At 48.3% G+C, this 131,436-nt stretch overlaps 1 protein-coding gene and 1 pseudogene across 4 annotated transcripts; both read right to left on the minus strand.

Annotated features, from left to right (window-relative positions):
- Positions 1–8,872: 8,872 nt before the first annotated feature.
- nexn (nexilin (F actin binding protein)) lies at positions 8,873–99,955 on the minus strand. Of its 4 annotated transcripts, XM_072510405.1 has the most exons (12): positions 99,707–99,955; positions 67,532–67,616; positions 49,647–49,731; positions 49,394–49,542; positions 42,292–42,471; positions 40,710–40,907; positions 31,299–31,367; positions 28,793–28,996; positions 23,922–24,143; positions 12,950–13,138; positions 9,797–10,154; positions 8,873–9,645 (listed from the first exon to the last, which is right to left on the minus strand). In XM_072510405.1, exons 4-12 carry the CDS (start codon positions 49,514–49,516, stop codon positions 9,632–9,634), a joined length of 1,557 nt encoding a protein of 518 aa, XP_072366506.1. In that variant the 5' UTR covers positions 49,517–49,542; positions 49,647–49,731; positions 67,532–67,616; positions 99,707–99,955; the 3' UTR covers positions 8,873–9,631. The 4 variants fall into 4 exon arrangements, with proteins under 4 accessions (XP_072366506.1, XP_072366503.1, XP_072366504.1 ...); XM_072510402.1 differs by lacking the exons at positions 67,532–67,616; positions 99,707–99,955 and adding an exon at positions 54,762–54,949 and having other exon boundaries at positions 49,647–49,728; XM_072510403.1 differs by lacking the exons at positions 31,299–31,367; positions 67,532–67,616; positions 99,707–99,955 and adding an exon at positions 54,762–54,949 and having other exon boundaries at positions 49,647–49,728.
- LOC140427259 (small ribosomal subunit protein uS12-like) lies at positions 79,786–80,299 on the minus strand (annotated as a pseudogene).
- Positions 99,956–131,436: the final 31,481 nt, after the last annotated feature.

Genomic DNA, 131,436 nt, shown 5'->3' on the forward strand with positions numbered 1-131,436 from the left:
TATTGATTTACTTTGTTTGTTTCTCTGTGTGTTCTGCATAACAGAACAATACTTCCATAAATGTACCTGTATTCCTGCAGGTTTTGTTTTAAGACTTTGTTCTCAAGCAGGCTTAAGATAAAACTGCATGTTTAGTCACATTCTAATGTCTGAAAATGGTATCATGGTGCAGTACAGGAGTTTGGATTTAGTAATGCATAAACAATTGCTATCACAAACTTAACACAGCCGAACAACTGGGAATTTGTGAGTGCTTGATGTGGCCTATTATGTGGGTTCCAAGAGACACCCAAAATAAACGGATAGATTAAACTGAGTCCTTTATTAAGCCATTGTAAAGCAAAGTCCCCTGTAATGACAGTGAGTTAAATATTGGTCTGTGTAAATCACTCAGAATACTTGTGCAAATGGTATGATGCAGCATTTACTAGTTCTGTGCAGAAGGTTTATTTCATCATAAACTGTAGCTTTTCCAGAGCTGTTTAATGCCAAGTTAACACATTTGGTTTTCAGTCCAGGACAACTTGTATAGACATGGAACATGTAGTTGAGTGAATGATCTTTACATTGAGCTCCAGGCCAAGATGCAGTGATGTGACTATTCTGCAACTATATTTTTGGAAACTTTGAATTTTAATTGTACCTACTTGGATATCAAAAAAAATATTTCAATTACCAGGACATCCACCCTTCATTTGTTAGGAATGGGTGTGCTAGTGTTGTTAGGAATGGGTGTGCTAGTTTTAATGAGTGCTACATGGATAGAAAATATGGGATTGTTTACAAATCAATTCACCATCTGTGCAAGTTTATTTTTATTATACCACATGTTCATTTTTCCTCTCTCAAAATCACTGACTTGTGGGATTCTTTAGGTACCAGTTACCTCCTCTAAGTAGCTACTCTTCACGTCAGCATTGATGGTAAGGCAAGTTATTAGAACTGTGGAACACATTGTAGCTGGGCTCAGGCCTAGTGTAGCACTTTACAAACACCTGGACAACACATGTGATGATGGCTGTTTTCTTGATCTGTTCCTCTTTTTACATAACTGGTTGTGATACTAATTGCAGCGCAATCTACTACTTATCCCCATTTGAGATCAGCTAATTTGAATTGGGCCGACTGGCAATTTACTTATCTGTGCGGCTAAGAGCCAAGTGTTGTGGATTTGCCAACTCAAAGCTGAAGTTCCATTGTACCGTAACCACTTAAATTAACTTGCCTATTGTAAATATCCTCAATTCAAATACTGAAAGTATATGTTGAATTTCTCTTCCCCCCCCCCCCCCCCCCCCCAACATTAATGTTCCAAATTGTCACTGTTCCTGATGAAGGATTTGATCCTTCAATCAAATCTCATCTTCTGGTTTTGCTACTTGTGAAATAAGATCACTTTTGTATTTCAGTTATTTTAGCCTTTTGGGGTGAATTGCCAAATACCAGGTTTCTCTTGCCTTTATTACACATTTGCCAAATCTCAACATATTTCTTTTTAACAAATTTTTTATTCGTTGAATTAAATGTGCAATTGGGCAGAGATATAAGTAATGCCCAACTCCTGGGCTATAACTACTTTCTTTTGTATGGATGCTTCAGAGCGAAACAGGTATTGGAAAAGTTTGGAAATTAATCTTCTAAAGTTGGGGAGTAATAATAGGATTAGGAGTTAAAAATGGCTGGCAATTGCATTTGATCATTCTAATTAGATGATGATCTGAACCTAGAACTGAGCACACAACCATACAGACTTGTTTCACTTTGCTTTGACTATAACAGTTAATAAAATGCACAGATGCATTGGACTCTGGTATAATATGGGAAATGTTCTATTGTGATATTGCTTCACAGTAGTTCTATATTTTCTCTCCCTCTTTCCACCACCACCCCACCGACTCCCTCAAAACATCCCTTTCAATCATGGCAGACTTTTTAAGTCCATGTTATTAGAAATGTTAATCTGGGAAAGTTTGATTACTTGATTACCTGTGCACTTAGCTTTCGTAGAACAAGTTGCATAGCTTTCTGTCATTTGATGTTGGGCACTTTATTCAATAGTGCCTTGTTTAAGCATATTCATCTACTTCATGATTTTGCTGATAAAGTGTGAATTTGTATCTCTGTAGATCTTCTTGGCTTAATCATGCGGGGAGATGATTTTGATGTTCTAAGATTTGTGTTAATCTAATGCAGATAATGTTTTCCTTGATCTTAAATGAATTACACTGTCCATGAGACCTGATTCTGCATCATTACTGCCCTGATTGGTTCAGTGAATGAGTGATGTGCTTATGGAAAAGAAGCCTGTTCTTGAGATCACAGCTAATTGAGAGGCTTCCAACTTGTGTCATGCATTGCAAGTGGAATTGAGTGGTGGGAGCGGCAACAAATTAAAATAATGACATAGTTTCACGTGCCCCAAAGGAAAGTCACCCTCGTTTGTAATTCTGTCTTGGGTTGATCAAGGTGCAATGTTCTAATTGTTAATGAATTTCCCAATTGCTGGTGGAGTTTCCCAATTGCTGGTGGAGTTTATCATTTAAAGTCACGATGTAGCTGTAAACAGCTATGTTCAGCTAAATAATTGGGATTTTATTCATGCACAAGCGCCACTCTACTCTTCTCCCAGTGGCCTGATGAATACCAAAATTCAAATGATTGTAAAACAATGTGATAAAATGAGAGTTATGAATGATCAGGGATATTTCTCTTGATTGCTGTTCTGTAGGGTGGTGGTCACATTTCGTACCGTGTAGGATTATTTTTCTGTTCGTTTTTAAATTTAGGCTTTTATTCTTTGTCAGATTATAGACCTAAGCACTTCTGACAGTGTGACCTTGCAGACAAAATCCAGGCCAAATTGAATTAGTCATGACAAAACTTCACCGGGATTACACGTGCCTGTTCAAAAGTTTGGATGATCCAGACTCCTTAACATTGGTCAGCAGCAGTCCCGGATCCCAAGGTGAGGATGACCATCACCTCCCACAGTCTAATTCTATATCAGAATTGTTGCATATATGTTGGCGGCTCTGGATATCTGCCTTAGACTGCCACTGATTCAAAAATGATTTTGTAGTGCATGTGGAATTACTTCTGACAGCTATCATTTTCTGCATTTACACAGGTGGCTGTGCCTCAGTTAAGTCACTTAAAAGATTTAATGCCTACAAGACCAAATCACTTTTCGAACTCTACTTTTTATTACATGATTGCTGGAATATCATTCTGAAATCATGAACGTTTATGTTTCTTAAGTTGTGATGTTTGGACAGATTTTACTTTTTTGGGGTTATTGGGTTGATTTGCAATATACAGTTATGTTAGGGTGGCCAACATGAACGAAATGTCCTATAAAAATTAATTCCCAAGCTTCGAGCGTTACTGCTCTTAATCAGTCCGGGGTAGCCGAGTTGTGTACTACGTGCTATCTCTGCCTCTCCCCCTTTAACAACTTCCAGCCACGCTTTTGTATTTACCTTGTAATAGGTTTGCACGCTTTTAGTGATGGATAATTGTTCCTTTTTTTCCCTCCTCCCCTTCATTTTCCCCCTCCCAAGAGGTCACAAAGTTTCGCTGAGGTAGTAGTTTAATTTGGGAGCCTATGTTACACTGTCCGGAACCCAGTCGGTAATGCCGCTTGTTTTGAAATCCGTTTGGTCAGTCAATTGATGAGAATGCTCTGCTATCATGTGTGTGTGTGATTTTATATATATGTGTGTATAAAAAATGTAAGTTTCCTAATTGAATTATTTTATCTGTTTGCACTTTCAAGTTTTGGAGAGTGGTAGGGATTTTGTAAGTTTACTGCTCAATGAAGCATGCTTATTTTAATGTCAGTGGGCTGAATAGATGCACTGTCAGCATTGATTTGTCCAGAAAGGTTTGTTGAAAGATCAGAAAAGAAATATCGTACTTTCTGTTTTCTTTGCAGTGCGCCTCTCCAGTCCATCATACTTTAAAATAAACATCTATTGGGGGTGGGGAGGGGAGGGTGCAAGAGGAATGTTCAGTGTAGCTTGTAACTCCTGCATCTTGTGTAGTAAAGGATAATCTGCATCAATTTACTTCTTTAATATAGTAATGAGTGAAGCAAACAGGAAAATGTTTGAATAGTGCAGACCATTGGAAGGTTATATTAAGCTTTTTGCAGTCCGTAATTGAAGCATGCCGTATTTATTTTGGGTAATTAGATTGCAAGAACATTTTTGAAGAGACGTTGCAGAATATAATTAGCTGTATTCAGAATCTATTTTTGTTTAATGAGGAAAAAAATCCTCAACTTTTAAGCGAGAATTCCAGAAACCAAGTCTTTTTCAGCTTACATTGCTACTATCCACCAAAATATTAGTAACTGACTTTATAAAGAAGTGTTTCAAAATGGACGCTGTTGGTAGTTTTCTTGTACCATGTGAAGTCGCAGCTCATCGCAAATGAAGTGCAATTTTTATACTTCACAGTGCCACCCAGACCTTGAACCTTAAGTTCTGCTGCAGTACACTAAAGGTAAGCAAGAATGAAGGTGTATTCTCTCAGGGTTTAAAAAGATCTTGATCAGTCATTGGCCCTCTTTATGTATGCATTATTTTAATGAAACCCAACATTACTCATTACCATACAAGTATGGAATTAAATGTAAGTCTGATCGGCCAAATGCTCCATACTTTTTCCAGATAATCAAATCAAATGAGTAGAACAAAAGCTGTAAATCTGAATTTTTTTAAAATGGCAGAGGGTCGGGTCAGCCAGCACCTGAAAGAAAGGCGGATTGAAGCTTCAGGCAGACACCTGAAGAGTTAACCTGTTTTGTCGGGTGCATTCAGCTCTGTGATACATTTTTTGCTTCTTCCGGGATTGAAGTTCAGGGCTTTTTGTATACAACCATCTTCTTTTGTGGATGTGGGATGGAGCAATTTTAATATTTTCAACCATTAGTTTTAAGCAGAATCTGCTGCAGCATTCACTTTTTACGGCCAGTTTTCAGATATCGTGCACAATTTAACCGTTCCAACGAATGTTTATTTCTATTTCTGTTCATATTAGATATCTGATGTTCTATCATTAAAACCATTATTAGTCAAGTTTAAATGTATATAGCTTTGATGTGAATCAGTTGTTGTGCAGAGACCTTCGTTGGATAAGTAGCTAGAATCTATAAATATTTATAGAATATAGGGAAAGAAAAGAGCTGTCCAGTTTGTACTTGTAGGATAAACTAGGTTGTGTTGGCATGGATTGGTTCACATTGTTTTATTTTAACCCTCTGCCGTTCTGGTTGATGAAGGCCCTTGGTTACTTTACCTAATGCAGCAGGCGCAATTTCCCAAAATTAATTCTTGATGCTATCGAATAAACATCAAACCTTTTGTACAACTATAATGAAAAGGAGCTTACAGATCTTGCTGGTGCACCGCGCAAGAGCTAGATAGTTGGCCCTTGCTGCTTACATCATGGAAGCCTGTGAGGCCATTTTTTGGGAAATAACCAAGGAAGAGGCTTAAAATATCCGCAATAAATTGCACTGCTTGAACTTCAGGCAGATAATTGCATCTTAAGGAGGTGAGGTGTGGTGCTATTACTGGTATGGGGTTTTAATGCTGAATTATTGTTTTTGGCGGTTTTGTGATCTGTTTGCTGTTCTTAAAAATGCATAAAATATCTTGCTACGAGTTCGGTTTAGAATTCCAAGTGTTCAATGAGCTGTGATTCCATCTTCAGTGCAATTTGTATGCTTTTTAAAAAAAAAAAAAGTGAATCTTGCAATGCTAAAGGTTGATTACCGTTGTCTTTTAATCAGAAAATCTTAGGGTTTCTGTGCAAATAGCCAACCTGCTTATCTCTTGGCAATTTTCTTTTCAACGTATTCAAAAGGTGGTGCTTCGTTCTTATACAGTGCTGAAGAGCTAGCTGCCAGCACCCGATTCATAGGTCATAGGATCAGGTCCTGAGATAGTTTCTACCCCTATGGAGGACTCCTTTGCGTTCATCCTATTGAACTGATGAACATAAACCATACACGGGCTCTCTATATAAGGTAACTCTTTTTGAGGGAAACTTATCATTCAAATGCAGGCAATTAGCTATTTTCCACGAATTATAATCTTTAGCATGGGAGGCATGCTGTCCAAATCTTTGGTTTGTGCACTTGTTTCTATTTACCATTTGCATACAAATGTTAAAATAAGCACACTTCCTTCTGCAGAGTGGAACAATAGTTAAAAATGTCGTAGTTCAGTCATATTAATCTAATCATTTTAGATCTTTGCAAATTTTAGGTCATCAGTTTAGTATTGCAAGACTTAATGTGTGCATTGCGAGGTTTCCCTATTAAGTCAATTTGTTTTTCTGTTATTGACGTTTATACAGAAAATCCACAGTTTAAATATAACTTGGTTTAAATTGTTGACAATTAACACCTCAAACGTACATGCATTAGATGTTTAAATAGTGTTGAGGCACAGACCATTTTTAATTCGCCTGATCTCTTCTTTAATATAAATATGAACCCCAGATTAAGGGATAATTATTTCCCTTTTAGTGAGCCTGTCTGTGGATCTTATGTATGTGGATATCTGCACATTTAGGATGCATTTATTTTGTTTTTTGTTTCAAAACGGTTAGAAGCTCCTGGTTCAGAAAAATCTGCAGAAGCGAATGTTTACTTTAAAAAAAACTGTACGCAAATTGTCTAGTTAGATTCTGCGGGGAGATGTCTCAGTTAACCTGATGTAATGTATTAAAGCAGACAGTATCTGTGCTAGAATTAATTAGAGGAAAGATACACTTCAGGATTTGACTGCAAGTTTTTGCTGTTGTTCCTGTTCCATACGTTTAATATCGGCACATCGCCAGATAGGTGTCCTGCATATTTCTTTTGCATGTTTTTTTTTTACACATGGCTTTTTTGAGATGGATTAGCTATTATCTCGAAGAAAAAAATTCTTCAGAAAATGTGCATTGCTGGAGAAGACTACTAAGCAGATAAAGGGCTTGCTGTGGTTGGAGAAAGGGATATCATACAGATTTGGAGCTGAAATATAAGGTAACTTCAATCTGATGGAAAAAAAAAAAGCGGTTTAAGAATGATCCAGATGTGTTGGCACTCATTTTTTCCTGATAATGTAATCTGATTTTAGTGTGAATTAAACTGTAAAGTTTTTGAATATTATAAATAAAGTTTGAGGTGCACAAATAATAATGGCTTTCTTTATTACTGTGTCCATCAAATATGGGTTTGGCGGGATTTGGTTTCAGGGTTATAGAGTAATTGGTTGCGAGAAGAAAGCGCTTTATCTCCATGTTGCGTACCAGCCTATTGCAATTGATTGAGCCAAATTGCACACTGCCTTTTAGTTTATTTTCGAACTTTCACCCCCTCCTGAAGGCAATCTCGCTAACACTGGTAACCCTCTAATATCTGACTTATGGCCACTCATTAAAGGAAGTTGGAAAATCTTGAGATTAGAGGGCATCAGTTGAACCTCATCCCCATCAGTGCCCGGGAATCACTGGATGGTCTGGAATTTGAAACCTGGCTAATATTTTCTCCCCCCCCCCCCCCCCCCCCCCCACCTTAGCACCTTAACAGGGCAGCTGAGGCCACTCTGCTGCTGACACCCCTGAAATGAACAAATTGGATGCAGAGCATAAATCCATGTTTACCAGTTGGTAGTAAAGTGCATGGTGCATTGGGTGGCAGCCGTAGCTCATTGGGTAGCATATTCACCTCAGAAGTCAAAAGTTGTGTGGAAACTTGAGCTCATTATCTTGCTGATACGGCACTTTGTCTGCCCTCTTTATTAGATGTAAAAGATGGAACCGAATCCTTGTGTCCTGGCCAAGATTTATTCTCCACCAACTCCCCTAAAAATAATAACTCTGGTCATGCACTTCATAAATATATATATTTGAACACAAATTAAGGCTAACACTCCTGTGTGGTACTGAGGGAATGTCACATTGCCAGACATTAAAACTGGTCCCGTCAGTCCTTTCAGGTAGCCATGAAAGATCCCATGGCACTATATGAAGAGAGTTCTCCAGATATGAGCACCAGTTAACAGGGCCAACATTTATTGCTGGTACCTAATTAATCTTGAAAAGATGGTGGTTAATCGGTGCAAGATAATGTGCTCAAGTATAAAGTACGAATGAATTTAGCCAGATTTCTCATTCTAGATTTTCATCCAGTGACTGCTGAGCACTGGGCAAGGAGGGGGTCAGATTCAATTCTGATGTTTTCTAAATGTGCATTTTTCAAGATCTCTCTACCAAAAGAGAGATTGGGTTGGAGTTCCAGTACAACCCAGCGATGTTTAAGGAATGACATATAATGTTCAAGTCAAGGTGGTGTATAACTTGGATGTGACTGTATTTCCAGGCACTTGATCCTCTTATCCTTCCAGGTCGTGAGTTTTGATGGTGCTGTCTGTTAAATTGTAAGCACTCATGACTGAGTAGGGAGCCAGAGTTATCCGCATGCTTCACTAGTGCACCCAAGCAGACTGTTATGGGTCGCAGATACCAGAAAAGGAGAATTACCTCTTGACTAAAGTATGATGTTTGGTGCAGGGGGAGTGAATGGAAGATCTGCAAAAGTAGCAATTTACCAAAAACACTGCAACTTTTTAAAAATTAAGCTATAGTTGCTACAGAAAGAATCAAAAGATCATCTTTATTGCTGTCTGCCTTTCCCCGCCAATTGTGAACATTGGTGGCCACATTAGTGTGTTGCACTGATTCTGAGCAGGTCACTAAAATTTTTGGGTTGTGCTGATGCTATAGATGCTCCCAGAATATAGCCACGCCACCCCAAGTTGCAAGTCGACACCTTTTGCAAGCACTAGCATCCTAATTGAATCAGAGCAAGGAAAAGCAGCAGATAGTTTTATTTCAAAGTAAAGTTTAAATGATATCTGAAAATTCAATACAGTTGAGAGTTGAACTGTTTACAAAAAAAAGTACATTCCGCATGAAGAGCATTTCTGAGGGTCTCTGAGTGTCCAGCATGCAATACTTCGTGCCTCTCAGGGCCCATTGTTCCAAGTTACATGAAGGAACATCTTTGTCCATGGACAATGTGTCTGTAAGGCCTCATGGTTAATTTAGTGATTACATAACCGGTATTATCTGTATGTAGACAACCCAAAGTTGCTTATTTTCCTGTTGAATTTCATTTTCTTTTTTAAACCTTTAAAACTCCTGATGCAAAGTTAAATGGGCTTTCACAAAGGACAAAACAGTTATTTTAAAACCAGCATTTTGCTAGTGCTTGACCCAAGTAGTAATTGATGAGTTGGATAAGCCCTGGATTAGAATTTTTAAAAATTCATATGTTTATAGACTCAAGATTGATTCCCAAGTGGGCCCCACTGGTAACAATAATGTGCAGATATAATAGCATCTGTTAAATAACATCAAAGATAATTATAAATGATTAAAACTGACCAAATAAAACCAGTATGTAAACCTCATGCATTTTTCCTAGGCTATACGTTAACCATGAGAAGAATAACGATCAACGCTACAGCAATTTTTCCACGGGTAATAGGATATTTAATTTTTTTGGCCCCATCAGTGGGGAAAGACGGATGTAGTAAAGGTTGAGGACAGAAAGGAAATTCCAGCAGATTTAGTAGTCATCAGCTAAAAGAGAAGAGAAAATTAAAGAAATTAGTTGCCAACAAAAAGAGCTGAAAATTGAAGTAGATTGTGTTTATTTGGGTGTGCGTGTGGTTGACATTGCAGGTTTCCTACTTTTAGAGAAAAGTGCCATTGTATAAAATTTAACTCTTACTTTCAATGGTGAGAATGCAGGTGCTAGCAGCTGTTCCTCTGGCGTTGACAGCTTTGCACATGTATTCTCCTTCGTCTTCAGGAAAGGTTTCAGGTAGGTAAAGGCAATAAGTTTCTCCTCTTTCAATGTATTGATAGTCCTCGCAGTCCTGCAACATTTCACCCTCAAACCACCACGTGACACCTGGTGTTGGTTCCCCCATGATTTTTACAGTGAACCTTACAGGCTCGCCGTCCACAACCGATGTGTTTTTGAGGGGTTTCTTGAACCACGGAGCGCCAGACCGAATGAGTTCATCCGTGTCATCCTCACAGGTTGTTCCATTAACAATGCTCTCTTCCTCCTCTTCATCCCCTTTCTGCAAACACATTAGGAGTTTTTTAAAAAAGCCTCAACATTTGGTGGGAGTATCTGAATTCTCCCTGAGAGTACCTGGACAGGCACCGGAGTGTGGCGACTTGGGGATTGTCACAGTAACTTCATTGCAGTGTTAATGTAAGCCTACTTGTGACAATAAAGATTATCTGATTTTAGTGCAGGCAGAGTAATGGATATTATGACACTGAAGTAGCAAATCTGGAGTTCTGACCCCATCATGAATTCATTCAATCTGTAAATGTTTTTAACCATTGTGGAGTTTCTGGTGGGAGCTCAACACGGGCGTTAATTTTTCCTATGTTACGTTGAAGAAAGTTTCATCAAGAGGGGGTACGGTATGGAGCCGTGTGATTTGAGCGGTAGAGCTTGCATCAGCAGCATAAACAAGCACCTATCATGTCAATGTGGCTCAGTTGGTTGATTGTGCACTCACAAGATTTGGGCACAAAACATTTCATTGAAGTACAAGTCTTTGATTTAAGTGGCCCCATTTTAAGTCATTTTTTTCATTGGAGCCAATATTTACATTTTGTGTTGTGGATTTCCATTAGTGTTATTTCGTGATGTCGTGACCTGCTCTCTGACATTTTGGAGCAGCTTCTACCGGTCACGGTCGGCCCTTTTTCCCGCCGACTGTCCCGCCGTCGCCATTCCAGCTTGCAGCTTAACTTCCGTGAGCCCACAACACGTAGCTGCTCTCACTCTATCGGCTGCTTCCTGCCTCTCAGCTCATCTCCTGAGCCCTCCTAACGGAGAGCTTGAGAGGGGGAAGGGGCCAGTGGGAGGTTGTCAGCTGGAGGATTGGTGACAGAGAGGATCAGAGAGTATGATTGGTGGTAAGCCAAAGGGTCGTGGAGAGGTGAGAAGCAGAAAAGACTGAGCAGAAGGTAAGTAGAAAGAGTATTATGTGATTATTTTCAAATTTTATTTTTAAAGCTTATTTAATTCAAGTAATTTAGCAAGGTACAGTATTTAAATGCAGGGTACAGTGTTTTAATACTTTTTCCGATGGAAAACAATGTAAGGGGAAAATTTGATTTTTATATTTCATTTAGAATTGTACTTTTCAGGAACCCAACTACAACATTAAATGGACAATTAATGTGCTGGGGGCAGTGTTGCATGGCATAAGGATGATCTTTAGGATGAAATGTTGCACCAAGGTTTGGTCTGTCCCCTCTGGTGGGTGTTACACGATCCCATGATGCTATTTTGAAGAAGAGGGGAGTTATCCATGCTGCATCAGAGCTCCAGGGATTCTGGTTCAATTCCGGCCTCGGGTGACTGGTGTTTGCATATTCTCCCCGTGTCTGCGTGGGTTTCCTCCCACAGCCCAAAGATGTGCAGGTTAGGTGGATTGGCCATGCTAAATTGCCCCTTAGTGTCCAAACGTTTAGGTAGGGTTACGGGGATAGGGTGGGGGGCAAGGGCTTAAGTAGGGTGATCCTTCCAATGGCTGATGCAGACGTGATGGGCCGACAGCACTGTCGATATTCGATGAAACATCTAAACCTCATCAAACATCGTGAAATCCGATTTATCTCGTCATTATAGTGCTTTTTACGGGAGTTTGGCGTTCACAAATTGGCTGCTGCATTTCCTGCATTCCACCTGTAACTACCTCAAAAATACTTAATTGGCTCCAAGGCGTTTGGGACATTTGAGGTGAATGGCTCTGTATAAAACCAATTCTCTGTCTTTTTTTATTAAAAAAAAGAAATAAGTTGGGTATCATCGAATCGCCCTTCAATTTTCAGCCTCCGGCCTTTTCATATTTATCATTGATTATTCCATTGAGCCTGCAAATAGGCCATTTGACCCAACTGATGTATGTCAGTGCAAGTTTGGTAGGTAATAGGGAAGTCCGAGAAGATTTATTCGGTTGACCCTGGATATGGAGGGATTGTCTTCTGAACAGAAAGAATGTTCCCGATGCTGGGGGAGTCCAGAACTAGGGGTCATAATTTGAGGATAAAGGGGGTCTTTTAGGTGTGAGGTGAGACAAAATGTCTTCACCCAGAGAGTGGTGAATCTGTGGAATTAGCTATCACAAAGTAGTTGAGACCGAAATGAATAATTTAAAGAAGAAATATAGCTCTCGGGGCTAAAGGGATCAGGATATTGATTTTATGATCAGCCTTGATCATAACGAATGGCCTCCTACTTCTATGTTCGAACAGAGTAGGTTGGTCTTATACTCATTGGAGTTTAGAAGAATGAGTGGCGACCTTATTGAGACATTGGCTTGGCAGGAGGTCGACAGGGTAGATGCTGAGAGGTTGTTTCCCCTTGCGGGAGACTAGGACCAGAGGGCATAATCTGAGTTTATGGGGTCAACCGTTTAAGACAAAGATGAGGAATTTCTTCTCGAGTAGTAAGTCTGGAATTCTTTACTGTAGAGACTGTAAAGCTAGGGTAAATCTTTGATCGGTAAGAGAATCGATAAAACGGGAAAGTGGAGTTGAGGATTATCAGATTAGTCACGATCTAATTGAATGGAAGAGCAGACTCAATGGGCTGAATGGTCCACGTCTTATGCACTTCCTGCCCCTCATTGCATCTAACACAATCCACATTGCGTATTCTTTTCACCTTTGTCCTTGCGTAGCTTCCCCGTAACTTGGATCTAGATGATTTGCTTCAATTATTTCATGTCGTATCAAGTTCCACATGCTTAACCACATTTTTGCTCAACTACTAAGTTCTCATTTAGTAACATTCTGGAGGATGTATTGATTGCTTGTGTTTTGAAAAATATTTTTAAAATAAAAATACCGTTTGCAATGCTGCATCAATTTCTTTCTGCTCAAATTGCATCCGTTGAAGTTTCTGCTCTTCAATTCTTCTCTTTTCCTCGTCCTCTCTTGCTTTAGCCATTTGCTCAAAGCGAGCTCGCATATCAACCTTATGAGTAAATGGAGCATCGTCTCTTTTGGGCTCCTTTGTGACCTCTTCTATTTCTTCCTGCAAGTATAAAATATAATTGAATCCATGCCTTAGAGAACAGCAGCACCTGTAGTCCCTTTCAGGTAAATTCTCATCCATCTCATTGTCTCCACTAAAATGTAAACCGAAAGTATATGATTTACTGAGTTGGCTGAGTTCAGAAAATAGATTCGAGGAAGGAGGCTGGACTGCTGCTGTTTTTAAAAAAAATTTATAGAGTACCCAATTCATTTTTTCCAATTAAGGGGCAATTTAGCGTGGCCAATCCACCTAGCCTGCACATCTTTTGGGTTGTGGGGGCGAAACCCACGCAAACACTGGGAGAATGTGCAAACTCCACACAGACAGTGACCCAGAGCCGGTATCGAACCTGGGACCTCGGTGCCGCGAGGCCGCAGTGCTGTCTGACTGCTGCTGCTTTTGATTTATACTCGCGACCTTGACTTTATCTACGAACACAATTACAAAATTTGCAGTTGTAAGTATTGTGAACTGAGGAGGATAATGACATGGGCATTGGGTGGAGGAGTGGATGGACACGCGGCAGATTAAAATTTAATGCAGATAAGTGAAGTACATTTTGATAGGAAGAATGAGGTGAGACGATTTAAATTAAAGGGTATAATTCTAAAGAGGGTGCAGGAACAGAGACATAGATATTCACAAACTTGAATATAGCAGGGCAGGTTGAGAATGTGGTTAAAAAGACATGCGGGACATTTGCCTTAAGAGGGTCGATGTTAGGGTTCACCCGGAGGTGGCAGCCGTTCATCGACTTTCTCGGGGAAAATTAAAATGTCAGCAGAAGAATGCCATGTGGGGGAGGGGGGGGGGGGGCAGACTTGTTTTATGGTTGGGGTGTGTAGAGATTGTGATGGGGGTGGAAATTTTTACTGTACCATGTTTATGTCAGTTATTGTTTTAAAAATTGCAAATACCCTAATAAAAATGTTTTTAAAAAAAGACATGCGGGATTTGGGGCTATGAATAAAAGACAGCAATAAAGGGGAAAAAATGACCAACCATCATAAAAATCTAGTTGGACCTCAACTGGAGCATTTTGTCAGCATGTTTTAGGAAGGATGCGACGGCATTAGAGAGGGTACAGGAAAGATTCCGGGAAATATTTCCAGTCTAGAGGAACTTCAGTTACATGAATATATTTGAGAACCTGGGGCTGTGCATCTTGGCAAAGAGATTAAGAGATCTGATCAAGGTTTTCAAGTAGATTTGGGGGGTGGGGGGGATTGAGATCGAGAAACAGGATGCCAGTTAAGGTGGTTGATGACATTAACGTGCAGCAAGTGATTAGGATCTGGAATGTGCTGGAGGCAGGTTCAGTTAGCAGGGTGTCCCATCAGATTCCTCTTGATGGACACCCTATTACCAATTGAAACATTCGCTCCATCACTGGCACAGTGCCACCTAGAGGCACTGCATCAACTTGTTAAGGCTGCCTTTCAAACCCATGAATACTTATCGCCTGGAATGTCAAGGGCAGCAACAGCATAGGAACGCAACCACCCCATCTGACTGCACCATCCTGACTTGGACCTACATCAGCTACTTTTACACAAGGTGGTGATTTTTACACCGAGGGTGGCGAATGCTTGGAACGCGTAGTGGAAGCAGCAAAAAAAAATTTAAATTATTAAGTATCCAATTCATTTTATCCAATTAAGGGCAAATCAACCTACCCTGCACATTTTTTGGGTTGTGGGTGGTGAAACCGACGCAAACATGGGGAGAATGTGCAAATTCCACACGGACAGTGGCCCAGAGCCGGGATCGAACCTAGGACCTCGGTGCCGTGAGACTGCAGTGCTAACCACTGCACCGCCATGCTTCCCTGGGAGCAGATACATTAACAGCGTTCAAAAGGCATCTCGACAAATACATGGATAGGATGGGTATAGAGGGATATGGCACTCGAAAGTGCTGAGGGTTTTGGCCAAGGGTGGTGTGACCGGTGCAGGCTTGAAGGGCCTGTTCCTGTTCTGTATTCTTAGTTCTTGTCACTGCTCCTTCATTGCCTTAGGGTGGAAGTTCCAGGACTTTGACCCAAACAGTAGGATGTGTAGCTACACCACATGGACTGCAGCTCATCACCACTTGTCAAGCCCAGTTAGGCATGGGCAATAACTGCTGTCCTATCATATCCCAAGAACAAATAATTAAAAAATCTGGAATGCAGTTAACATCAGCTTCTCCACCACTAACACAAATCAATGACTTGGATCTGTATACAGATAAATGACTATTGTAGTGATGTTTGCCAAATGTACGGATGGCACAAAGATCGGAAACTTTAATAAGTTGTGAAGAGAACATGAGACTACAAAAAGATATAGATCGGCCAAGTGAGGGGACAAATATCTGGCAAATGAAGTTTATTGTGGGAAAATGAAATTGTTCGTTTTGGCAGGAATAAAAAAAGCATTTCTAAATGGTAGGTCCAAATGGTTCTTGTGCATGAATCACAAAAGGCTTGTATACAGGTACAGCAAGCAATTGGGAAAGATAACAGAATGTTGTTTATGTGAGGGGTATTGAATCCAAAAGTAGGACAGTTATCCTTCAGTTGTACAGTGAGACCGCAATTGGAGTACTGCATACAGTATTGGTCACCTTATTTAAGGAAGGACAGGAATAAGCCATTCAGCCCCTTGAGCCTGTCCCACTATGAGATCATGGCTGATCTGTGACCAAACTCCACATATCTGCCCTTGGCCCATATCCCTTAATATCTTCAACAGGAATATATCTGAGATTTAAAATGCATGGGTGGGTTTTATGAGGAACGGTTGGGGCAGGTTAGGCTTTTATCCACCGGAGTTTAGAAGAGTAAGGCGACTTGATCGAAACCTAGAAGATCCTGAGGGGACTTGACAGGGTGCATTTGGAGGGGGCGCATCCCCTTGTGGGAGAATCTCGAACTAGGAATTGCTGTTTAAAAATAACGGTTCTCCAGGTTAACACAGGAGGTGAAATTCTTTCCGGTTTGTGAGTCTTTGGAACTTTTCCTGAAAAGGTGGCGGAAGCAGAATCTTTGAATATTTTTGCAGCAGAGGTGGATAGATTCTTGGTAAGAAAGGGGACGAAAGGTTCTGTTGGCAGCGGTGGAGTGCAGATTTGAGGTCGTCATCAGATCGGCCATGATCCCATTAAATGGGGCTGAAAGGCCTTCAACTCATTGTGCATATGTATGTTCTTAACCCCAGCGCTTTTTCCATCTTCTGAAGCCTCTTCTGCTTCCCTCATCACTGCATCATCAACCCTTATTTATGAATCCGTCCATGAAACCTCTCTTCTTCCCCCCCCCCCCCCCCAATCGCTGTAATATCCTCTAGCCTAACAACCCTCATCTCAACAATGCTCCAATTCTGGCATTGCCATTCCTGATTTTAGCCGCTCCACTATTGGCAGCTGTTCCTTGGTCCAGAGCTCCACGATTTCTTTCCTCGGTCTCTACTTTTCTGTTCCTTTGAGCCAGTGATTAAAACCAAGTCTGTGGCCACCTGTCCCAACATCTCCCCCTGCAGCTTGTCGAATGTTTTTACATAATGTTCCTGTGCAACAGCTTGGGATGTCATTTAAATGCAAGTTCAGCTGTCAAACCTGGATTATATGCTCGGGTCTCTGGCGTGGCTCTTGGCGCAAGTTCTTTCACGGAGCCACCGCCAATGTAAAATTATTTTTTTCTATTTAAAATTTTTCCAAGGGGCAATTTGGCGTAGCCAATCCACCTAACCTGCACATATTTGGGTTGTGGGGATGAGACCCAAAGGAGACACGGGGAGAATGTGCAAACTCCAGCATGGTAGCCTAGTGGTTAGCACAGTTTCACAGCTCCAGGGTCCCAGGTTCGATTCCCGGCTAGGTCACTGTCTGTGCGGAGTCTGCACATTCTCCCTGTGTCTGCGTGGGCTTCCTCCGGGTGCCCCGGTTTCCTCCCACAGTCCAAAGATGTGCGGGTTAGGTGGATTGGCCATACTACATTGCCTTTAGTGTCCAAATAATGTGAAGTCGGGGATAGGGTAGATATGTGGGCATCAGTGGGGTGCTCTTTGAAAGGGCTGGTGCAGACTCAATGGGCTGAATGAATAGCCTCATTCTGCACTAAATTCTACGATTCCACACGGAGGAATGAGGCTAACCACTGCCATAGCTTCTGCTTATGCTGATACGGACTCTTGGAATGAGCTGATCCTGCCGCTCCACTGCTTTTTCCTCGTACCAGAAAGTACTTCTTTGTCCTGTTTTCTTTTGAAAGTTATTGATTCAGCTTCCACCTCGCTTTCAGAGAATTATTTCCAGAGCTGATTATAACTTTTAATTTTGGGGGGGAAAGGTTCTCCATATTCCCCCGGTTCTTTTTATCATTTATTTAAAATCTATATTACCTGGTTGCTGAGCCACCTGCAGTGGAATCAGCTTATTTCCGTTTACTCTTAATGCTCCATGTAATTATGAGCACATCTATTCAATCTCTCTGTAAACGTGGCCTAAGTGAGCTTATGGACTGGTTGGATTTTTAGAACACTCCAGCAGATTTCACAATCTTATTCCACAGATTACCAGATTTATTGAATTTGGTTGCTCAACTTAAGGGTGAGATTTTGATACTGAACCTCAGGTTTGCTCGACCGGCATTATAAGCACTACATAATAACGTGGAGTAGGCTATTAAGCCACTCGAGCCCACCCCGCCATTCAGTGAAATCGTGGCTTATCTTAAACACCATTTTCCTGCACCATCCCCGTATCCCTTAATATTTACAATATGTAGGAATCTCGATCTCTGCTTTGAACATATTCCAGGTCTGAGTCTTCGCTGTCCTCGGGGGTAGAGAATTCCAACAGTTCATCACCCTCTCAGTCCTAAATGCCCTGCCCATCTCTATGGCCCCTGGTTTTAGAATCCCAGCCTGGGAAAACATCCTTCTGGCATCTAAGCTGTTGAGTGCTGGAAGAATTTTGATTCTTTTGTGTGAGATCCCCTCTCATTCTTCTGAACTCCAGAAAATAACAGCCCAGTCTGTTTAACTTGATTTGATTAACCTTTGTTGCATTCCCTCTGTTACGGGATGTGAACCAGAAAGGAGACCAAAACTACACATCACTCCAGGTGTGACCTCACCAATGTGCTCTCTAACTGCACTAAGACATCTATACTTAAATCCTCTTGTAATAAAGGCTAATATATAATTTGCCTTAGTTGCCTGTATGTTAGCTTTCAGTCACTCATGAACAAGGACACCAAAGTCCTTTTGAAGTTCAACACTACAACCTTTCATCGTTAAAGGAATACTTTCCAACCAAAGTGGATAACTTCACATTTCTTCACATTGTATTCCCTCCACCAAATTTTTCCCCACTCGCATGGCCTCTCCAAATCTCTTTTGAAATGCCTTTGCCTTCTCCTCACAGTTCCCACTTCCACCTAGATTTGTGTCTTCTGTAAAATTGGAAAAACTAGATTTAATCTTCACATCCATATCATTGATGTCGATTGTGAACTGGGCCCAATAGCCTCCTGCGGCGTAACAATTCTGTGACGCGATTAAATCTTTTTCGCACTGAATACAAGACCCTAGATGCTCCTATCCCAGAAAATGCCACCATACGTTCCGTTCCTCAGTGTGATTATATAATGTCAAACGAGAACACGCGGCACCTCCCTCTTGATGAGAAATCTACGACAATGGGGTTTTTTGCAGAGAAGGCCACTGCACTGCCTGCCAAGGTGGACTTTTTGTTTAATCTTAGAAAAGGGTGAAATCAAGATAGCGTTGGCGAAACCTTCAGATCCTTGTCCATTTCTAACAACCCACATGCCACCCTGACTCCAAATTGTACTGCCATTTCTTCACGGAGTCAAAATTCTGGATCTCCCTTCCTAACAGCACAGTAAGTGTATCTACACCACCCGGACTGCAGCAGGTGAAGAAGATGACACAGCACCACCACCTCAAGGGAAATTAAGGATGGACAATAAATGCTGACCTTGCTGGGGACGCATCCTGCAAATGAATATAAATAAACCGACGGAAAAATGTCATAACTGCAATTCAAAGTGTGTATTGGAAAAGCTGAAAATGTTACTGTCGCCAAAGCTGATGCACTGGAGTAGGAGGTAGGTCCTTCTGTTCTTTGCACCCATTCTACCATTCAATTATACACTAACTCCATTTATCTGCCTTTGATCCAGGTAGGTGCCTTCATAAAATAACAATTCAGTCCACAGCCTTTGGGAGGGGGGAGCATTTACATTTCTGTGACACAAGGGGCGGGATTCTCCACTCCCACGCCGAAGTGGCTGCGCCGTCGTGAACGCTGTCAAGGTTCGGAACGGCCCCAGTCCCGACCGATTCAGGCCCTGACAATGGGCCAGGATCGGGGCCGCGTCATCTACCCGCGCCAGGCCTTGTCGCCTGCATAAAAGCGGCGCCGCATAACGGGCATCATCCGCGCATGCGCGGGTTGGCCGGCGCCAACCCGCGCATGCGTGGTTGCCGTCCTCTCTAAATCCGCCCCGCAAGAAGATGGGGACGGATCTTGCGGGGCCGCGGAAGGAAGGAGGTCCTCCTTCAGAGAGGACGGCCCGACGATCGGTGGGCACCGATCGCGGGCCACCCCACATTCCAGGTGAAGCCCGGTGCAGGATCCCCCCTCACCGCGCCCCCCCCCCCCCCCCCCCAGCGTTCACGCACTGCCCACGACTGCAGCGACCAGGTGTGGACGGTGCCGGGGGGAACCCGCCGTTTTGGCCTGGCCGCTCGGCCCATCCGGGTCTCAATAGTGGGGGTGCCGGAGAATCGCCATTTTGGGTGTCTCCGGCCTGCGAAACTCGACCGGGCCGTTCCCGCCGCTTGGGAGAATCGCGGGAGGGCGTTGGACCGGCGTCCCCGGAAATCTTGGCGGCCCAGGCGATTCTCCCAACCGGCGTGGGAGTGGAGAATCGCGCCCATGGTGTGGGGAGAAAGTGGTTCCGAATTTCACCTATGAATGGCCTTTTGCAGCATTAAAATTATCTATTAATTTTAAAATTGTAACTAGTTTTCTCAACATCTCTGCTAGAGTCACTTGTCATTCTAAATAGCTATATTGGATAAATCCTGATCTGTCTAGACTCCAGGGAACAAACAAAGGGAGTGGCTTGTCATGGTTGAACCTCATCACAGTTGTTGGTTCTTCCTGGAAGGTCTAATTACGTTACACAAAGAGGCCATTGAGCCCATGCCGGTTACCTGTAATTATAATAATCTTTCTTATTGTCACAAGTAGCCTTACATTAACATTGCAATGAAGTTACTGTGAAAATCCCCTAGTCATAGAATAGAATTTACAGTGCAGAAGGAGGCCATTCGGCCCATCGAGTCTGCATCGGCTCCTGGAAAGAGCACCATACCCAAGGTCAACACCTCCACCCTATCCCCATAACCCAGTAACCCCACCCAACACTAAGGCCAATTTTGAACACTACGCTCCGGCGCCTGTTCGGGTACACACAGGGAGAATTCAGAATGTCCAATTCACCTAACAAGCATGTCTTTTGGGACTTGTGGGAGGAAACCGGAGCCCCGGGAGGAAGCCCACGCAGACACGGGGAAAAGGTGCAGACTCCGCAAAGACTGTGGCCCAATCCGGGAATCGAACCTGGGACCCTGGCGCAGGAAACAACAGTGCTAACCACTGTGCTCCCATGCCACCCATCAGTGACCCCTACAAGGTTCTTGCATAGATACAGAAGATAGGAGCAGGAAGGAGGCCTATTGGCCCATCGAGTCTGCTCCACCATTAATTACGATCATAGCTGACCAACTCAATAGCCTAATCCTGCTTTCTCCCTATCGCCTTTGATCCCATTTTCCCCAAGTGCTATATCTAGTGCGATATTGATTAATATGGGGGAAAGGCAGGAGAATGGGGATAAGAAAAATTTCAGCCACGATTGAATGACGGAGCAGACCCGATGGGCCGAGTGGCCTAATTCTGTTCCAATGTCATCAACTAATGAGAACAACCTTTACTTAGTCCACCTTATCTAAGCCCGGCATAATCTTACACACCTTTACCCAATCTCCCGTCCACCTCCTTTGCTCCACGGAAAACCAGCTTCTCCTACCTAACCTTGTTGCCAAGATCCCTCATCCCTGGCACCATCCTGGTGAATCTCCGCCATGCCCTCACATCCTTCTTGAGGTGGGGTGACGAGATCCGGATGCAGCACTCGAGTCAATTGCCTCTTGGAAGCCCCTGGTCCTCTATACATGAAAGATCACTTCTGAAAGCTCGGCTGTTGGTCACACCGACTCGGGCCATTTCTTTTTCGGAATCGTGACACCAACTTGAGCTCGGAGCTTTAATTTTCCTGTCCTTGAGGAATGGTGCCACCCGGTGGCAGGGAGTGGAAACTGCTTTGTCTCCCGCATCTGGCAGAACACAATTCAACCACTGTCTCCCTTCACCAGGATCTCGACGTTGGAGCCAGCATTTATCTCTGGTCTTTTGAAATAAACGGAATAATTAGAGGGTTATATAAATTATGACGACAGTGATTGAATTTGAATCGAGGCCGCAGCTTTGAACTTAACTGAGGGCCAAAAAAAGTCTCAAAATCATCACTGATTTGCTGATCTGAATTAATTCTCTGCAACTGAGCAATGCACATGAATGAAAGACTTGCATTTCTGTAGCATACCTCAGTCTTGATGCCCCCGCCCCCCAAAAAACTACGCCAATGGCCAATGAAGTACTTTTCAAATGGAGTCACTGTTCTAATTTCAGGAAATGAGAGCCAATTTGCCATAACAAGGTCCCGCAAACAACCATGCGTTAGGAGGGAGAACAATGGTTTTGCGAAGTTTGGGCTAAAGGAAATATATTGAACAAGATGGGGCTGGTTTAGCACAGGGCTAAATCGCTGGCTTTTAAAGCAGGCCAAGGCAGGCCAGCAGCACGGTTCAATTCCCGTACCAGCCTCCCCGAACAGGCGCCGGAATGTGGCGACTAGGGGCTTTTCACAGTAACTTCATTGAAGCCTACTTGTGACAATAAGCAACTTTCATTTCATTTCAAGCTGAGATGAATTCCCCTCTTCAACCTGGTGCAGTCCAACCTCTTGCATCCAACCGAGAGGGCAGGCGGATCAAAAATGTAACATTTTGTGTGAAACTCTCCACCTCGGACAGGACAGCCCCCCCCCCCCCCCCCCCGGGCCCCTTGTAGTATTGGAGTGCCAGCCTAGGTTTTGCGCTCAAGTGTTTGAGGCGGGGTTCGAGTCCAATGTTCTGACTCCGAAGCAGGGGTGCTGCCCGCTATACAGGAGTTGCAACTTAAAAATTATAAAATACATCGCCAACGTAGAAAAGGGAAGCTTTCATTTAAACAGCTCCTCAATCCTACCAAGGTGATGGAGTGGGAAATTATGTTGGCAAATGTGAGGCATTCTGCATCATCAAAAAAAAAAGTGACCATTTAGCCTGATTGTGGTTATGTTAACTGAGGGAAGAATGTCGACTGGGGCACACAGAATTTCATCATAGAATTTACAGTGCAGAAGGAGGCCATTCGGCCCACCGGCCCTTGGAAAGCGCACCGTACTAAAGCCCATGCCTCCACCCTATCCCAGTAACCCCACCTAACCTTTTGGACACTTGAGGACAATTAAGTATAGCCAATCCACCTAACCTGCGCATCTTTGGACTCTGGGTGGAAACACGAGCACCCGGAGGAAACCCATGCGGAGACCGTGTAGACTCCGCACAGACAGGACAGTAACCCAGGGTTCCTGGATTTGACAGGCAGCAGTGCTAACCATTTTGCCACCCTGCCGATCATCTTCAACTACTGCCCTGGGAACAGACAGGATCTTACTTTGACATCTGGGCCGGGATTCTCCCTTCTGGGGACTAAGTCCCCACGCCGTCAGGAAAACCAGCGCCAACGTCTCTGGCGTCAACAGCCCCCGAAAGTGAGGGATTCTCCAAACATTTGGGGGCTAGGTGGACAGCGGAGGGGTTGGCGCCGCACCAGCCAGTGCCGAAGGGCCAGCACGGGTTCGCGCATGCGTGGAATGGCTGGTGTATTTCCGCGCATGCGCGGGGTGTTCTCTTCTCCGCGCCGGCTCCTGCACAATATGGCGGAGCCCTACAGGGAACCGGCGCAAAGGAAAGAAGTCCCCCCACGGAACAAGCCCGCCCGCAGATTGGTAGGCCCCGATCGCGGGCCAGGCCACCTTCCCACCCCCCCCCCCCCCAGGTCGGACCCCCCCGAGGATCACCCCCGCATACTCACCTGCCAGGTCCCACCGTGCGTGAGGTAAGTAATTCACGCCAGCAGGACTGGCCAAAACTGGATGGCCGCTCGGCCCGTCGGGGCCTGGAGAATCGGCGGGTGGGCCGCTGTTCGCCGACTGGCGTGGCGGAAATCCCGCCCCCGCCCGAAAGTGGCGGCAGAGAATAGGGCAGGGGGCGGGATTTGCGCCCCTTCTCTCCCCCCCCCCCCCCCCCCCCCCCGGGGGATTCTCCAACCCAGTGGGGGGTCGGAGAATCCCGGCCCAGGTTTCAAGGTGAGGCCTCTGTGGCACACAGCACCGCTTCGCTGCCACATGCTGATTCATCCTAAACCCTGAGGTTAATTCCTGTAGTCGGGCTTGAGCCCAGAATCTCATGAGGCAGGGGCAGGAGAGCCATCAACCGGACCAAGAGAGCTGGCGACAAATAGAATTAGTCACAAATCTCAAGATTCAAGACTCTTGTGATTAAGGAGATCAGTTTTCTACCAAATTAAAGATTACCTCTTTGAATCGCTCAGATTCTCTTTCCTTTATCTCCAGGTCTTCCGCCCTCCTCTTGGCCCTTTCATCTTCGATCTTCTTCTGTATTTCCTCCTCAGATAGCTTACCAATCTTTTCAAACTTTGACTTTAAATTCTTGGCTTGAATGGAACCTGTTCTTTTTAGCTTAATTAGCTCTTCATACTCGGTACTGACAATTTCGGTGCTCTCATTGACTTCATCCTGAAAAGAATCAATGGCAGAGATTCAGGCATTGGAGCTGATATACATGACTGACGGCATCGGTGAGCATCCCGGACCTTGACTCTCATCAATTGATCATGGGGCGGGTGAATTGGACTGTGTTTCGGACCGAAGGGAGGATAGGTCGAGCCCCAAGTCATTAGTAACTTGGGAATGGCGAGGTAATTGGGGGTATTCATGGAACAGATGGAGGGGTGTTGGATCCATGGAGATTTAGGGAGATCTGGGAGAGAGGGAGTTGTTCTTCTCCCATGTGAACGGGTACACTCCCAAATAGACTTTATTGTGGTGGTGAAAACGATCCACCCGGGGATTGTGGGGCCCGGTGAATGTGGCGATAGTGATATTAGATACATTCTGTGGACGTGAGGCTGGAAACAGGCTGAGCCCAGCAATCCCCGTGGAGGTTAAAGTTGGTGTTCCTGGCGGATAAGACGTTTTGGGAGAAAGTAGCCTCTGCCATAGAGAATTATGTTGAGTTTAATCAGAATGGGGAGATGTCACCCTCCATGTTCTGGGAAATGCTAAAGGTGGTGGTCAGAGGGGGGGGGGGAAATATATACGGTCCACAAGGACAAGGTTGAGAGGGTGGAATGGCAACAGTTGGTTGATGCCACCTTGGGCGTGAATCAACGATATTCAGCAGCCCCGGCAAAAGAGTTGTTGGCGGAGAGAAAGGTTGTTGCAGGTGAAGTTCGACCTGGTATTGATTGGGAAGGCAGTGTGTCAACAGCACAGCTCGTTGGGGGGGGCGGGGGGTATTTCTGAATACGGGGAGAAGGCCAGCTGTCTGTTAGCTCGCCATTTGAGGCGGAGGCGGCTACACGAGAGATAATAATCTTTATTATTGCCACAAGTAGGCTTATGTTAACACTGCAATGAAGTTACTGTGAAAATTCCCCAGTCGCCACATTCCGGCGCCTGTTCGGGTACACAGAGGGAGAATTCAGAATGTCCAATTCACCTAACAGCACGTCTTTCGGGACTTATGGGAGAAACAGCGCCTGGAAGAAACCCACGCAGGCACGGAGACGAGGGGGGAAAGACTGGTGACTGCTCTGGAAAAAAACAAATGGAGCATTTGAGGCCTTTTTTTTTTTTAGCAGGTGTTGCATCGGTCCGAACCCCTGGCAGAGGATTTAGAGATGGAGCGATTTTTGGATGGGTTGGATTTACTGGTGAGGGAGAGGGGGAAGGGACAGGAGTTGAAAGTACCATTAGGACTGCAGGCGATAATGGAGTGCATTGGATCTATGCAACGGGGGAAAGGCACCGGGGCCCAGCGGATTTCCGGTGGGATTTTATAAACAATTTGTAGCTTCACTGGCACCCCATGTATTGGGGATGTATAATGATGCGTTGGCACAGGGGGAATTATCAGTCATGCTGGTGCAGGCGTCCAATTCCCTGATCCCAAAGAAGAATAAGGACCCGGTAGAATGTGGTTCTTAAAGGCCCATGTCTCTGTGGAACACAGATGTGAAGGTTTTGGCCAAAGCCTTGGTGAGGCATATGGAGGGGTGTGCACAGGGGGTGATCTCCAAGGATCAGACTGGCTTTGTGAAGGGGCAACAGCTGTCGAGCAGTATTGGGCGGCTTTTGAATGTGGTCAGGGCCATGTCGAGGGAGAAGATGCCAGGATACTGATCTCGATGGACACGGAAGGCTTTCGATCGGGTGGAATGGAAGTACATTTTCGAGGTCCTGGGACGGTTTGGGTTTGGGCCATCGTTTATCCCCTGGGTCAGATTGTAGTACACCGGCCCCCACAGCAAGTGTAAGGATGAATGCGATGAGCTCGGGATACATTCTGTTGCATCGGGGCACGAGACGGGGATGACTGTTGTCCCCACTGTTATTTGCATTAGCTATTGAACCCCCGGCCATTGCACTTTGGTCGTCGAAGGAATGGAGAGGCATTGAAAGGGGTGTAGAGAGCATGGGGTGTATGCAGATGATTTGTTACTGTACATTTCGGGTCCACTTTCATGAATGGGGAGGACAATGGAGCTGTTGAAGAAGTTTGGAGCCTTCTCAGGATATAAACTTAATGTGACTGGTAAATTCCCTGGGTGGGTGAGCAGACTTTGGGGACCTTGCCGTTTAAACTGCCCAAAATGAAATTTTGGTCGCATGGAATTCAGGTGGCACATGAATGGGCCATGATGCACAAATTAAACTTGGCCAGGTTGGTGGTAATGGTGAGAAGGGACCTGAAGAGGTGGGATGCTCCACCCCTTTCTTTGGCGGGTAGAGGACAGACCATAAAAATAAACTTTCTCCCGAGGTTCCTTTGGAGGAGGTGTCTTTCGTCAGGGCATGTTTCAAGGTGTTGGCCACTGGCCCGCTCCCATTCTCGCCAACAAAGTGTACAGTCAGTCGGTGCTGGTGGCATCCCTCAATGTGGAATCAGCTCAGGCGACACTTTGGAATTGGAATAGTCCCCAATTTGTGAAAATCATAGGTTTTGCCGTCGAGGATGGGCGCAACCTACAGGAGCTGGAGGAGGCAGGGGCTCGAGAGGATCAGGGACTTGCTTATGGAGGGTAGGTCTGCGGGGCTGGAGGAGTTGAAGGAGAAATACCACCTCCCGAGGTGCCGCGAATTTAGGTAGATGCAGGTTCTGGACTTTGTCGGCACAGAGTTTTGTTCGCCCCCAGCTCCCGAGGCACACATTAATGGATAGACGGTTATCACAAAGGTAAAAGCAAATTATTGCAGATGCTGGAATCTGAAACAAAAACAGAAAACACTGGACAATCTCAGCAGGTCTGACAGCATCTGTGGAGAGAGGAGGAAGCTAACGTTTCGAGTCTCGGTGACTCTTTGTCAAAGCAGGAGAGAACTGGAAATAGAGTCAGATTGATACTGTTGTGGGGAGGGGGTGGAGGATCAGTGATATGTGCCAGAGATCTCTCAATGTGCCACTATCTGCACCCTTAGCCTTAATCACCCCCATTTACATCCCCTTTCTCTCTGTCCAGCTCCACCTATCACTGACCCTCTTTCTTTTTTAAAAATAAATTTAGAGTATCCAATTCTTTTTTTTCCAATTAAGGAACAAGTTAGTGTGGCCAATCCACCTACCCTGCACATCTTTTTGGGTTGTGGGGGTGAAACCCGCGCAGACGCGCGGAGAATGTGGAAACTCTACAAGGACAGTGACCCGGGGCTGGGATCAAACCCGGGTCCTCGGTGCCGTGAGGCAGCAGTGCTAACCACTGCGCCCCCGTGCCACCCTTTCAGCTTTGAGAAAGAGTCACCCAGACTCGAAACGTTAGCTCCCTTCTTTCTCCACAGATGCTGCCAGACCTGCTGAGATTGTCCAGCGTTTTCTGTTGTTGACTGTTATCATCTGATGAGCTGGGTGAAGTTAAGATCTTGTGTATATATATATGGGTGGTTGCTGGAGACAGGGGAGGTTCCGTTAGAAGAGATAAAGGGGAAGTGGGAGGAGGAACTGGGAGTGGCAAGAGGGGCTGGGATGGGGGTGGGGTGCTGGAGTGAAATATTGTACTGGGTAAACTAGACCTCCTCCAATGCCAGGATGAACCTGGTTCAATTTAAGTTGGCTCACAGGATTCATATGACTGGAGCAGGTATGAGTGGGTCTTTCCTGTCAGTGAAGAATAGGTGCGGGGGGGGTGCAAGGGGGGTGCGGGGGGGGGGGGGGGGCAGCGAATCATGTACATAAGTTTTGGTCCTGCCCGAAATTGGGCGAGTTCTGGGCAATGGGTGTTAGAGACTTTGTCGAAGATCGCGGGGTGAGACTGGAGCCGTGTCCTTTGGTGGCAATTATTGGCCAATCAGAGTTGGCGGAGCTGCCGCAGGGGAAGGAGGCCGACGTCGTGGCCTTGGCCTCCCTGACTGCCCGGCGACAGGTACTACTCGGATTGGAGGTCGCCGGTGCCACCCAGGGCTGTGGCGTGGTTGGGGGGATGTGGCAGAGTTTTTGCAGCTGGAAAAGGTCCTGCGGGGGTCAGAGGAGAGATTCCACACCAGGAATCTCTGTTCTTAAAGATCTGTTTGTCGCCAGCAGCTAATGGGGGGGGGGGGGGGGGGGGGGGGGGGGGTGTCTTGGGGGTACAATTGGCTATTTGAAAATTTATAAAATGACAAACTGTCTGTAATATGGTTACATGTGGGTCTTTTTGACTAGAAACTTTTGTACTGTTTGGAATAAAAATATTTTTAAAAATCTGATAGCTTTCAGCCGCTTTTTATTTCCAGATTTCTTTTGAACGGAATTCAAATTCTCAAATCTCCATGGCGGAATTGAAATCTCAGTCTCTGGATCATTGATTCCAGGATTCTGGATTACTGGAAGTGTAACATAATCAGTCAGCCCCATACTTTCAACTGAGGGAGAAATATTCACCATGTCCACAAGATGGCTGACAGGAGTCTTGGTTTTTAATACCTTGTCCAAAAGACGGCATCTCCGGCAGTGCTGCACTCCCTCAATGCCGCACTGGGAGTGCCAACCTAGATTTTTGCGCAGGTTTGAACCCGGAACCTTCCGACTCCGAAGCGAGTGTGTCCGCAGCTGAACCACCTTCAGAAGCGCGATGTGCTCCAAACTGCCACTCGACCGAATGCAAAATCGACTTTGCCTTTCCTGCACCCACCTCTCCCATTTCCTGCCGTTGCTGCTCAAACTCTTGTTTCTCCTGTTCTAGCTTCTGCCTTCGCTCCTCTTCTGTCCGTCTCTTCTCTTCCTCCATCTTTTGTTTCAAAAGCTCTTCAAAGTTGATTTCCAATTTGCGTGGGCTGTGCACATCGTCAGAATCTGAAGGCGTTCTTTTGGCGCCGGTCGGTTCGTCGTCAAATACCTATGGGTGGCGGGAAAAGACAATATTTGTCAAAAACATTACCCCTTTTTAAAATTTGTAATATTTACTCATTGAGACACAAATCTCCTCCCCACCAAAAGGCAAACTCTTGCTTAGCATTTAGGGAGTGTAGGTGGTCAAATATAATTAAGGATTGACCATTTGGGGCTTTTCACAGTAACTTCATTTGAAGCCTACTTGTGACAGTAAGCAATTTTCATTTGATGTTGAAAGCCAGTTTTGAGGTGTTGTGTACAGATAGAGAAATATTAGCCCCGTCCTTCAGGAATAGAGTTACTCTGATGTACCGTCCTGAAGACAACAGTGCTGTGAATGGCCACATGGCCCCCAGATGTCCCCCCATCTACAGAAACCACAAATTCCCACCAGCCATGCTCAACGCCACTTTTAATAAATGCAGACAGAACGGTGGGACACTAACAATTAGGGGCTTTTACAGGGGGACAGACTAGCGACACTGAGCAAACTGACTGAAGACCTGGAACTACCGACAGGACAGAATCTCGGGCACCTTCAAGTCCAGCGGTTCCTCCGCAAGGAGATGGTAGGATACCTCAGGGCCCCGAGATGGACACCATTGGAGGAACTGATAAACACGGAGAGTAAGGAAGGGGGGGGAAACAGTGGGAACATCTATGGACTGTTACTGGACAGGCCAAGACTACCACTGGACAAAGCCAGACGGACTGGGGATGGAAGTGGGGTGGGGACTCTCGAGCGAAGCACTGAGCAGGGCCAACTCCACCTCCTCCTGCGCAAGGCTCGGCTTCATGCAGTTTAAAGTGGTGCACAGAGCGCACCGGACCAGAGCCCGAATGAACAGGTTCTTCCCGGAGGTGGAAGATAAATGTGAGCGGTGCCAGGGTGGCCCAGTCAATCATGCCCACGTGTTCTGGGCTTGCGCCAGACTTGGAGGGTTCTGGACAGCCTTCTTCGAGGCGATGTCCAAGGTTGTGGGGTGCGGGTGGAGCTGTGAGTGGCTGCCTTCGGGGTATCGGAGCAGCCAGAGCTACACATGGGGAAGAGGGCGACGCCCTAGCTTTCGCTTCCTAATCGCCTGCCGGAGAACCCTGCTCGGCTGGCGATCAGCAGCACCAGTCACAGCTGCGGACTGGTTGGCAGATCCGGCGGAATTCCTCCATCTGGAGAAGATCAAGTTCACCATCCGAGGGTCGGAAGAGGGCTTCCACAAAGCGTGGGGGCCATTTGTCGGCCTGCTCCAAGACTTGTTCGAGGCCAACAGCAAGTAGGGAAAGAGGGAGAGTTGGGGGAGCGCAGACAAGAACACGCAATCCAGGGAGGTACAAAGGGGGAAGGGGGGAGAAAATGAGGAAACCCAGGGGAACCACAGGGAGGAGCATGGGACGGGGGGAGGGGAGGAGAGGGGGCAGGAAGCCCCCCGAACCCACAAGGCCTGCAACAAAAAAACACAGAAGGGGGTGGGGTGGGGGGAGGGAGGTGGAGAAGAGGAGCTCAGCGATAGAACACTCAGGTCGGAAGAGGGGGATTCCAAGGGGGGGAGAAGATATACCAAGAAAGATGTATGTAAATAAGAAACTGTATAAATTGTAATTATTGGACACGTTTCACTCTGTGAATTTGAAAATGCCAATAAAAACATTTTTTTAAAAAGTGAATGGCCACATAGGTTGTAAGTATCTGCGTGTTACTTGATTGTAGGAGGGGTATCATATCTTGGGCCTATCTTGTTCTCATCCAATGTACACTTTTCAGCACAGCAGAACTGTGCAATCGACTGTGCAATATTTTCTTTGGACCCGGTATTTAAACAGTGAACGTGATCCCCTGAGGAGGCAGGACGAACTGTCGGGAGAGGAATTTCCCAATATATCTTTGCTCTCATTGGTCCCAGGTTTAACTTTTGAGTTTTCTTTTGTCACTGGGGAGATTAAATGGTAGCAGGAGGTGTTTGCGATTGGATGCATGTGTTCTGGATTCTCCAGCCATCATCTCAGATGGAACAGCTGACTTTTGTTTTTTTTGTCTTAGCCATTTTGTAAAGCCAGTTTCTTTGGACACTAAATGCCCGCAGCAGTTTGCCTTTTACAATCTTCGCCCGTCTGGATTCTCAATGTGCCCAGTTCACAATCAGCATTCACAGCAAACTAACTCAAATCTAGGTGAAGTTTAAACCATAATGACAGTGGAGAGTGAGGTGTGCCTTGCGTGCAAGACAGATACGCTAAGAGGAGGTGCTGGGGTGGAGTTTAACATTCTTGCTTACACAGGTATTTGTACTTTTTAATGAATTATGCCTTACTTCGCCAGGTCCATACTCCTCCTTGTGTGAACTTGCATGCTCCTTCAGAATGCTATCCTGGTCTGGACTCTTAAAAAATAATTAGGACATTGGATAACTTTCAACAGCCGCCACAAATATCAATTCAATAACGGAACCACTAACGTCACAGGAGTTACGTTGCGGGATTATTAAAAAAAGAGTAAAAGGTTATGTTGACTTCACTGGCCATAAACATGAAGATAACTAGTTTCACAATACTGTTCCTGCAATGCTTGTAAGCAAGGCTCAAGCTTGGTTAAGAGTGTTTGCCCCCTCAGCCCAGTTGAGCCTAACCTCGTGAGCTTGCTCCACCACTCAATCAGATGATGACTGTGTTTTAACTCTGTGACCTTTAATACCATTTCCCATCGAAAATCTGTCAATCTCGGTTCTGAAATCTTTAATTTATCCCCCCCCCCCCCCCCCCCCCCCCCACTGCCTCTACAGGTTTTGGAAGAGAGAGTTACAGGTTTCCGTTGCAGTTTGTGTGAAGAAGTGCTCCCTAACTTCTCTCTCCAACAGCCTGCGGCATTCTTTGTGTTGCTTATTTCAGGATGGTTGGCTTGGTGTTCACAAAGACCACAAAATAGCTTGAACTTAAACAAAGCTGTGATTTTTATTTACACTACTGAACTGGGATTCGACACATAGTCCTTAAGAATACAGAATTAACTACACTCATCTACTGCTAATCTCACTACTGGTATAAACTATAATCTAACTTCACTTGCACTAGCTGCTCTCCTGACCTTCACTAGCTCTCTCCTGCACACATTCTTCCGCTAAGGTCTAGCATCACTGCCTTATATAAATTGTAACTGTAGCTCCCTCAAGTGGCTACACTCAACACTACATTAATCCTTGTGATTGCGAATAGTTATGATAATACCACACAGCCAAGGCTCCAATTTTAATTTTATGTCCCCTCCCCATCACCTTTTTTGGATTTTCCCACCAGAGGAAATTATTTCTCTAATCATCTTAAAACTGAACTCAAGGCTCATCTATCCAACCTTCTCTCGTAATTTAACCCTTTAAAACCTGGTACATTATGGTAAATCTTCACTGTACCCGCTCCTTGCTCCCACTCCTTGACTAACGTATCTTTCCTGAGATGTGGTTCCCAGGATTGATACATGCAGCGCTCTAGTCGATGGCTGACCAGACCAGCCGAGTCTAACTACCGCACCATCGATACCTGCTTCCCTTGAGAGAAAGAGATACTTAGAATTGGACAATCTTCCACCTGCTTCTCCTTGATTTCCAATTATCCGTAACATATTCTAGAAAGTGTCCCCAGTATCGTCACCCCATGCTTATCATCGAATGGTTACGGCACGGAAGGCGGGCATTCGGCACATCATGTCTGTCCTAGACCTCTGAAGGAGCAATTCTCCCACTGCCTTTTCCTTGTAGCCCGCCAAATCTTTCCTTTTCAGACAAGGATGCAATTCCCTTCTGAAAGCCTCCGTTAACCCTGCCTCCACCACGCTCTCGGGCTGTGTGTTCCGAATCCGGAAAGCTTGCTGCATGAAAAGGTTTGTCCTCATGTTGCCGCTGCTTCTTTTGCCCAATGACCTTAAATCCGTGTCCCTCTGGTTCTCGGTCCTTGCACCAAAGTGAACGGGTTCCCCCGATCCACTCTGTCCGGATCCCTCATGATTTGAACACCTCTGTCTTCAAGGAAAGCACTCCCACAATCTCAAATGTTTTCTACCTAACTGAGGTTCTTTGAGCCTGCGACCCATTCTCAACATTGAATCTTTTCTGGACCTTCTTCAATGCCTTTGTATCCTTGCCAAAGTGTGGTGCCCAGTCCTGAGAGCAATATTCCAGTTGTGGCCAGACCAGTCCTTCATACAGATAAAACATGAATTTCCTTTGATAAAACACAGGGTGCCGTATGCTTTAACCAGTCCCTCCACCTTTCCCGTCACCGTCAATGATTTATGTACCTATACACCCAGGACCCTCCATCCTGCAGCCCCCTTTTGGATGTACCCTTGTTCTATGTTCTCCCTACAACAATGAATCACTTCACACTTGTCTGCATTAATAACTTTCATTGCTATTTGACCATCCATTCCAGGTCCTTTTGAAGTTATGCACTATCCCCATCATTGTTTTTTTGAAATATTTTTATTTGTTTTTTTAACATTTTATACATTACACAAAACAATGCAAAACATCACAACCGATACCCCAATAACTCATCATCGACCCCGCCCTCAACTTGAAATGGTGCCGAAATTGCCTCTAAATCTTCAGCGGGGTCACCACCACCTGTCTCCCAGGGGCAAAAGGGAGTGGCACCAGCGCCTACAACCCCAACCCCGTACAAGAGCAAGCCTCCATCCTCACCCACATGGCCTCCTGCTCCTGACCCCAACCCCGCACCATCTCGCCCTTTGCCGCCCAATAGTAACACATCAGATTCGGGAGAGCCAAACCCCTAACTGCCACCTTGTCTGAAGCACCGTCTTCCGAATCCTGGCTACCATACCTGCCCAGACAAATGATGAAATCAACCGCTCCACCCCCATTAAAAATTCCTTTGCAAAAAGGCCGGTAAATACCGGGCTAAAAATGTAAACCGCGGCGAGATATTCATCTTTACCGCCTGCACACAGCCTGCCAGCTGGACAGGGAGAGGCTGTCACATCTCAGAAAATCTACCTTGGCCCTACCCACCAGGCTTGTAAAATTCCACTTACCGAGCCGGGCCCAGTCTCCAGCCACCTGCACCCCTTGAAGTGAGTTGCCGCCACACAGAATGGCAATCCCCCCAAGCCAGCTGCTGCCCCCGGAGAAGAAACCAAAACAACACTCGCTATTTCCCAAATTCAGTTTATATCCCGAAAAAAAAAAAAACCTCCTGAGCAGCCCCATTATATCCCCCATCATGGGACCCAGGTTAGAAATATACAATAAAAGGTCATCAGCGTTCATGGACACCTTACGCTTCACCCCCCTCCCCTCACTATTCCCTTCCACTTCTCCGAACGCCTCAGTGCAATGGCCAAGGGCGCTCTCATCAGCGTAAACAAGGGGGGAGAAACATGGGACACCCCTGCCTCATTCCCCTAGGCCGCCGAAAATATCCCAAGTTTACCTCATTCGTACGAACATTCACCGTCGGTTCCTCATATAACAATTCGACCCATGCCACAAACTTAGGCTCAATCTCAAACCGCAAACAAATAACTCCACTCTACCCGATCAAACGCCTTCTCCGCATCCAGCGGCACCACCACATCGTGCTCTCCCCCGCCCCCCCCCACCCCTGCATTCTGATGGGAAGTGCACCACGTTTAACAAGCGCCACATGTTCAAGGACACTGCCTACCCATGACAAACTCCGTCTGATCCACCCCAATCGCCTGCGGGAAGGCACTTTCAACCTAAACGCCAACACCTTGGGAAGAATCAAAAAAGTGTTCTTTCTGGTGTCTTCTCCGGGGCCAGGAGGAGGTTTGGGGGTTTGCTGTTTAGGTACCTGGGGGTGACAGTGGCTCGAGACTGGGCCCAGCTTCATAAATTGAATTGCACGAGCCTGGGGGTCAAGGCGGATTTAGTGAGCTGGAACAGACTTCCGCTATCGTTGGCAGGCCGGATGCAGGCAATAAAGATGAATATTTTGCCACGGTTTTTATTATTTCAGTGCCGACCAGTCTTTTTGCGGAAAACATTTTTTTTTAATGGAGGTGGAACGGTTGAGTTTGCCATTCATCTGGGCAGGTAAGGTAGCAAGGGCTAGGAAGACGGTGCTTCAGAGAAGGCGGCAGTCAGGGGGTCTGGTCCTTCCAAACCTGTTCTATTATTATTGGCCAGGAAGGTGCATGGCTGGGGTAAGGCTTTGAGGGTGAAGGTGGAGGCAAGTTCTTGCAAGGGGTCAGGGTTGTGGGCGCAGGCAACGGCACCATTCCCATTCACCCCAGGGAAGTATTCAAGGAGTCCGGTGGTGGTGGCCACGTTGAAGATATGGAGGGAATTTCGGCAGCACTTTAGGGACGGGGTCGACGTTGACGCCGTGATTCCCTCGGATTTGTGCCGGTGAGGTTCGATGCTCGGCTTCGGGGATGGGAGGAGAAGGGGGTGATGGAGATGAAGGACTTGTTTCTGGAAGGGCGGTTTGCGAGTCTGGAGGAGTTGATGGAGAAGGTTGGGATGCTGCGGCGGGGGGAAAGGCCTCTAGGTTGGTGCAGGATTTGCAAAGAAGGTCTTTCTGATTTTTCCAGTGGCACCGCGTTCCTCGTTGTTGGAGAGGGTGTTGACAGTGATGGGACTGGAGGGGGGGGTCACCTCGGCGAGATACGGGAGGATGTTGGAGGAGGATATGGTGTCAAGCCAAGTAGGAGGAAGAGCTGGAGCAGGGGTTGTGGTGTGAGGTGCTGCGGAGGGTGAACGCCTCAACTCGTGTGCGAGGCTGGGGCTACCTTTTTTGAAATTATTTTTTTTAATTCGCTTACGGGATGTGAGCGTCGCTGGTTAGGCCACCATTTATTGCCCACCCCTAATTGCCCTTCAGAAGGTGGTGATGAGCTGACATCTTGAACTGTTGCAGTCCCTGACTTGTAGGTACACCCACTGTGCTGTCAGGGAGGGAGTTCCAGGATTTTGTCCCAGCGACAGTGAAGGAACGGCGATATATTTCCAAGTCAGGGTGGTGAGAGACCTGGAGGGGAACCTCCAGGTGGTGGGGTTCCCAGGCATCTGGTGTCCTTCTCTTTCTAGATGGTAGTGGTCGTGGGTTTGGAAGGTGTTGTTCAAGGAACCTTGGCGAGTTACTGCAGTGCATCTTGTAGACGGTACACACGGCTGCCACTGTTCGTCGGTGGTGGACGGTTTGAATGTTTGTGGAAGGGGGAGCAATAAAGCATACTGCTTTGTCCTGGATGGTGCCGAGCTTATTGAGTGTTGTTGGAGCTGCACTCATCCAGGCAAGTGGAGAGTATTCCACTACACTCCTGGCTTATGCCTTGCAAATGGTGAACCAGGCTTTGGGGAGTCAGGGGGTGAGTTTCTCGCCATAGCATTTGACCTACCGTGGTCGCTACAGTATTAATATGGCTCGTCCAGTTCATTTCCTAATCATTGTTAACTTGCAGGATATTGATTGTAGGGGATTCAGCGATGATAATGCTACTGAATATCAAGGGGCGATGGTTAAAAGGGGCTGGTTTAGCACAGTGGGCTAAATAGCTGGCTTGTAATACAGAACAAGGCCAGCAGCGTGGGTTCAGTTCCCCTACCGGCCTCCCCGAACAGGCGCCGGAATGTGGCGACTAGGGGCTTTTCACAGTAACTTCATTGAAGCCTACTTGTGACAATAAGCTATTATTATTATTATTATTAGATCCTCTCTTGTAGGAGATGGTCATATCCTAGCACTTGTGTGGTGCGAAAGTAACTTGCCAGCCCAAGCCTGGATGTTGTCCAGGTCTTGCTGCATTTGGATATGGACATGGGCTTGTTCCTTTTTGTCCTGTATTCCTCTGTTGGGTTTTCAACATCCTCTAATTATCACCACTCTTTTGAAGACCAATCATATAATATTTCCCCCTGAAATCTGGGAGAAAAGGGCCAAAAAACGAAAGTTCTGGCATGAGCCACCCAACGGGTCACCACCAGAAGTCCCCTATTCTTATCGCTGGCTTTGAAAGCAAACCAATGCAGGCCAGCAGCGCGGTTCAATTCCCGTACCAGCCTCCCCGAACAGGCGCCGGAATGTGGCGACTAGGGACTTTTCACAGCAACTTCATTTGAAGCCTACTTGTGACAATAAGCGATTTGCATTTTCATTTTCAAGTTTCGTATCATCTGCAAATATTGAAATTGTCCCCTGCACATCATGGTCGAGGTCACTGATGTAGAACAGGAAGAGCAAGACACTTACCTCTGGGGAACTAAATTATAAACCTACCTCCAGTCTGAAAAACATCTGTTCACTACTCTATGTTGCTGCTTTACCTTTCATTCCGCCAGCTCCAACTTTGCTCACAAAGCTGCTGTGTGGCATTTTATCAATTTGCCTTTTTTTAAATCCGTGTACACAACAGTATTACTCTCATCAAACCCCCCCCCCCCCTTTACCTCATCAAAAAGCCCAAGCAAATTAGTCAAACATTATTTTCCCTTCACAAACCTTTGCCCAAGTGAGTATTAATTTTGTTCCAAATGATCATTTCTAGAATGTTCTCCAAGGTTAAACTGGCTGGCTTGTAATAATAGCTTGCGCCTTTTTTTTTTTTTGAACAGGTGTGTAATATTTTTAATTCTCCAGTGCTCTGGCACCACCCCGGAGTCGAAGGAATATTGGAACGTTATGGCCAACGCTGCTGAGATTTCACCTCTCACTTCCCTCAGTATCCAAGGATACGTCGTGTCGGTTTCTGGTGCCTGATCAACAGGCAAGCTGTCCAACACCAATTTATCAATTTCAAAGGCTTGATATTTCTGACCCAGGATCGGGCAATAAATGTGGGCCGCGCCAACGCGGCCACACCTTGTGAAAGTCATGGGGCTGGATCCTCCGTTTCGCCTGCGGATTTCCCGACAGTGTGGGGTGCCCACAATGGGAAACCCCATTGGCCGGCTGACGGGACAGAGGATCCCCCCTTCCGGCGGGGGCGGCCCCGCCAGAAAACGGGTGCGGCGGTATGGAGAATCCCACCCATTATTTTTTAAACTACCTCTTTCAGCATGACCCGTGACGCATTATATTATTTGGTAAAGATGCAAAGTATTCATTTAATATCTCGCCTTTTCCCCTATTCTCCATGCATATAAATCTCCATTTTTCTGGGGTCTGACTCTTATTTTGTCAATACTGATCTTCTCATGGTGGTATCTGGAGGACTTGTATTTAAACGATGAGGATTTCAGTAAAGGGCACGATCCAGCTCTTTATATTTTGAAAAGCCAGGATTTGAAAACCCAATATTCATCTCTCAACATTAATAATGGGATTGCACAGAATTATCTGGTCAGAAGCTTATTGCTGTTCATGGAAGCTTGCTGCCTGCAAATTGGTTGCTACTTTTCCCTACATTATAACTGTGACTCCACATCAAAAGTATTTAACTGGCCCTGAACGAGTTTGAAACATCCTGAGGTCATGAAAGGGTCCGTGTCGATCAAAGTTCCTCCCTTTGCCTCCAATATTATATCTCTGTCAGGTCAAAGGATCCCTCTTTGACCGAGGAATTTTGCATTGTGCATTTTACATTGGCTTTTCATTTAAATATATTTCCTCTGGTCCTAGATTAATATAATTATAATCTGGTTTTATTTTAGGCATGCCATACAATATTTAATAATCTCCGTGATGCCCATTAGTTGCCTTGTTTCCAGACTGTACAGTTTTGAGCCCATATTTGCTCCTCAGAGTCCCCAGTACATTTGGACCTGGCCTTGTTGCACTTTGAGGACCATCTGCAACGCATGGCTTGATATAATAATGGCAATGGATGGATTAATGAAGGATCCTGGATTAATGATCGTGTCCATCAGTAATATTTAGCTCTCGGACACCCTTGACCAGGTTGTTAATGGCGTCCCGTAGCAACACTGACATTCAAGAATTTAAAATAAAAACTAGTATAAATAAAGAGAAGGATTAGAAATATTTGTGGAAAGGCTACTATTTCACACTGTATTTTTAAACTTTTATTCGTGGGATGTAGGAATTATTGGCTCGGCCAGTGTTTATTCATTGAATCCCTACACTGCAGGAAGGAGGCCATTCAGCCCATCGGGTCTGCACCGGCCCTCTGATAGAGCACCCCACCTAGGCCCAATCCCTGTAACCCACCTAACGGTTGAGCAATATTAGCATGGCCAATCCACCTAACCTGCACATCTTTGGACTGTGGGAGGAAACCGGAGCACCCGGAGGAAACCCACGCACACACGGGGAGAACGTGCAGACTCCGCACAATCACCCGAGATCAGAATGGAACCCGGGGCCCTGGCGTTGTGAGGCCACCGTGCTACCCCTTTATTGCCCATCCCCAATTGAACTTGAGGAGCTGGTGGCGAGCCACCACCTTGAACCACCGCAGTCCATCTGGTGTACGTACACCCACTGTGCTGTTAGGAAGGTAGTTACAGGGCTTTGACCAGCAACAGTGAAGGAACAGCGATATGTGTCCAAGTCAGAAAGGTGAGTGGCTTTTTAAAAATTAATATACGAGATGTGGTGTCACTGGCTGGGCCAACATTTATCACCCATCCCTAACTACTCTCCATTTCAGAGTCATGTGGATCTGGAGTCATATGTAGTCAGATAGGTAAGGACAGCAGATATCCTGCCCTAAAGGGCATTGGTGAACCAAATTTGTTTTTTTAGGGCTTTCAACAATGGTTTCATGGTCATCATTAGACTTTTAATTCCAGATTTTCTATTGTATACAAATTTCCCCATCTGCCCTTGTGGGATTTGAACCAGGGTCCCCAGATCTTGCCCTGCGTCTCTGGACTACTCGTCCAGTGACAATACCATTACACCCAGGCCTCCCCATAAATCTCTGGGGAACTTCAGGTGGTGGGGTTCCCAGGTATCTGCTGCACTTGTCCTTTAAGATGGTCGCGGTGGAGGGTTTGGAAGTTGGTACACAGGAACCCTTGGTGAGTTACTGCAGTGCATCTTATGGTACACAAGACGGCTGCTGTTAGTTAGTGGTGGAGGGGCTGAATATTTATGGATGGGATGCCAATCAAGTGGGCTGCTTTGTCCTGAATGGTGTGGGGCTTCATGAGTGTTGGAGTTGCACTCATCCAGGCAAGTGGAGAGTATTCCGTCACATTCCTGACCTGTGCCTTGTAGATGGTGGACAGTCTTGGGGAGTCAGGAGGTGAGTTATTCGCCGTAGGATTCCTAGCCTTTGACCTGCCCTGGAAGCCACAGTATTAATATGGCTAGTACAGTTCAGTTTCTGATCAACGGTAGCCCCTCAGGATGGGGATAGGTCAGGTTAACCTCTCTTATACAGTGATCTGCCATACAACTTGACCCTGCTTGCCCAATCCTCTTTCTGTTGCACTGTATAGAGATGGATCTCTCTGTATTGCTGTCGGGAGAATTGGATCACCTGGGCGGGCTCTGCTCATGTAAGAGTAACTGGGGAGGGAGGACTGCCCATTGGTCAGGGAGCATGCCTGGTATCCAACCAATCACCCGCTTCTTCCTTGGGGTGGGGGTTGGGAGGGTGTACTTTCCACAATTTCTTGGCCTGAAATCCCATTTGCTCAATCAAACCGGTTTCCATAGATTCTGCTGCAACCAATCGGGGAGAACTCCACATTGAGGAAGTTCACAAAGATGTAGCCTTTTCACTATCGATAAACACCCGTTGCTTTTCGGGGATCATTACAGCGTGCGGTGCCTACCATGCTTTTCCGAGCTTCTGCAAATTGCTTCCTCTCTTCCTCCAAACGCTTGCGAGCCTCTTCCTCGGCCTTGCGCTGCCCCTCTTCACGTCGTTGCTTCTCCAGCTCTTCGAAACTTAGCCTTAGCTTCCCGGGTCGCATTGGGTCCTTCTGAGCCACACTCAGACTGGGTAGATCTTCTTCATCTTCAGCTAGACACTTGAATACAATTGAGTCATTAGATTGGGATGTTAGAGAAGGCAAAGAAAAATGAGTAGGCCATTTAGCCCCCAAAGGCCATTCTTGTAACATCCAAACTATCCCGTTTAGTATCCAATCGCATTTTGAATATCCTTCACCCAGCAATCTACTTCAAATATATATCATTCTAGTTGAGATTTTCTGGTTAACATTTTTTGACACTAATTTTTGAAAGTGGTCAGAGAGGTCAAGAAGATGAAGTTGTTAAAAATGCAGATGAGTTTTTTGTCCTTGTCAATCGAGCAAAAAAGGTTTGGGGGGGGTGTGGGGCAAGACTGGGAAAAGAAAACTACAAACTAAAATCACATGGGATTCGGGGTGGGCTAGCGAGATGGATACAGAACTGGCTTGGTTACAGAAGACGGAGAGTAGCGGTGGAAGGGTGTTTTTCAGAATGGAGATCTGTAGCTAGTGGTGTTCCGCAGGGATCAGTGCTGGGACCTCGGTTGTTTGTCGTATATATAAATTGTGGGTGGTCTGATTAGTAAGTTTGCGGATGTCACGAAGATTGGCGGAGGTGCTGATAGTGCCGAGATTTGTCAGAGGATACAGCAGGAGTTAGAGAGTTTGGAGACTTGGGCACAGAAATGGCAGATGGAGTTTAATCTGGACAAATGTGAGGTGATGCATTTTGGAGGATCAAATCTAGATATGAATTATATTGTAAATGACAGAACCCTTAAGAGCATTAACATACAGAGGGATCTAGGCCTGCAGGTCCACAGTTCCCTAAAAGTGGTAACACAGGTGGCCAAGGTGATTAAGAAGGCACATGGCTTGCTTGCCTTCATCAGCCGGGCATTGAGTACAAGAGTTGGGAAATCATAATAATTATTTGCAGCTGTGTAAAATCTTGGTTAGGCCGCCTTTGGAGTATTGCGTGCAGTTCTAGTCACCACATTATCAGAAGGTCGTGGAAGCTTTGGAGAGAATGTAAAGAAGGTTCACCAGGATGTTGCCTGGTCTCGAGGGTGTTGGCTATGAGGAGAGGTTGAATAAACTAGGATTGTTTTCACTGGAAAGACGGAGGCTGAGGGAGACCTGCTAGAGGTCTGCAAAATTATCAGAGGCACAGACGGGGTGGAGAGCCAAGAGGCTTTTCCCAAGGGTGGGAGTGTCAATTACAAGTGGGCAAAGGTTCAAGGTTCAAGGGGGAAAGTTTAAGGGAGATGTGCAGGGTAGGTTTTTCACGCAGGGAGTGAGGATATGGTGGGAGCAGGCACAGTCGCAACATTTGAAGGATGGATATATGAATAGGGAGGAAATAGAGGGATACGGACCGAGTAAGGGCAGAAGGTTTTGATTTTAGTCAGGGCTTTAAGCTGTAGTATTAAGTTCCAACCTTCCTTGCTTCAGCGAAGGCAGCCTTTTCTTCCTCAATCCGCTGCCTTGCTTCCTCCTCTGTTTTCCTCTTTTCCTCATCCTGTCTCCGCTTTTCTATGTCTTCAAAGCTGAGTTTTAACTTCCCAGGACGGATTTCGCTCTTGCAGGCGGCCGTGTTCTCTGGCCCCTCGTCATTTTCCTTTCAATGCAAGAACGCGAGGCAAAGATTAGCTTCAGAACAGGTGATTATAAAATATCAGCAAAGGGCGTGTGCCCAGATTCAGATTGTCAACTCTGATTGGACGGGAGGTTTTACCACATGACCTCCCACACACCTGGACCCACCCTCCTTGCTCCTGCCATTGGCCGCTCCTCAAGGTGCCCCGCCTAATTGGACAGCAAACCGTGTCCTCACTACCCGATTGATTGACGGTCGAGATTCACTGAAGCAGACCGTTTTTGCACCTTCACTATTGTTCGAAACAATATGGAATCCAATAGAGAAAAATGGGAGAAAGGCGGAATTCATCTGAACGCATTTGTAACAAGGTGAATGAATGAACAGCATCGCAGAATCACACAGTGCAGAAGAGGCCCTTCGGCCCATCAAGTCTGCACCCATTTGCCAGCACTTGGTCCATAGCCTTGAATGTTATGACGTGCCAAGTGTTCCTTCAGGTACTTCTTAAAGGATGTGAGGCAACCCGCCTCTACCACCCTCCCAGGCAGTGCGTTCCAGACCATAACCACCCTCTGGGTAAATAGGTTTTCCTCAAATCCCCCCTAAACTTCCTGCCCCTCACCCAAAACTTGTGTCCCCTCACAAGTGACCCTTCAACTAAGGGGAACAGCTGCTCCCTATCCACGCCCCTCAGAATCTTCTACACCTCGATCAGCCGCCCCTCAGTCTTCTCCGCTCCAGCGAAAACACCCCAAGGCTATCCAACCTCTCTTCATAATTTAAATGTCCCATCCCAGAGAACATCCTGGTGAATCGCCTCTGCACCCCCTCCAGTGCAATCACATCCTTCCTACAATGTGGCGCCAGAACTGCACACAGTACTCCAGCTGTGGCCTCACCAAAGTTCTATACAAGTCCAACATGACCTCCCTGTTTTTGTAATTTTGTAAAATAGTGTCCCTATGCCTTTCTCACCACCCTATTAACCTGCCCTTCTGCTTTCAGGGATCTGTAGACAAACACGCCAAGGTCCCTTTGCTCCTCAACAATTCCTGGTGTCAGGTCATTCATGGAATACTTCCTTGTCAAATTACTACTTCCAAATAGTACAAATAGAAATGAACAAATGAATATGATCTTTTTAAAATAAATTTAGAGTGCCCAATTATTTTTTTCCAATTAAAGGGCAATTTAGTGTGGCCAATCCACCTACACTGCACATCTTTGGGTTGTGGGGTTAAAACCCACGCAGACATGGGGAGAGTGTGCAAACTCCACACGGACAGTGACCCGGGGCCGGAATCGAACCCGGGTCCTCAGCACTGTAGGCAGCGGTGCTAACCACTGCGCCACCATGCCGCCCGGATGAATATATAACAAAAGCTACGTTGATCACGGCTGGGACTTGAATATTCAGGTTATTTGATATTTTGGAAGGAGAGGAAGAAAGGTACAGGCGGTGGGGGTGACTGTTAATCAAGAATGAAATCAGTACAGTCGTGAGAAATTATCTTGGCTCAGAAGATCAAAATGTAGAATTAGTTTGGGAGGACATAACAAATAACAAGGGAAAGAAGTTACTGGTTGGAATGGTTTTTAGCCTCCCTGACAGCTACACTGTAGGACCATAGAACTTACAATGCAGAAGGAGGCCATTCGGCCCATTGAGTCTGCACTGGCCCTTGGAAAAGGCACCCCACACTTCCACCCCATCCCTGCAACTCAGTAACCCCATCTAACCTTTTTTGGACGCGAAGGGGCAATTTAGCATGGCCAATCCATCTAACCAGCACAGCTTTGGACTGTGGGGGAAAACCGGAGCACACTGAGGAAACCCACGCAGACACGGGGAGAATGTGCAGACTCCGCACAGACAGTGACTCAAGCCGGGTATCGAACCTGGGACCCTGGAACTGTGAAGCAACAGTGCTAACCACCGTGCTACCGTGACAGAGTATAAATCAAGAAATATTGGGAGCTGATAAGAAAGGTACAGTAATAATCATAGGTGATTCTAATCTTCATCGAAATTGGATGAATGAATCAAATTTGCAAAAATAGCCTGGTGGATAAATTCATAGAGTATTTGGGACAGATTCTCACAACAATATGCTCTGGATCGAATGACTGAATAGGCTTTTTTTAGACCTGGTGATGTGCAACGAGACAGGGTTAATAAATGACTTCATAGTAAATGATCCTCTTGGTAAGAGTGATCATAACAGGTTGGAATTTTGCATTCAATTTGAAGGCACGAAATTTGGGTCTGAAGATAGTGTTTTAAATAAAGACACACGCAGTGGTTAGCACTGCTGCCTCATGGCATTGAGGGTTTTATCCCGGCCCCGGTCACTGTCGGTGTAGAGTTTGCACATTCTACCTGTCTGCATGGGTCTCACCCCACAACCCAAAGATGTGCAGGGTATGTGGATTGGCCGTGCTAAACTGCCCCTTAATTGGATCAAAAAGAATTGGGAACACTAAATTTATATTTTAAAAGAAGAAAGACACTAAGACAAGTTAGCAGACATGGACTGGGAAAATGGGTTAAAACCTAAGATGGTAAAGAAAAGTGGTTGACATTTAAGGTGATATTTCTTAACTCTCAACAATGATGTATTCCATTGAAAACTAAAGACGCTCCAAGAAGGATGCACCATCCAGGGCTAACTAAGGAAGTTAAGGAGGATATCAAACTAAAAGAAAAGATGCACAATGCTGCAAAGATTTCAAATACACCAGAAGATTGGAAACATCTTAGAAACCGGCAAAAGATGATGAAAGAAAAATAAAGAGGGAGAAATTGGAGTTGAGAGAAAACTAGGAAATATCAAATTGCTGCCTCAGAGCGCCAGGGACCCAGGTTCATTTCTGGTCTTGGGTGACTGTATGGAGTTTGCACGTTCTCCCAGTATCTGCATGGGTTTCCTCTGGGTGCTCCGGTTTCCTCCCCCTGTCCAAACGTTGTGCAGGTTAGGTGGACTGGCCATGATGATGCGTGAGGCTGCAGGGGGCGAGGGGTGGGGTGGGGAGGGCGGTGGGCCTGGTTGGGTGCTCTTTAGGAGGGTCAGTGGAGACCCGTTGGGCCAAATGACCTCCTTCTGCACTGTACGGATTATGTGGAAATGTCTACACTAATCTCTACAATACACCAGTGACCACACTTGAAAAGTACTCGGCTGCTTGAAAGATGCTGTGGGATGTCCGGAGGTCATGAAAGACGAGTCTTTCTTTTGTTTCTCTCTCTCTATGACCGACTGGATAGAAAATTGATGGCTGTACATTGCAATTCCTGGTAGACATTGGCAGCACAGGGAGCCCATTCCCATCAATCACAGCTGGTGCGGAAAGAGAATTGGGATGAGACACTGGGAAAAGCGCAGGAAAGACTCGCAAGGAAGATTCCAGAAATGCATGGGCATACGTATCAGAACAGGATCATGAAGCTGGATCTCTTTTCTCTTAATGAAAGGGGACTGAAGTGTGATCTAATAGAGGAATTCAAATTGGCGAAAGGTTTTGATGGGAGTGGGTACAGAGGGAATGTTTCCTCTTGTGGGGGAAGAGCAAAACTAGAGGTCGTCAGTATAGGATCGTCAGCAGAGAACCTGCAACTCGCCACCACAGGGAGCGGTTGAAGTGAATTGTGCTGATGTGTTCCAGAGGAAGTTAGAAAAGCATGAGAGGAAAAAAGAATTGAGGTTGACAAAGATAGATTTGGGGGAGCAAAGGATTGAGGAGCAGAAACACTGGCTTGGGCTGCATGTCCTGATCTGGTGCTATACATCTTCTGTAAACCAAGGCCCAATCTGTTCTCTGTTGTACACGGATCCCATAGCACTATTTTAAAAAAGGTTAGGGGAATTCTCCTCAGTATCCTAGTTAATATTGGGGCACCATGGCGGCACAGTGGTTAGCACTGCTGCCTCACAGCTCCAGGGTCCCGGGTTCAATTCCAGCTGTCTGTGTGGAGTTTGCACATTCTCTCCGTGTCTGCGTGGGTTTCATCCGGGTGCTCCGGTTTCCTCCCACAGTCCAAAGATGCGCAGATTAGGTGGATTGGCCATGATAAATTGCCCCTTAGTGTCCAAAGGTTAGGTGGGGTTTTGCTGGGCAACGGGGATGGGGTTGAGGCGTGGCCGTAAGTATGATGCTCTTTCCAAGGGCTGGTGCAGACTCGATGGGCCAAATGGCCTCCTTCTGCACTGTAAATTCAATGATTCCAACCCTCAAACTAATATCACGAAAAGTACCGATTATTTGGTAACTATCACATTGCTGTTTGTGAGACCATGCTGTCTGCAAATTGGTTTCCAATTTCCTAATTTACTATAGCTTCGTAGTATTTCATTGACTCTAAATCGCTTTGATCGAATGTCCCTGTATAAACACAAGTCTTCCTTTCAATTTGTCACTGAATTTGAAATGTTTGGCCCTGTCTTTTATTCATAATTTTTTCCCCATAAATATAGGGTGCTATTCTCCCCTCCCCCGCCGGGTGGGAGAATCGCCGGGGCTCTGCGCGAATCGCGCCATGCCGCCCCGACCCCCGCACGCGATTCTCCCACACCCCGGAAACCAGCGGCGCGCGATTCACACCGGGCCGCTCGGAGAACTGGCGAACGGCGATTATCCGGCCCAGAGGGGCCGAGCAGCCGCTACGACATGACAGGTTCCCGCCGGCGCCGTCCACCCCTGGTCGCAGCCGGCAGGAACTCTGGGGGGGGCGGCCTGTGGGGAAAGGGAGGGGGGGGGGGCCTCCGATGGGGTCTGGCCCGCGATCGGGGCCCACTGATCAGCAGACCGGCCTCTCTTTCCCCCCCCCCCCCCCCCAACCTCCCCCCGGGCCTACCACCTTCCGCGCGCGGCCCCAGATCACCAGCGCCATGTTGGTGAGGGGCCGACGTGAGTAAGACTTTCCCCGTGAATGTGCAGGATGGCGCGGCCCAACTGCGTTTGCGCAGGATTGGGCGCGAACACTTGGCTTCCATATCGGGGAATCGCCCATTTAGAGTACCCAATTCATTTTTTCCAATTAAGGGGTAATTTAGCGAAGCCAATCCACCTACCCTGCACACCTTTGGGTTGTGAGGGTGAAACCCACGCAAACACGAGGAGACTGTGCAAACTCCACACGGACAGTGACCCAGAGCTGGGATCGAACCTGGGACCTCGGCGCTGTGAGGCAGCACTGCTAACCACTACTTCACCGTGCTGCCCTTTTTATTAATAATAATGTTTATTGTCACAAATAGGCTTACATTAACACTGCAATGAAGTTACTGTGAAAAGCCCCTAGTCGCCACATTCTGGCACCTGTTCGGATACACTGATGGAGAATTCAGAATGTCCAATTCACCTAACAAGCGCGTCTTTCAGAACTTGTGGGAAGAAACCGAAGCACCCGGAGGAAACCCACGCAGACACGGGGAGAACGTGCAGACTCCGCTCAGACAGTGACCCAAGCCGGGAATCAAACCCGGGTTCCTGGCGCTGTCAAGCACCAGTGATAACCACTGTGCCGCCCTAACTCCAGCCTTTGATGGATCCATCCCCCACCTTTGCCCCAACCAGAGGCAACACACACTTCCGCTCATTCAGGGTCTTTTCTCTCGAATATTTTCCACAACCCTCACACACATTCTCTCTCCCTCTTCTTTAAAAACATTCTGAAAATCCCTCGCTCCCAGTATCCCCGCTCAATCTCTCTCTTCCACACCCTGGAGTTTGTGCTCCTGACTCCTTTAAGAAGTGGCTTGGGATGTTTTATTATATTTTAAAAGTAAATGCAAACTTATTGTAACAAACCCTTGTGTCTATTTCTGAATGCAACACCTCGGGAAGGCCTTGGAGGTGGTGCAGTGCAAATTCATAGAATGATCCTCCTCCTTTGGGACGTTGGTGACAATGGGCGCCCATTCAATTGGTCAGTATGGCTGATCAGGAGGTTCTCCCACTCTTGCCACCTGCCAACACGCGTATTGGAAGGATTTATCGGCTGATAATCAACAGGTTTGGGCACATTATGAATCCACCTTCCATGGCCATTAAATCCAGAAGTGGGACTTGAATCCAGAGCTTCTGCTACCCTCTGCACCACAAGACTCACCAGAATGGTACCAGAACTAAAATTATTAAATAACCAGAACAGGTTGCATAGACTATGCTTGCATTCCCTTGCGTTTAGAAGATGAAGGGGCAAGCTAATTTAAATATTTTAGCTGGTCAAATTAGTTTTTAGAGATGTTTTGGATGCTGCCTATAAACTTACATTACAATAGCTTAAGCCTAGGCAAGCTACAGACTGAAGTCAATAAAATGGCCATAAAGTAAGATGCATCTACACTTCCTGCTGCCTTGGGAAAGCGGGCAGCATAATTAAAGACCCCGACTTATACACTCTTCCAACTTCTTCCATCGGGCAGGAGATACGATAGCCTGAGAACACGCGCAAACAGATTCAAAAACAGCTTCTTCCCCACTGTTACCAGACTCCTAAACGACCCTCTTGTGGACTAAACTGATCAGTACTTAAAAAAATAAATTAGAGTACCCAATTATTATTATTTTCCAATTAAGGGGCAATTTAGCGTGGCCAATCCACCTAATCTGCACATCTTTGGGTTGTGGGGGTGAAACCCACGCAGAGAATGGGCAAACTCCACACAGACAATAACCCAGGGCCGGGATTTTGCTTGGCGAGGGTATGGAACTCAATGCAAGTTAAGATAGGGGTCGACCATGGAACGATGGCATAGGCTCAAGGCGCTAAATTGGCTACACCTGGTCTCACAGGTTTCAAAATATAAATACGCCATTGGAAAATCAGAGGCACAAACAAAATAGGAGCAGGACTCCAAAAATTTTGCACAAAGTGAATTCCAGGTCAGAGTTCTGAGGATTCAAAGTTATTTTCACGAATTGGGAAATGTCTTAGTACCTCTACGGCTTTTTTTGCGAGTTCACGTTGTAACTTTCGCTTCTCCAGGATGTCCTGATGAATCCTTCTCTTCCGCTCTTCCTCCATTCTTTTCTTCTCTTCCTCTTGCCTTACCTTTGCCATTTCCTCAAACTTGCCTTTCACTGTCCCTGTGGATACAGGAAAGGCACAGGATAGTTTCTTTCTGTCCCCCGGTTTTGCACAACAAGCGGGTGCTTGAATTTTGAGTTAGAGCGATTTCAAACTCCGTTACCTGTCAGTTTAGGGACGTATGCCTTCTTCAGTTCACTCAATTTGTTCTCATCTTCTTCGTCTGAAGCAAGAAGTTCCCTTAGCTGAAATAAATCAAAAGGCTCAGCATCATTCGTTAAAACCAAGCCACCCATGTCTCGTACTGGAAATGACTATCATAGAATTAGGGGATCCCTAAGGTGCAGAAGGCCATTCAGCCCATTGAGCCTGCACAGACCCTTTGAACGACCACACTCCCGAGACCCAGTCTCTCATCCTATTCTTGCAAACCCATCCTCAGGGGCAATTTAGCACGGCCAATCTATCTAACCTGCGCATCTTTGGACTGTGGGCTGAAACCGGAGCACCCGGAGGAAACCCACGCAGACACGGGGAGAAAGTGTAAACTCCACACAGTACCCGAGGTCGGAATCTAACCCGCGTCCCTGGCGCCTTCAGGCAGTATTCCACTGTGCCGCTCATGCGTTGTCCATATTACAAAACTGTAACACAATGCAAGGTGCTCTCTGACATTTGACCAGATAGAGAATTGGGAAAGTGCGAATCGGGCAAAGCAAACCTAAGGGTGAACACAAGAAACAGTGTAATGATTGTAGAAATTGTTAGAAATCATATTTCCTATTTGTGGCAGTAATGTTATTAAACATTCACTTAAAATACATACAGGCAGCATGTCTACTAGAGCTGTAATTAAGGAGTTGTAAAAGGTGAGCTAATGATCTAACCATTTACTTGTTCACAGAGAGATGGCTAATGGGATATTGTTTTGATTGCTGGAGATTCCCTGGAGAGTAGATAATTTATGAGGGATTGTATTTAGCCGTAGCTAAGCAGGTGATGGGACATCTTAGTGGGGTACAGCTGATGTAATTAATGGGAGCAACCAGGTCTTTCTGTAGTTTGCAGCTTTGCCAAAAGCTGTTAAATTGAACAGAAAGGTCTTGACAAGACCGAAGGATTTTCAGGTTGTTCCTGAAAAAGGGTCTCTCTCTCCAAAGGTCTGCACAGATAAGCAGGTGACCTGTTTTGTTAACTTTATTTATAAGTGACATTTGAATTGTATTGGGTTGCTAAATTGGAATTAGTGGCAGGTGTAGTTCTAGTTCAAGTTTTTTCTATTTATTGAAGGACTGTTTAACTGTTAATTGTAAAGCTATTTATTTGATGCTAATGTGTAAATTCTGTGTTTAAATTAAAGTTTGTTTCAACATAAAGAAATACCCATTTGTCAGGGTCATCACCATTCTTCACAAACTCCCCAAAAATACATCAGACCCTCATTATAGGACAATACCCTCAACCTAGGGACCGATTTAGTGATCCTTTGCTGTACCGTCTCCAATGCAAGAAAATTCTTTCTTGAATATGGAGACCGAAACTGCACAGAATGTTCCAGATGTGGTCTCGCCAAAACCCTTTACAACTATCGCAAGACTTTATTCTTGTTCTCCAATCCCCTTGCAATAAAGACCAACAAGCCACTTACCTTCCTCATTGCTTGTTGTATCCGCCTGGTAACCTTCTTTAAATACACCCAAGTCTGTTTGAATATCAACATTTGCAATTTTCTAACCTTTTTTGAAACAAAAAGGTATTCAACACCTCTTTTTACGACCAAAGTGAATAACTTCACATGCCCCTGAATTATACCCCATCTGCCATCATGTTGTCCAGTTAATCTGTCCATATCTGCAGTCTCTGTGTCCTCCTCACAGCTCATCTACCCACCTAGTTCAGTATCATCAGAAAACTTTAGATACATTACTCTCTGTCTCTTCATCTGAGTCATTAAATAAAGTTAATAAATAGCTGAGGCCTCAGCACTGATGCTCATGTCACTCCACTATTCACTGCTAACATGAAAAAGGCCATTCATGCCCATTCTGCTTTCTATCCATTAACCAATCCTCTGTCCATGTTAACATACCTCCCCAATTCAATCTTGCCTATTGACCCTACAAATTCATTTTAATGTTTCATTCGATCATTGTCCCCTTGACATTCAATGGAATTACCATCACTGAACCTCCCACTATCAATATGTTGGGGGTTACCATTGAGCAGAAACTGAACTGGAACAGCCATATAAATATTGTGACTACGAGATACATTAACTCACCAAGGTACTTAGACATCACCTTCCAAACCCACAACCACTACATCTAGAAGGACAAAAGCAGCAGATACCTGGGAACCCCAACACCTGGAGGTTCCCCTCCAAGTCACTCACCACCCTGACTTGGAAATATATCGCCGCTCCTTCACTGTCACTGGAGCAACATCCTGGAACTACCTCCCTAACAGCACAGTGGGTGTACCTACACCTCGAGGACTGTAGCGGTTCAAGAAGGTAACTCACCACCACCTGAAGGGCAACTAGAGATGGACAATAAATGCTGGCCTAACCAGCGACGCCCACATCCCGTAAATGAATTTTTTTTTAAAAGCTGGTCAGAATCTAGGAATTGTGTGGACAGTAACTCACCTCCTGACTCCCCAAAGCTTGCCCACCATCTACAAGTCAGGAGTGTGATGGAATACTCTCCTCTTGCCTGGATGAAGACAGCTCCAAAAGCACTCAAAGTTCAGCACCTTCCAGGACAAAGCAGGCATCCCATCCCATCCCCCAGAGTAAAGATTCACTCCCTCCACCAGTGATGCACAATGGCAGCAATGTGTGCCATCTCCAAGATGCACTGCAGAAGATCACCGAGGAATCACTTTCGTTGTGCCGAACCCGTCAAGTACCTTAAAAAATGAGTATGCTTCAACTAAATCACCTGTCATTCTTCTGAACTCCAGGGAATGTCAGCTTAGTCTATTGTAGTAATCTGGTACAGCCTGGATTTTAGGCCCGATACCATTGGACACTTTATTTTTGTAAAAATAGATTTAGAGTACCCAATTCATTTTTTCCAATTAAGGGGTAAGTTAGCGTGGCCAATCCACCTACCTTGCACATGTTTGGGTTGTGGGGGCAAAATCCACGCAAGCACTGGGAGAATGTGCAAACTCCAGTGACCCGGAGCCGGGATCGAACCTGGGACCTCGGCTCCGCGGGGCAGCTGTGCTAACCACTGCGCCACCGTGCTGCCCAAAATTGGACACTTTAAATTCAGAATTGGACATTTTAAATCAAACTGCAGTCAACTTCAGTCAGGCTGATGGGAATTCGAACTTGGCCAAACTTCGAACATAGCGAAACTCAGACAGGTTGCCAGGACATGACCGGACCTGTCCCATCAATCACCCAAGAGACAATCGGCTCTATTGACGAATCTATTGTTTTGAGTAGACAAAGTTACGTACAGACAATGCACCAGGACCCCCAATGTTCTGCTGGCAACCAGTAACTCCATTGGGTGGTGGTGCTTCCACCCTGTGTTCTCATTGGCTGAGGGCCGGAGAGCGTTCCGGAAAGGCAGGGGGAAGAGGTATACCAATCAAACCCCCGAACCTCCCAGCAGCGAAGACTCCATGCAGCAGAGACGGAGGGGAGCAGTGTGCGAGGCTCATCTTCACAACGAAGAAAGACATTGAGGAAATCGAGACTCAGAGAATCGAATCCGCAGCCGGCTGAGTTCAACGGCACGGGTAGCATCACGAATCTTGGAACCTTTTAGGAATACTTTGAGATAATTTAAGGGTAATTGATTTTTTTACTGTTTGTTGAATAAAGTTATTTGATTTATTCAATTGTGTTGTCCTTTCTTTGCCTCATCAATAAAGACATCTGGGTAAAACCTTTGATTAATACACTAGTGAAAAGTATCTGAGATTTTACAGACACACTACTTAATCCCTTCTCCGAGGACATTCCCTTATCCAAGGAACTAGTCTTCTGAACCGATGTTGCTCTCCCTATAGGGCAATGTGTCCTTCAGGTGTGGAGCCCAAGATGGCACACTTCCAGATGTGGCCACACCAATGCCCAGTGTAATTGGAGTTTGGATTCTTTCCTCTTATACCCTAATGAAAGCCGTGTTTCCTGTAATGTTCGTGTTACCTGCAGAATGGGTGAGCAAAAAAACGAGTGAAATTACTTGGCCTCAGACATCCATTCCTTCCACCGCTGGTGCACCGTGGCTGCAATGTGTGCGACCTACAGGATTCACCACTGAAACTCGCCAAGGTATCTTCGATTGCACCTCCCAAAGCCCGTGCCCCGCCATTCAGAAGGGCAAGGAAAACCGCCACCCCCAAGTTTCCCTTCATTTCACAGACCGTGCAGGCTTGGAAATGTATCGTTGTTCCTTGTGAGCCATTGTGTCAGAAACCTAGAACGCCTTCGCTAACAGCACTGTGGGAGTACCTTCACCACACTGGCAGCAGCAGTTCAAGAAGGCAGTATTGTATATTTAGATTCCAGTGCAATGCAGAGATGACACTAGTTTCTATGGGTGGGATTTTGGGCCCAACCCACCCAAAGTCAATGGACCTTTAGCCGGTCCATCAAATTAGCCATGACCAGTGAGACCGGGAAATTTAGTGTTACAAGTATTTTTTTAAAATAAATTTTTTTAGAGGACCCAATTCATTTTTATTTCCAATTAAGGGGCAGTTTAGCGTTGCCAATCCATCTACCCTGCACATCTTTAAGTTGTGGGGGCGAAACCCATGCAAACACGGGGAGAATGTGCAAACTCCACACGGACAGTGACCCAGAGCTGGGATCGAACCTGGGAACTCGGAGCCGTGAGGCAGCAATGCTAACCACCCCGCCACCGTGCTGCCTAGTGTTACAAGTATAACATGTTTTAGGGGCCGTGCTTTAAAATGGTCTACGTCCGCTCTTTCTATACTTCTTTACTTTTCTCAGAGTCCACACCCAGGCTTAACTAATGAAACACAGTGAACACCAATAGTAAACAGACTCACGTAATCGAGCACTGAAAAACTGAATACTACAGCCAGCACATCAGCACCTTCTTAAGGACAATTAGAGATGGGGGCACTAAATATCAGCTTTGCCAGCGATAAACACACCTTGAGAATTAATGAAAAGGAATTTCCTTAGATCTGCTGACAGCCTCGGAAGTCTAACGAAGGAACAATCTAACGAAGGCCAATTAGAAGGTAAGCAGAGGGTAAAGCAAATATCTATAGACTAAGAGACCTCCTGTTTTATCTTTGTCCATTCTTTCTCCTTCTTATACTGTTCGTTTCTCCTCTTCCTCTCTTCTCCGGACCTCCTCTTGCTCCTTTCCTCCCGTGCTTTTTGCATGGCTTCGAACTTAGTCTTAACATCCCCCTTAGCCAACTTTGGCACGTATGATCTATGAACGGGTTTAGATGTAGATAGAAGTATCTATGTGGGTTAGAAAGAAAAAAAGAGAAACAGAAAAAAGAAGGGGGAGGAAGAAAAAGATAAACGAAAGAGCTTAATAAAAAGAAAGGTGTAAGCTGATGCGAATTATTAACAAGATGGTAGAGGATTTGAGGAATGAAGTGGGAAGATTTCAAGTTTTCAATTATTTACTAATCCATTGAAATCAACGTAATTTTTTTTTGCCAAGATTTGTGTACCTATTTGGCGCAATTTGTAGGGTAGGTTCTTGTTGTATTAATAATAACTTAATGAAAATAAGATAGCAAAGGAATGTTCTGATACATTTGTTGCTGATATTGCAAAGGACCATATCGATAAAAATATCAGCCATGATTGAATGGCGGAGCAGACTCGATGGGCCAAGTTGCCTAATTCTGCTCCTGTGTCTTGTGGTCTTATGATCCACTGGTGCCAATTGTTCCTCCTCCCATTTGATTTAAATCAGGAAGCCACCCATTCATTCCAAAAATTGAATGTGCACCTCTTTGAATAATTATTGAAATTTATCACGCGTACTTGCATCCGAGAAAGCTCGTGCTAAAGAAAGGCTACAAATGAGTTTAAAATGTCATGCAGCCTGCGCAAAGGAAGCAATCGGTTCCAGAGCAGTTACAATTCAATTAGTCGCACAGCATTAGAGCGGGAGATTGGTGAGAAAACGAGTTTCCAGTGACGGCAGGTAATGGCGCTTGGATGCACGGTTAGCGTTTTATCCAACCCACAGTGCTTCTAAACTGGGAACCGTGAGGGGGAGCCCAAGAGGTCCGTCAATATTCACAAGGGTGCTTGATTTCCTGCCTGTCTGAGGCACGCTAGCACAGTCCCCCCCAAGGATCCCTGTTACCCATAAATTCTGCGACAATAGGCTGCTGAACATCAGTATCATCTTTACGAAATATGTGCAGTAATATTTGCAAGTGCACTACTATCTGCCAGAGCTCTCCAAGAGGGCATGTGTGTTGATGGGCGATGACGAGGAATGTGCCAGTATTTGCAAGAAGTTTGCATTTCCAGAGGGTTGAACATACAGCAAAAGGTGAAAACCACAGGATTAAACCATAATAATCTCGATTGTCACAAGTGGGCTTACATTAACACTGCAGTGAAGTTACTGTGAAAAGCCTCGAGTCGCCACATTCCAGCGCCTGTTCAGGTACACTGAGGGAGAATTCAGAATGTCCAATTCACCTAACAAGCACGTCTTTCGGGCCTTGTGGGAGGAAACCGGAGCACCCGTGCACATCAGACATAAATGACACCTGGTGTCACAGTCACACAAGGTCTCCACTTTGTGCTGAATTTGAATGCCGTTTTTATATTCCGCACCCTGGCCAATCAATTCACAAACCCACATTGTTGCTTAAAGTGACAGTGCTGTGAATATCAAATTCATGGTTTATGTTATAGAGGTCATTTTTAGTTTGGGGGAGATTGCAGTTGTAAAGGCTAAGATTAATGCAAGTGCCGGGCTTTAGAGATTGCCTAAACACCCCAAGAAATGTCAGTTCAAAAGGTGGGCCCATGTTTGTTTCATAAAGTCAGAATAGAAGAGATAAAGACACAAAACAACAGGTGAACTGACCGAGCAAAAGAACAGGAGACGAGCAATGCTCACAACGAAGGGTATTCCAGAGAGATATTTATGTTCTGGGAGTTGAAGCTAAATTAGTTCAAAAGCATTCAGTAAACCTTCAGTAAACCTCCAAAATTTGTTTATAAAAAAAGTCAATTTAGCGCATCAGATCAAACAAGAGATTGTAAATGAGGGGTAATTAACCTAAAGGTCGGGTTGAAGACAGCCCAGAGCAGGCTATGCTGTCATGGAGATAGGGGAAGGTCTCTGGTTTCAATTTATCTGGGTATTTGCTGAGCGTTAACTGCAGCTTTGACTCGTGTGTGCTGTCATGTAGCTCGCTCCGAGAAGATAGTTAAAAGAAATGACAGTTAGACCTGCACTGGTAGGACGGCACGGTGGCGCAGTGGTTAGCACTGCTGCCTACGGCCCTGAGGACCCGGGTTCGATCCCGGTCCTGGGTCACTGTCCAGGTGGAGTTTGCACATTCTCCCCATGTCTGCGTGGGTCCCATCCCCACAACCCAAAGATGTGCAGGTTAGGTGGATTGGCCATGCTAAATTGCCCCATAATTGGAAAAAAATAATTGGGTACTCTAAGTTTAAAAAAAAAAGACCTGCACTGGAAGCAGAGTGAAAAAAAACTAACTTCATTCATTGTGTAGGATATGGCTGAGGCTTAATCTCAGTTAGAATTTTGTGAGGGACAGCAGCTTGAAAATTGCTTAGTTTGAAACTAGTGGAAAAATCTACAGTGGTCCTCATAGAGTCTTGTGCCAACAGAAACGGCAAGCAGATTAGCTTGGAAGTCTTGCAAATAACCAGAACAAGGGACTGAGGTATCCATAGTCAAAAGATGGTAAATTAAAGTTTTACCTCTGCGAATAGCTGGAGCAGCGGAGAATTCTCCAGGAGACTGGGGCATATTTATGGGTGGTCCCTACATAAGTAAATCATTTTTAAGATTAATGCCCCTTTAGCGGGAGATGGTGCTGCACTGGGAATGCGGGGTAACTTCATTGCAGTGTTAATGTAAGCCTACTTGTGACAATAAAGATTATTATTATTGCCCAGGACCACTGCCTGTGAGCCAGTGCCTGAAGCCTAATATAGCACAGCGCAGCGCTATCCAATTTCTAGCTGAAATGAAGTTAGTTGAGGATAAGGATTAGCCAGGATACTGGCAGAACTCTCTTTGTGAGATGTAAAAGATTCAAGGGTGATTCTTTTTACATTAACCGGAGAAGGAAAAACAGGGGGGGTCATTGTCATCTGGGAGACAATGCACTGCCCCTCACCGAGGTATCAGCCTAGATATTGTTGCTCAAATAGCTGGCATAGGATTTGAACCCACAACGTTTGTGTCTCAGAGGCAAGGTTATTAGCTACTAAACCAAGATTTTTGGTGAGGTTAACTCATTCATCTGTAGATGCAAGCAAATTTTGGACAACAGCGACATCCGTGGCACTGTATGGTGACCACGTTAATTAGTTGTATCTTGACTGAGGCTTTCATTATTAACTTAGAGGAATTCTTTATGACTACTTCCAGTTCTTGTGTGTAAAACTTAACTTCCTCAAACTCCTACCCCTTGCCCTCCCCACTCCTATTGTATACATTTACAATGGTAACTGTCAGTGTGAACTCTAATTGAGTGGTTGACACGACTATGTCATTGAGTTAGAGATGGTTGTGGAACTTGACTCTAATTGTCTGTTTACTCAGCAAACAGACCTCAGGGGGGAACCACTGCAAGGTCTCCCAATAAAAGTTGAATTGTTTTCCGCTATCAAAATGCAGCGAGTGGAGGACAGGTAGATCTGGCTGGGATTGTCTGTGCCGGTTGGCATCAGCCAATTTTGGCGACGTGAGCGGAAATACCACAAGAAGGCCAAAGTTGCGATTCATGTCGATGTAACCTCGTCCTCACCAACCTGCCTGCCGCAGATGCATCTGTCCATGACCGTGACCGCTGCACAGTCCCTGTGGAGACAAGGTCCGGTCTTCACACTGAGGGTACACTCCATTGTGTTGTGTGGCACTACCACCACGCTAAATGGGATGGATTTCAAACAGATCCAGCAACTCGAGACTGGGCATCCATGAGGCGCTGTGAGCCATCAGCGGCAGCAGAATTGTACTCGACCACAATCTGCAACCTCATGGCCCGGCGTATCCCCCACTCGACCATTACCACCCAGCCCTGGTTGTATAAAGACTGCAGGAGAACATGCCAGGAGCAACACCAGGCATACCTAAAAATAAGGTGTCAGCCTGGTGAAGCTACAACACAGGACTACTTGCATGCAACATAGGCAGCATATGATAGACAGAGCTCAGCGATCCCACAACCATGCATCAGATCTAAGCTCTGCAGTCCTGCCACATCCAGCTGTGAATGGTGGTGGACATTTAAACAACTCACTGGAGGAGGAGGCTCCACAAATATCCCCATCCTCAATGATGGAGGACCCAGCACATCTGGGATTAATCTATGATTAATTAATGATTACTCAAAAGATAAGGCTGAAGCATTCACAATAATCTTCAGCCAGAAGTGGCAAGTGGATGATGCATCATAGTCTCCTCCAGAGGTTCCCAGCATCACAGATGCCAGTCTGTGCTCCGGTTTCCTCCCACAGTCCAAAGATGTGCAGGTGAGGTGGATTGGCCATGCTAAATTGCCCCTAAGTGTCCGGGGGGGGGGTTAGGTGGTGTTACGGGGATAGGGTGGGGTGAGCTTTCGGAGGGTCAATGCAGACTCGATGGACCGAATGGCCTCCTTCGGCACTGTAGGGATTCTATGATGGATGGCATGCACGGTGGCGCAGTGGTTAGCACTGCTGCCTCACGGCGCTGAGGGCCCGGGTTCGATCCCGGCTCCGGGTTTGCACATTCTCCCCGTGTCTGCATGGGTCTCACCCCCACAACCCAAAGATGTAGGTAGGTGATTGGCCACGTTAAATTGCCCCTTAGTTGGGAAAAAAAAGAATTGGGTACATTAAATTTATTTTTAAAAAAGGGATTCTGTGATAGTCCCGCGCTATTTTGAAATTTCCCCGAGACATGAAAGATCAGGTGTTCCGTGGTGTCAGCATTAAATACGATCCAGATGGAAAACCCATTCACCTCATTTGCCTTTGTGCCAAAATTAAACTGACTTCCGTAAATACACATGGTCTACAGTTTGTGGGTGAGTGCTGTGTTGTCTGCTCTGCCCCACATTTGTGACCCACTGTCAACCTCTTCAAGACCCCAGGAACACCGCCTGACCTTGGATTTCGCAGGACCAAAACTCGTCAATTCACTGGCTGAAGGAGAGACTATGGAATGAATGTAAGTCTTGAGTATTTCCCCCCCCTCTGGAGATCAAACGATGGGTCAGCTGTGCCAGCTCAGCTTCCTGCCAACTCGGTCATCGGGTGTTTCCCAGCAAACACCTCCACAAGACAACGGATGTGCAATCGTACAGAGCAGTTGTTGCCACCAGGGGCGGGATTCTCTGATCCTGAGGCTCAGTGTTGACGCCGTCGTAAACGCCGTCGCGTTTTACGACGGCATCAAAAGGCCCCCAGGAGCAGCGATCCTGAGCCCTACAGGGGGCCAGCACGGCACTGGAGCGACTCACGCAGCTCCAGCTGCCGATATCGGCGTCAAACGGGCACCGCGGGTGCGCGCTGCAACCGGCACGGACTCGCTCTTGCGCGCTAATTTCCTTCTCCGCGCTGACCCTGACGCAACACAGGGGCCCGGCGCGGTGTAAAAGAGGCCCCTACCAGGAGAAGCCGGCCCGCCGATCGGTAGGACCTGATCGCGGGCCAGGCCACTGTGGAGGCCCCCCCACTCCCCCGGGGGGTTGAACCCCTACCCCCCCCCCCTACCCCCACCAGGCCGCCCCTCGCAGGGTGGACGCCGAGGTCCCGCCGGGTAAGACTACATGTGAAAGGCGCCGGCGGGACTCGGCCTATCTCAGCGGCCACTCGGCCCATCCTGCGTGGAGAATCGCCGGGAGGGTGGGGGCGCATAGAGCGGCCCCTGACCGGCGCCGCGCCGACCGCGCCGGTGCCAATGGCACCGATTCTCCGGACACCGCAGTGAATTGCGCCCGGCCAGGCGATTCTCCGGCCCGTGGTCAGAGAATCCCGCCCCAGATCACTGTGCTGCAGTGAGGCCTGGACTGTGCAGCACTGACACCGAAGAGCACAAGAGAAATTCCATCAGTAACGCCTGTGGTGATATACCTGTGGGCTTTATCACAGTTGGATGTTGTGTAACCTCCAACCAGCAGGTGGCGGTGCAGACACCCCATGCCGTCTCTAGACCAAGGTCATGTGACTTGTGACTCCGATATAAGGCGAGACACAATCGGCCATGTTCAGAAGAAGATTGAGAGGGTGATAAGACATACATGTGAATGGTCCGTGCTAGGTGCACGTTCCAGAGGAGTAGTTAGCAGACTCCATGATAATGTGATCTGTATCAGATCGCTATCTTACCACACGAGGCTCAATAATAGGTTCTGGTTTGGACAAGTCACAGTGTTTGGTGGATTCCTCCGTGAAGTACAAAAGACCAAACACAACAACGCCTTCGCCACATTGTTTGGATTTAATGGCCGAGGGGGGGGGGGGGCATCATGGGGGGGGGGAACCATCGTATAAACGTTAGTGTCCTCCGTGAAGGCAGCTCCACAAGCTTTCAGCCACTACTCCTGCTAAGTCAACTTCGATGGACTGGACGCTATGTCCAGATGACCAAAAACTGTTGCCCCCATCGGGTCTCGTTTTCTCTACTTTCAAATGGCCAGTGATAGATCATAAGACACCGGGGCAGAATTAGGCCACTCGGCCCATCGAGTCTGCTCCGCCATTCAATCATGGCTGATATTTTCTCATCCCCATTCTCCTGTCTTCTCCCCATAACCCCTGATCCCCTTATTAATCAAGAACCCATCTATCTCTGTCTTAAAGACACTCAGTGATTTGGCCTCCACAGCCTTCTGCGGCAAAGAGTTCCACAGATTCACCACCCTCTGGCTGAAGAAATTCCTCCTCATCTCAGTTTTAAAGGACCGTCCCTTTAGTCTGAGATTGTATCCTCTGCTTCTAGTCCATGGGAAATGCTTCGAAGACACTCTGAAGCTCTCCTTCAAGTGCAATGACATTGATCTTACTGCCTGGGAGGAGCTTACTACCAATTGTTCAAAACAGTGACAACTTGTTGTTTAAGTTGAGTCACACTTTCATCCCTGTGGTGAACGTATTGTACGAACCATTCACCACGTATCTTACTGTGTCACGCTGTTGCCCAAGTGGGTTCCACCTATGGACTATTGTACGATATTACATAGAATGTATCATGTTGGTGCCCTTGTGGGCTCCGCCCCTGGCTCCGCCCCCTTGAGGGGAGATATAAAGAGCAGCAGCCCTGTAGGCGGCTCTCACTAGCAAAGCAGTCGCAGGCAGGCACTGTTTTAGTCGATTAAAGCCACAGTTTACATAGAATAGAATAGAATGTACAGTGCAGAAGGAGGCCATTCGGCCCATCGAGTCTGTACTGGCTCTTGGAAAGAGCACCCTACCCAAGGTCAACACCGCCACCCTATCCCCATAACCCAGTAACACCACCCAACACTAAGGGCAATTTTGGACACTAAGGGCAATTTAGCATGGCCAATCCACCTAACCTGCACATCTTTGGACTGTGGGAGGAAACCGGAGCACCCGGAGGAAACCCACGCACACACGGGGAGGACGTGCAGACTCCGCACAGACAGTAACCCAAGCCGGAATCGAACCTGGGACCCTGGAGCTGTGAAGCAATTGTGCTATCCACAAGGCTACCGTGCTGCCCTCTGTTTCGCGTGAATTGATGGTCGCATCAATTTAATCGACTACAACACCGCAATGGAATCGGCCCTCAAACCTGACCGACTGGAACTCGACCCACAGGCCCTGGAGGCCAAAGGGATTTTTTCGCACTGGCTCCGCTGTTTCAAGGCCTACCTCACCGCCTCCTCCTCGCCTTCCGTCTTCGACGATCAGAAACTGAGCCTCCTCCACGCCCGGGTGAGCCATCGAATCTGTGTACAGCTCGAGGAAGCCTCCACATACGCGGACGCCCTTGCGATGCTGAAGCGTCTATACGTGAGGCCAGTGAATGAGGTGTATGCGCGGCATCTCCTCACCACTCGCCGCCAACGCCCCGGGGAATCGCTGGAGGAGTACCTACGCGACCTCAAAGTCCTCGCGCGAAGTTGCAACTACCAGGCAGCCACCTTGGACGCTATCTTCCTCGCCACCTGACACGTGCGACCGATGGGGGCAGCCTTCTTGGGACCACCCCATCACCTCCGACCACGCCGGCTATCCGCAACTCGGCGCGGTCACCCTCGACCAGTCGCGACTAAAACACCGCCGGAGCTCCATGATGACCGTCTGGGTCAATGGACACGAAACGCCTTGCCTGTTCGACTATGGGAGCACAGAGAGCTTCATTCACCCAGATACGGTAAGGCGCTGCTCAATCCAAATCTTCCCTGCACTTCAAACAATCTCCCTCGCTTCTGGATCGCACTCAGTGCAGATCCGGGGGTACACTGCCGCAAACCTTGTAATACAGGGCGCCGAGTACGCCAATTTTAAACTATATGTACTTCCTGACCTCTGCGCTCCTGTTGGGACTGGACTTCCAGTGCAACCTCAGGAGCCTAACCCTGAAGTTCGGCGGGCCCCAACCCCCACTCAGCGTATGTAGCCTCGCGACCCTCCCCCGCTCTTCGCAAATCTCACCGCCGACTGTAAGCCAGTCGCTACCAGAAGCAGGCGGTACAGCATCCAGGAGAGGACTTTAATCAGGTCCGAGGTCCAGCGACTCTTGCGGGAGGGATCATCGAGGCCAGAAATAGCCTCTGGAGAGCTCAGGTGGTGGTCGGCAGGACCGGGGAAAAGAACCGGATGGTTGTAGACTACAGCCAGACCATAAACCGGTACACGCACCTCGGTGCGTACCCCCTTCCCTGGATCGCAGACATGGTAAACCAGATCGCACACTACTGGGTGTTCTCCACCGTGGATCTGAAGTCTGCACACCACCAGCTCCCAATCCGCCCGGAGGACCGTCACTACACGGCCTTTGAGGCAGACGGCCGCCTCTTCCACTTCCTCCGGGTCCCCTTCGGCGTCACAAACGGGGTCTCGGTCTTCCAAAGAATGATGGACTGAATGGTGGACCAGTACGGGCTGCGGGCCACATTTCCATACTTGGACATCACCACCATCTGCGGCCACGACCAGCAGGACAACGACACCAACCTCCAGAAATTTCTCCAAACCGCCCAAGCCCTCAACCTCACTTATAACAAGGAGAAATGCATTTTCCGCACAACCAGACTAGCCATCCTCGGCTACATCGTGGAAAACGGGGTTCTAGGACCCGACCCCGACCGTATGCGCCCCCTCCTGCAACTCCCCCTCCCCCACTGCCCCAAGGCCCTGAAAAGGTGCCTCGGGTTCTTTTCCTATTACGCCCAGTGGGTCCCCAACTATGCGGACAAAGCCTGCCCACTAATCAAGGCCACCATCTTCCCACTGGCGGCTGATGCGCGCGGTGGACAAGTCCATCCCCTTCCAGGTGGAGAGCGATGCGTCAGAAGTCTCAGAAGTCGCCCTTGCCGCCATCCTTAACGAGGTGGCCAGGTGAGTAGTATTTTTTTCACGCCCCCTCAACGCCTCCGAAATCCGACACTCCTCGGTCAAAAAAGAAACCCAAGCCATCGTGGAAGCTGTACGGCACTGGAGGCACTACCTCGCTGGTAGGAGGTTTACCCTCCTCACCAACCAAAGGTTGGTAGCCTTCATGTTTGACAATACGCAGCGGGGCAAAATCAAGAACGATAAGATCTTGAGGTGGAAGATCGAACTCTCCACCTATAACTACGATATAGTATATCGTCCTGGGAAGCTCAACGAGCCCCCAAATGCCCTGTCCCGTGGCACGTGCGCCAGCGCGCAAGATGACCGACTCCGGGCCATCCACGATGACCTCTGCCACCCGGGGGTCACCCGGCTTCTCCACTACATCAAGACCCGCAACCTGCCCTACTCCACCGAGGAGGTCAGGGCCATGACCAGGGACTGCCAAATCTGCGCGGAGTGCAAGCTGCACTTCTAACGGATAAGGCCCATCTGATGAAGGCTACCCGGCCCTTTGAGCGCCTCAGTATCGACTTCAAAGGGCCCCTCCCCTCTACCAACCGCAACACGTATTTCCTCAACGTTGTTGACGAGTTCTCCCGCTTCCCCTTTGCAATCCCCTGTCCCGAAATGACCGCGGCCACTGTCATTAAGGCCCTGCATAGTGTCTTCACCTTGTTCGGTTTCCCCACTTACGTCCACAGTGACGGGGGCTCCTCGTTTATGAGCAACGAACTGCATCAGTACCTGCTCGGTAAGGGCATCGCCTCGAGCAGGACTACCAGTTACAACCCCCGGGGAAACGGACAGGTGGAGAGGGAGAACGCGACAGTCTGGAAGGCCGTCCTCCTGGCCCTGCGGTCTAGGAATCTCCCAATTTCCCACTGGCAGGAGGTCCTCCCCGACGCGCTCCCCTCCATTAGGTCCCTCCTTTGCACGGCCACGAACCAGACCCCTCATGACCGCCTGTTTGTGTTCCCCAGGAAATCCACCTCCGGGGTCTCGCTTCCATCCTGGCTGAAGACACCGGGGCCTGTCCTACTCCACAAACACGTCAGGGGCCATAAGTCCGACCCCCTGGCCGAGAGGGTCCAGCTCCTTCATAACAACCTCCATTACCACCGCAACTTCCCCCCCCCCAACCTACGCCGACCAGCGCCCCTGCCCCTACATGGCACCCGCACCCCCTCCTGCCCACCCCCCCCCCCCCTTCACCGACCTGCAGGAACAAAGCTCCAGAAGGCATACTCCCGGAGTCCACGTCTGTGCCCGCAACGGCAACTTCACTACCCATGCCCGTACGGATGAGTTTGACACCCGGGCCAGCTGCGAGATCAGAGCTTCGGCGATCACAGCGCACGATCAGGGCGCCGGACAGGCTGAACCTGTGAACCCTTCACCCCCACTGGACATCAATTTTTTAACAAGGGGTGAATGTGGTGAACATATTGTATTAACCATTCACCATGTATCTCACTGTATTGTATCATGATGTTGGCCATGTGGGCTCCACCTAAGGACCATTGTACGATATTACATAGAATGTATCATGTTGGTGCCCTTGTGGACTCCGCCCCTTGAGGGGAAGTATAAAGAGCAGCAGCCCTGTAGGCGGCTCTCACTAGCAGAGCAGTCGCAGGCAGGCACTGTTCTAGTCGATTAAACCCACAGTTTACATCCACTCTCTGTTTCGCGTGAATTGGTGGTCGCATCAATTCCCAACGTCTTAATGATAATTCTGTGATTCTGTGATAATGAAATGAAAATGAAATGAAAATTGCTTATTGTCACGAGTAGGCTTCAATGAAGTTACTGTGAAAAGCCCCTAGTCGCCACATTCCGGCGCCTGTTCGGGGAGGCTGGTACGGGAATTGAACCGTGCTGCTGGCCTGCCTTGGTCTACTTTAAAAGCCAGCGATTTAGCCCAGTGAGCTAAACCAGCCCCTTGTGCCCAAGTGGCAAAGAGGGACAGAAAAGGAAGCAAACCCTGCTCTCCAGATCCCACTACCTGGTGGGATGTCCAGCATCTTGTGCCCAATGATCTGCGGGTAGACAATCGGCATGTTAAGCCTCACAAAGAACGATGGCAGAACCTCTCAGCCCCGCGACGATGCTATCCTCCAATCGGGGAGACAAGTGGTGATGATCTTGTAGTGAGTCTGGATGGTACCGGGATGGTTCCACACTTCCTCCTTCCCCTGTTATTCAGTTCCTCTCCGTAACCCAGAGAGCAAAGGAAGGGAAGAGAGGGCGGTGGCATAGTGGTATTGTCACTGGACTGGTAACGCAGAGACCCAGGGTAATGCGCTGGGGACCCCGGTTCGAATCCCACCAGGGCTGATGGTGACATATGAATGTAATAAAAATCTGGAATGAAACCATTGCGGGTCGTTATAAAGACCCATCTGGTTAATGCCCTTGAAGGAAGGAAATTTGTCCCTCTTACCTGATCAGACCTAATTGTGACTCCAGACCCATCGCAATGTGGTGGGCTCTTAAACACCCATAGTTCAAGGGCAACTAGGAATGTGTCAGCCAACGATTCCACATCCCATGCCACTCGAAATTGCCCCTTAATTGCAAAAATAAATTTAAAACAAAAGAAAGCAATTTTCCTGTGTGCCGAATAAGATAAGTGACTCTCAATTCTTGCCAATGAATAATTTCAGGATTAATGAGAGAAATGAATTTCAACTGACTCCATTGTATTATTTATGTCCTCACAACTTTTATTGGCAACAGATTGTTATCTATCTCTTTCTGTGGATAATGTTTGTCCATTTTGTGCCAGTCAGATTGAGGGACATTGGACAGAGGGAGGCCTCTAGTTTCGGGATCTGACCGGGTATGAACCTAGGCCAGGCAGAGAAGGACTCTCTCTACCCTGCTCCTAAAACCATAAACCTTGGCCACAGCCTTTGGGGCGTGTGGGTGCCCCTATTGCACCAGAATGGCTTTCCCCCAACCCCCCCTCCCGTTTGGGCACCTCACCATTTATCCTGCCGCATCTTCCAAGCGAAGTCCTATCACGGCTGAATTAAAGGCGTGGTCTCTCGAAATTGATCTCTGCCAGGTCAGTCAATGATTATGGTTAATGACATTCCTTTGACTTACAATAACTTTTTAAAAGTTAGTGAATAGAGAAACTTCACACAGATGCAGCAGCCTATTCAACACTGATACACCGCTCTGACTTAAATTCCACCGGATTTGTGCAAGGAACTTTATTAACAGAAGCAAAACGTGACCGCTGGAGAAACTCATTCCCAAGCAGCCACGGGGACTCACCTGGCTTTCTGTGCCACATCGGTCTGGTTGCTCCCTTCTCTTCTCAGACCGGGTTTCTGATTAAGCACCTTCAGCCTTGCTTCACACCTAAAGAGAAATGAGATGTTACTTGTTGCTTCTTCAGCATTGGCTCCCATCACCAAGCTGCACAAAATGAACCAATTCAACCGGCCCAGGAGACCCTCATGCACTGTCAGGGGAATCCCAGCCGCGAGCCCAGTGGGAGAATCCCAGCCGCGAGCCCAGTGGGAGAATCCCAGCCGACGAGTTTCGGGGTCCACCACTCCTCTTTGAGAATTTTAACTCCGATTTCAAAATCTAGAAACCAATATCTGGAGAAGGTGTAACTGGCCATGAACCGTTGTTGTAAAACTCAACTGGTTCACCAATATCCTCCCGGGAAAGAAATCTGCCGTCCTAACCCGGTCTGGCCTACCGGTGACTCCAGACGCCACACCAATCCCGTTGACTTTTAACTCCCTATGAAGTGGCCAAGCAAGACACCTTTCATTTGTGTCAAACTGCTAGAAGCGCTTGAAGAAGCCGGTGGGCAGAGGGGGGAGCGGGGGGAGGAGGGGGAGGGGGGGAGAGGAGGGGGAGATGGGGAGAGGAGGAGGGGGGGGGTAAGAGGAGGTGGGGGAGAATAGGAGGAGGAGGAGGTGGGGGGAGGAGGAGGTGGGGGGAGGAGGAGGAGGAGGTGGGGAGAGGAGGAGGTGGGGGCAGAGGAGGAGGAGGAGGTGGGGGCAGAGGAGGAGGAGGAGGTGGGGGCAGAGGAGGAGGAGGTGGGGGGAGGAGGAGGAGGTGGGGGGAGGAGGAGGAGATGGGAGGAGAGGAGGAGGAGGTGGGGGGAGAGTAGGAGGAGGAGGAGGTGGTGGGAGAGGAGGAGGAGGAGGTGGTGGAGAGAGGAGGAGGAGGTGGGGGGGAGGAGGAGGAGGTGAGGGGAGAGGAGGAGAGGGGGGAGAGGAGGAGGAGGTGGGGAAGAGGAGGAGGTGGGGAGGAGGAGGAGGTGGGGGGAGAGGAGGAGGAGGAGGAGGTGGGGGAGAGGAGGAGGAGGAGGTGGGAGAGGAGGAGGAGGTGGGGGGAGAGGAGGAGGAGGAGGTGGGAGAGAGGAGGAGGAGGAGGTGGGGGGAGAGGAGGAGGAGGAGGTGGGGAGAGGAGGAGGAGGTGGGGGAGAGGAGGAGGAGGTGGGGGGAGGAGGAGGAGGAGGTGGGGGAGAGGAGGAGGTGGGGAGAGGAGGAGGAGGAGTGGGGGCAGAGGAGGAGGGGGAGGAGGTGGTGGGGGGAGGAGGAGGAGGAGGAGGTGGGGGCAGAGGAGGAGGAGGAGGAGGTGGTGGGGGAGGAGGAGGAGGTGGGGGGAGAGGAGGAGGTGGGGGGAGAGGAGGAGGAGGTGGGGGAGAGGAGGAGGAGGAGGTGGGGCGAGAGGAGGAGGAGGAGGAGGTGGGGGGAGAGTAGGAGGAGGAGGAGGTGGTGGGAGGAGGAGGAGGAGGTGGTGGGAGAGGAGGAGGAGGTGGGGGGGAGGAGGAGGAGGTGAGGGGAGAGGAGGAGGAGGGGGGAGAGGAGGAGGAGGTGGGGAAGAGGAGGAGGTGGGGAGGAGGAGGAGGTGGGGGTGAGGAGGAGGGAGGAGGAGGTGGGGGAGAGGAGGAGGAGGAGGTGGGGAGAGGTGGAGGAGGTGGGGGGAGAGGAGGAGGAGGAGGTGGGAGAGAGGAGGAGGAGGAGGTGGGGGGAGAGGAGGAGGAGGAGGTGGGGAGAGGAGGAGGAGGAGGTGGGGAGAGGAGGAGGAGGTGGGGGGAGAGGAGGTGGAGGTGGGGGAGGAGGAGGAGGAGGTGGGGGAGAGGAGGAGGTGGGGAGAGGAGGAGGAGGAGGTGGGGGCAGAGGAGGAGGGGGAGGAGGTGGTGGGGGGTGGAGGTGGAGGTGGGGAGAGGAGGAGGGTGGGGGCAGAGGAGGTGGAGGTGGAGGTGGTGGGGGGGAGGAGGAGGAGGTGGGGGAGAGGGAGGGTTGGGGGGAGAGGAGGAGGAGGTGGGGGGGAGTGGAGGAGGAGGAGGTGGGGCGAGAGGAGGAGGAGGAGGAGGTGGGGGGAGAGGAGGAGGAGGTGGGGGTGAGGAGAAGGAGGTGGGGTGGGGGAGGAGGGGGCGTGGAGGAGGAGGTGGGGGAGAGCGGGGAGAGGAGGAGGAGGGGGAGAGGGAAGAGGAGGTGTGGGGGAGGAGGAGGTGGGGATGAGTGGAGGAGGAGGTGGTGGGGGAGAGGAGGGGAAGGAGGCGGTGGGGGGGAGGTGGAGGAGGGGGAGAGGAGGAGGAGAGGTGGAAGGAGAGGAGGAGGAGAGGGGAGGGGGAGAGGAGGAGGAGGGGAGAGGAGGAGGAGGAGGAGGGAAGGGAGAGGAGGAGGAGAGGGGGGGAGGGGGAGGGGGGAGAGGAGGAGGAGGAGGAGGAGAGGGGGGAGGGGTGGGGGAGGAGAGGGGTGGGGGAGGAGAGGGGTGGGGGAGGAGGAGGGGTGGGGAGGTGGGGGCACTCCCACCTTCACCTGTGCACCCCGGGATGGGCAATAAACAACAGCCTTGCCAGTGCCTCCCCCCTCTCCCCACATTCGAAAATAATTAATCAATAAATTGTCTTCCCGATTCTCAGCCTCGCCTGCAATCAGCAGCGTCCAGCAGGTGCACGCTGCCAGGGAGATGGGCACAAAATAAAAGCGATTGAAATAAGGGGACCCAGGCTGATTACATGGGGTGAATCTCGAAATGTCCTGTCTTTTAGCACCATGAACACCGGGCTCATTAAACAAGATGACAACCTTTGTATAATATAATAGAAGTGATGCGCTACATTCCAGACATCTTGTCAATTGTCCATCTATCAGGAATTGGAGTCCAACACAATTTCTATTTGCAGCTACAGCACTTAATTGTTCTACCTCCGTGTCCGTGATGCTCTCTATGTCTCAGTCTCTCCCTCAGAGACACCCTGTCTCTGACTTTCCCTCGGTCTCCCTCTCCCTGTCTCTTCTCACATGTCCAACAGAATCCTTTGGGCTGTGGCATGTGTGGTATCGAAATAGCCAGGATAAGGTTAAGAGGCAATTCAAATTCCTTTGCAACACAACACTGAGAAATGTTGGACCCTGCAAACTGATCGGCAACTCACTCCAGTCTGTGAATTACATTTTCAAAAGTTTTTGAGACAGCTTTGAGCATTCTATGACAGCCATAGGCACTCCTCCGTTAAATGATATGTGAAGATATTTTGAAACAGAAGGTTTTTACAGCATTTCAACCTTCAGCCTCAACCAGAATTTAAAAAAGCAATATATTATTGAAGTGGGGAGAGAATGCAGAGCTCTGAATTACATGGGGATCTGGATGACCTGGTAGATTAATTTGGAACAGTTAGAACAGCCAGTGAATTAGGAAGTCAAATGGAATGTTGTGAGTTATTGCGAGGGAAATGGAACAGTGAAGTAGGGAAGTGTTGCTACGGTTGTACAGGGCCTTGGTCAGGAATACCGTGTACAGTTTAGTCTCCTTATTTAAGAAAAGACATAATTGCCTTTGAAGCAGTTGAACGAAGATTCCCACGACTGATTCCTAGAACGGGCTAACGAGGACAGGTTGGGTCTGTATCCCCTGAAGTTTAGAAGAAAGAGAGATGATCTTATTGAAACATATAAAATACTGAAGGTGGATGTTCAAAGGAAGTTTCCCTCTTGTGGGAGAGACAGGAACTAGGGGGACGGAGATGAGGAGAAATGCTTTTCTCTCCTGGGGTGGGGTGTCTGTGGAACTCTCTTACCCCGGGAGTGATGGATCATTTAATATTGTTACGGCTGAGTTAGATTTCTAATTGACATGGGAGCCACACAGTCGAGTCTGGTTCCGTCCATGTCTTCAGCAAGTGAATAACAGAAGCAGTTAAATCATACTTCTATGAATTAAGGGCAATTACAAATTTCCTTTCTATAGTGCCTTTGACATAGCGAAACACCCCAAGATGTTTCATGGGAGAAATTATTAAACAGAACTTGACACTGATTTGCGCGGGATGTCTGCTGAGACGGAGACGTGGGGCACGATGCTCCCGAAAGGGATCGGGGCCCCTAGCGAGCGAGTTTAACCGCGTGTTTATCAGCGTTCGCGGTGCCGGGAAACACCTGGGGCGTCATTCTCCGACCCCCCCCAGATGGGCCGAAGTCCCGCCGATAAATTGCCTGTCCCGCCGGCGTAAATTAAAGCACCTATTTACCGGCGGGACAAGGCGGCGTGGGCGGGCTCCGGGGTCCTGGGGGGGGGGCGCGGGGCGATCTGGCCCCGGGGGGGTGCCCCCACAGTGGCCTGGCCCGCGATCGGGGCCCACCGATCCGTGGGCGGGCCTGTGCCGGAGGGGCACTCTTTCCCTTCCGCCTCCGCAACGGTCTCCACCATGGCGGAGGCGGAAGAGACTCTCCCCACTGCGCATGCGCGGGAAACTTTCAGCGGCCGCTGACACTCCCGCGCATGCGCCACCCCAACATGTCATTTCCGCGCCAGCTGGCGGAGCAACAAAGGCCGTTTCCGCCAGCTGGCGGGGCGGAAATTCCTCCGGCGTCGGCCTAGCCCCTCAATGTTGGGGCTTGGCCCCCAAAGATGCGGAGCATTCCGCACCTTTGGGGCGGCGCGATGCCCGTCTGATTGGCGCCATTTTGTGCGCCCGTCGGCGGACATCGCGCCGTTTCGGGAGAATTTTGCCCATGGTTCTTCACTGCGACTTGCATTGTGTAAAGGGCCTGAACGGGGAACGCGTGGCCGAGGCTGCACAGAGCTCTGTTTTGTACAGTGGGGAGCCATTTCTAAACGGCACCCTGATCTCTGAGGCCTCCAAAATGATCCCCCACCTCCCCCCTAGCCCAAATGCACTATGGGACTATGGGAGGGTCCCCCCATGGGACTATCCCATGTATAAAAGCTAGTTTTGGTCTTTGTGAAAACTACACCAACCATCCGAGGATCTGATCAACACAAAGAACAGCACAAGTGGGTCACATTGACAGGTGTGAGTGTAAAACTCTAGAGTGAGGCTGCAGTGCAGTGTTGAGGGAGAGCTGCACTGTTGGAGGTACTGTCTTTCAGGTGAGTTTTGAAGCAGTGCCCCTGTCTGCTCTCCCGGGTGGATATAAAAGATTTCACAACACTATTTTGGAAAGGAATACGGGAGTTCTCCCCGGTGTCCTGACCAATATTTATCTCTCTATCAACATCCCGGAAATAGGTTATTTGGTCATTATCACATTGCTGTTTGTCAGAGCTTGCTGGGTGCAGATTGGCTGCTCCTTTTCCTACTTTACAACGTGGTCATACTTCATCGGCCGTAAAGCAGCTTGGGAAGCCCTGAGGCTGTGAGAGATTCTGTCTATACCAGCGAGAGTCTCTCCTCCCTTTCCTTTTCACACACTTCCAGTGGGGAGCATCCAGCAAAACCTCAGTGACGCATCCAAACCTTGCAGGGCACTGACAGCACAGCATGACGCACCACACCAGAACAGTGCGGCACCCAGGCTGGCCATTCAGCCTCTTGAGTCCATGCCAGCTCTATTTACCACAGTTACTCCCGGGAATCAATCACCAGGGTCAGTTCAGGAACAGTACAAACTGAGCAAAGCTCACTCAATACCAAACTGTACCATAAACACGACACAATGTGCATTGGGCCACCGTACCATGCACGCTATATCACAATGCAGTGGTGATCTGCTCAAGCCCAAGCCTTTTGCCCATTTCTCCACCCCCCACAGTCCTGCATTTTCCTCTTCCGGTGCTCGTAAGAGCCCCCCTTTTTCAATTTCAGTGAGCGATATGATTAGGGAATAAATAGAACCATAGAATTTACAGTGCAGATGAAGGCCATTCAACCCATCGAGTCTGCACCGGCCCTGGGAAAGAGCACCCTACCCAAGCCCACACCTCCACCCTATCCCCGTAACTCAACCTAACCTTTTTGGATACTAAGGGCAATTTATCATGGCCAATCCATCTAACCTGCACGTCTTTGGACTGTGGGAGGAAACTTGAGCACCCGGAGGAAACCCACACAGACATGGGGACAACGTGCAGACTCCACACAGACAGTGACCCAAGCCAGGAATCGAACCTGGGACCCTGGAGCTTTGAAGCAACAGTGCTAATCACTGTGCTACTGTGCTGCCCACTATGCTGCCCATTGATGATATGAGGTGGTATCCCAGTGCCTTACCCATGTGTGCTTAAAGGAAACTCCTGCCCTTTTCCAGAATGATATCTCTGAGAATTAATACCTCACCGGGAAGATGGCACCTGTAATAATGCACTACCACAAGATCAGTGTACTGGAGTGTCGGGCTGCATGATGTGCTCAAGTATCTGGAGGGGGGGGGGGGGGGGGTTGAACCCAGGACCGCCTGAATCAGAGCGTTGACAGCAACTAACATATTAAAATGAAGACCTGCTAACACCGCCAAGTCATTTCCAGGGTTTCATAATGGAGTTTGCCCTCTGTGTGGATTCATGAAAATCGCTTATTGTCACAAGTAGGCTTCAATGAAGTTACTGTGAAAAGCCCCGAGTCGCCACATTCCAGCGCCTGTTCGGGGAGGCTGGTACGGGAATTGAACCGTGCTGCTGGCCTGCCTTGGTCTGCTTTAAAAGCCAGCGATTTAGCCCTGTGCTAAACCAGCCATTAAGAGGATTTGTGCGAATCTTTGCTATTGATTTTTCTTTTGTTGGACATATTAATTTTAGACTGACACAGATGAAGCTGAATCCTTGTGCAGCTCCTGAGGTAATTTCTAATTAGAGTTGCTGAACTATGATTGCTAATATTATACTTTGCCCTACATATTACCACATGCATTTAGTTAGTACCGGATTCCAAAAATAGTATCCTGCAAGGGACTGGACTAAATCTTCAGTCAGATCTACTTGACTGATGCTTTGCTACATCCGCAGTTTTGTGATTGCACACTGTCGACGGTTCGATTTTTTTTTTTAAACCTATCACTTAATGTGCATATTGAAGGTACTGTATTATATCTCCAGCCTCCCACCACAGACAATTTTCTCATGGGAGCAAATGTCTTTTCATCATCCTGTCCGTGTGATCATTACATTCTCAGAAGGAAGAATCCGATGTTCTGAAATCTGGCCGTTCATAGAGTCATAGAATCCCAACAGTGCAGGAGGAGGCCATTCGGCCCATCACGTGTGCACCGGTCCTTAGAAAGAGCACCCGACTTAGGCCAACGCCTCCTCCCTATCCCCGTAACCCAGTAACCCTACCTAACCTTTTGGACACGAAGGGATAATTTTAGCACGGCCAATCCACCTAACCCGCACATCTTTGAACTGTGGGAGGAAACCGGAGCACCCGGAGGAAACCCACGCAGACGCGGGGAGAAAGTGCAGACTCCACACAGTCACCTGAGGCCAGAATTGAACCTGGGTCCCTGGAGCTGTGAGGCAGCAGTGCTAACCACCGTGCCACCGTGCTGCCAATTGTCACTGTAGGTTCATTCTAGTTAATCTATCAAGTTGTTGGGGAGAGGTATTCCGGATGGCGGTTCACCCGCCATCCCTGTCGTCTCTGACCTTCACTGGCTCGTGCAACATCTGGGATTTAAATCTTTTGGGGCTAGGCTAGCGCTGGAGTGTTTGGCGACACGCCAGCCGGCGTGGAAGGGCTTGACACCACGCCAACCGACGCCGAAGGGCCTCCGCGAGTTGGCGCATGCGCGAGAGCACCAGCGTGTGCTGCCGTCATCCCAGTGCATGCGCAGGGGGGTTCATCTCCGAACCGGCCATGCCGGAGGTTGACGGCAGCCGGTGTGGAGGGAAAGAGTGCCCCCACGGCACAGGCCCGCCAGCGGATCGGTGGGCACCGATCGCGGGCCAGGCCACCGAGGGGACCCCCCCCTCCCCCCGGGGCCAGATCCCCCCTGGGGACTCTGCAGGCCGCCCGCGGAGCCAGGTCCCACCGGTAAGGACCTGTTGTGATTTATGCCGTGGAATTTAAATTCAATTAATTGAAATTGTGACCATTGTTGTTAAAAGAAAACCCCACCTGGTTCACTGCCAGCAGATGACTCCAGACAGACCCACGGTGAAAGGGTTGGCTCTTAACTGCTCTCTGAAATGGACCAGCAAGAGCAATTAGCGATGGGCAACATACACTGGCCTTGCTAACGGCACCCACGTTCAATGAAAGATTAAAGGAAAAGGTTATAAACAGTCGTGTTGTGAAATGAAAATGAAATTAAATGAAATGAAAATCGCTTATTGTCACAAGTAGGCTTCAAATGAAGTTACTGTGAAAAGCCCCTAGTCACCACATTCTGGCGCCTGTTCGGGGAGGCTGGTATGGAAATTGAACCGTGCTGCTGGCCTGCCTTGGTCTAGCTTTCAAAGCCAGCAATTTAGTCCTGTGCTAAACCAGTCCCTGTGATAGACCTTCCGACCCTATTGTAAATCTGTGTGGGACAATCACTGCTTCAATTATCTTTGTCCTGGACATCTAAGCGTAGGGCTCCAATTCTTCACAGCCCTTGTGACAGGGAGCCCTGGCCTGCAACCACTCAGTCTGCAGTTGAGCCAATCGGAAAGGTTAGTGGTCAGTTTGACGTTCCGTGTTAGAACAAATGGAACCACAAGACCAAAAGATGTAGGAGCCATTCGGTCCATCACGTCTGCTCCGCCATTCAATGAGATCGTGGCTAATCTGATTGTAACCTCAATTCCATATTCCTACCTACCCCCGATAACCTTTCACCCCGTGTCTTATCAACATTCTACCTCCCTCTGCCTTAAAAATACTCTGCTTCCACCACCTTTTTCAAGGCAAGCGTTCCAAAAATTCTTAACCCTCTTAAATGCAACCCTCTTATTTTTAAACAGTGGTCCCTAGTACTGGAGGAAACATCCTCTCCACATCCACCCTGTCAATACCCCTCAAGATCTTATATTTTTCAATCAAGCCTCTTCCTCTTCTAAACTACTTTGGGTACAAGCCTAGCCTGTCCAAAGGCTCCTCATAAAACAACCTGCCCAATCCAGGTTTTAGTTGAATGCTATGCGCCCTGACAATATTCCGGCAATTGTACTGAAGACTTGTGCTCCAGAACTTACTGCATCCTTAGCCAAGTTGTTTCAGTGCAGACACAACACTGGCATCTACCCGGCAATGTGGAAAATTGCCCAGGTATATCCTGTACACAAAAAGGACAAGTCCAACTGTGCCAGTTACCACTCTATCAGTCTCAATTATCAGCAAAGTGTTGGAAGGAGTCATAGAATTTTTTCATAGAATTTACAGTGCAGAAGGAGGCCATTCGGCCCATCGAGTCTGCACCGTCTCTTGGAAAGAGCATCCTACCCAAGGTCCACACCTCCACCCTATCCCCATAACCCAGTAACCCCACCTAACATTAACAGCAATTTTGGACACTAAGGGCAATTTAGCATGGCCAATCCACCTAACCTGCACATCTTTGGACTGTGGGAGGAAACCGGAGCACCCGGAGGAAACCCACGCACACACGGGGAGGATGTGCAGACTCCGCACAGACAGTGACCCAAGCCGGAATCGAACCTGGGACCCTGGAGCTGTGAAGCAATTGTGCTACCTCTGTGAGTCATCAAGCAGCACGTACTCAGCAATAACCTGCTCACGGATGCTCAGTTTGGGTTCCACCAGGGTCACTCAGCTCCTGCCCTCATTCCAGCCTTGGTTCAAATATGGACAAAAGAGCTGAACTCCAGAGGTGATGTGAGAGTGACTGCCCTTGACATCAAGGCAACATTTGACCGAGTGTGGCATCCAGGAGCCCTCGCTAAACTGGAGTCAATGGGAATCAGGGGGAAACACTTTGCTGGTTAGAGTCATATAAAGGAAGCTGGTTGTGGTTATTGGAGGTCAATTACCTCAGTCCTGGGACATCACTGCAGGAGTTCCTCAGGTCCTAGGCCCAACAATCTTCAGCTGCTTCATCAATGACCTTCCTTCCAACATAAAGTCAGATGTAGAGATGTTTGCTGATGACTGCACAAGGTACAGTACCATTCACACCTCCTCAGACACTGAAGCAGTCCATGTCCAAATGCAGCATAACCTGGACAATATCCTGCCTTGGACTGAAAATGAGCAAGTAACATTCATGCCACAAAAGTGCCAGGCAATGACCATCTCCAATAAGGGAGAATAAAACCTTTGGCCCTTGACACTCAATGGCATTACCATCACTGAATCCTGCGCTATCAACATCCTGGGAGTTGTCATTGATCAGAAACTGAACTGGACTAGCTACATTAATACTGTGTCTACAAGAGCAGGTCAGAGGCGGGGAGTCCTGTGGAGAGTAACTCACTTCCTGACTCCCCAAAGCCTGTCCTCCACCAACATGGCACAGGTCAGGAATGTAATGGAATGCTCTTCAATAGCCTGGAGGAGTGCAGCCCCAACAACACTCAAGAAGTCTGACATCATCCAGGACAAAGCCCGGGCATCCTTTGCACCCTTTCCTGAGTGAAACATTCACTTCCTCCGACACCGACGCACAGTGGCAGCCGTGTGTGCCATCTACAAGATGCACTGCCTGAACTCACCAAGGCTCCTTAGGCAGCACCTTTCAAACCCACGACCACTACCATCTAGAAAGCCAAGGGCAGTCGATACCATAAAACACACCACCTGGAAGTTCCCCTCCAAGTCACTCACTATCCTGACTTGTAAATATATCGCTGTTCCATCAAAACCCTCTGAACTGCTTCCAATGCATTTAAATCCTTCATAAATGAGGAGGTTGACACCATCATGAGTTCAAATCCCACCATCATGAGGAAAATGGAAAACGAATTGCAGTAAAACTTTGGTCATTTTTGCTACATGTCCATCTGTTAGATATCCTACTGGCCCTCAAATAGACTTCAGGAAAGGGTAACTCCTTCCTACCTGGTAGAGCCCACCTCTCGTCCCACTCTACACTCTTATTTTTTTAATTTTTCTAATTAAGGGGCAATTTAGCGTGACCAATCTATCTACCCCGCACATCTTTGGGTTGTGGGGGTGAGACCCACGCAGACACGTGTGGTGATATGCGTCACTGTAAATACACAAGGGATTAATGTCAATACACTACGACTAAGTAAACATTAGAGGGAGCACCACAGACGTCATGACATGCAGACATACAGCTAATGAACACATAGAATAGGACACGACCAATGGGCAGTCAAGACACCCAGAGGTTACACTACCACAAGGGGGCATTACACAACCCATATATAAGGACAGGGCACACATGCTCTGTCTCTTTCCACAGGCGACACTTAGAGAGTAGGACAGGGGCAGATCAGAAGCATCACACCCACCACGTGGCTTAGAGCACACTGGTTAGTGAGTTACTATAGCAAGATTAGCAGGAGAGTCGAACTCATAGAGAACTGTGCTAATGTTCAACAAATCACATTGAACTTACTTCATAGTCTGGAGTATCTTTTGGTCAAAACTGCATCGAGTTGCAGCCTGTGTTATCCCAGAGTACATAACACATCAATACGGGGAGAATGTGTGAACTCCACAAGGACAGTGACCCAGGGCTGAAATTGAACCCTATCTCCGTGGGTCTGTCTGAATTGCAGGAAGATATCTATTGTGAAATCCCAGTGGGTTTGACAGGTTATTTGACAGGTATGGGATCATCACAGCCAGTGTTGCCCTCAGCCAGTATCCAGACATGTGAACTGTCCCAGCAGAGATGAGTGGACGGTGCAAGGAGCAGAAAGGTCAGTTGATTTTCTCCCTAACTCAAGCGCTCAAGAAGTTGATTCTGACCGTCCAATGAATGCAATCACCACAGAGCAGCAATTAAACCTAAAACCTTCTAATCTGCATAACTTTGTGGGAGATAGTTCAGGATTTCCACTACCCTTTGAGTGATATACTGCCTGATTTCCCTCCTAATTATAACGCTCTAATTTTAAAGTTAAAGTTCTAGATTCCTTCAACAGGGGAAATCAATGATCTACCCTCGCAAATCATTTCATCATCGAAACACCTCAATCGATCTTCCAAACTCTAGACGATAGAAGCCAGTCTTACACAGCCTCATAATTTAACCCTTTAACCCCCAAAATGGAGAGATACAAAGTTTCGGAAACATCTGTTTCTCACTGTCAGAAAATGACCGATAATTGCATTGAACACAACGGGACATCACTGCAGGAGTTCCTCGGGGTAGTGTCCTAGGCTCAAGCATTTTCTTTTTTTTTTGCCAAATATCTATTTGAAATGTTTTATTTTCCATCTTTGTTAATAAAACTGAAAAGTTTAAGATCTTGGTCTCTCCTTCTTGCCTTTGTACAGGGCCGACAGAGTTGGCTACGTTCACCACCTTGAAACAGACACCAGGAATATCACCAACAGCATGACCCTTACGACCAAAACCAGCCACTAGAACTTCATCATTTTCCTCAATGAAATTCAAGCAACCATCATTTGGAACAAAAGCTGTGATTTTTTTTTTTGCCATTCTTAATAAGCTGGACTCGAACACACTTTCTGATGGCCGAATTGGGCTGCTTCGCCTCAACACCAACTTTTTCCAAGACTATTTCTTTGGCATGGGAGGCACCACCAAATGGGTTGGCCTTCAAGGCAGTCCCCAAGTGGGCCTTCTTGTATTGCTTATCATGCCAATTCTGATCACGCCGGAAGTTACGCAACTTTCTGGCAGTACGAAGACCACGACATTTACCCATGATCACAGACTCGGCCTCACAGCAAAAAGCTGGCTCAAGCATTTTCAACTGCTTCATCAATGACTTTCCTTCCATCATAAGGTCCAAAGTGGGGATGATTGCTGATGATTTCACAATGTTCAGCACCATTCGTGACTCCTCAGACACTGAAGCAGCCGACATCCATATGCAGCAAGACCTGGACAACATTCAGGCTTGGGTTGATAAGTGGAAAGTAACAACCATGCACACAAATTGCAGGCGATGACCTATGTTCTATCTCCAAGAAGAGACCATCTAACCACCATTTAGCACAGTGGGCTAAATAGCTGGCTTGTAAAGCAGACCAAGGCCAGCAGCGTGGGTTCAAGTCCTGTCCAGCCTCCCCGAACAGGCGCCGGGAATGTGGCGACTAGGGGCTTTTCACAGTAACTTCATTTGAAGCCTACTTGTGACAATAAGTGATTTTCATTTCATTTTCATTTTCATCTCTTGACATTCAATGTCATCCCTGAATCTCTCACTATCAACATCCTGGGGACTGGCCATTGGCCAGAAACTGAACCGGACAGACCATATAAATATCGTGGCTCCAAGAGCAAGTCAGAAGCTAAGAATTCTGTGGAGATTAACTCAGCTTCTGTCTCCCGAAAGCCTGTCCACCATCTACAAGATACAAGTATGAAGGAATGCTCTTCATTTGCCGAGTTTAGTGTGGCTCCAACAACACTCCAGCTCAACATCATCCAGGACGAAGCAGTCCTCCTGATCCCCACCCTATCCACAAACATTCACGTCCTCCATCCGGACCTATCATGTTCTATTTATTAAATACCTGCAGCAACTCACCTTCCAAACCATCGACCTCTACCCACCAGCCGACGCATGGGAACACCATTACCTGCAAGTTGCCCTCCAAACCACACAGCATCCTAACTTAGAATTATATCACCGTTCCTTCACTGTCACTGGGTCAAAATCCTGGAACTCCCTTCCTAACAGCACTGTGGGTGTACCTACATCAGATGGACTGCAGCGATGCAAGAAGGCGGCTCACCACCACCTTCTCAAGGGTGATTAGGGATGGGCAACAAATATTAGCTTTGCCAGCAATCAGCATATCCCATGAAAGAAATAGAAAAAGGTCTGTGAGCATCTTCCAAACTTTCTCTGCTGAGCCTTAACAACATATACTTCTATCCCGTTCTCCCTCAATGTTTATCTAGCTTCACTTTAACTGAAATATGAACCTGGAACAAAAAGTTCCTGTCGGTGATGATTGCCATGACAACCATCTTTGGTTGTTGTAAATACCCATCTGCTTCACTAATGCCCTTTTGGGAAGGAAATCTGCTGCCCTCGCCTGGTCTGGCCTACATGTGACCCCCAGATCCACAGAAATGTGATTGACTCTTAACTGCCCTCCGAAATGGCCCAGGAAGACACACAGTTCAAGGGTAATTAGCGATGTGCACCGAATGCTGGCCTTGCCAGTGACACCCATATCCCACGGAATAATATAGAAACAAATGCATCTGGAGTATCCACCTCAAACACCCCTTGAGGTTGCAGGTTCCACACATTCTAACCACTTTCTGGATATATACATTACTCCAGAATTCCCTATTGGATTGACTAGTGATTATCTTATATTTGGAGCCCTTAATCTGGTCTCGTCTGCAAGTGAGAACATCATCTTTACATCTACCTTTTCAAACCCTTTGGTTATCTTGAAGATCTCTATCACGGTCTCGATCTTTTCTGCCCTGTTCAATCTTTACTCGTAATAATAATAGTAATCTTTACTGTTACAAGTAGGCTCACATTAACACTGCAATGAAGTTACTGTGAAAAGCCCCAAGTCGCTACATTCCGGCACCTGTTCGGGTGCACCGAGGGAGAATTCAGAATGTCCAAATTACCTAACAAGCACGTCTTTCGGGACCTGTGGGAGGAAACCGGAGCGCCGGGAGGAAACCCACGCAGGCACGGGGAGAACGTGCAGACTCCGCACGGACAGTGACCCAGCGGGGAATCGAATCTGGCGCTGTGAAGCACCAGTGCTAACCACTGTGCTATCATGCCGCCAGTACACAATACTCTCAAGATGAATCCCAATGCTTTCTTTGCTTAATGATCTTATCAATCTCTACTTTTATTATTTAATTATCTGTACCCCCAGTTCCTCGAATATATTTAAACATTTAATCTCCAAGGAGTATGTGACCTCTTTATTCTTCTTACCAAAAATGTATTTACCTTACGCTTGACTCTTTGGAAGTTAATTTTCCGATTAGACTCCCATTCTTTCAAGTTCATTAAATGTCTTCCTATATTTTGTCCCACTCTCCATTGACCACATCCTCCAATTTGGTGTCACCCGCAAATTTTTGAAATTGTACTTGTGATTCCCAAGTCCAAGTTGTTTATATAATTAACCAATGACAGTGGCGGCAGCACCGATCCTGGTAAAACACCACTTCCCACAGTTTGCCAATCCGGCAAACCCCTGCTCTCTGGTGTCTGTTTTCTAGGCAGCTTACTGTCCGCTCTCCTTTTTTTTTTAATAAACATTTTATTGTACATAACAAGGAAAATATAAACATAGTGCAAATACCGCCTCCCTCTCCCACATGTCCTACCATTGCTTACCCCCCTAATCTACGCTAACCTAACTCCCCCCCCCCCCACCCCCCGTCACACACACTTCTGCTGACGATTAATTCTCTGCAAGAAAGTCGACAAATGGTTGCCACCTCCGGGCGAACCCTAACAGAGACCCTCTCATGGCGAACTTAATTTTCTCCAGGCAGAGGAAGCCAGCCATGTCCGAAAGCCAGGTCTCCGATTTCAGGGGCTTTGAATCCCTCCATGCCAGCAATATACGCCTCCGGGCTACCAGGGAAGCAAAGGCCAGAACGTCCGTCTCTTTCTCCTCCTGGATTCCCGGATCCTGCGACACCCCAAAAATTGCCACCTCTGGACTCATTGCCACTCTCGTATTCGATACCGTGGACATGGCGTTGGCAAACCCCTGCCAAAACCCCCTCAGTTTTGGACATGTCCAAACCAACATATGGCCATGTTTGCTGCCCCCCCCCCCCCCGCCCCCCCCCGCACACTTGGCACACCTATCCTCCACCCCAAAGAATCTGCTCATCCAGGCCACTGTCATGTGAGCCCGGTGAACGACCTTAAATTGGATCAGGCTGAGCCTGGCACATGTCGCGGTCGCGTTGACCCTGCCCAACGCGTCCGCCCAGAGGCCCTCCTCTATCTCTCCCCCGAGATCCTCCTCCCACTTTTGCATTGACTCCATCTACACCTCCCGCTGCCTGGGGAAAGCGGGCAGTATAATCAAAGATCCCTCCCACCCGGCTTACTCACTCTTCCAACTTCTTCCATCGGGCAGGAGATACAGAAGTCTGAGAACACGCACGAACAGACTCAAAAACAGCTTCTTCCCCACTGTCACCAGACTCCTAAATGACCCTATTGTGGACTGACCTCATTAACACTACACCCTGTATGCTTCACCCGATGCCGGTGCTTTTGTAGTTACATTGTATATGTTGTGTTGCCCTATTATGTATTTTCTTTTATTCCCTTTTCTTCTCATGTACTTAATGATCTGTTGAGCTGCTCGCAGAAATATACTTTTCACTGTACCTCGGTACACGTGACAATAAACAAATCCAATCCAATCCAATCCAATCAAGAGAGCACGTATTTAAGAGACCGGAGGGCACGGATTCAAATCAATGGTCAAAAGGAGGAAAAGTGATGGGAGGAAAACTCATTTCACCCAGAGAGTGGTTGGAGTCTGGAACGAACTCCCTGAAAGGGTGGTGGAGGCAGGTTCGATCGAGGTATTCAAAGGGGATTTGGATTGCTATCTGGAAAGAATGTGCAAGGTTACGGGGACAAGGGCTAGGTAGAATGCTTTTTCAGAGTGCGCCAGTGCTGACTGGAGGGCCAGGCGGCTGCCTCCTGCACTGTAAAGATTCTGTGGTTGATGAGTAAGTATTCCATTATCTTTCCCATAACTGATAAGCTAATTGGTCTACAGTTCGATGGACTTGTACTGTGAATACAGGAATCACGCTCGCTGTCTAGTTGTCCTCCAGCATATTATTCACTTTTCTAATGAATTTATATATACATAGTGCTGCTGTCATCTCTTCTCAAACTTATTTTAATGTTATTGGATGCATCAATTAGGACCAGGGGTTTTATCTTCTTGAAGTTTACTTAGCTTATTCATTATCACCTCCCATTGCATCCTAAATGTCTTTGTATATTTTGTGGTCATTTATTCCAATGTCATGTACATTATGTTAGCCTCCTTGGTACATACTGAGGCAAAGCAATGATTTAACATGAATACCATGTTGCTGTCATTATGTAGGAGTTTAGCATATGTATCACGTTGTGGCCCGATGTCTACCATTGTTTTGGGGGGTGGTATTGACATATCTGCCGAATACTTTATTGCTTTATAATTTAGTCCTTCCTAATTCCATTTTGTAGTTTCTCTTTACCTCCCCATTTATTTAACTTTCCTAATCATTTTGTATTCCCTTTCTTCGCCCTTTTTTTTATTGGGATTGTACTGAGGTGTTTTTGTTCTAAACTGTTTCTAGTTTATTTGCCCAGGTTCCATTCTCATTCCTTACAACCATTCCCTGCCCCCCCCCCCCCCCCCCCAACCCACGCCCACCACACCATCTCCAATTTATTATTCTGGTCTTTATCTTATGTCTTTCTCGATCTTTATTTTAAACTTATAATGTCGTGATCACCATTGCCTAGATGCTCCCAACTTCTACACTGACATCTACTCACATGTCTCTCAGTATCAGCCATGGCTCTAAGTCAGAAGGCTTCTCCAGAGACTTGTGCAAAATGCCATGGCGGACAGTCCAGCCCAGTGCTGAGGGAGTGCGCGGCACTGGTGGAGGTGCAGTCTTTCAGCTGAGACGCTAAGACTCAGGACTTGTCCACCTTCTCCAGTGAACATAAAAGATCCCAAGGTACGACTCTGAAGAAGAACAAGGGGGTCATTCCTGAAGTCCGGGTGAATGGTTGGTCCTCAATTGAATGGGTCAAGCTGATTATCTGGCCATTACCTCAGTGCTATCTCTGAGTCCTTGCTGTCCACAGACTGGCTGCTGTTTTTCTTACATTCCAACGGAACAGTTCAAATAAAGTCAAATCTTATCAGTTGCAATGTTCAGGTACAGTAACATGGTGACTGTGCGACTGGCTAACTATTCGAAGGGCCTGGATTAAAAATCCAGAATGTTAAAAATTAAACATTAAGTATTATTAATTCCTTTCTATGTTCTGGTGAACGGGAATCATTTACTCAATGTGTCAGCTGCACTGCAGAAATAGTCATGGATGAAGATACATTTGACTGGCCTCCATTTTAAACTCTTACATTTGTGGATAGTATGGTTGTTATCGCGTAATGTTAATGTCAGACTTTGGTTTGTCTGGTGATTCTTTTTTTAAATCAGCCACTGGCCAACCTGTCATCTTCAGAATTAAGGAGGACTTCTATGCATTGACTAACAAATCCAACTAAAATAAAACCCTGGACTGCAACCTCTTCATTGTGGGCGAGCACCATGATGTCCATAAGGAAAAGACCAACAGGACTTTCAAGCCTTCACCACCTTTGTGATGGCCAGAGCATCATGATCAGACACTCTTCACCCCCCCTCACTGCCTCTATGTAATCTTCTGGGAGAGGCATTATCGCCAACCCTATCAAGGTGGTCAAGACCAGTCCTGGAGATCACATTGGTCACTTTCTTCCAACCGCCCCAAAAGGTATTAACCTTGGGGGAGACACTGGCCTAGTGGTAATGTCACTGGACGAGCAACCCAGAGGCCCAGGCTGATGTCCCGGGCACATGGGTTCAAATCCCACCACGGCAGCTGGAGAAATTCCAGAACTGGTTAACAAAGAGGAGACAGAAGTAGAAATAAGGGGTCTTTTTCGGAGTGGAAGGCGGTGACTGGTGGGCGTACCACAATGATCAGCGTTTGGGCCCCAGCTATTCACAATACAAATCAACATTTGAGGGAATCAAATGTAATATTTCCAAGCTTGCTGACGACACAAAACTAAATGGAGTTGATTTAGACAAGTTGATGGCAGACGCAGCATAACGTGGATAGGTTATCCACTTCGGAAGGAGAAACAGAATGGCCGAGTATTATTAAATGGTGATAGATTGGGAAATGTTGAAGTACAAAGGGACCTGGTTGTCCTTGTACACCAGTCACCAAAAGCAGGCATGCTGGTTCAGCTTAAAGGCAAATGGTATGCTGGCCTTCATTGCAAGAGGATTCGAGTACAGGAGCCAGGATGTCTTACTGCAGCTGTACAGGGCCTTGGTGAGACCACACCTGGAGTACTCTGTGCGGTTTTGGTTTCCTTATCTAAGAAAGGACATACTTGCCACAGAGAGGGTGCAGCAAAGGTTCAACAGACTGATTCCTGGGGTGGCAGAATTATTGCATGAGGAGAGATTGGGTCGCCTGGGCCTGCAGTCACGTGAGGTTAGAAGAATGAGAGGGGATCTCATTGAAATGTGTAAAATTCTGACAGGTTGGACAAACTGGTGCAGTTGTTTCCCCTAGCGTCACGGTCTCCGGAAACAGGATGGGCCATTTAGGATTGAGATGAGGAGAAATATCTTCACTCACAGAGGGTAGTGAATATGTGGAATTTTCTATCACGCAGTGCCTGACTTCATGGGATCCGGAATCAATGTTGAGGATTCCCAGGGTAACTCCCTGTGCTGCCGCCACCTCTGGTGGGTCTGTCCTGCTGGTGGGACAGGACATACCCGGGGATGGTGATGGGGTGGTGTCTGGGGCATCACCTGTAAGGCAGAATTCTGAGAGTATGACTAGGCTGATGCTTGGTTAGTCCCAGTTTCAGAACATGCCCCCAGATGTTAGTGAGGAGGACTTTGCAGGGTTGAAGGGGTTGATTCTGCCCTTGTTGTTACTGATGCCTAGATCAATGCCGCATGGTCCATCTGGTTTCTTTCCTTTTCGGCTTTCTGATACAACTGAATGTATTGCTGGGCCATTTCAGAGGACAGTTAGAGTCAACCACATTGCTGTGGGTCTGGAGTCACGTGTAGGCCAGACCGGGTAAGGACGGCAGATTTCCTTCCCTAAAGGGCATTAGTGAACCAGGTGTTTTTTTGAAGCCAGTAATTTTTTGATTATCTTTAGACTTTTATTAGAATCCATAGACTCCCCTTGGAATCTATGCAGAAGGAGGCGCATCAAGTCTATGCCGACCATCTGATAGAGCACCCTATCTAGGCCCGCTCCCCCGCCCTATACCATAATCCCACCTAACCTGCACATCTTTGGTTATTAAGGGGCAATTTAGCATTGCCATCTTTGAACTGTGGGAGGAAACCGGAGCACCCAGAGGAAACCCACACAGACACGGGGAGAACATGCAGATCCACACAGTCACCCCAGGCCGGAATTGAACCCGGGTCCCTGGTGCTGTCAAGCAGCAGTGTTAACCACTGTGCCACCCGGAATAATTACAGATTTTAATTGAATTCAAATTTCACCATCTGCCCAGAGCATTACCCTTGGTCTCTGGATTACTCGCCCAGTGACAATATCACTACTCCACCTCCTCCCCACATTCGTCACCGGGCAATGTTTGTCTGCAAATATTCAGACTGAATTATTTTCCAAGGTCCTACATTTCTTTCATGTCTTGGAGTTTATCACGATGTGTAATTTCTTCCCCCACCCCCAGTGTAATGTTCTTGTCGGATGGGCTGATTTATATTACAAGAACACTTGTAGCTAAAGCTATAAATGATTTATTAACATTAACTGTGGGTCAAATATATACAAAACAACAGATGAATAACAGTATGAACATGCACAAGCAACCCCTCTCCCAGCTCCCCAGCCAGTCTGAGGTCACCTGACTCTAACATTCACTTATATGCTAATGAGACTTGTAGTGGTCAGTTGGTGAATTACAACACAACCATGATATCACTACACCCAGTTCTAGCTGATCTTGGGTAGCATTGCTGATGGTACTCTTGGTTCTGAAGGAGGGATGTGATGTTTAACTAGCCTGTCCCCCTCCCTAAAGCTACCGCTCAAGAGATTGCAGTCCAACTGGGACATCCGACAGGTCATCTGGAGGCAATTTGCTGATTAACGGTCCTGTAGGTAAGTGGCCCCTTGTAAATTCTTGTCTCCTCTCCTTGCAGGTGACACAGGGGTGCAGGTTATCAGAAACCAGAGAACCATTAACCAGGAGGAAGTGAATGTTTTATTTTATTTTACACACTTTATTTACCAACGGTAGTTCTGCAAATTTAACAAGTTGGCCATTTAAAAGTGATACAATGCATGAAATGAGATTGGCGCAAGTTAAATGCATATTTTATATTCATGTATATATAATGATTACTTCAGTATAGAGGGTGGCACAGGTAGTACAGGGGTTAGCACTGTTGCTTCACAGCATCAGAGTCCCAGGTTCGATTACCGGCTGGGTCACTGTCTGTGCGGAGTCTGCACGTTCCCCCCGTGTCTGTGTGGGTTTCCTCCGGGTGCTCCGGATTCCTCCCACAAGTCCCGAAGGAAGTGCTTGTTAGGTGAATTGGACATGCTGAATTCTCCCTCTGTGTACCCGACCAGGCGCCGGAGTGTGGTGACCAGGGGATTTTCACAGTCACTTCATTGCAGTGTTAATGTTATAATATAATAATCGCTTTTTGTCACAAGTAGGCTTCAATGAAGTTACTGTGAAAAGCCCCTAGTCGCCACATTCCGGCGCCTGTTCGGGGAGGCCGGTACGGGAATTGAACCCGCGCTGCCGCAGTGTTCTGCATTATAAGCCAGCTATTTAGCCCACTGTGCTAAATCAGCCCCTATAGTAAGCCTACTTGTGACACTAATAAAGATTGTTATTATCATTATTCCCTTGGGTGTAGAAGATCTGTACAAAGTATAAGTGTTTAAGTTGAACTTCTGGTGGGGGAATATCCATGTGAAGGGGGCATAACCTTAACGTTAGAGTGAGGCCATTTTGGGACTGATGTCAGCAAGAACCTGGCATGAGATTTGATAAATCAGCGAAAATTGGAAGCTTTCTCCTCAAAAAAAGCTTCGGAGACTGGGGTCCAGTTGAAAACTTCCACTGTAATTGGCAGATTTCTTTGCTTGCTGTTAAACTAAGGGGTAATTTACCAAGACATGTAGGTGGAGTGAAGCAGACAAGGCATATTCTAATCGAACGGCGGAACAGACTGGAGGGGTTGACTTGCCTGATCCCTGTTCCTGGCAGAAAGTTTCCAACTCTGTGAAACTTGCAGGAAAAAGGAAGAACTGATTATTCAGCCAAGTCAGCAGGGCCAATAATGAACTGGAAAATTACTGTATCCTTATGTTTAATACAGGGGTAATTCCCCTGTCATTTTCATCTGCCTTGTTAGCCAAACTGATTGTCTGGAATATATTGAAATCCCCCTATCGCCATACTCCCTTTAGGTTTACAGTTGATTGGAATAGTGAGCTCTTATTTAAATTGGTCACGGGCTTTAATGTCAATGGGGGCATCAGAGTAACGTGCACAGCTGAAAGTCAGGATTTCTGACCTGTCGGGTAATTGATCATGTTTAACGGAATTATGTTCAGAGGCACAGGCTATTTTAGAAAACTGATGTAAAAGGGCAGTGACTTGCGTCCGACAGGAATGTTGGGCCTGGTACAGATCGGTGGCTGACTCGTCTGCTGTTCATTTCTGTCATGACACCCGTCCACTTAATGAGCAGCAAAGTCATTGGACGTCCGCAGATTATTTACAAATGTTTCCACTCTGGTAACGCAACATTTGTTTCATGCTTTGGCTCCCCATCCAGTGACTCCTCACTCAAATTTGAAATTCTGGGGCAGCACGGTGGCCCAGTGGTTAGCACCGCTGCCTCACCGCACTGAGGTCCCAGGTTCGATCCCGGCTCTGGGTCACTGTCCGTGTGGGGTTTGCACATTCTCCCCGTGTCCGCGTGGGTTTCACCCCTACAACCCAAAAATGTGCTGAGTAGGTGGATTGGCCATGCCAAATTGCCCCTTAATTGGAAAAAGTAATTGGGTAATCTAAATTTATTTTAAAAAACTTTGAAATTCTCACCCTCGCGCTCAAATGCCTCCCTTGCCTCAGCCCCCCACCCCATCTCTGTAATCTCCTCCCCTGTCGAGAATTCTGCGATGCTCCAATTCGGAGCAACCTCCCCCCCCCCCGGCCCCGATTTCCCTCCATTATTGGCCATGCCTTCAGTCACCTGGGCAGTCAGCTCTGGAATTCCCTCCCCAAATCTCTCCATGTCTCTACGACCTCTCTCTCCTTTAGGATGTTCCTCAAAACCCAAATCTTTGACCAAACCTTTGTTTCCCCCATCCTACTATCTTCAGTGGCACACCAACAAATTTTGTCTGGTGACCCTCCAGTGAAATGTTTTGAGACATATTGAACTTTCAGGGGAAGATTGGCAGTTCTTGGCACCAACCTTTACCCAATATTTCTGCCAGTTTGGATCAGTCTGGAGGCACCATATCATTGTTGTGCTCTCTTTTACCAATCTCAGTCTCCTCAAATGTCTTCTGAAATGTCTAGAGTGAACACCATCATTCTGCAACGATTGACAATCACAATCTTGAAACTTCCAATTGGACTGAATGCCCCTGGGCCTCTTGCTTCCACAAGCAGTCTCCAGCCCCCTCCACCGCCACCCCCACACTCCACCCTCCTTTCTTAATCTCCGAGTCTAGTCATTGTGCTGGAGCAGGCTACTCGAATAGAGAGGGCATCACAGTCCGCTGCGATCACCTCCTTAGCCGACAGTCCGGCAGGCTGACTTTCTGCGGGTGTCACTGGATAATGATCACCAGTGGCAGCCCACCCCCCGTCCCTCGCTTAGCCCCCCCCCAGCAGACAGTTCACCTCTTCGGATTAGCAAACCTTAACATAGACCCGCAATCATACCTAGAACGAAGATTGCATAGGTCAATCAAATGTGCCCTTCATGTGGAGAAGCACCAATCTAGGGTCTTCAGCACAGAAATCCAGGCCAATACTACAGTGCAGTACTGGGGGAGTGCAGCACTGCTGGGGATCATATCGTTTGGGCGAGAAACTAAAATTAAGGGCTCATCTGCCATCTCAGGTGGACCCAAAAGGCAGCACAACACGATTCGACGAAGAGCAGGGGAAAGATCCTTGTGTATTGCCCAATATTTATCCCAAAAGGATTATCTGGTCAATGTTTACTTCGCGAGTAAACTCCATCAAAAGCAGATTATCTAGTCTCACTGTTTTTTGGGAATCTTGCTGTGCTTAAAATGGCTGCCACATTTGCCTCTAAGGCAATAGCTTGGGGTCTGGTAACCTAACACAGCCACGTGTCCCAGCTACAAGATGCACTGCAGTAACTCAGCAAGCTTCCTTAGGCAGCACCTTCCAAACCGCTACCATCTAGAAGGACAAAGGCAGCAGATACCTGGGAACACCACCGCCTGGAGGTTCCCCTCCAAGTCACTCGCCATCCTGGCTTGGAAATATATCGCCGTTCCTTCATTGTCAATGGTTCAAACTACTGGAACACCCTCCCTAACAGCACAGTGGGCGTATCTACCCCTCGGGGACTGCAGCGGTTCAAGACGGTGTCTCACCACCATCTTCTCAGGCGCAGGTAGGGTTGGGCAATAAATGTTGGCCAAGCCAACGACGCCACACATCCTGCAAATTATAATTTTAAAAAAAAAACCAGACAAAATCTACTTTGGAGAGCGTTTATTTGTGAAATGGCTTGTCCACATGAAGACGGAGCGCTGTACATTACAGAGGATCCAAACTGATCAGTTTACTGGCAGAAATATTGGGTATAGGTTGGTGCCAATCTTCCCCTGAAAGTTCAAAGATTGGAGGCTAAGATCCTGAGTGCAAGGACATTCACAAATAACTGGGTAAGCTTTCAGAACATTGACAATGCCGATTTGGGTGGGAGGACAAAGCAATTCGAAATTCAACCAGCTCCTCTAGATGCAAATTGTCCAGCTGCGATATTTGGACCTATCTTGCGCTCTCCACAATCCCCACACTGTCAGACATGACAACTGAGGCTGTTGAGCTGGATGATCAGCCATGATCGTGGTGAATGGCGGAGCAGGCTCGAAGGGCCAAAAGGCCTCCTCCTGCTCCCTATCTTCTATGGATCTATGTATGGAACTAGCTGAGTCCAAAGATATGCAGGTTAGGTGGATTGGCCTTGCTAAAATTGCCCCCAGGTTAGATGGGGTTATGGGGGTAGGACAGGGAGTGGGCTTAGACTGGGCGCTCTTTCAGAGGGTCGGTGCAGACTCGATGGGCCGAGTGGCTTCCTTCTGCACTGTAGGGATTCTATGGATTATCTGGTGCCAAGCCTCTGCCACTTCTTTTCTCCAATTAAGTCCCTCGTGATTTCCCCATTGTACCCGAGGTAAGACAATCTTTTCTCTGGCGCACCCACTGAAATGTCAAAGTGTGAAGAATCTAGACGTTAACCACATCTGACAATTATGTGGTTATCTGAAAGATCACATATTATGTCGCTATGATATGTTAAAAGTCTTGCAAATAGCATACACTGGTTGAAATAAATACTAATTCTAATTTCTGCATGGCACCTCGTTCACTGGTTTGACCACTATAAATAAGTTAAACACAACTGATAATACTTTGTGCATTAAATCTGGAGTATTGTGTTCAGTTTTGGTCTCCTTACCTGAGAAAGGACATATTGGCACTGGAGGGAGTGCAGAGGAGATTCACTAGGTTGATCCCAGAGTTGAGGGGATTAGATTATGACGAGAGGTTGAGTAGACTGGGACTGGACTCATTGGAGTTTAGAAGGATGCGGGGGATCTTATTGAAACATATAAAATTATGACGGGAATAGATAGGATAGATGCGGGCAGGTTGTTTCCACTGGTCGGGGAAAGCAGAACTAGGGGGCATAGCCTCAAAATAAGGGGAAGTAGATTTAGGACCGAGTTTAGGAGGAACTTCTTCACCCAAAGGGTTGTGAATCTCTGGAATTCCTTGCCCAGTGAAGCAGTTGAGGCTCCTTCTTTAAACGTTTTTAAGAAAAAGATAGATACCTTTCTGAAGAATAAAGGGATTCGGGGATATGGTGTACGGGCCGGAGAGTGGAGCTGAGTCCACAAAGATCAGCCATGATCTCATTGAATGGCGGAGCAGGCTCGAGGGGCCAGATGGCCTACTCCTGCTCCTAGTTCTTATGTTCTTAAATGGAATAACATCTCTATTGTTTATACCATGTCCATGAACCGAGCAATGCCACGGGTGGCCTGCTAATATACATATTTGAAGCAGCTGTTTAAAAAGCAGAGATCATCGCAGAACCGTGTTCAAGTTGTCTCCCAACTCTGCCAATACACCTCACTAAATGTATTGTTCCTCCCTCTTATTACCTGTGTCCTCCCTCGCCCCATTTGCCTGCTGCCAAAAAACTATGTATGTTTTTCATAAAAGCAAAATACTGGGGATGCTGGAAATCTGAAACAGAAACAGAAAATGCAGGGAAAAGCTCAGCGGGTCTGACAGCATCTGTGGAGAGAGAAATAGAGTCAACTTTGATTCCAGTACGACACATCTTCAGAACTCCCAGTTGCGAAGAAAAGTCATATTGGACTCAAAACATTAACTGTGCTACTCTCCGCAGATGCTGCCAGACCTGCTGAGCTTTTCCAGCATTTTCTGTTTTTATTACCTATCGTTTTGTTCCCTCTAGACTTTTGCAATCCAATGCACCCCAGGCTAGACTTCCCTCTTCCACCCTCGAGACTTGAACCCACCCAAAGCTCTGCTCCCCCGCATCCTAACTCGCACCAGGTCCCGTTCGCCCATCACCACAGCGCTCGCTTGACCAACATTGGATCCTGGTCCGGCAATATCTCGATTTACAACTAATAATCTCATCTTGATGACAAAATGACTTCATGGCCTCCCTCCCCGACCATGTGACCTCCTCCAGCCCCACACAACCTTCCCAGAGTTCACCACTCCTTCAACTCTGCACTCTTGTGCCTCTTCCACATCTCCTTCTCCACCCCACCCCCCCCCCCCCCCCCCTCCCTCACATTGGTGACTGTGTCGAGATTGGAAGCTTTGGAATTCCCTCCGTAAGCTCCTCAGCCTTGCTACACCTCTTTCCCGCTCCTCCTTCGATATGTTTAAAACCAAGCATCTAGTCACATGTCCTAAATGTGCCTCTGTAAATGTTTTGTTTGACAAAACTATTGTGATATATTGGGATGTTTCCCAGATGCTAAAGGTAACATCTGGCCCATGTGATATGTTTTGCACAAGTTTTGATTGCCTGAGGGAGTCAAAGAGGAATTTTACATTATTTTGTTCCTCTCCTTTCCCCGAAGTTTCCCTCTCGTCTAATTTCACTTCTTTGAGGATGTCACAAAACTGCAGGACTATGGCGTGAGAGTTGATGTGAGGATGGGGTGGGTGAGGGGAGCAAAGGGTGTTTAGCCGTGATGGCCCAGTTTGTGGGGCAGGCAGGATGGACCGGCTGGCCTCTCCCTGCCTGTCAGTTTTGTATGTTCGGAGAAAAGGCAAGGCGCTAAGCAAAGACAAGGGGGGGCGATTCTCGATATGGAGGCCAAGTGAATACTAATTCACTTGCGTTTCACGACGGCGCGAACAGGGCCCAGGCACGACCTACTCTGGCCCCCAGAGGGGGCCAGCACGGCGCTGGAGCGGTTCATACCGAATGGGCGCCTCGCCAACCTGCGCATGCACGGGGTACTTCTTCCACGCGCCGACCCCGACCCAACACGGGGGTCGGTGTTCAGGGGCCGGCCGCGCCAGGAAGTAGGCCCGGGAGGGGAGAGGCCGGCCCGACGATCGGTGGGCCCCGATCGCGGGCCAGACCCCATCGGAGGCCCCCCCCCCCCCCACAGGCCGCCCCCTCTGAGCGTTCACGCAGAGTTACCGCTGGCAGCGACCAGGGCTGAACGGCGCCGGCGGGACTCTGTCGTGTCGGCGCAGTCGCTCGGCCCATCCGGGCCGGAGAATCGGCAGCCCCGCCGATTCCAGCGGCCCGTGGCCAGCGCCGCTCCAAATGCGCCGGCGCAAATGGCGCCGATTATCCGCACCTCGGAGAATCGCACGCCGGTGTCGGGGCGTCGTGGCGCGATTGCTCCGATTCTCTGGCCCGACGCGGGGCTCGGTGATTCGCCCCCAAGTTGTTGTTGTGAGGCCAAGGGGCTGACGAATACGCTGATGTTTGATCTATTGCCTTTTCAACAGGTTTAGCCCAGAATAAATGATAAAATATATATATTTTTTAAATCTAGTCCCCCAGGTCAAAGCACATCTCAGAAATCCATGAGCCAAAATTAGTCCTGGTATCCCAGAAAGAAATTAAATTGGAGACGATTGCCTCACCTGCACATGAATTCTGCGTGACATTCTCTGCACGTGATACTTGGCTGTTTGGGTGTTATATTGTTAGGGGTTATGGGGTGGGAGTGGGGAAATGGTATTCGGCAAAAATGTTCATTCGGAGAGCTGGCAAGACACGATGGGCCAATTGGCCCCCTTCTGTGCCGTAACCACTCTGTGATTCTGTGATAGCACTCTCACCTCGAGGTTATGTGGTTACGAGTTCACGTCCCACTTCAGGAATTTGAGCGCATCGCCCAGGTTGGCACGCCAGTGCTGTCCTGGGAGAGTGCTGTCCTGGTAGAGTGCTGCATTGTTGGAAGTGTCAAACCCCCGTCCGCTGTCTCATTCATGCACGTGGATGCGAAAGATCCCACGGGACTCATTCAAAGTCAGGGAGGCGGTGGTGCAGTGGTATTGTCACTGGACTAATAATCCAGAGACCCTGGGTAATGCTCTGGGGCCCCGTGTTCAAGTCCCACCAGGGCAGATGGTGAAATTTGATTTCAGTAAAAACCTGGAATGAAAAGTCGAATGAGGACCATGAAAAACCATTGTCGATTGTTGTAAAAATCCATCTGGTTCAATAATGCCCCTTAGGGAGGAAATCTGCCGTCCTTCCCTGGGATGTCCATGTGACTCCAGACCCACAAAAATGTGGCTGACTTTTAACTGCCCCTCTGAACCGTTCAGTTCAAGGGCAAACAAGTGCTGGATTGCTCAGCAATGCCCAGAACAAATGTTAAAAAGTAGAACAGGGAAGATCGGTGTGCTGGTTGACATGTAGGCCAGGGTTCGATTCCCGGCTTGGGTCACTGTCTGTGCGGAGTCTGCACGTTCTCCCCGTGTGTGCGTGGGTTTCCTCCGGGTGCTCCGGTTTCCTCCCACAGTCCAAAGATCTGCAGGTTAGGTTGATTGGCCATGATGAATATATGGTGGGGATGTGGGCCAAGGTAGGGTGGTGCTCTTTCGTAGGATCGGGGTAGACTGGATGGGCCGAATGATCTCCTTCTGCACTATAGGGATTCTAGGAGACTAATGATGACCAGGAAACTACTGGCCTAAAAAAAAAACCCATCTGGTTCACCAACACCCTTTGGAGAAGGAAATCTGCCATCCTAACCATGTCTGGCCTACATGTGACTCCAGACCCACAGCAATGCGGGTGACTCTTAGCTGCCCTCTGAAATGACCGAGTGAACCACTCATCCAAGGGCAGTCAGCGATGGGTAATAAATGCTGGCCGGCCCAGTGACGCCCCCGTCCCCTGAACGAATAGAAAATTAGAAGAGAGGAAATTGGTAATGTACATTTATCCCCCAACCAACATGACTAAAAACAGATTCTTTGCTCATTGAATCATTGCTGCCTGTGGGAGCTTGCTGTGCACAGATTGGTGCTGCCACATTCTGTACGACTATATCACTCCAAACATACCCCTGATTTTCTCTCCACAGGTCTGAGTCTATCCAGCATGTTCTGATTTTATTTCCGATTCCCAGCATCTGCAGTATTTCCCTTTTAATTTGAAAACAAACTCGTAGTTCATTGGCTGCAGAGGGCTTTGGGACGCGGCGGGCGCTATACAAACCCACGTTTTCCATCTACTTTTGCATTGCGCGCGCCCAGGGGAGGAAATAAATAGCAGCTGGTCAGGGGGAATACTTTGTGCAATAAAATCCTGTGTCCTCGGGAAGGTGCAAAAGGAGTGGAGATGTCAAAACCCAGAGATCAGGATGAAGGACGGGGGGGGGGGGGGGCGCGGGGGGTTCTGAGCTCCAGTTCCGGCTCCTGATAAAATGTTGCCACACTGCAGACTGCAACAATGATAGCAGCAATGCCCAGAATTTGTTTCTGAATAGGGAAGGGGCGAGGGGAAGAGAAGAGGAAAATCAGGTGAAAGCTGTGATGGAACAGGAAGGACTTTGAAGCTGGTTATTATCGCACATCCAGGGGGCAGCCCGCGAACTGGTGCGGATCTTTAAATCAGGGCAGAGAGAGGGAGTGTGCAGGGGAGAGAGGGAGCGTGCAGGGGAGAGGGAGTGTGCAGGGGAGAGAGGGAGCGTGCAGGGGAGAGGGAGTGTGCAGGGGAGAGAGGGAGTGTGCAGGGGAGAGGGGAGTGTGCAGGGGGGAGAGAAGGAGTGTGTAGGGGAGAGGGAGTGTGCAGGGGAGAGGGGAGTGTGCAGGGGGGAGAGAAGGAGTGTGTAGGGGAGAGAGGGAGTGTGCAGGGGGGAGAGAAGGAGTGTGTAGGGGAGAGAGAGAGTGTGCAGGGGAGAAAGGGCATGTGCAGGGGAGAGAGGGAGTGTGCAAGGGAGAGAGGGAGTGTGCAGGGGGGTGAGAAGGAGTGTGTAGGGGAGAGAGTGTAGAGGAGCTGACACTGACAGCTGCTGCTGTCCTCTTCGACATTGGGGGGTGGGGGGTGGGGGGGTTCTTGCGAACCACATTGGACATTCTCAGGCAAAAACACAAGCACCAGCTCTGCCTAACCCTACAATCTATTTTTTAAACACATTGAGGAGAAGGCTTTGTGTGTGGTTTGAATTCTTAACTCCTTTATTCCTCTACTTGCACAGTCTGATATTGAAAATCCACAATCTCCCCCTCTCTATCTCTCTGCTCCCTCTCTATCTGCACCCCCCTCTCTATCTCTGCTCCCCCCTCTCTATCTCTTCTCCTCTCTCTGCACCCCCCTATCTATCTCTGCTCCCTCTCTCTGCTCCCCCTCTCTCTCTCTGCTCCCCTCTCTATCTCTGCTCCCCCTCTCTCTATCTCTGCTCCCTCTCTCTGCTCCCCCTCTCTCTCTCTGCTCCCCCTCTCTATCTCTGCTCCCTCTCTCTCTCTGCTCCCCCTCTCTATCTCTGCTCCCTCTCTCTCTCTGCTCCCCCTCTCTCTATCTCTGCCCCCTCTCTCTATCTCTGCTCTCCCTCTCTCTCTGCTCCCCCATCTCTATCTCTGTTCACCCTCTATCTACCCCTCTCTCTATCTCTGCTCCCTCTCTCTGCTCCCCCCCTCTCTCTCTGCTCCTCCCTCTATCTCTGCTCTCCCTCTCTCTCTGCTCCCCCATCTCCATCTCTGTTCACCCTCTATCTACCCCTCTCTCTATCTCTGCTCCCTCTCTCTCTGCTCCCTCTCTATCTACCCTCCCCCTCTATCTACCCCTCCCCTCTCTCTATCTCTGCTCCCTCTCTATCTCTGCTCCCTCTCTCTGCTCCCCCCTCTCTCTGCTCCCCCCTCTCTATCTCTGCCCCCTCTCTCTCTCTGCTCCCCCTCTCTATCTCTGCTCCCTCTCTCTCTCTGCTCCCCCTCTCTCTATCTCTGCCCCCTCTCTCTATCTCTGCTCCCTCTCTCTGCTCCCCCCTCCCTCTCTCTATCTCTGCCCCCTCTCTCTATCTCTGCCCCCTCTCTCTATCTCTGCTCTCCCTCTCTCTCTGCTCCCCATCTCTATCTCTGTTCACCCTCTATCTACCCCTCTCTCTATCTCTGCTCCCTCTCTCTCTCTGCTCCCTCTCTATCTACCCCCCCCTCTATCTACCCCTCCCCTCTCTCTATCTCTGCCCCCTCTCTCTATCTCTGCTCTCCCTCACTCTCTGCTCCCCATCTCTATTTCTGTTCACCCTCTATCTACCCCTCTCTCTCTATCTCTGCTCCCTCTCTATCTCTGCTCCCTCTCTATCTACCCGCTCTATCTACCCCTCCCCTCTCTCTATCTCTGCCCCCTCTCTCTATCTCTGCTCCCTCTCTCTCTGCTCCCCCATCTCTATCTCTGTTCACCCTCTATCTACCCCTCTCTCTATCTCTGCTCCCTCTCTCTCTGCTCCCTCTCTATCTAACCCCCCCCCCCCCCTCTCTCTATCTCTGCACCCCCCCCCCCCCCCCGCCCCTCTCTGCTCTTCAATCTGGTTTGAAGTTAGGGACCTACCTTCCTCAATAACTGATGGGTTTTGATTCTCTCAGCGCTGGATCTTCAGGACGATGTGGTAAAATCCAAAGGAGCTCTCAGACTAAAGACAGGAGCTGCTGCGCAGACCTCAGCCGCCACTGACCACCCTCGATGTGCTTTGGGTAAAGTTACGTCTCCCCCGTAGCAAGTTTCCATAAAAGTCCCGTTCGCTGGCCGTCTACCGCATTCCAGGCGATCCGGGGCATGGCTCCCTCCCAACTCCCTCCCGCCTCTTCCTACATCCCCGCAGCACACACTCTGCCCGCTCACTGTGCCAGCGACAGCTGGTGTGACACAACCAGAGCTGCTTAAATACTGCCCATGGTGGGGGGGGGGTTCAAATCGCAACACCATCTCCAAGCTGGGATTGAAAACAAGATTGCATTTATATAGCGACTTTCACCACCTCTGAGCGCCCGGAAGAAAGCAGCTCACATCCCAGTTAAATATTTCTGAAGTGTGGTCACTTGGAATGTGGGAAAGGCAGGAGCTAATTGGTGGAGAGCAAGATCCCACAGTGAAGCGATGAGGAGACTTTATTTTCAAGCCCGAGAGAGAGGGGGTCAGGATGCCAGACAGAACCTTCCTCCAAGATGTGGACATGCCGGCGATCGACTGGGGTGGGCACAGTAAGAAATCTTACAACGCCAGGTTAAAGTCCAACAGGTTTGATTGGAGTCACTAGCTTTCGGAGCGCAGCTCCTTCCTCAGGTGAGTCTTCACGTTAGTATAAGAACACAAAAACTAGCCGCCGTAGGAGCAGAAGTAGGCCATTCGGCCCATCGAGCCTGCTCCACCATTCAATGGGATCACGACTGATCTGATATGACAATCCTCTGCTCCACTTCCCCACCTTATCCCCACAATTCTTGATTCCCTTGCTGATTAAAAATCTGGGGCGGGATTCCCCCATCCCCACCCCCCCTCCGCTGGAGGGCCAAATTGTCCGCTGCCAGTTTTCAGGTGGGGGCTGGGATCACGCCGCGCCGGTCAGGGGCCGTTGGCAGCGGCCCCCCCCCCCCCCCCCAGCAATTCTCCGGGCCCCGATGGGCCGAGTGGCCGTCAGTTCCTGGCCTGTCCCGCCGGCGTGAATTGGACATGGTCCATCACGGCGGGACCTGGCTTGTAGGCCGGCTAGGTGAGTCCCCGGGGGGGGGGGGGCACGGGGGGATCTGGCCCCGGGGGGCCACCCACAGTGGCCTGGCCCGCGATCGGGGCCCACCAATCTGCGGGCGGGCCTGTGCCGTGGGCCATTCCTTCCGCGCCGGCCTCTGTAGGGCTCCACCATGGCCGCGCGGAGGAGAACCCCCCTGCACATGCGCAGGAATGCGCTGGCAGGTCTGCGCATGCGCGGAACCACTCCGGCGGTTCTGCGCATGCGCCAACTCGTGCCAGGCCTTCAGCGCTGGTTGGCGTGGCGACAAGCCCTTTGGTGCCAGCCTAGCTCCCGGAAATACGGAGGATTCCGCACCTTCCGGTCGGCCCAACGCCGGAGTGCTTCGCGCGCTCTTGGCGTCGGGCCGTCCGGCCAGTTGCGGGAGAATCCCGCCCCTTGTTTTTGTACCTAATTACATTTGATCACCGTCTGTCTCGACACGCTGCCCCCCCCCCCCCCCCCCACACCCCTCCGGGCCCCCCCTTGGTGTCTTCACTGTACAATAACGTACATGAAATGCAACTGTATAAAAAATCGAAAATGTCAATAAAAATATATTTTTAAAAATCTGTCTATCTCAGCCTTGAACATACTTAACGACCCAGCCCCTACAGCTCTCTGTGGTAAAGAATTCCACAGATTCACTCCCCTCTGAGAGAAGAAATTCCTCCTCTGTCTTAAATGGCCCGTCCCTTATTATGCGATGATGCCCTCTGGTCCGAGACTCTCACACGAGGGGAAGCAATCTTTCAGAAATCAACCTTGTCAAGCCCTCTGAGAATCTTAAACCTCTCGATAAGGTTGCTTCTCATTCTTCCAAACTCCAATGACTACAGACCCAACCTACTTGACCTCTCCTCATCCGTAAATCCCTCCGTGCCCGGGATCAACCTCATGAACCTTCTCAGGGCTACCTCAGTATATCGGACCTTTTTAAAATTAATAGCTAGATGTGCTATGGGTGGGCCTTGTGGCACAGTGGATCATATCCCTGCCTTTGAGACATTTGGACGTGATAGCCAAGGAAGGTATTATATTTATTTCTTGCTGCAAAGAGAAAAGGTATGGAGGTGCCCACACTTTGGACTCTTGTAAGACACGATGAGAGGTTTATTATGGTTATGCTCAATACAATCAAGATGATGATCTGCCTATAGCCCTCGCAAACACTCTGCTGATGCCACTACACATAACATGATGCAGAATCATCAAGAATGTATTCCCAGATACACATCACACCTCCCCTTTTACGTCATTAGTGCAACAGAAACAATTAACATATTTACAACGGATCGCCTGATATGTTATTTCTACACATGTATACCATTCAATAAGACAGTCTCTGTGCCAGACGTCTATTCTTTTTTTTGGTAGAATTTGGCATTTTTGAACTCGGCTATTTACGATGTTAGAAGTGTCTTCATTCCTTTCTGGAGATGGTACTTCTTGGGTAGCTATCTCAGTGCCTGTCACTGTCAGCATTGAACAGTCCTCAGAAACACAATCTGAACTCGTCACTGTCTCTGGTCCCTGTTCCAAAGTGTAGCTCTCCAGATCTTCTAAAGCTGGAACCTCGTGAGACGTTTCTGCAAACTCACTTTGTGTAGCAAGTAACTGATCATCATGGCATCTCCAAACTCTTTAATCTTCCATCTGCACGGTGTATGATTTGGACCTGTCTTTGTTAGGATCATAGCTGGTACCCATTTCTCATGGGTGGTGTAACTCCGAGCTGACACTCTTGCTCCCTGTTTGAATATTCGCTTTTTAGAGATTGTCTCCCTCCGAGCAATTTGTGTTTGTTGTTGTCATTTGACAATCTCTGAAGTATCAGGTGGAGTTAACAAATCAGACTGTGTTCATAGTTTCCTCTTAAACAACAGCATTGCTGGTGAGCCTTGTGTGGTAGTGTGTAAAGTGTTCCGATAAAATATTAGAAATTTGTTTACTCTTCTTGATGATGTCCCCTGGTCCTTTGATGCTTTGATAGAATTATTTTTTTAAAAAAATGTTTTTATTCTCCATTTTCACATTTTCCTTCAAAATTTACACCCCACCCACAAACAGTAAACTGTAACAAATACAAAATCAATCCCCTTAACAATAACAACGATCCCATCTCACACCACCCCAACAACGGCCCACCTGTCAATATATGCATCCAATAAAACAAACCCTCCCACGGTGGAAACAAAAAACAAAGGAGAAAAAGAAAAAGGAGTCCGGGACCGCCCATGGTCACCATTAACCTATAGAGACGCCCCCCCTCAATCCCCCCCTCCCCCCACCCTCAACGCCATCCAACCTTTGAAGGTGTGTCGTACATGATATCCAGCAGTTGTCAACTCCCCCCCCCCCCTCTCCAACTCCTCCCATCCACTGCCTCTTGTAAAACTCCTCCCCAACCTCGGTCCCTTCCCCCCAACTTTCCACCCCGGCTAGACCACTCGGACCCTGTTCTGCCAGGCTCCGATGGCCGCAGCCCCTCCCCCCACCTCACTCCCGTTCACTGGCCGGCTTAAACCGGCCAGCGTGGAGGCCCCCGCCCGGGTCCCTTTCTCCCTTGCCCGGCCCTAGGAAAGCCCAGAAATCCCCTTTTAGCACACACACCCCGCATATCCACCTACACCCCAAAGAGCTCCCATCACTTCCCTTGTCCAAATATATGCAACATTGGCTCCTTTAGCCCATACACCCGCACGCAGTGAGACAAAAAAGAAGAAAATACAGTCATGAGGCTACATCAGCACATGGCCATTTCTCAATTTGTCAGTTCTGCCACAGTCCTTCTGCTTTCGCAAACTCCTCCGCTGCTTCCGCCGTTCCAAAATAAAAGTCCTTGAGCTTGTAAGACACCCTCAGCTTCGCTGGATATACAATGCCGCACTGCACCTTGCTAATGTACAGTGCCCTCTTCACCCGGTTGAAGGCAGCCCGCCCTCTCGCCAGCTCCACCATAAAGTCCTGGTATACACGTATACCAGCTCCAGCCCACTGCACCACCCGCTTTTGCTTGGCCCAGCTCAGGACCTTCTCCTTCACACTGTACCTACGGAAGCACAGAGTCACTGCCCTTGGCGGCTCACTCGCCTTTGGTACAGGCCGCCACGACCGATGAGCCCGATCCAGTTCATATCGGGAGGGATCCTCCGTCTCCTCCAATAGTTTTGCCAGCATCGCGGCAAAATACTCAGTCGGCCTCGGTCCTTCAACTCCTTCGGGCAGCCCCACAATCCTCCAATTCTGTGGCCTGGATCTGTTTTCCAGGTCTTCCATTTTTCCTCGCAGATCCTTGTTAATCTCCATCACCTTCCGCATCTCTTTCCCCATCGAGGCAAGTTGATCACTGTGCTGCAATAATGTCTCCTCCACTCCCTTCAGCGCCTCCCCTTGCTCCCGCACCTCCGCCACTGCGCTCGCCACCGCCATCGTCACCGGGGAAATCGCCTCTTCCACCAGCACACTCAAAACCTCCCTCATCTCCTTCCTCATTGTCTCCATGTATTTTGTAAACTGCCTTTCGAATTCCGCAGCCATCACCGTAGCTATTTCTTCAGCCGTAAGCAATGCGGCCTCCCCTGGTGCTCCAGCCTCCATTTTCCTTGGTGACCCCGCGGTGACCTTTCAACTCCCCGACGGACCCTCAGTTGTTTTTTTTACGGTGGTTTCTTTGCTCACCCTCGACATTTACTTTTACTGTGCCTTCACTGTGCCTCCTCTATGCCTTCTCCCAGCTTTTGCTACCTCCGTGGACCCTGGGGCCGGGCTTAAAGCACCGAAAATGCCGTTCCCGAACGGGAGCCCTCCATTGTGCGGCTGCCTCCCGCCCGCTGTCACCGGAAGCTTAATAGGATGATTTGATGATTGCACAAAAAGTTTAGCCAATCCATTCGTTGCTGGATGATATGGAGCTGACCTGATATGGTGTATACTGTTCCCTTTCAAACAGTCCTCAAACTCCTTTGAAGTAAACTGAGTACCATTATCACTGACAATCTGCTCCAGTGTTGCAAATCTTGTCTAGTTTTTCAATGGACTGCTCAGTTGTTGTTGGCTTCACCATCGTGACTTCTGTCCATTTTGAGTGCACGTCCAGTGGACCAGCACAATCGATGTGTCTTCTCTGCCATAGCTGTGTCGGCCATTCCCACCTATGTAATGGTTGTGATGGTGGAGTGTTCATTAGTTTTGCACAAGATTGGCATTGCCCAACTTTCTCTTCAATTTGAGCATCTAATCCCGGCCACCAAAAATAACTGTGTTCCAATTCCTTCATCCTCACACCAGAATGTCCCGCACGCAGTTGGGCAAGGTCTCTACAATGTAAGCACGGAGGAATAATCACACGGACTCCCCACAATAGAACTCCATTTTGTACTGCCAACTCAAGTCTTCGCATGATGTAGGGCTTGAGGTCTGGATTCTTCTTATGAATGTCTGACAGCGTTCCTGTTTAGACCAAGGCCATCACTTTCCACATCACTGGATCGGTTCTTGTATTTCATGAAGTTGAGATGAAATCACGGGTACATTATCCATGAGCGAGAAATACCAAATATTAACAACATTTTCTTCTGGGTCATGCTTGACTTGTAACGGGCAATCGCAATAAAGCATCAGCATTTGCATACTGCTTGGACATGCGATACTGGATATCGACAGTGTGTGCCGACAATATCAACAGCCATCTTTGCAATCTACTAGCTGCCAAAGAAGGTATACGTGTATACAGCCCAAAGATTGTAGTCAAGTATCGATGATCTGTCAAGGGGGGTCAAAGGGCCCATAAAGAAAATGATACTGAGGGATTCTTTTTCTCGCTGAGCACAATTCATTTCTGCGCTAGTAAGTGTGCGTGAAGCAAATGCTATCATAGAATTTACAGTGCAGAAGGAGGCCATTCGGCCCGTCGAGTCTGCACCGGCTCTTGGAAAGAGCACCCTACCCAAAGTCAACATCTCCACCCTATCTCCATAACCCAGTAACCCCACCCAACACTAAGGGCAATTTTGGACACTAAGGGCAATGTATCATGGCCAATCCACCTAACCTGCACATCTTTGGACTGCGGGAGGAAACCGGAGCACCCGGAGGAAACCCACGCACACACGGGGAGGATGTGCAGACTCCGCACAGACAGTGACTCAAGCCGGAATTTAACCTGGGACCCTGGAGCTGTGAAGCAATTGTGCTAACCATTGTGCTACCGTGCTACCTATCGGCCGTTCCCCTCCTGAAAGCTTAATGTGCGAGACGACTGCACCAACCTCATAGGGTGAGGCATCGCAAGCTAATTGCAACTTCATTTTTGGATAATAATAACCAACAGCTCCGACTTCAGCGAAGCTTCTTTCACTTTGTTGTATGCATTCTTACATTTTCCTGACCGATGCCATGCATGTTTGACACATAGCAAAGTGTGTAAAGGTTTCAATCGTGTCGCTAAATTCGGCAGGAATTTACCATAATTGATCAGTCCTAAAAACGACCTCAGTTGTGTCACATTTTGAGGACGTGGTGCTTCTAAGATTGCTGACATTCTCTTTGGTTCTTTGGGCAAACCATCTTTGTCGGTGATGTGACCAAGGTCACTTATGGATGGCTTGAAAAAGGTCACACTTTTCCTTCTTAACGCTCAAGTTGCGTCTCTGTAACTACTTCAGGGTAGCTTCCAAATTCTCCAAGTGTTCCTGCTCACTCCAAACCGGAGATGAGTTTGTCATCTGAATAACATTGCACACCATTCATCCCACTTAGAATTTGATCCATGGATCTTTGAAAAAAGGGCAGATGTTGTTGCAAAATGAAGTCTTCTGTAATGAAGCAGACCTTTGTGCATCACAATGGTGAGTGGTGGCTGTGATTCAGCAGTCACATTCATCTGCAGATATGCCTGCGAAAGGTCAATGTTACTGAATTTCTGTTCTCCAGAAAGTCCAGCAAACAAGTCTTCAATCAGCGGCAGTGGATAATGAACTCGCACAAAACTGGGTTAATCGTAATTTTAAAATCTCCACAAATTCTCACTGAACCATCCCGTTTTAATACAGGAGTGATTGGTGTCGCCCAATCATTTGATTTGATTTATTGTCACATGTACCGAAGTACAGTGAAAAGTATTTTTCTGCGGCCGAGGGAACGTACACAGTACATACATAGACAAAAGAATAATCAACAGAGTACATTGACAAATGGCACATCGACAAACAGTGATTGGTTACAGTGCGGAACAAGGGGCCAAATAAAGCAAATCCATGAGCAAGAGCAGCATATGGTGTCATGAATAGCGTTCTTACAGGGAACAGATCAGTCCAAAGAAGAGTCGTTGAGGAGTCTTGTAGCTGTGGGGAAGAAGCTGTTCCTCTGTCTGGATGTGCGGGTCTTCAAACTTCTGTACCTTCTGCCTGATGGAAGGGTCTGGAAGAAGGCAATGCCTGGGTGGGAGGGGTCTCTGATAATGCTGTCTGCCTTCCTGAGGCAGCGGGAGGTGTAGACAGAATCAATGTGGGGGTGGCAAGCTTGTGTGATGCGTTGGGCTGAGTTCACCACACTCTGCAGCTTCTTGCGATCTTGGGCCGAGCAGTTGCCATACCAGGCTGTGATGCAGCCGGATAGGATGCTCTGTAATAATAATAAAAATAATAATCGCTTATTGTCACAAGTAAGCTTCGATGAAGTTACTGTGAAAAGCCTCTATCGCACATCTGTAGAGGTTTGTGAGAGTCAATGCAGACTAGCCAAATTTCTTTAGCTTCCGTAGGAAGTAGAGACGTTGTTGGGCTTTCTTGACTGTTGCATCAACGTGAGTGGACCAGGACAGACTGTTGGTGATGGTGTCCCCCAGGAACTTAAAGCTATCGACCATCTCCACTTCGGAGCCATTGATGTCGACGGGAGTGTGTGTCGTGCAATGCTTCCTGAAGTCGATGATCAGTTCCTTGGTCTTTCCGACATTTAGAGAGAGGTTGTTTTCGGTACACCATGCAACCAAGTGATTTATCTCCCTTCTGTAGTCTGATTTGTCTTTGCAGCAACAGATTCAATGATTCCTGTCCTTACTAATCTTTCTATTTCTGCTTCAACTTTAGGCTTAATGGGGTATGGTAAGGTTCCAGCTTTGAGACATTTGGGTGTGCTGTCTGGCTTGATATTTAGATATAGCTCAACTCTAGTCATAGAACTTAGTGAATCTTCGAACACCTTCTTGTACTTCTTCAAAGTCATTGCAAATTGCTCTTTGAATGCACTAATTGATTGACTGTTTCCCAGTTATGCCTAATCTCGGCCAGCAATGCTCTGCCAAGTACAGCAGAAAAGTGTCACGGACAATGTGAAGAGGCAACTTCACCATCTGTCCATTTGCTTCTACTTTCACCATAATGTATCCTTTTAATGACACTGCCTCTTCAGTGTAAGTCCTTAGGGCCATATTTGACAGTTTTAAAGGCAGATGCCTCCACTTCTGATAAATTGTCTCAGATATCAGTGATGCTGCAGTGCCCGTATCCATTTCCATTTGAATTTCATGACCTTCAAGTTTTAGATATGCCCCAAAATGTTGGTGATCACCCTGCATTGACCAGACACCCAGCTTAATCTTTAGCAGCAACTCAGTTTCACTTTCTCTTGGATGATCACGAGCTTCATCCACTGATTTGTGGACTCAACTAAATTGTTTACGTGTGTTGTTCTTCTTGCACTTGCTTGGTGCAGGAGAGGTTTTCTGAGCCAAACACGCTTTGAAATTGTGGCGCTTCTTGCCAAAGTTCTTACAAGTATTTGATTTACTCCAGCACGCCCCCCCCCCCCCCCCCACAGGCTGAGTGTGTGTCCAACCTGTGTACAACGGTAACATGGTTGCCCCTTTACAGCCCTGTTCCTTGATGTCTCCATATTGTGGATCTTCGCTCCAGCCCTTGTCTGCGAAGCTTCTCTCGTAGCAAGCTCCATGGTTGTGGCAACTTCCACAGCAGTTTTCAGAGTTAAACCACTGCCAGTGAGCAGCTTCCTCTGAATTGCTTCACTGCGTAGCCCACAAACTAGCCTGTCTCGAAGAGTATCATTAAGTGCTACACCAAATTCACAATATCTAGTGGAGCCATCTGGGATGGCCATGTCCCGATTACAAAATGGACACTTGCAAAGAATGCAGGGAAAATTGCACAATACTGAAAAGCAAGCAAGTGCAAGGTCTGTCTGTTGATTAGAGCAGTGGCTCTCAGACAGAACCGGTACTGCTAAGCCAGCTACATACTAATGAGCCACCTCCGGGGACAAAAGGGAAACATTTAGATAAACAATGTTAAGGCAGACACCCCGGCGCCAGAGGAGACTCAAACAAAGCAAACCAACGGCCACCTAGGACACGCCCAGCAAACAAGGAACCCACCCCTCTATTGGAGGAAGATCGATAAGAATGATTGGGAAGGGCCCAATTAATTGAGGCCAAGTTCAAGGCCTGCCCAAAAACGCACGAAGCCCTTTTGGGTATAAAAAGTAGTCCCCAAGAGAGAATCTTTCTTCTCTGGCCTTGGCTCTCAGCGAAGAGAGACCAGCCTAGCAGCTATGCCAGACCAAGTAAGTTCCAAGTTAACGCACGCTACGAGATAGACGCTCACAGTTGCTATCCTGTAAACAGCTCAACCCAGCAGCCTCAGAACCAAGCAACGGCCATTGTTCCTCTGACTGAGTGGGCACCCCAAGCTAAGTATAGGCTTTTAGTAATAGGTTGTAGAGTTTTATGCATGAGTAGATTTGACTGTGTGTAAATAAATGAGCTTTGCTTTTGAACTTACTAACTGGTGTATCGAGTCTTTGATCAGTATTCGGTTTGAACTCTGTGGCAGTGTCGAAAGACACCTGGCGAGTCTTGAGCAAACGTAATTAAACAGAGCCAAATTAAGAGACAACAGCACGTTAGCAACACTTGCTAGTCTTCCTAAAGATGCCATAAAGTGTAAAATGGTTTCAGCTTCTTCCTGATTACAGCAATGGAGTCAGCACCGTTATACAATCAGTAACAGTTCAGAAGAGAAATGTCTCTCTAAGATTTTCATTACTTCACTGAAGGATTTGTCTCCTGGTTTTTGCAGGGTGAACAAGATTCTGTAGCAGCATAACCATTTTACGGCCAAGGGAGCTGATAAATGTTCCGACCTTTAGGTCCTCCGGCGTCTGATTAGCTTTTAAACACAATTGGAATCTTTCTTCATATGAATTCTGTGTTTCGTAATCCTCACCAAACATGTCCATAGCGCCCATTTTTCCGGTCATGTTTGAATCCCGGTTCCTAGGGTCTCCACTTCCTCCTTTCCGACTGTATTGGAAAGTCTGGCACAAACAATCCCTTGAACAAGCAACTGGGAAATCTTTCCCTTTTATGCCTCAGTTTTTTGTCTTATCCACCGGGATTGCCATGCAGAATCGGCAGACTTCAAAATACCCGTTCCCTACAGCCAGTGTAGCTTCGCCACGTGCTTGGTCCCCGCAGACCAGACCGTACTCACTTCAAGCAAGTCTTCCCTGACTGTTGTCTCACTCACATTTGCTGTCGAAATCTTTTGTTAAACCTTCACGTTGCTGGCAGTTCTTCGCCTGACGTCTGTTTGTGTGTGTGTGTGTGTGTGCGCGCGGGCCCGGTCCCTAAATCTTCCGTTGCTCCCGATGTCATCCCACGATTAGTCAACGAAGAGCTTCTTTCCTGCGATTCCTCTGCCTCAATCCTCATCGCCAGTTTTCTCTCCCGTTATATTGCTTTCTTGCGTCAAAGGGAAAAGGTATGGAGGGGCCCACATACTGGATTCTTGTTCAACACAATGAGAGGTTTATTAAGGATGTTGCACATGCATTCAATTTTTTTTTTAAAATTTAGAGTACCCAATTCATTTTTTCCAATTAAGGGGCAATTTAACGTGGCCAATCCACCTACCCTGCACATCTTTGGGTTGTGGGGGCGAAACCCACCGGGAGAATGTGCAAACTCCACATGGACAGTGACCCGGGCCGGGATCGAACCTGGGACCTCGGCGCCGTGAGGCAGCAATGCTAACCACTGCGCCACCGTGCTGCCAACTCATGCATTCAAGGTAATAATCTGCTCAAAGCCCTGTGTAAACTCTCTGCTGACGTCACTACACATTACATGATGCATAACAAGCAGGAATATAGTCCCAAATACACAACAAAAGGCGTGTTGACGACATGACTGGGGCGGCACGGTGGCGCAATGGTTAGCACTGTTGCCTCACGGCACTGAGGACCCGGGTTCAATCCCGGCCCCGGATCACTGTCTGTGTGGAGTTTGCACATTCTCCCTATATCCGCGTGGGTCTCACCCCCACAACCCCAAGATTTGCAGTGTAGGTGGATTGACCACGTTAAATTGCCCCTTCATTGGAAAACATTATTGGGTACTCTAAATCTAAAAAAGACAGCATGGCCAAGCAGGTAGTGCGTCAACTTGTAAATCCTTCCAACACTTGCCAATTTGAGGTGGTAAAGGTGAGCTAGATTCCTGTTCAACCATGTGAGGGAAAGGAAATTGGAGCCTGTGCCATCACTATCCATAACTCCAGGGCTACAACATGCAGGTAAAAGTGCATGCTGCCATAGCAACCCAGAGTGAACTGTAACCCACCGTCACCAATTGTGTTACGATCTGGAATGGACTGTCTGAAAGGATGGTGGAAACCTTCAAAAAACAATTGGATGAATAATTGAAAAGGGGCTGTGGAGTAGGAAAGGGTCTAATGATGGATAGCTCTTTCAAATGTGATGGGTTAAGTGGCAACCTTTTGTGCTGTAAGATTCTATGATAGCCATTCAGCCTTGATAGTGGCGCCATAGAGTGATGGTGGAGTTGGCGATGATTCCTCGGAGGCAATTATTGCGGTGATGAGATTATGCATTTTAAATGGGCCAATTATCATCATTCCGTGGCCTTTGGGGAATTGTTAGGGTTCAGCTAACTGTATTTAAATGAAAGATAAGCACTTTCAGATGTTCCCACAGTTTGGAAGAAAGCTTTGCATTTTTTGCGTAAAATGGATGAAAGTGGCTCAGCAGCCATTTAAAGATCTTTTCTAATCTTCGTTTCACTAGCAGTCAAAGGAAAAGGAAGTCTTGCGATGCGGTGCGTAGTGCCCCTGCCTCTGAGCCAGAGGTTCCAGGTTCGCAACAGAGTGCAGGACTTGATGGCCAAGGACGGTGCGTCCAGAATCTAGCCAAGAAAAGTTGATCGTCAACCTGCAGATCCCTCCGACACACACCGGTGGCAGGTAGTAAGAGCAGCAGAGATTCCTGGTCAGCTGGTGATAGAAATAACCTAATAATAATCTTTAGTGTCACAAGTAGGCTTACATTAACATTCAATGAAGTTACTGTGAAAATCCCCTCGTCGCCACATTCCGGCGCCTGTTCGGGTACACGGAGGGAGAATTCAGAATCTCCAATTCACCTAACAGCACATCTTCGGGACTTGTGGGAGGAAACCGGAGCACCCGGAGGAAACCCACACTGACACGGGGAGAACGTGCAGACACCGCACAGACAGTGACTCAAACCGGGAATAGAACCTGGGACCCTGACGCTGTGAAGCAACAGTGCTAACCACTGTGCTACCATGCCGCCCTTGGAACCTCTACAACCACAGTCATAGCTCCAGGACTATAACATGTATGTAGCTTCAGGACTACATTATGTATGTAAATGTCCATGTTGCCACAGCATTTCTGAGTCCCTGGGTTTTTGGGGGGGAGCAGTGGAGAGTAAGTGTGGATCAGATTGGTACCATCAGCACTGTGTTTAACCCCTGCTCCAGCTGGAGTGGATTCCGGACCTGCCTCCTTGCCCCACGTGGTGGAGGTGGGAGCGATGTGGGTGGGACCAGTCTTTGGGCAAAAATAATGCAAGAAAAAGAATAAACAGTCCAACAGGGATGAAAGTCTGAAGGATTATTTAAGGTGACTGAGCCAATGCTTGGCCATTTGACACTGTCATCTCGACTTAGAATTATTCCCAAAAGTAGGTCATTTGAAACATGACCCACGCTGAGTGTAGTGTGCTTGGGAGAAAGAGGTCGCTTCAGACGTGATTCTCCAAGTTCCCCATATCTGAGGTTTTCCTTGTGCCATGTCTGTTCTAGACTAATTGATAGAGGCTACATTTTGTCAATTACTCCATTATAATTATACCATGTGACTAGAAAGATGGTAGAGAGCAAACTAGATAAACTTTGGGTTTTTTGGGGAAGGCTTAGAATTCTCTATGTCCCTAATTTGCCCAGATGACCTGGAATAGTACGAATCCACTGGCGCCCCCGAGGCACAAAAGGCATCAAGAGATCCAGCGAGCACTGCATTTCCATGTTTAAAAAACGCCCAGGGGGCGATTCCCCAATACGGAGCCCAAGTGTTGGCGCCGTTGTGAACGCCGTCGCGTTTCACGACGGCGCGAACCGGGCACGGGTACGACCGATTCTGGCCCCCACAGGGAGCCAGCACGGCGCTGGAGCGGTTCAAATGGGCGCCGCGCCAACCCGCGCATGCACAGTTGGGCCGCGCCAGCCTGCGCATGCGCGGGGGACTTCTTTAGCGCGCCGGCCCCGACTCAAGGTGGAGCCGGTGTTCAGGGGCCAGAAAGTAGGCCCGGGGGGGGGGGGAGAGGCCGGCCCCATCGGAGGCCCCCCCCCCTCCCCGGTCAAGGATCCCCCCCCGCCCCCCCACAGGCCACCCACCGACCGTTCGCGCAGAGTTCCCGCCGGCAGCGACCAGGGGTGAACGGCACCGGCGGGACTCTGTCGTATCCGCGCGGCCGCTCAGCCCATCCGGGCCGGAGAATCGGCGGCCCCGCACCTCGGAGAATCACGCGCCGGCGTCGGAACGACGTGGCGCGGTTGCTCCGTTTCTCCGCCCTGGCGCGGGGCTCGGAGAATCGCCCCCCCCCCACCCAGTTCCCAACAGAGCTCCAAACACAGGGAAGCAGATGTACAGGTCCTACATGTGTCAGTAAAGTGTTAGCCCATCTAAAATAGTTTAACATCTGTGTTAAACTCGCAGGCAGAAAAATGTCATAGCAACGGATTAACATGCTGGCCCATTGGTGTCGCTATTAACTATTTCCAGGCCACAGTCCTTAAAGAAAGTTTGCAATCATAGAACCATAGAATTTACAGTGCAGAAGGAGGCCATTCGGCCCATCAGGTCTGCACCAGCATTTGGAAAGAGCACCCTACTTAAGCCCTCACCTCCACCCTATCCCCGTAACTCCACCTAATCTTTTCGGGCACTAAGGACAATGTTAGCATGGCCAATCCACCGGACCAGCACATCTTTGAATCCATGTGTTATTTCTGAATGTACAATGTAATGAGTTACAATTCCTCTGGTTTCTGTGTGCAATGACATTACACGTTTTTGGTGAATATTTCCTTTCATCCTTACCATCCTTACCAAGAGTCAAACGGTGGTTGGTGACATTAGCAGGCCAACGGGCTCACAAGGCAATGTGCTGTCTACCTTCTTGATGCAAGGTGTATAGTGGAGACAATGTTAACCTAATTTAACACAACAATATCAACCTGCCACTCGGTAGGACAGAACTTGAGTATTGCTGAACGAAAGCGACATGGGGCAGAGTTTACCGGTCGCACCCACCGGAATGGGGACGGGACACGGTTGGTGGATCCGGGAGGGGCCTCTTTCAGGATCCCCAGTGAGATCCCCGATGGTGGTTACACCTTGCGAGATTCAACGAGATCTCAGGAGATGTTGCGATCTGGATCCCGCCCACGATGGGCGGGACCCAGACTTTCAGAGTGAAGTGAGTTTAAAAGCTCTCTGAACTCTGCCGACTCCAGATGGAGCAGGATCTACCGGCCTTGCTGAGGAGACCTTAATTGGACGCCATTTAGCACTGGTCCCCACAAAGGGAGACCAGGTGGAAAGGCAACTTGAGCAGGGGGGGGGGGGTAGAGGGGGTCTCCCACGCGATCAGAGGCCAATGGGTGACTGGTGTCTGAGTAGGGTGGCACGCTGGCACTGCTGATGCCACCTGGGCATCTTGGCACTGCCAACCTGGCACTGCCACCTGATGACACTGGTGACACTGCCAGGCTGACAGGAGCACTGCCAGGGTGCCAGACTGGCAGGGCCAAGATTCCGGGGTGACATCTTGCCCATCACGGAGATCAGGCCCGGGGGTGCGCTGCCCGTATGAAGTGGGGTGCAGGAGGGCTTGAGGACCCACTTATAGATGGGGCGGTGCGGGTGTCACATCGGGGGGGGGGGGGGCGATAGATCGGGGTGCCATTTATAAATCTCTTCCTACACTGCGGAGCTCCTCTGGGGCCAGAACCCACAACCGAGTGCCGTTAGATAGCAGGGTGGTTCCCGGTGCTGCAAGCACCAGGAACAACCCCTCCAATCCCGCCCAGAACGGACTCTGTATTTTTGGGGGGTTTAGATGTTGCCCATGCTGTGGAAGCTTTTTGTCTCGCACTCATCAGGACAGATGCAATTGCCACATTTTGTCAACAACTCCATTATCATTATATCATGTGACTAGAAGGAAGGTAGAGAACAAAGTAGGTAAACTTTGGTCTTTTTTGGGGTTTACTAATCTCTGATGTCCCTAATTTTTTTTTTTATCACTTGTTGTCACAAGTAAGCTTCAATGAATTACTGTGAAAAGCCCCTAGTCGCCACATTCTGGCGCCTGTTCGGGGAGGCCGGTACGGGCCCAGGTGATCTCGAATAGTGTGAGTCCACGATATCATTTATACTGCATAAGAAGAGGTTGCTGATTGGCTGGCACGTTAACTCTGATTAACTGAGGTGTTGCCATGGAGAATGCACCACGGAACTATTGTCTGCCGTGCTTTTGTTTAATTCAAAACAAAATTCAGCAGCAAAATAATAGCAGAAAAAATCAGCAATTTATTCAGCCATAACAATCTGCATTTCTACACAACCTTGGTAAAATGCCCAAAGCTGCTTCCCCTGTGCGCTATAAGGGCACCAAATTGTTAGGATTGGTGGCAGAAGGCCTTGCCGCTAATGGTGGAATCATAGGGACGTGCAGGCGAGCAGAGGCGCTGGAGCACAGGGGTGGGGGGTTGAAAGAGGCTACAGAGATAAGGGAGGTGTGGGGCCATTCATAGATAATTTCATAGAATTTACAGTGCCGAAGGAGGCCATTCAGCCCATTGAGTCTGCACCGGCTCTTGAGAAGAGCACCCTACCCAAGCCCACACCCCCACCCTCCCCACAACACAGTAACCTCACCCAACCTTTCCATGGAGAAATTTAAACACAGGGATTTAAATGTTAAAATCATGGTGTTTCTGGAATGGGAGCCAAAGTAGTTCAGCGAGCAGGCAAAGTTGATGGGGGGGGCGTGGGGAGGAGGTGATAGGGACTCAGTGGTTTAGCGTGTGGACAGCAGAGGTTTGGATGAGTTCAGGATTTACAGAAGGCGGAATATGAGAGGCTGGCCGTGAGTGCAGTGGAATAGTTCAGGCTGGAGGTAACGGAGGCAGGAATGGAGGGGTTCAGTCGCAGAAAGGCAGAGGAAGGTGTAGAGACCGGTGGTAATACAGAGGTGGCAGTCAATAAAATATCACACAAGAAACATGGCATCAACATTCACCAAGTGTTAATATTGCGAAAATCACTTTCCAGTCTTTTAGGTTATGATCTCAAGGATAGCATGGACCTAGATCTATGACGAAGTACAGAGGGGTGGAAATCAGCACAATTGATACTTAGTGTCAGTACAAACAGTCATCAGAACATTCCTTAGTTAATAATACTCATATTTATGTCATAGCATATCACATTTTAAAATGCTTCACGATAGACTACTGAAATGTAATGTTTTAATATTCATTCTTAGCATGTGTGCTTCACTGCCATTTATTGGCAATACCCAGTTGCCCTTGACTAGACGGTGAGGAGCAGCCACTTTGAACTTCTGCAGTCCATGTGGGGATGGAGATCGCGGAGTGACTTGCCAAGCCACTCCAGAGAGACTGAAGTCACATGTAGGCCAGATCAGGTAAGGATGGCAGATTTCCTTCTCTCTCGGACATCTCGTGAACCCGTTGAGCGAGTAACTTTATCGAAATCCAACACCTTCTTTATTTCCGCGGGGTTCAATAGCCAAATAGTGGTGGGATTTGTACCCCCTCCACCCATCCCCCCTCACCCCCATCTGGATTATTCGTCCGGTAAGGTCACCGTACCCTGGTTATGAGAAGCATTTCAAATAATTGGGAGTGTTGACATTGCCAACGGCAAAGGAGTGGTTGCAAGGGGCATGTTCTTTTAGGAATTGACTCTATTTAACTTCAGTACAGTTTCTGTTATTATGGTGAGTTGCTGCTTATTTGTGTGAATCAAGCTATAGCTATGTATGGCTATGGTAACAAGCTAGCAATCTGCTTGATCCAGGATAGGTTAGCTATGGAGACAGATGTAAGCATGTGTTTGTTGGCCTCATGTGTCAGTGCAAGTAGGGGAAAGGAAAATGAGGCAAAGTCAATTCAATAGAGTTGAGGTGTAGATCAACTATCATCTAATTGGGAGGGACTCACTGGTCCACTCCTGTTTCCCACACATATGTCGGTGGTTCAGAGATGGACAATGGTCGGTACACTAGGATAACGCATTGCTCTTAGCTTTAAATAGTATAATGGAATCTTTTATTTGTTTAATATTCTTTCACAGGATGCAGCCATCGCTGGTCAGGCAAACATTTTTTGCCCATCCCCAATCACCCTTGAACTGAGTGACTCGCTCGGCTGTTTCAGAGGACAACCACATTGCTGTGGGTCCGGAGTCACATCTCGGTCAGACCGGGTAAGCGTGGCAGATTTCCTTCCCGAAACAACCGTAGTGAACCAGATGGGTTTTTCTGACAACTCACCACAATTTCATGTTCATTATTACTGAGACCCGCTTTTAATCACAGATTTTACAAATTGAATTTTAATTCCACCAAGAATTAGTACCCAGGGAGGGGTGGTAGAATGGAATGCCCTTGCCCCATCACAGTTTTTTTTTGGGGGGGCGGGTTTTAATCAGGTGGGTTGGTGGCACTTGAGGACCCTGCCAACCTTCCTGCCATTGCGCATCTGTGGGTCAGCCTTTCCACCCTATGCCATTTGAGGTACTTAAGTAGGTGATTAATGCCCATTTAAGGGCCCCTTCCCACTGCTGCTTACATTCACCCAGTGTCGGGTGAGGTACTCAGCATGTGGGAAGCCTGAAAAGCGAAACCGGGCTAGGTCAGTCGACGGCACTGCCCGTGTAGATCAGATTGGTGCCAACAGCATGGGGCTCAATCCCCATTCTAGCTGGCATGGACTTGGGACCTGCCTCCTATCCCTATCCATGTTGGAGGTCTTGGTGCCGTGGGCAGCATGGTGGCCCGGTGGCACCACTGCCTCACAGTGCCACATATTCGGGTTCGATGTTGGCCCTGGGTGACTGCCTGTGTGGAGTTTGCACATTCTCCCCGTGTCTGCGTAGTGGGAGGAAACCAGGCTCTCCGGTTTCCTCCCACAGTCCAAAGATGTGCAGGTTATAATATAATATAATAATCTTTATTGTCACAAGTAGGCTAATATTAACATTGCAACTAAGTGACTGTGAAAACCCCCTAGTCACCACATTCTTGCGCAGAGAATTGACGAACTTGAATGTTTCTCTCCAATAAATAATTCTTGAATCTATTTATCTCGCATTTTAATTATTTTACTGACTTGAAATCTGCTGTCGCTTTTTAAAATATATATTACCAGTTCTAACTCTAATTGTTAAAAATGTGCTGCAATATTGGAAGCTTTTGAAAAACATCTTCAGCTGTTCTCATTTCTGGTCCATTTTTGCATTTCTAATATTCTCTTTAACCCGTCTCAGCAAACCCCTGAATTCCTCCCTTGATTTCTTCCCCCTCATTTACCTGTAAACTCTGTGTCGATTGCGTTAAGTATTTACTTACACTCCGGTTACCCTACTTTCTATTCTGGAGACCGGCAGTTTAGTGAATGCTAATTTGGAGGGTAAATACTTAAATTGCACATCCAGCACTGTAGCCTAAATTTCTCCACAACTGTGATGTCTTCCGTTCGCGTTTCCCAGAGATATTTCTCCCTTAACCATCATTCCTTGAAAGTTTTCCTTTTTGAAGCAGTATATTTCCATATATCCCTTGCTGATGGTGAGCACGCGATAATTGCATGTGTATTTTGGCTAGTCTCCTGCAGTGGGATTACCTTATAACTGTATTATAGGCTCACTGCGTTCACTTACAACAATTAGATTCGGTCCTGAGTTTCCTCCTGATGGAGTTGTCCTTTGTGGCCCTTGCTGCGTCTATCTATTTGCAGAATGAAGTCCCCTGAATAGTATTGTGTGAAGGATTTTGATGTAATTTCTCCCTGATGAAGGCGCTACTCCAGATAAAATAAATGGGTCAACAAAGCAATTGTGCACGATATTTTTCATCTCTGACGTGACAGCCTCACCTCTGTTAAAGAATCCCCAGGACACATTGGGGGTAAATTGTAGTCACTGCCTTGCTGCCTTTGTTTCGTCTTACTGATCAGATGGGTGGAATAATTAGATTTTGAAGCTTGTTGTCTGTTACGAGCGAGCGATCATAAGAAGTAGCGGAAGGAGCAGCGCTCCGAAAGCTAGTGTTTGAAACAAACCTGTTGGACTTCCAGTCCAACGCCGGCATCTCCACATAAGAAATAGAAGCAGAAGTAGGCCATTCAGCCCCTCGAGCCTGCTCCGCCATTGAATCAGATCGCGGCTGATCTTTTCTGCTTCGAGTTCCACATTCCCATCTACCCCCCGATAACCTTTGATTCCCTTGCCAACTCAGCAAGTGGAGATCTTTTAAAGATACATTACTCAGACCCAGATAGGTTTCCAGGCAGCTACAAGCTGCAGATATATCTCCCAATGTCACTGTATCTAGGTCAATCTGAAGCAGTTTCCCTCACCAGAACCTGCAGCCAGCTTCCCAAGCGCGCAGTTTGTCTCTTCGTCAGCCCAGACAGCCAGAGACGGACTGACAAAGCGGAATGCCAGAATCCGTCTGCTGGAACAATTAAGCTTTAAAAGGAGAAACCTGGAAAGATCAAAAATGGAAGGAGATTGGAAGAAATGCAGAGGGGAAACGTTGGAAATTCACAGCCCGGCCCAGGAGAGGAACAACAACAACAGCAACTTGCATTTATTTGGTGCCTTTACCATCATAAAAAGGCCCCAAACCACTTTCCGGGCGTTATCAAACAAACATAGAGACTGAGCCACAAAAGTAGATGTCAGGACAGACAACCAAAAGCTTGGTCAAACAATGTAGGTTTTGAAAAAAATGTTTTTATTGAAGTTTTTACATTTTATACACTGTACATTCAACAAGGATATATGCGTCAGTTACAGTATACATTCATTTACCTCTGTATCGATTCCCCCACCCTCTTGATCACCTGCCCCCTCATTTGTTGCTTCAGCGTCCTTTCTTGGGTCGCTTATTGTACACTGGGCAGTTATCTTCTATTTACATGTGTGCAACATTTCCCCCTTCCCTTCCCCGCCTTTCGTCGATTGGCCCCACCCACTTCTCCATCCCCTCCCCTATCCTATGTTCAGAGTTTCTTCGGACATTCCATTTCTTGCGGCCTTGTTCCAGGCCCCTGGTCTCTGAATTGGCTGTTTTCCAGTCTCTCCTCCCCCCCCCCCCTCTCTCTCTGGCCTCACCCCCCCCCCCCTACCTTCCCTGTCTGTTCCCTGCGGTCCTGTTGGCTCCTCTGTTACCCCCCCCCCCCCCCCCCCCCCCACTTCCCACATTGTATTGGCTGTTGGCCTCGAACAGGTCCTGGAACACGTTGGTGAGTGGCCCCCACGCTTTGTGGAAGCTATCCTCTGACCCTCGGATTGTGAACTTGATCTTCTCCAGGTGGAGAAATTCCAGGTCGACCAGCCAGTCTGCAGCTGTGGGTGGTGCTGCTGATCGCCAGCTGACCAGGATTCTCGGGCGGTTGATTAGGGAAGCAAAGGCAAGGACCCCTTCCTCATGAATAGTTTTGGCTGGTCCAATACCCCGAAGACTGCCACTCTTGGGTACGGCTCCACCCTCACTCCCACCACCGGGGGCATTGTTTCGGAGAAGGCTGTCCAGAACCTGACAAGTCTGGGGCAGGCCCAGAACATGTGGGTGTGGTTGGCCGGGCCCCGCTGGCACCGCTCACATTTATCCTCCACCTTCGGGAAGAACCTGTTCATTCGGGCTCTGGCCCGGTGCGCTCTGTGCATCACTTTCAGCTGCATGAGGCTGAGCTTTGCGCATGAGAAGGTGGAGTTGGCCCTGCTCAGTGCTTCGCTCCAGAGTCACCAGCCCATTCCCCCCCCCCCCCAATCCCTTCTTCCCATTTTTCCCGTGTCTCGGCCAGTGGGGAGCATGTCTTTTTAATAGTCCCCGTGCAGGTCTCCACAGTTTCCCTTCTCCAGACTGTCCGCGTCCAGTAGCTCCTCTGGCATTGTGTTTCTCGGTGTCCGTGGGTTAGCTGTCATCTCCATGTGGAGAAAGGTTTTGACCGGTAGGTGTCGGATTCCTGTGGGTGTCGGAGTTCAATCCCGTTAGGTAGTTCCAGTCTCCCCGTCAGTTCCTTTCGGGTCGCTAGCCTGTGCTCAGTGTAAAAGTCCCTAACCGTCAGTGTCCCCCTGTCCTGCCTCAACCTCTTAAAGGTGGCGTCAAACATGGCTGGTGTGAACGTACGGTTGACACAGATGGTCAGACCGAAGTGTTGCCTCATCTGATTCCAGGTTCTCACGGTAGCTACCACCACTGGGCTTGTTGAGTGTCTGCTGGTGGGGATGGGAGCACTGCCGTGGCGATGACCCAGAGGGTCGTTTCTGTACAGGAGGCCCCCTCCATCCACACCCATTCCGTGCCTGGCCTCCTTCACCCATCCGCTCACTCCTTCCACGTGCCTGCCCAATGGTAGCACTGCTGGTTCAGGAGAGCCAGGTCCCCCTCTCCATGTTTCTTCTTCTTTGTAGGACTTTATAGGACTTTGTAGGACTTGTAGGAGTCTTTCTCCCCCCCCCCCCCCGCCCCCCCCACCACCACCACACACGCAGACACACACACACACGCACACACACACACACACACACACACACACTTGTCTATCGAGTTGAAAAAGGCCTTAGGGATGTAGATCGGTATGGACCCGAACAAGAAGAGGAACCTGGGCAGTACATTCACCTTGATCGACTGTACCCTCCCCGCCAGGGAAAGCGGGAGTGTATCCCATCTCAGTGGGTCCTTCTTTACTTCCTCTGCCAGGCTGGTCAGGTTCCACTTGTGGATCCGTGTCCAGTCCTGGGCAATCTGGATCCCCAGGTAGCGGGATTTGTTTTGTGCTAGTTTGAATGGTGGACCCTCCAGCTCTGCCCCTTCCCCCGCTCGGGTTCAAAGGGACACTTCAGTCGTGCCCAGGTTGAGTTTGGAGCCTGAGAAGGCTCCGAACTGTCTCAGGAGGTTCACGATTCCTTCCATGCAGCTTTGTCGGTCTGAGATGTAGAGGAGCAGGTCATCCGCATAGAGTGAGACTCTGTGCTCTCCGCCACCTCTTCGCATTCCCTTCCAGCTTCTCGTCGCTCTGAGGGTGATCGCCAGTGGCTCGATTGCATGGGCGGATAGGAGCGGGGCATCCTGCCTTGTGCCACTGCGCAGCTGGAAGTATTCAGAGTCGGTGGTATTGGGCCGAACACTTGGTGTTGTACGGGGTAATAATAATGATCTTTACAACAATTATAATAATCTTTATTAGTGTCACAGGTAGGCTCTCATTAACACTGCAACGAAGTTACGGTGAAAAGCCCCTAGTCGCCACACTCCGGCGCCTGTTCGGGTACACTGAAGGGGAATTCAGAATGTCCAATTCACCTGACAGCACATCTTTTGGGACTTGTGGGAAGAAACCGGAGCACCCGGAGGAAACCCACGCAGACAGGGGGAGAACGTGCAGACTCCGCACAGACAGTGACCCAAGCCGGGAATCGAACCTGGGACCCTGGTGCTGTGAAGTAAAAGTGCTAACCACTGTGCTACCCTGCCGCCCAGGTGAACCCGACAGGTGAACCCTGTCCCTCGTCAAAACCGCTCTAATACCTCGATGAGGTACTTCCATTCGACTCTGTTGAAGGTCTTTTCTGTGTCCAGGGAGATGATCACCTCAGGTGTTCTGTCCCTGAATGGGGCCATTATCATGTTCAGCAGTCACCTGATGTTCGCAGTTGGCTGTCTACCCTGAACAAAGCCCGTCTGGTCCTCTGCGACCACCTCTGGTATGCAATTCTCCAGCCACTTTGCCAGGGCTTTGCGAGTATTTTCGCGTCTACATTGAGCAGCGAAATGGGTCTATAGGGTCTGTATTCCATTGGGTCTTTGACCATTTTAGATATCAGTGATATGATGGCCCGTGTTAGCGTTGGAGACAGGGTGTCCTTCGCTAGTGAGTCTGCAAACATCTCCCGCAGGTGCGGGGCCAGTGCCGCCGCGGATCTTTGTAGAAGTCCGCCTGCAACCCATCGGATATGGTGCCTTCCCCGCCTGCATGGAGTTGATACTCTCCATGGCCTCTCCCAGGTCTAGTGGTGCTTCCAGCCCCTTCCGTCTATTGTTCCCTACGACTGGCATATCCAGTCCACCGAGGAACTGTTTTATCCCCAAGTCCCCGTTGAGGTGCTCGGACGTGTACAGCCCCCGGTAGAAGGCCTTGAATGTTTTCTTGACCTTTTTTGGTTCGGCTACCAGTCTGCCTCTGCTATCCTTTACCTGTGCTATTTCCCTCGTGGCTACTTGCTTTCTCAGCTGGTGAGCCATCAGGCGGCTGGCCTTGTCTCCGTGTTCGTAGGTTCCCCCATGACTGGCGGAGTTGGTGTGCAGCTTTCCTGGTGGATAGCAGGTTAAAGTCCAATTGTAGCTTTTTCCTCTCCACCAGAAGCTCTACGGTCAGGGCCTCGGAGTACTATCTGTCGACCTCTAGAATGGAGTCGATCAGTTGTTGTCTGGCCGCCCTCTCTTCCCTATCTCTGGGGGCTTTATAGGAGATAATTTCTCCCCTAATCACCGCCTTCCCTGCCTCCCAGAATGCGGAAGGTTGACTTCCCGTTCTGGTTATTAGTAACACACTTGCCTATGGCCTGTGATGTTTTCTGGCAGAAGACCTTGTCCAACCTCCATGTGGGGCATTGGGCACGCATCTCCACCCTCACATCCAAGTAATGTGGAGCATGGTCGGAGATTACAATCGCGGAGTATTCCTCTTTGACTATCTCTGCAAGCACCGATTTCCTCACTACAAAGAAGTCGATGCGGGTATAAACCCTGTGTACTGGCGGGATAAACGAGAATTCATTCTCACCTGGGTGCATGAACCTCCATGGGTCCACTGCCCCCATGAACTTTCCCAGTTCCCTAGCCATGCCTGTCGTTTTCCCCGTTCTGGGGTTCGACCTGTCCATCAGTGGGTCATGTACACAGTTGAAGTCCCCACCCCCATGATCAGTCGGTGTGTTTATGTCGGGGATATCCGCCACGGTCTCCTTTACAAATTCCGTGTCATCCCAGTTGGGCGTGTACACGTTCACCAGTACCACCGGTGCCCCTTCCAGGACACCTATGACCATGACGAACCGTCACTCTTGGTCCGTAACTGTCCTCGTTGCAGTAAACACTGTCCTCTTACTAATCAATATGACTACTCTCCCAGCTCTTGTCCCATAGCAGGAATGGTAGGTCTGTCCCACCCAGCCCTTCCTCACCCGAAGTCGGTCCTTCTCCCTCAGGTGCGGCACATGGAGGAAGACTGTATCAGCTTTCATGTTGTTCAGGTGAGTGAAGACTCGGGATGAAGCCATCGAGGGTTTTGAAAACAAGCATGGAAAATTTTAAATTGGGCATAGCTTAACTGTGACTTGGTGGAAGATAGGACACAGACAGCAGAGGGTAGAACTAACCAGGACTGAACTAAATTAATAGCGTCGGAGGGGAACAAATGCCATGGATGAAGGTTTCAACAGCGGATAAGCTGAGGCATGGTCGAGTCTGGCAATCTTCCCAAGGTGGAAGGAGGCAATGCAATTGACAGTAGAGAATGTGTGGTTCAAAGCTCATTTGTTATCAGTTTTGGTCCCCAAGATTTAAGAAAAAATATAGGATGTAGGAGAAGAAGTGGGCCATTCGGCCCATCAAGTCTGTTCTGCCATTCAGTGACTGATCTGATGTAATGATCCTCAACTCCACCTTCCCACCTTAATTCCCCATGACCCTTAATTCCCTGACTGATTAAAAATCTGTCCATTTCAGCCTTGAACATACTTAACCACCCAGGACATCATGGTAGCACAGTGGTTAGCATCGTTGCTTCACAGCTCCAGGGTCCCAGGTTCGATTCCCGGCTTGGGTCACTGTCTGTGCAGAGTCTGCACGTTCACAGAATCATAGAATTTACAGCACAGAAGGAGGCCATTCGGCCCATCGAGTCTGCGCCGGCCCTTGGCAAGAGCACCCCACTTAAGCTCCGCCCTATCCCAGTAACCTCACCTAACTTTATTGGGCACTCAGGACAATTTAGCATGGTCAATCCACCTAACCGGCACATCTTTGGACTGTGGGAGGAAACCCGGAGCACCCGGAGGAAACCCACGCACACACACGGGGAGAACGTGCAGACTCCGCACAGACGGTGGCCCAAGCCGGAATCGAACCTGGGACCCTGGAGCTGTGAAGCAACTGTGCTAACCACTGTGCTACCGTGCTGCCCAAAAAAAGGTTAGGTGGGGTTACGGGGATAGGGTGGAGGTGTGGGGATAGGTAATGTGCTCTTTCCAAGGGCCAGGGCAGACTCGGTGGTCCAAATGGCCGCTGTAAATTCTATGATTCTATGTTACCCAGCCTCTATAGCTCTCTGCGGTAAAGAATTCCACAGATTTGCTTCCTCGGAGAGAAGGAATTTCTCCTCAGCTCTGCATTAACTGGGTGACCCCTTACGCTGAGATTATGCCCTCTGGTCTTAGACTCTTCCACAAGGGAACATCTATCCTGTCAAGCCCCCTGAGAATCCAGTATGTCTCAATAGATCACCTCTCATTCGTCTAAACTCCAATGTGTACAGGTCCAACAAACTCAACCTCTCCTCAGAAGAAACCCCTCGATACCCGGGATCAACCTTGTGAACCTTCTCTGGACTGCCTCCAGTGATCATATATCTTTCCTTAGATAAGGGGACCAAAACTGTTCACTGTGTTCCATGGAATGGGAATACAGGTAGAGAACGATACAAGCAAATGGTTGCCTTAGAAACGATTGGAGTAGCAAGATTGAGTGACAAGAGCCTGGGGCCGTGAAAAAGTTTTGGTTGCTGCAGCAAAGAGCTAGCACGGGTAAGATGGGTTGAATGGCGTCCTACTGAGCTATGATTCAATGGGTGGAGTGAGTCAGTGGATGAATTTGCACGCAAGGACAGCAACTAAGCAACTTATATTTATCTAGCACCTTTAACATAGCAAAACATTCCGAGATTATCAGATGAAAGTTGTAACCTTGCCAAATATGGGGCTATTCGGGGAGCTGATCGATAGTGTCGTAGAGGAGGAAGCCTCCGAGGTGTGTGTTAAAAGAGGAAAGAAAGAAAGAGAGAGAGAGGCAGAAAGGTTTGGGGAGAGATGGAATTCCAGAGAATGGGGCCAAGAATTCTAAACTTTCCATCTATTTCTGTTAACGCGACCAAGAAACGTGACATCATTGGGATCATTAGCTTAATGGAGTGCCTGAGGATTGTTCATTGATAGGAAACTGGACTGAATTCCTATCAAAGTTAACCCAGCTCCTGTGTACTATCAGACTCAAGTATCCTTCGAAACCTACAGCTACAGCGATACAAGCAGGGAATAGAGGCAAAATTATTGAGGGAATTAAAAATACAACGAGACAACATGGAGGGAGAGTGCATGGAATTAAACAGGCCGAATGACTTTCGCTCATCGCTCACTTTTCCCCTGCACTATCTGCATTCACTCCATATATTTTAAACCATTCTTGTCTGTCAAACTACGGACTGCGTGCTTCAAGTGTGAAAAAACACAAAGCAAAGGAGAGGCGGTTGTTTCATTCTGGTCATTATTTTTGACCTTGAGTGGAAATTTACAACCACCCGCCAGTCGATAAACTGGGCAGCACAGTAGCACAGTGGTTCGCACAATTGCTTCACAGCTCCAGAGTCCCAGGTTCGATTCCCGGCTTGGGTCACTGCCTGTGTCCGGAGTCTGCACGTTCTCCCCGTGTCTGCGTGGGTTTCCTCCGGGTGCTCCGGTTTCCTCCCACAGTCCAAAGATGTGCAGGTTAGGTGGACTGGCCATGATAAATTGCCCTTACTGTCCAAAATTGCCCTTAGTGTTGGGTGGGGTTACTGGGTTATGGGGATAGGGTGGAGGTGTGGGTTTGGGTAGGGTGCTCTTTCCAAGAGCCGGTGCAGACTCGCTGGGCCGAATGGCCTCCTTCTGCACTGTAAATTCTATGAAACATCCCCGATGAACAGCAATTAACCTCTAGTTGACCTCGGGATGTTCGGAAAACCAGTTGGACCCTGTGGCTTTCAGCTGGCATCAGCAGATTGAACAATTGGATTCGGCGTAACATTCCTGCCATTCTGAAACAGTCAATTTTTTGACGTGTGAAAAATGCCACGGGAAATCTGGGGCCCGAGTCAGCGGACTCGAGTTAAAATCCGCTGAATGGCGTGTTTCGTGGGTATGTTTATTTTGTGCCTCGGGGAGATTCTATCCACCCAGGCTGCACTTGGAGGGATTTCCTGTTGGCCAGTTAAAGATGAAGATCCCCAGCAGGAAAGGATCCTCGTAGACCGGGCGCCATTTTGGAAGGTTGCCCTGATCTTACCTGCCACCCCCCCCCCAACTTTTCAGGCCACGTGCAGTTTTTGACCCCTCCTCGCCCCCCAACCTTGGGGAGGCCCCAGGGTACTTGTCCCCTCTACATGGTAGCGCCAAACCCCCACCCCCCAATGAACCTGATCCTTGATAGTGCCAACCTGGAACCCGGACACCCTGGTAGTGCCCAGGTGCCAGAGGGATTGCCAGGGTATCACCCTACCCTGTCCACGACCTGTCTCCAGTGGACCGGGATACCCCCCCCCCCCCCGATGCCATTCGTGTGGACCAGTATTAAATGGCGCCCTGGCCAGGTCTCCCAGGCACGGCCACTGAGTCCCAGACACTGAGCGAATCCGCCGTCTGGTTACTTACATGAGCCAATGGCTCATTTAAATATGCTGACCTGGACCACGCCCAGTGAGGGTGAGATCCAGATCATAGAATTTACAGTGCAGAAGGAGGCCATTCGGCCCATCGAGTCTGTACCGGCCCTTGTAAAGAGCACAGCAGCCTACCTCTGCCCAGAATTCCACCCTCTCCCCATAACCCAGTAACCCCACCCAACACTAAGGGCAATTCTGGACACTAAGGGCAATTTATCATGGCCAATCCACGTAACCTGCACATCTTTGGACTGTGGGAGGAAACCGGAGCACCCGGAGGAAACCCACGCACACACGGGGAGGATGTGCAGACTCCGCACAGACAGTGACCCAAGCCGGGAATCGAACCTGGGACCCTGGAGCTGTGAAACAACTGTGCTAACCACTGTGCTGCCGTGCTGCCCTCTCGCCGTCTCACTAGATTTCGTTGAATCCTGCGAGATGTTTCAAACGTCATCGCGAAATTCAGTGGCCTCGTGCCGACAGCAAGTCAATACCATTCTTTTTAATACTAAAGCTGTTTGCTAAATGAGCTATCGGGGGGGGATTCTCCGACGGCGGGGTTCTCCGTTTTGCCGGCAGCCCGGGGGTTTCCCGACGGTGTGGGGCTGCCGCACAATGGGAAACCCCATTGACCGGCCGGCGTAACGGAGAATCCCGCCGGCGGGTCGGGGCAGAACACGGCGGAGAATCCAGCCCCTGGCTTTCCCACCAGCAGCTTGCATTCATATAGCACCTTTGTACGGAGTAGGAGGCCTACATTATATAATATTAATACTCTTTTTTGTCACAAGTAGGCTTACATTAACACTGCAATGAAGTTACTGTGAAAAGCCCCTAGTCGCCACGTTCCGGCACAGAGGGAGAATTCAGAATGTCCAAATTACCTAACAAGCACGTCATCGGGACTTGTGGGAGGAAACCGGAGCACCCGGAGGAAACCCATGTTCAGACTCCGCACAGACAGTGACCCAAGCCGGGAATCGAACCTGGGACCCTGGAGCGGTGAAGCAACAGCACTAATCACTGTGCTACCGTGCTATATTTGTGGTTAAACCACTGTTGCACCTGTATTAGGTGATGTACGGGAGGACCTGTACTACAGGTTCGCCGGTAGTCGCTGCCTGCTGGCTCCGCCCAGGAGGCGGGATATAAATATGCGTGTCCTCCAGCCAGCAGCCATTTCGCCAGCTGCTGTGGGAGGCCACACATCTGATAGCATTAAAGCCTCAGTTGGATTCAACTATCGTCTTTGTCCAATTGATCGTGCCTCAATTTATTCCTATCAGATGTGTGGCCTCCCACAGCAGCTGGCGAAGAGTGTGTTCATTTTCTGTGCGTAGTTGTCATGGCTTCGGCGTAGTTCGGCGCGTCCTGGATTAACAGAAACACTTTGGAGCTCAACTTGGAATATAAAATCTGATCTTCTGAGCCTCCGGAGCAGGGGTTGGTGCCGCGTTGATATACGCCTCGAAGCAAGCTAGCCAGTGCTGGAAGTTCTTTCTGGCATCGCTTGAGTGCGGATCCAGCAGCAGGCGATCCGGTTTGAAATGGAGGTCCATCCTTAGAAACTGATACCAATAAATTGAGGCACGATCAATTGGACAAAGACGATAGTTGAATCCATCTGAGGCTTTATTGCTATCAGATGTGTGGCCTCCCAGGACGTCGCCCTTGCCGCCACCCTCAACCAGGCAGGCAGGCCCATGACATTCTTTTCCCGCATCCTTCATGCCTCAGAAATTCGGCACTCATCCGTCGAAAAAGAGGCCCAAGCTATCGTTGAAGCTGTGCGGCATTGGAGGCATTACCTGGCCGGCAGGAGATTCACTCTCCTCACTGACCAACGGTCGGTAGCCTTCATGTTCAACAACACACAGCGGGGCAAGATCAAGAACGATAAAATCTTGAGGTGGAGGATCGAGGTCTCCACCTACAATTACGAGATTATGTATCGCCCCGGCAAACTCAACGAGCTCCCAGATGCCCTATCACGAGGTACTTGTGCCAGCGCACAGGTAGACCGACTACGGGCCCTGCATGACAGCCTTTGTCACCCACCAGTCACATGGTTGTACCACTTCATTAAGGCACGAAATCTGCCCTACTCCGTCGAGGAAGTAAGGACAATCACCAGGGACTGCCAGGTCTGTGCGGAGTGCAAGCCGCACTTCTACCGGCCGCACTTCACCGCGCGCGCCTGGTGAAGGCCTCCCGCCCCTTTGAACGCCTCAGCGTGGACTTCAAAGGCCCCCTCCCCTCCACCGACCGTCACACATATTTTCTCAGTGTGGTCGACGAATACTCCAGATTCCCCTTTGCCATCCCATGCCCCGACAAGAGCCTGCCACCGTCATTAAAGCCCTCAACACAATTTTCGCTCTGTTCGGTTTCCCCACCTACATCCACAGTGACAGGAGATCCTCATTCATGAGTGATGACCTGCGTCAGTTCCTGCTCAGCAGTGGTATCGCCTCCAGCAGAACGACCAGCTATAACCCCCGGGGAAACGGGCAGGTGGAGAGGGAGAACGGGACGGTATGGAGGGCCGTCCAGCTGGCCCTACGGTCCAGAAACCTCCCAGCCTCCCGCTGGCAGGAGGTCCTCCCTGATGCACTCCACTCCATTCGCTCATTACTCTGCACTGCCACTAACAATACACCCCATGAACGTCTTTTTGCCTTCCCCAGGAAGTCCACATCCGGGGTGTCGCTCCCGACTTGGCTCGCAGCTCCGGGAACCGTGCTTCTCCGTAAGCACGTCCGACTCCACAAGGCAGACCCGTTGGTGGAGGACACGCATATTTATACCCCGCCTCCTGGACTGCAGGCAGGGATTACCGGCGAACCTGTAGTACGGCCGGTAGAATGCGGCTTGCACTCCGCACTGACCTGGCTTTTCACAGTAACTTCATTGCAGTGTTAATGTAAGCCTACTTGTAACAGTAAAGATTATTATACTTGAGTATTGCTGAAGTCACCATCAACTGGTGCGTTCTCCATGGCAACACCTCTACCAATCAGAGTCCACTTTCCAACCCAATCAGTACTCTCTTCTCCTACAGTATAAAATGTTGTTTCCCCCTGATATTGGCATTCTTGCAGAGTGTCCTGAAGTGTGCAACGTGAAAAGTTTCAACATGTCTCTTTTGCAGCAATAATCAATGATCTGTTGCCCCTTCCAGCTGAGAATAGCAATAAT

This window comes from Scyliorhinus torazame, chromosome 7, assembly GCF_047496885.1.
Source record: "Scyliorhinus torazame isolate Kashiwa2021f chromosome 7, sScyTor2.1, whole genome shotgun sequence".
Lineage (NCBI taxonomy): Eukaryota > Metazoa > Chordata > Chondrichthyes > Carcharhiniformes > Scyliorhinidae > Scyliorhinus > Scyliorhinus torazame.

Coding starts and splice junctions, on each gene's coding strand:
- nexn (XM_072510402.1), bottom strand. CDS start 54,869: ATGCAAAAAGCACGGGAGGAAAGGAGCAAGAGGAGGTCCGGAGAAGAG. Junction 49,729..54,761: donor GGACAAAGATAAAACAGGAG/GTCTCTTAGTCT, acceptor GATTTATTTCAG/CTAAGGGAACTTCTTGCTTC. Junction 49,543..49,646: donor ATACGTCCCTAAACTGACAG/GTAACGGAGTTT, acceptor CTGTATCCACAG/GGACAGTGAAAGGCAAGTTT.